The sequence below is a fragment of the Amphiura filiformis genome, chromosome 5, assembly GCF_039555335.1.
Source record: "Amphiura filiformis chromosome 5, Afil_fr2py, whole genome shotgun sequence".
Lineage (NCBI taxonomy): Eukaryota > Metazoa > Echinodermata > Ophiuroidea > Amphilepidida > Amphiuridae > Amphiura > Amphiura filiformis.
The window spans coordinates 71917633-72061811 of record NC_092632.1 but is presented as its reverse complement, the minus strand read 5'-3'; the positions used below and the strand labels follow the sequence as shown (position 1 = coordinate 72061811).

General features: G+C 36.7%; 1 protein-coding gene, 23 non-coding genes and 1 pseudogene across 24 annotated transcripts; 20 read left to right on the top strand and 5 right to left on the bottom strand.

Moving 5' to 3' along the window:
* Positions 1-35297: 35297 nt before the first annotated feature.
* LOC140152373 (uncharacterized) lies at positions 35298-40272 on the bottom strand. The gene is made up of 2 exons (XM_072174678.1): positions 39316-40272; positions 35298-35683 (listed from the first exon to the last, which is right to left on the bottom strand). The coding sequence occupies exons 1-2, from the start codon at positions 39755-39757 to the stop codon at positions 35298-35300; spliced, it is 828 nt and encodes a 275-aa protein (XP_072030779.1). The 5' UTR covers positions 39758-40272.
* Positions 40273-77043: 36771 nt separating this feature from the next.
* On the top strand, positions 77044-77115 carry Trnaq-cug (transfer RNA glutamine (anticodon CUG)). The gene has a single exon. It is a non-coding gene; the product is annotated as a tRNA-Gln (tRNA).
* A 93-nt stretch (positions 77116-77208) lies between these two features.
* Trnaq-cug (transfer RNA glutamine (anticodon CUG)) lies at positions 77209-77280 on the top strand. The gene has a single exon. It is a non-coding gene; the product is annotated as a tRNA-Gln (tRNA).
* Positions 77281-78421: 1141 nt separating this feature from the next.
* On the top strand, positions 78422-78493 carry Trnaq-cug (transfer RNA glutamine (anticodon CUG)). Its single transcript has one exon. It is a non-coding gene; the product is annotated as a tRNA-Gln (tRNA).
* A 90-nt stretch (positions 78494-78583) lies between these two features.
* Positions 78584-78655, top strand: Trnaq-cug (transfer RNA glutamine (anticodon CUG)). Its single transcript has one exon. It is a non-coding gene; the product is annotated as a tRNA-Gln (tRNA).
* A 92-nt stretch (positions 78656-78747) lies between these two features.
* Positions 78748-78819, top strand: Trnaq-cug (transfer RNA glutamine (anticodon CUG)). Its single transcript has one exon. It is a non-coding gene; the product is annotated as a tRNA-Gln (tRNA).
* Positions 78820-79073: 254 nt separating this feature from the next.
* Trnaq-cug (transfer RNA glutamine (anticodon CUG)) lies at positions 79074-79145 on the top strand. Its single transcript has one exon. It is a non-coding gene; the product is annotated as a tRNA-Gln (tRNA).
* A 91-nt stretch (positions 79146-79236) lies between these two features.
* Trnaq-cug (transfer RNA glutamine (anticodon CUG)) lies at positions 79237-79308 on the top strand. The gene has a single exon. It is a non-coding gene; the product is annotated as a tRNA-Gln (tRNA).
* A 5902-nt stretch (positions 79309-85210) lies between these two features.
* Trnaq-cug (transfer RNA glutamine (anticodon CUG)) lies at positions 85211-85282 on the top strand. Its single transcript has one exon. It is a non-coding gene; the product is annotated as a tRNA-Gln (tRNA).
* A 92-nt stretch (positions 85283-85374) lies between these two features.
* Trnaq-cug (transfer RNA glutamine (anticodon CUG)) lies at positions 85375-85446 on the top strand. Its single transcript has one exon. It is a non-coding gene; the product is annotated as a tRNA-Gln (tRNA).
* A 93-nt stretch (positions 85447-85539) lies between these two features.
* Trnaq-cug (transfer RNA glutamine (anticodon CUG)) lies at positions 85540-85611 on the top strand. Its single transcript has one exon. It is a non-coding gene; the product is annotated as a tRNA-Gln (tRNA).
* A 2719-nt stretch (positions 85612-88330) lies between these two features.
* On the top strand, positions 88331-88402 carry Trnaq-cug (transfer RNA glutamine (anticodon CUG)). Its single transcript has one exon. It is a non-coding gene; the product is annotated as a tRNA-Gln (tRNA).
* A 17019-nt stretch (positions 88403-105421) lies between these two features.
* On the bottom strand, positions 105422-105493 carry Trnaq-cug (transfer RNA glutamine (anticodon CUG)). The gene has a single exon. It is a non-coding gene; the product is annotated as a tRNA-Gln (tRNA).
* A 78-nt stretch (positions 105494-105571) lies between these two features.
* Positions 105572-105643, bottom strand: Trnaq-cug (transfer RNA glutamine (anticodon CUG)). Its single transcript has one exon. It is a non-coding gene; the product is annotated as a tRNA-Gln (tRNA).
* A 241-nt stretch (positions 105644-105884) lies between these two features.
* Positions 105885-105956, bottom strand: Trnaq-cug (transfer RNA glutamine (anticodon CUG)). The gene has a single exon. It is a non-coding gene; the product is annotated as a tRNA-Gln (tRNA).
* Positions 105957-107656: 1700 nt separating this feature from the next.
* Trnaq-cug (transfer RNA glutamine (anticodon CUG)) lies at positions 107657-107725 on the top strand. The gene has a single exon. It is a non-coding gene; the product is annotated as a tRNA-Gln (tRNA).
* A 243-nt stretch (positions 107726-107968) lies between these two features.
* Trnaq-cug (transfer RNA glutamine (anticodon CUG)) lies at positions 107969-108040 on the top strand. The gene has a single exon. It is a non-coding gene; the product is annotated as a tRNA-Gln (tRNA).
* A 76-nt stretch (positions 108041-108116) lies between these two features.
* Trnaq-cug (transfer RNA glutamine (anticodon CUG)) lies at positions 108117-108188 on the top strand. The gene has a single exon. It is a non-coding gene; the product is annotated as a tRNA-Gln (tRNA).
* A 75-nt stretch (positions 108189-108263) lies between these two features.
* Trnaq-cug (transfer RNA glutamine (anticodon CUG)) lies at positions 108264-108335 on the top strand. The gene has a single exon. It is a non-coding gene; the product is annotated as a tRNA-Gln (tRNA).
* Positions 108336-108411: 76 nt separating this feature from the next.
* On the top strand, positions 108412-108483 carry Trnaq-cug (transfer RNA glutamine (anticodon CUG)). The gene has a single exon. It is a non-coding gene; the product is annotated as a tRNA-Gln (tRNA).
* Positions 108484-108559: 76 nt separating this feature from the next.
* Trnaq-cug (transfer RNA glutamine (anticodon CUG)) lies at positions 108560-108631 on the top strand. Its single transcript has one exon. It is a non-coding gene; the product is annotated as a tRNA-Gln (tRNA).
* Positions 108632-114653: 6022 nt separating this feature from the next.
* On the bottom strand, positions 114654-114770 carry LOC140153863 (small nucleolar RNA U3; annotated as a pseudogene).
* A 12816-nt stretch (positions 114771-127586) lies between these two features.
* Positions 127587-127658, top strand: Trnaq-cug (transfer RNA glutamine (anticodon CUG)). The gene has a single exon. It is a non-coding gene; the product is annotated as a tRNA-Gln (tRNA).
* Positions 127659-127881: 223 nt separating this feature from the next.
* Positions 127882-127953, top strand: Trnaq-cug (transfer RNA glutamine (anticodon CUG)). Its single transcript has one exon. It is a non-coding gene; the product is annotated as a tRNA-Gln (tRNA).
* Positions 127954-128030: 77 nt separating this feature from the next.
* Trnaq-cug (transfer RNA glutamine (anticodon CUG)) lies at positions 128031-128102 on the top strand. The gene has a single exon. It is a non-coding gene; the product is annotated as a tRNA-Gln (tRNA).
* Positions 128103-144179: the final 16077 nt, after the last annotated feature.

Sequence of the window (144179 nt, the reverse complement as noted above, 5' to 3'; positions counted from 1 at the left end):
ATTGGAAATTATCACCTTTAAAACACTTTAATCAAATCACACAGTGTGATTATGATAGCGTCAACGAAGAAGAGAAAATAATTTACAAAAGAACCAATTCCGGAAGTAAACAGATGCCAGAGCTACATAGTGCCTAAAGTATATATACACGATTGGTTTTCAAGTGCTGATCTGATTTGTATTCTTGCAATGGATCCACGCCATACACACCTATTTATCACTTAACAGAAAATACATTGACACAAATCCAAAATGCCTCAACACCTACTTCACAATTGACGAGCAATGATCGGCTTCTATAAGTTTTATTTTTGTAGTATATTACCAAAATGCATTAGTAAACGGCAATAACAATAGAGGTGGTCCATCATAGCTAGGGGCTCTGAAATCTTAGCCCATTTGCGGACAATAGGCGGTAAATAACATGAAGAGGATTCGTTTCTACAAAACCAAGTAAAATACACAGATGAATTTGACGGGTTTACAATAGATTATAATAGCATGGAAACTGAGTTGGCAACTTAATAATACAGCTCGTAATTAGTGGGAGGCGAATGTATGTACGGCTATTTAGCCAAGGAATGTAAATCTTTTATATTCTGTAGGTTTTGTCTTCATGAATTTTCATAACAAGATATATTACGGACAGTTTATCATTCAAGGATTCTCGATTTGGCGTGAAATGGACGTTTACAATAATAGTAATAATAATACGTGGATTTGTCATAGGAGATTAAATCAAAAAGTTCGCCCGTTGGGTGGCGCGATGGCATGGTGGCAGGATGAATTGCGCCTCCCATCTTTTAAATTGTAGCTCCTCCCCAATGCATGAGCGTGAACATCTTCAGTGTGCTAGCAGAAATTGGACAGAATATGAGTAGTCCTTCCAGAAGGATCAAGCACTAGTTAGCACGACAAATCACGCCGTCAGGTGCGTATATCATAGTCCGTCAGCTGGCTTGGATATAGTCCGCCAGCCAGCGTGGATATTGTTCAACTAGAAGGACTAAACATGAGAGGTACAAGTGAATGGTCCAAAGACGAAGACCTTTCGAAATGCAAAGAAGCGAACAAGAAGGCAATCATTATGGGTTCCCCTTTCTAGTACTACTGTCTTTTCCCTATTATGAAATTTAGTATCTCTCTATGCCATTGATAAAAACTAATATTGCATCCGATCATCACCACACTTTTAATATCATACATCGTATAATCGAAAAATTCATAACTATATATGCAATGCCACTAGTAATAATGACAATTTTATATACAAAATATGTTGCAATCTGGTGTTTTTTTCTTTATCTTTAATAAACTGATATACTGAGATGTCTACTAGATAACGCGTAAGATATGCCTTTGACTCAATCCGCGCATTGAACAATTCGATCGCTGTCGACTATATAGTAATTCAAGTTATATTGAATAAGCATTTGAAGCACAATTCATGTGTGAAACGTGATTTGTTGTATGATTTCAATAAAAGTTGAGATATATGAGATGGTATTCATGGACGAATGAAGCAACAAAGAAATAAATCACTGTACGATACTATACGGAAATCATTTTAATATATGCCAAATTTGTACAAGAATATATTTCCTGACTTTTAAAATAACAGGAGGTTTATGATTCTATAATATTTTGTTATCGCTTCTTGAATGAAATAAAACACCAAAAAATAACCAAAACAATGATGATGACGTCGATAACGACGAAGACGATTATGATGACGGCAGAAATTTGAACTTGTGACAGCATTTGGGCAACGAAATAAAAAACAATACAACATTATACCAGAACCCATCACCGATAAACGCATTAACGACAAAGACAGTAACAAATCATTACTGTTTTGAAAGTTTGCTAGAATTAATGCGAATGTGTTTAAATAACATAAAGTTTAAAAAAATCATCTCCAAAAAATAATTTTTGAAACGACTGAAGGATTAAGTTACTAAAAGATTACGTAACAAAACTAAGAAGGGGAGCTTCGAACTATTATATATAATTGATTCTTATAACTTTATTTTTAATAAGCTCTATCAAAAAAGCTCAAGAAGATTCTGTGATCAATCATTTTCATTATTGGGGTGCGTTTTCTTTTTTTTGTCTAGAAAGTTTTGGTATGGAGTTGCAGATGTGCAGACTGGACAATGATCTAAAATTAGTGCTTGTATAATTATATTGATGCTTACAACAAAGGAGGTTCAAGTACAAAAACCGCAAAATCATAGCTTTGAAAGCTCGGTGATCTATATAAGCTCATGCACAAACATGAAAATGTTTCAGAATTGCTTCGTAAGATTTCCTATATCATGGATAAAAGGTCAACGACTAAAAACATGATGAAAGTGATTGCTTTTGATTAATGTTTTGTCCATTTAATAAAATGTGACAAAGGTGCCAATATTAAAATAGATCATATCGATATAATGTATGTTTTATAATAATCATACATCTAACACAATGCTATCGTATCGCCTACGGCATTTAGCACATACAAATTAAATTTTACCCAATTTTCCTTTTACAGCTATACAGTTAAACTTGAAGAATAATTTCACGGTAATTGAAAAGGCTGAATTGTAAAAAAGCACCGCACAAAAAACATTAAACAAATAGAATGCATTGAGAAAGATGAGAAAAACATAATAACAAAAATATAGGTGTCGGGTGATGTGGCTTTTATAGCCAATTCTGTTAACAATCTCACTCCTTACATGAGCTAGCCGAGTTCCGGGCAATCGGAAATTTCGATAAATATTTTGTTGAGTTGGAGTTTTTGATTTGATGCCGCTAGCGATGTCAGATATATAGGTATATAATATAAAAAGCAAAAACGATATGAAAATCAAACGAGGCGTTAAACCTCCTTAACAAGAATGGTCATATAACTGAAAAATATAAGTATAGAGCGATGTGTATTCAACTGAACAATATACGATTACTGCTTTTGTTCTTTTGATTTGTAGAAGTTGTAAGGGCGCTTCCTAAATTGATGGATTTTTGTTTAGTAGAGGAACACGCATATAACCGGAGGAAAAAAATAACTTAATTGAATTTACATAATACAAGTTCCATCTCCAAATCACGGCTAACTTAAATTATTGTGGGCGTGAAATGGTAGAGAAATAGAGACGAAATGCAGGTATTTTACCAATCAATCATTCATTAGCCTAATGAAGCATTAAATAGAACGACATTTATTAAACAATGCACCAAATAATAAAAGGCATCAAATCCGTGACTTTGACCTGCTGCTACACGTCGTCATGGTCGTTGTAGTGTTATGAATATAATAGTTCAAATCTCCTTTCTTGTCATAGGTGTTGCTTATATTGGGCTATTCCATTTAAAATCAACACTACCCCTGTGAAAGATTGTGTAAATAACTTCCACAGGGGGAGTACGCATTTTAAATGGAATGAACACATTAGCAGCTCCATTTGAAACTCGCCCTCCCTCAGTGGAAGATTCAGTTTGAATCTATCTCAGAGGGTGTATGGAATTTAAATGGAGCTGCCTAATGTGTTCATTCCATTTGAAATTCATACTCCCCCTGTGGAAGATATTTCCAAAATCTTTCACAGGGGTAGTGTGAATTTCAAATGGAATAACCAATTTTTGTAATTTTAAAATCAAACATAAAGAAGAATTATCCTTTTTTCATGTATATGTAAGGCGATGTCTGCGCTCAAATATTGAGACAAATATAGCCGACACACAAGAGGAATGATATGTAGTTCTTTAAAGGTGATACCATCAAGGTTTCCTATAAGGGTGACATTTCTACCCCATGTGCAAGAGTTTTCTGGGGAGGGGATAATGCCTGAAACTTTCGCTTTTATATATTATTGGCCTTAACTCAAGAACCACAAGACCTATGGAAATATAATTGGCTTCCTTGACTCATTTCCTATCAAATCAATGTATCACTGTATGTAGTGGCTAACACTGAAAAAAATATATGACTCCTGTCATCCGACTCGCCTTAAGGTAGTTTATTCTGGATATTTGTACAACGCATTGGCATTTGGGTTTATGCGACGGAACACGCTTTATAAGCATTATCAATCTTCTTCGTGCGGTCCAAATACTGAACTTTACGGTACAATGAATCGCGCTTCGAAGGCAATATGTCACGTGACCATTATCTTGTGTATTCAGACCGATGTTATTTTCTTACTTTGTTTTGATCTTATGATATCCTTATGAATTCTTATTATATTTCTTGTTTGGATTCTGCTCACAAGCATGCTCACAATGTTCAAAATGTTTATAAAAGTATTGTGAACTGTTTTGAAGTAGCCACACTTGGATCTTTCAATCAGGATTATAAGTTTTTGTGCTGTTGAGAAAAGAGTGTTGGTCACTCAAGGATTAACATCATTGAGATTACTTAACATAAAAAACACTAAGTATCATTCCATTTGCTACCCTACTACCTATGTTTACACAAACACTCCGAGAAATGTACAGGAACAAGTCTGAAGTGCCAGACGACTGAATTATAACCAGGGGAAGACTATGAAAGAAGAAAAGACAAGTTTGTCAAAAAACAGAAAGAAGGGGTTTTACTTGTTTGACGCTACAACAACACCAGCGTTGCTTTGTATGTGGTTCTATTGCAAAATCGTGCGAATAGATGCAACGATAGGTTTGCCTTGTATTGAATCTGAAACGAGTGATATTAGAAAAAGCTTGATGCTAATGGCACTTGATCGAGTTGCAAGTCATCACAATACAGGCTAAATCGAAGTAGGAAATCTGTCTGTAAGCCGAGAGTGGGTACACAAAGTGTGGCCCCGCCCAAGCCATTACCACTGCAAAAAGCTTCGCCACTAAGTTACTAGACCCTTTGTTGTGTAACTGATCAGTTGATCTCCCAACGGAGCACACATTTTGTAGGTGTGTTGTGAAGTTTGTTCGTAGTTTAACTGGAGCAGGGTATCGCCATGGGAGTGTCATGTCCTATTGTGCTCGATAACGATTGCCATTAGCCAAGTGATTACCGCCTTTTCACCAAACCTTTTCCTTTTTAACACAAGTCCGTTTCCAATACACATTTTTGTTCACGAATTTTTCACGTCGTGAGTATATCAGTTAGTAATCCTGTGCTTCTTTTTTCAAGCATCCATAGCTGGATAGTAAAGGGAGCTATTCAATTGATTATGGGACCCAAGAGAGCTTTCATATCATACGGACATCATTTGAGAATCTATACAGTCATTGAGTATTTTTAAAATGGCTAAGACTGATGCCTGGAGGAGGCATGTATGATGCTGGTATCACATTACTATACCAAGGCCTCTCTTAAGTGTCATTGTCCAAAGTTTACATAAAACCAAACCACCATGAAGACACTTTTGAAGAAAAAAAATTCCGCTTGACAAACATTTGAAACTTCTGCGCATAATAATTAGACGCCGCGAATGTACTCATGTATAGGGGCCACTTAAAATATACACATACCACGATTATTTCTTTATTTTGATATATATATATAATATAACATAATGTTGTTTGTTATAGGTTTTTATCCTGGGCTAATTATTCATGTTAGGCCTATACAAGAAAATATTTGACAAACAAGTTTTCGTAACACCGTTTGCTTGCTCTTTTGAAACATAAATTACATCCGTTATGTAGATAAATCACCATGCATTATCTACTTTTGTATTATACGCTTGTGGTTTTTTTTAATGAAAAAACTGCGGATTTTAATGTCATTTTACACAGCTTTGACGAAAAGATCAAATTGTCCAATAAAAATAAAGAATTTCTTGTGTCTGATTATAAAAATACATATTTACTAGTCTGAATGTAAGTGCTATCTACTGAAGATAACCAATAATCGTCGTCGTCGTCCTATTAATGGGTCATGACTGACCCGTTGTGACCCTTTTGATGATGTTGTTCCAACTCTGCCTGTCCAATGCAAGACGATAAGCATTCGTAAGGGATAGTCCAGTGGATTATTTGATTCCATCTATCCAACGGGGCTTCTGCCTGCTCCTTCTGCGAAGTCTTTCAACTTGACCCTAAATTATGTTGTAACCATTTCTTCTTGAGATATGACCACAGTACTGCAATTTGTTGCGATCAATCTTCTGGCACACTGAACATTTGACATGCTCATCAGGTTGACTTGATTATGCCTTAAGGGAAGATAAATAATTGTCTTGAATATGCTATTTGATATGATATAGATATCACTTGTATTTACGCCAGTCTATACATAAGAAAATGATTACTGTCTACTAAAGACAACACTGAAGAAAATACACTTTTTAAGTATAATAGTATGTTACATTGTCAAAATGAAGAACAACATTCACTGTCTAATCGAAATAGCAACTTAAATGATGACTTATGTTTATACTGACGAAAGCACTGATGAAATTATTGTCTACTGAAAATAGTATGTAACTGCCTACTTATGATAACATTTTACTGTCTACTCAAGATAGCACTTTCAATATCTAATGAATTATCTGTGATAGCGTATCTATACATTAATTCAAAATATTGTTTATACCAACGGTAGTGTTTACACCTTTACTACAGATTACTATCTACTGAAGATAACATTTCTATCTACCGAACACCGAAGATAACAAGTCCTTTTAAAAAATACACAACTTTATTTTCTACTGAAGAGAGAAAATACATGGCTACAACACTGCAAAAAAAAGTGTTCTGAATTAGAACACTAAAAATTGTAACACTTATTGAACATATAAAAGTGTACTGATTGTGAATTGTTAAATTGACAAGGACAACTCCTTTTGTCAAAAATATTGATTATCCATGGGCCTTCTCCTCAACAATGGTCACTAACCTTAGTCAATGGACTAAATCTACAGAACTTATCCATGGCAAATCATGGCAAACTCTTTGAGCTGTGTGAAGGATCAAGTTATTGTTGGGCCAACTATCGAGTGACCACCGAGTAATGCCATGGCAAGGGATTGAGTTAGCTTGAAATTCCTCTAATTGAAATTCCCCTAAAGCTAAGTGAGCTAGCTTGAAATTCCCCTGGACATGCTGGACAAGAAACTCACTGCTAATTTGTCTCGTTGTAACCCGTACGAAACTCCGGGAGCTGATCCTGGTTGCGAAGGTTATTTGTGGTATGTCTAGGGTGTGCGCTCTTGAAGCAGCAAAGTCCCTGAAATGCTGTTAAATGGTTTGTGGAATGATGTGGGCCGTAGTGGTCAGCGACAACCTGTAAAGTGTGCTGAGTCTTGTGGATCAACGTCTAGGCGTTGTGCGTAGCGCACTATAAATCACTGCGCTTTCTTTCTGCGCTTTCTTTAGATGTGCATCAAGTGTAACACATCCATCATAAAGTAACACATAATTAACTCATTGTCTTGTCATTATGTTTCGGTCTGAAATAGTTCATGTCAGCAATTATATAGCGGGTCATGGGGCATGTGCAAAGGTTATGCCAGTTGAAATCTATACACCCCTCTATGGAAGACATGACCTAAATCTCCCCCAAAGGTGAATTTCAAATGGAGTCACCCATAAACCACATTTGAAGTTCATACTCTGTGTGGGGGATTAAGGTCATGTCTACCAAAGGGTGTGTATGGATTTCAGCTGGAATGACCCAATTTTAAATTCTTATGCCATGATGTTTACTCAAAAAGTATTAAAATTACATTCAAGTTATTTACACCATCATGAAATTATTTGTTACATTGTGTGTCATTTAAATATAAAATATATCAAAGTATATGTTTCTCCTTGTTTAATTTAGTTATAAAATATCTATCCCTTTCGTTTCATCATTCATCCATTGTTTGGTTTGAACTCCAACGTGTCCAAGTCCAGTACCTCTCCGCTGCCTCTCCCTTTATCTAGTTTAAGTAAAAATTGAGCTATAACAATGTAAGACATTTGCTGTCTACCGAAGATAACACTTCACTGTCCTCTGGCGATATCTCTTTGATCGCCTACTAAAGATACCATTTCCTGTCTTCCGAAGATAGCACTCTTCCAGTAAGATAACTTCTACTGAATACAATATTATTACATCTACTGACGAAAGCACTGATCACTGCTGATGAAATTATTGTCCACGGAAAGTATCACGTAAATGATAGAAATTTACTGTCTACACTCAAGATAGCACTTTCAATGTCTAAGATGTCCAATGAATTATCGACGATAGCAGTATAACATCTATAAATTAACTTAAAATATTGTCTATACCGAAGGTAGTGTTTAACAGTCTACTCATCATCATCCTCGGCTGGGGAGCAGGCGACCACAAGATTTGTCCATATACACAGCGATCTTTGCATGGCAAGTGTCTGTTCTGCTTGAATCATGCATTCATCGTGCCCTATAGTTGAAGACCGAATTAAAAAGACTAGTTTGCGTATGACGTACGCGTCCTGTCAATCAGACCAAAAATACCATACTGCGCAGGTCAGCAAACCAATCACGGCGCGCCTTTGTCATGACGTCAGACTAGAACTAGTCTTTTTAATTCGGTCTTTAATTATAGGTGCATGGGCCTTTAAGTGGTATGTAGAAAGCATATACCTTCTAGCAGGTTATCCCTGAGTCAGACGAAGGATGTTCCTAGAGATCTGATCAGGTGGTGGCCGCATTGCATTCTCTAAATTCAGTAAATTTTCATCGTCAACCGTGTAATTGAATGGGATTATTTTGAAATTTTAAAACGTTTGAAATATCACAAACAAATAGGCCTATATTAATAAATAATATAAATACAAGCTAAAACCGTTGGGGTTCGATAATGAACCCCACAAACTAACCAAGTATATTAAAAATGCCATACGGCCGGGCGGTTTCACAAGTTGCCGGCTCGATCATGTCATCCACCACCTGGATCTGATGGCGATTCCTTACACAGGTGATATAAGAAGCTCAGTGTTGGTCATGTCATTATGATTGGTGTTTAATGCTCTTTGTGCTATCCATATTATAAAAAGGCCCAAGTTTTGAGATATTTTCTCAAAATATCAAGAACTATTTTTAGAACCACTGAACCAATACTAGGCTTGTTTGTACTTATTTTAATGCATTTTTCATGATGATTCCAAATATGGTCATGAAAATTAACAATTCTGAAATTGTTTGAATTTTTTATTTTTTTATTTAATTTGTCATCTTAAGACATGATCTGCCCGTTTAATATTTAAATCCTATAGCAAAAGCATTGATTTTGCTTTCCATATCTTGTGAACGCACCCATGATTCATAGGAGAATGGTCACACAGGTAGTGTGGAATAGTTTGACTTTTGCCAAGATGGATAATTGTGAACTTCTCCACAGACGTTCCAGCTTCCAAAAAGCACATCATGCTAATTCCTTGCGTCTTTTAAGGTCGCTTACAGCAGATGCCACTTTAGGAGCTGAGATATTTGAAATCTGTTACATTAATTGTTGATAAATTCATACATCCTATACTATAACAGATTACTATCTACTGAAGATAACATTTCTGTCTACCGAAGATAACAATTCTTTTAAAGATATAATGTTACTTTCTACCAAATAGAGTGCTTACAATGACTGTAATACAATTTACTGTCTACTGAAGAAAGCAGTGACAGTGAGCATTATACAACTCTCTAACTGAGGATAGGACGGTATATGTCGGAGGAATAAGTTGCTTATACTAAATATAACACTTTTGCTGTCTACCGTAGATAGCATTTTATTGTCCTCTAGGATATCACTTCTACCGTCTACTAAAGAAACCATTTCTGTCTACTGAAGATAGCACTCTTCCAGTCTAGGATAGCGCTCATTGAAGTAGCATACTAAAGCGACGGGTACGGGTTTGGGGAAATATATACCTTGCTTTTACGTTGGCATGGAATAGCACTCACGATTGTATTATAGAGCTAGCAATCAAGACAGAATGTAGTCATGGTAGTAATGAACTTCGCGCTGTGTTTACTGTCATAATAATGTTGTACGCCGTCTACTGACAATGACAAAAATGTTAACTCTCTAAATCTAGCCAAGTGCGTTTAATTTATTTGTTATCATGTTATTTCTTTTTTTATCTCTTAATGTTTCTTAACACGTCGACCTATCCGTGCACTTTTCTCCTCAATATGTAAATCAATCCATTAACAAAACAATATTAGTGGGCAAAGAAAAACAATATCTCCCCTGCATTATCTCCTAGAAAATGCTTAAGACGTACTTAGTTGACCGACCTCTACTTTGTCCAATTGCACTTCTACTTGAAAAGCGAGCTTATATGATCGTATTGACCGAACGCCTCGAATACTGTGTTTGTGTTTGTTTTCGTGTTCACATGTAAAGACCATACAATCAGAGTCGCGTGTATTGAAGTATCTGGCTGGTGTTTTGCTAACACACTGTGCAAAGCGAATACATCCTGCCTTGTCACACTTCTCCCCAGCACATTTGCCTTTCTTTTTAACTTTTCGATATTTAGATTGTGTAAGAGGTGACCTAATTGAGCCACTTTTCCCACTGACTTTTTTTTTTTCTTCTGACGTCTTCTGACCAGTCATGCCAGTTCCCCTTGCACGAGGTATGAATTCCAGTGTCGCTTTTCGATGAGGTTTGGTTTGGAATATGCCCCTTTGCATGCCACTTTCTCCCGAGCTGATTCATGCAAGCTTCATTCGTCTATCACTTAAAACAGCTCCTTGAAAAACCTCAAGTAGATGATCTTCCATCTAAGAGCCGGATTTAACAGGAGTCCTTCATTGCAACTTAGAGAAGACGAGGTAGGCGAGGTGTGTGTTAAGTAAGCTAGCGGGTGGGTAGGAGAGTGCTATAATTCACCTCTCTTTACCTGATCACAAGAGACTGGCTGCGATGCGTACGGAATAATTCACTGAATACCTTACTTGATATGCCAATAACACTATCATGACTACTTCTTTACTGAGCAACCTGTCTCTTATATTCTTTATACATTGAGTACCTCTTTCCTGGAACATATAATTATAGCTAGATTCAGGAAAATATAAAAAACAACGTGATTCAATCAGAGAGTTTATGCATTGGATATAGAACGACAAATCCAACATAAGTACATTAAAATAAGTAAATTGTACGACATAAAACCAAAACATCCCCAAAAGTGTGCAGACAGAAGAAAAACAAACTACAAGAAATAAACAAACGGAAACATAAAAACAATTCAACAAATAAAGAAACAATTGTATATTAACAAAGATATACGCACGAGCGACGGGGGCAAACAAACGAACAAAGTAGGGGAGACCGGGGATGGACGTTACAAAATTCACATTTTGCCCCATATAATTCCAATGAAAGAACTCAAACACTCCATCTTGGGTCTGTGGTTAGCCCATTATGTTTACTAAAACTTGGGGCATACAAAACATGAAAACATCAAACAACTAATTAACTACTAATTAATTAATGAAGGTAATTTTTTGTAACAACTTACCCCGCATACCGGGTAAGTTGTTACACCATGCGGGGTAAGTTGTTACAATGTTACAAAATTGTATGGACCTTTTATAGGCTTTTAGAAGCATTTAGATCATTTTTATTCTATAATAAGTTCATTTATATTAAACTATGATGCTCTTATATTATGGTCAGCCGCTGTAACTCGCAAAGAATCACCATATTCCAACACACGTTGGGCAGCAGCTTCCAAGTTACATTAAGAGGTGTTTTCCCTCTCCATCTACCTTTTTCAGGTTCTTGGCATCATTACAGGAGAACAATTACAGCTCTAGGTAAAGCAAAATACATTTTTTTAACTTAACATTTTAGTAGAACAATGGAGAAAGCTCGCGATTGGCAGTATACCCACGTGATGTGTAGGCAACATATGGATGTCAGTTAGCATGCCCTCTCTTATTCCAGCTTGGCACACTGAGAGGTGTAACAACTTCCCCGTGTAACTTCCATCCCCGGTCTCCCCTAATGAACAAGCGCGCAATGAATCGATGACAGCATGTCCAGTAAGTTATATACAAAGGTGTTGCGGGAAGAGGTAAAACTACATTTTGTCGATCTGGTGCATGCTTCATTAGTTAGCATTAGAACCATTTATCTCCCGCAATGCAACGCGACACAACGGATCCTGTGCAAAAATGTACGCATCGCACAAATTAAGGTCCGATTTCTCGAAGCTTGGCTAGTGGTCATGTTTCCTAAGTCAACAGGGCTAGCCCTATACCAATATGGATCCATTTTATTGATTTACCTTTCTATGTGATGTATGATGTGACATTAAAGCGCTGGTATAGGTGCAATGAGCTTAAGCCTGATGGCTTAGGAAGCCTGACCACTAGCCATGCTTCGAGAAACTGGCTCTAAATGCACAGACAGTCTTTGAATTTTAAACTCCAGGCACACCACTCTTCGCCATACAAACATTCTGCCAGCCACATTTCCCTAACATATTAAATATGAAATTTAAAAAAAGAAGGAAATTTAATTAGGCAGAGGCGGGGCTCGAACCCACGCTGCATTGCGCCGCTATCACGTATACCATGCATATGACCAGCGCCTTAGACCGCTCGACCACGAAGGACTTGATAGTGTCATCGTGAAAATTTAAACATATAATATTAATAAATCGCAACTTCATATCTTGGAATTTCATCTGCATAAAACATTAATGTGTATTATAATAAAGCTACCATTATTTATATTGTTGAATTCTCAAGCGCATAGAGACAATTAATACGAAGGAGGGTCCTATGAATAGGCCTATACACAATACATAAAATCGATTTTGATATCGGCCACGTGCTCTGCTGTGCATGTGGTTTCCCGCAGTGGCGGAAGTTGTATTACGAAGTGCTCCGAACTCCATTTTGAGGCAAATGCTTTTGACAAGGCATTGGATTGTTCCAGTTTGCATCCTAAATCCACATTAGACCCCTAATTTTATTTACGAAATCAAAAGATTAGATTATCATAACAACAAAACGGTAATCTTTTGTCGGGTCTAATGTGAAAATTACATAAAAAAATTACAGTTTTTACAGAATTAATTTTCACCTAATTCCAAAAAAAAAAATGGCGTATATAAGATTGAAATAAATTCTCTACCTTCTATACTAGATCAATTGTGTCGCAAGTTGTTATCAAAAATTGTTGTGATAGATGTACAGTTAATATTCATATATTCCATTACCTATCTGATGGTGCAGTTTTTACACAGAAAATATTTATTTGAAAAACCTACCACTCGGCCTTTTCCGGAAAGGTCACAGGGTCGCCGTGACCTGTGCAATAATTACAATTAAAATTTTTCTTATTCTAACAGCCAGCGTTTCTAAAATGCAGTATGGCGAATTGTGGTGTAAACTCCAGGGTATATGTTTCTGGCAAACAATTAAACCCATTACCAATCAAAAGCCTAAAATCGTATCAATATCTGAAGTACCTATAGTTGGCTAAACCTATATAACGCCTAATCTATTATATGCCCCCCCCACACCCATCTACATACTTCAGCTTGATTAGTCCTGAATACTGATCAGCATTTCTGGATGATCCCATTAAGCCTCTACCGATTATGAATATCTAATGCACTCTAATGGCTACTAAATTATTAACGGTGGAAAAAATCATTTCAAAAGTCGGCTCAAAACCAAGAAAAATTCAATAATTCTTTATTTGTAATATTTGGAATCTGCTCTTAATACAGATGTATTGTGTGTGACAATAAACATAACCAGAAAACTTGCCTGAAGTGAAATAGACACGGTATTGTTTGACATTTAGCTGCTATTAAGATATACTTTGACGGACAATTGAAATCAATGAGTGAATTACTAGGGTCGCTTAACTCACCATTAAACCTGCACCTCTTGAAAAGTAAAGTACGTATTTCTATTGCATCATAAATCAATGATTTTAGACAACTATTTGTAAGAGACACCCCGTCCTAGATATTAAAATTTGAGGCTTTTTTTTTCGTTCACATTATTCACGTCACCATGCATTATGCATCGGCCCTATATATTTCCACCTATATAACCTAACATAATTCCGCAAAGGTAATGAAAAATCAATGTAAGACCAAAAACAAAAGATAAAACATTTGTGGAGGATGTTTGTTTATTGTGGTATAATTATTTGACGCATTAATTAAACATATCATGCTGATTGCAATTAGGTTACATTTGGTCTATTGTTATAATCTAAGCTATAATAGGGGAATCCTACAATTATTACAAACACAAATCGTCCTAAATTTACTAGTATTGTTGTATTAATTATTATTACGACGTATCGTCAACATTATATTAATCTTGATCACTGAGGCACTAATGTTCTGTGCCTGCAGCAAACACAAAAATGTTTTTAAAACATTTTAAATGTTTTATAAACATGTTTTGGGTTTGGTCAAAACGTTTTAATATTCAAATGTCAGGTTACGCCTATATAAAGGTCATGAAAACGTTATTAAAACGTTTTATGAAAAAAAACCACTATAACATCATTTTTAATATGTTGTCAAAATGTTATTGTAATTTTTTTACCGTAATACAAAATATTTGTTAACACTTTAAAAATAACAGTATGTTAATGTTTTGCAGCAAGTTTTCAAAATTTGTTGAACATTTTATTCCCTTTATTATACTCTCTTAATGTAAAGGAATGAAAAAGTCACTCTCCAAAAGAGTGAGAAGACTGAAAATCACTCCAAAAGAGTAAAAAATACGCTCTTTAAAGAGTGGAAGCCATTCTTTTAGGTATGATAATCTTTTAGGAGTGCATGATTTTCACTCTTTTTGAGTGACTTCCACTCTTCTCACACTTGTCTTTTTGAAGAGTGAATTTTTCACGCTTTTACATCATAATCAAGAGAGTACCTTTTATCCAATCGACATTTAAATGTTTTTAGCAAAACGTTTTGTATTTCCTGGGTGATCAGTGTTACAGCTGTGCGTTCTTATTCTTTTAATGTATTATCTTTATACCAAAATAGCACTTCTCAGACTTGTGTATATTGTCATCATGTATACAGTGATTGTTTTCTTCACAAAAACCCTTAAAATATATGTGTTAGAAACTATACATTTATTGTCTTTGAAGAAATACAATAAATATTATAGCGATCCTGCTTGACACTTTTAGCCCATACTCAACATATACGTGGAAAGGCTTATAATTACTTTTCAAACACCAACCAACTCTTATGAGTTAACTTAATACTATAGTAATCGATCTCAAAGCCAAAACTTCAACAGGATAGCACACAAGCTTCATTTACCGCATTGTTACCCCCAACCCCTGTCCATTTTCCTGAGTATCAATTTTACTTTTTCATCGATTTCTTTTCTGGTTACAAGCTGTATAAAATAAAGGTACCCTTTGGTTTGTTATACATATATACTTGTTGAAGAGGGTATATCCATTAAAAGTATGATTTTATTAACAAAGCTTACGGCACCTATGTAAACACACCCGTTTAGGCGATAACATTTGAGCACCGTTCGACCCGTTTGGCTATAGGGTTGGGAAGCACTCGCTAGTTCATGTGTATTTTGACAGCTTGTTATAACGAATTACTTCTACCAGTTTTGATTGGCTTGATATATGATAATCAAAGCTCTCGTCTAACCCCCTCTGGTAATTAATTAAGGTTGCTGTCTTGTTAAGCCCCACCCGTGTAATTAGCCAGTCATCATTAGTTTGGAATAGGGAGGGGGGAATATTACAAGCTCAAGTCAAAGATACAAATGTAGCGAGCTTTGTCTTCTTCGTGCATGCATCAGGGATTTGTGGTATGATCGAGTGCAAGGAAACGGGGGTATGTCAGCGGGGTAGGTCATTAGACTATCCATGCTATCTACTGAAGATAGCACCACAGGATTTGACACCATATACATAAAATGCACCATTGTCGACCCGTTGAATAAGTACCAAAAGAGGTATTCTTATTCCCTGAATAGAGGGCATACAAAAAAAGGTGCAATTGAGCTCCGGATTGCATATACAAATTATCAAGCTTCTTTTGTATTTCCCTGTTTTCCGCATAAATGCTTCCATGCAAAGTTGTGTTATTTGATCGCTGTCGAATTAATTACCGGCCCAATGGGCTCTGTCAATCAGAGTCCAGGTAAGGCATGTTTGACAGCAATAGATCTGCTACTCATACCCCCGAGGCCCACACACAGTCTTATTCCTATAACCAACTCACCATACACAATTTGCCATGTATACTGAAGTTTTCTTGTTAAATAATTTGCTATTATTTTCAGAATGGCTCCACATGATTGACACTTTTGTACCATTTTAGCACAGTAGTTTCATAGCTTTTGGCCACAAATCTAGGATATTCGTGCATTCAACTGTAAAAATTGTCAACGAATACAAACTATAGCGATTAGTGTTGCCAATAAAATTGGCACCTCCGTACCAGTGGAAAATAATCTGAGGGAAGGAATATACGTCAGATTTTGTTATTATTATTGTGATGTGATTTTTTTATTAACTATAAAACTACTGGAAAATGTGTAAAAAATTATGGCAATGAACATGGTATAATAGGGGAGGAGGAGATTGGATTATATGCGTTTGAATGGAGACGTGTGTCAGTGATTTGTTGACGGGATCAATCAAAGTTTTGTACACCATGAACAAGAGAGTATGTCAACAATCTCGTCAACATTTGACATGATGAAGCTAATGGGGTGGTTTGTACTTCATTCGTGTCAAAATCACGATTTTGAAATCTCGCTTTCATTTTTTGAAAGTGTCCTAATTAGTTGAATAATTCTTTTCAGCTAAAGTGGCATGAAAAGAGCAACATTTTAGACATGATATAAAAATTAGGTCATCGTCAGTTGAAACACAGGATAGTGTAAAGTTTTCCTCCTTATCCATGCTATAACTTCATTAAGGTTAGCAACCATTTTAAACTGTTGTGATTTGGTAGTTCACAGCATCTTGCGAATGGTGGTGAGTTTGGGCAAAAATTGCATTGATCATTTCATAGCGAGTGTGTAGAAGAATTCAAATATCACAGATATACATTTTGTAGGTCCTGTGGTTCTTGAGTTATGTTGTAAAGAGGGCTGAAACAACAACACTTTTGTAAAACGTACATAATTCATTAAACAACAATAAATCAAGCAAGTTTTCAAAGTATATGATTTGTAAAATGAACTTTTGCAAACCACCAAAGTGTTATTTTTCAATAATATATTGCCGATTCAGATAATGAAAATCCATTTTTGGCTGCTATACGACCAACAATACCTAGTCTACCCTTTTAACGTCAGAGATTTTGTAGAGATGCAAAGGATGGTGTATTAAACAAAACGAGTAACATCGCGTAAATGATTTCGGTCGCTGATGACAAAAGAGTCAATTTGACAAATTTTCGTCATTTTATACAACTATGTTTTTTGTTCGCGGGAACAATCGATCTCATAATAAGATTGCTATAATAGTATAAAGTTGTATGGCGTGAAACTGGGCTAGCTGGGTCGGGACCACGGGACCAAGATAGTGCATAATTTTACCAGCACCAGCCGGCCTGGATCATCATAATTATTTTGTGGAGGTCTTCATGCAATAGCGCCACCAGTCACACACCATTGCGCTAAAACTCGATAAAAATGATTGAAATTTCGCTAAGATCGTGTTATAATAACAACGTATGCCTAAGATCGTTTTATTATGCCTATAATCATGATAACAGTAGACTGAATACATCGAAATGGATGAGATACGGACATTTTTTAAAACTGTTTTAATACGACAGAGTACCATATATTGCCCATGTTCACGTGTTTCGAATCTTCTTGTTGCTTTTGGTTCAGAAATCAGAATTTGAATATCATAAGGCGACGAAAAAATGTTTTACGTGATCGACCCATCCAGATTTTGAGTTTTGGGGATAATTTATTTTCAATTTGGCTAAAATCATGCAAATCAGCCGTTTTTTTGGCCTTAAAACATTTTTTGGTCACCTTATTGGCCCGATTTATACAGAAAACTGGCGATATTGTCATATCATGTCATCCTGTTATGAAATAATTATGGATTTATACTACATCGCTAGCGATAAGCGATAGCGATTAGTTTTTAGCTAATGAGATTTGTTGGGTTGAGAAAAGCACGCTACCCCATTGGTCAAACACCAATCGCCCGTCACTCCTCAGAGTATAAATTCAGCTTTAGACCAAAGGGTTTGCAAACATATCGTCAACATCCTTGATCCCTGACCAAAATGAGGACCGTGCTCCGAAATCGGTCATAGGACTTCGACCTTTTCTGTATATATAATCTAGTTGGTTAGGGTCCTTCAATGATATGAAGCTATAGGCCTATGAAGCGAAGGAGCATTGCGATTTCAATGGTTTGAGTGAATAAACGCGCCCTCATACCTCAGCTGGGACAAAACTAACTATAATATATCACTTCCCGTTGTACCAGATCTAGGAGAAAAGAAAAACACATTTTGGTTAAACCCACAGGCTCTGAATTATAAACAAATCACAGATGTTTTATCTTGTCAATTAGAACATATTTGTGAAGTAAGCACAGAACAAAAATGAGCTAAAGGAAATGGAAGCGAAATTCAAGTTGGTATACGCAATGATATACCATTCAGACTAGCGTACATCAGTATCTGTTGCAGAAGTTCAATTTTCATTTTGAAATGAAAAGGGCTAATTTGACAAAGTTTTATGCTTAACCTTAAACGTACAAATCCAACAAAATCCATCAAGGAAAACCACTGTGCATATGCACTACACGGGATGCCATGACGCAATCACTTTAAGCCATATATACCGTATGCACGGAATCGCTGGCCGAGCCAGCGAAACTCATGTGGCTACCGGTCTGTGATTCTGTGGTTGGTGCACGAGGGGTCTAAGGTTCGAATCCTTGGGGTACCAAGTGATTTCTTTGGTCATCTTCTCTCCTTTTTCGTTTATACAACTGCACATTATGCAGTGTGTCTGTCTCCATGGACAAGTATACTTTCAAGTAAATTGTAAATGGTCAATCATTCAAAAACCAAGAACCAAGTATAGCGTTGAATGAAAATCACGAACAATGCAGGAAGAAATTGGCAATCAGAGATCCGGAAAAGAAGCATATGTACAAGATCAAGAATCTCTGCACAATCATGACTTGTTGGAAGTAATCCCCCCTTATCATGCTTATCACTATGTTGTTTGTTGATTTAGCAAGCCCTTCAGGCAATGTGATTAGGCATTCAGTGATATCACAGTTAAACAAATTATCTTCCATGTGGTGTGTTGAATTGTTATCAGTACTTCCGACACTACAAGATATTAGCAGCTTGGTGCTAATTACAAAGTTAATCAAAAGAGAAACAAAAGGCGGGAATGAAATTTACACGTCTGGTTTAATGTGTCGTTTTGACACAAGATTGACAGGCTTAAAAGTGGCAATTGGATTTAGATTGGGCTGATTATATAATAGCTATGCTGATGTTGGGTAAACTGTTTGGTAACTTATCTCAGGAAATAGCGACCGCATGATTTGTGTTAATGCAGGTATAATGTTGGGGTTTACGTAATAATGAACTTTTGATGAGGGTGTATTTATACTTCAAGCTTATTTCCAAATTGACATTGCAGTGTCAATGTCGCCTGTAGTTTATAAGATTGACCACACATTTGAGAACAAACATTTACAGCGTTCCTGTAAAGTAAAACGATGATGAAAAGACATGCTACATTTTATGAAGGGATCTGGGATGAGCGTTTTGAGCGTATCGACAGTATTTTTTGTGGGACATGAGAGCACATCAAACATATCGAATTGCATTCTGAATACGAAGAATGTCTTTCTGATATCAAATAATTTTCATTTTTTGAAATTCACAGTATAATACAAATTTTATGACAAATTATTAAAATTTGATATTTTTCACATTTTTGATATAACAGTCTTCGAAGTAAATTTTATAAATCTAATGATATATTCTTAAAGTGTGTGTAGCTGGGAGGAAAAGCCGACGATCAATTGAAAATTTTGACCTTTCATATTGAAGATATGGTTTTTTCCCCAAAAAAGACCTAATTTTTTTTTGTGTTTTGGGAAAAAATCCATATCTTCAATACGAAAGGTCAAAATTTTCAATTGATCATCGGCTTTTCTTCCCACCTACATACACTTTAAGTATAAATCATCAGATTTATAAAGTTTACTTCAAGTACTGTTAAATATCAATTTTTAATGATTTGCCATAAAATGTTTATTACAAAAAAAATTAAAAAAAATCAAAATTATTTGATATCAGAAGGACATTCTTCGTATTCAGAATGCAATTCGATATGTCTGATGTGCTCTAATGTCCCACAATAAATACTGTCCAAACGTTCATACCCCATCCCTTAAAGAGACAGAGATTGAGGAAAGAGAGAGCCAGGGGGAGCGGTGATGAATGACCATACGGATATGCTCCCCCGAAAAAGACCCCTGTTTTTGGACAACCCAGCTCCCGAAGACCCCCCCCCCACCTAAACAGGGCGCTGAAAGACTTAAATTGGAGAATTTCAGCTCTAAAAGACCCCTTAATTGTTCATTCCTAACATTTCGTTTTTTAAGGCGATTTTTAATCAGAAACCAAGAAAGATCCTTAATTTTTGCCGTTCGCAGCTCTAAAAGACACTCCTTTTAATTTCTAGTCGATTTTCCACCAGATCAAGAAAGACCCTTGATTTTCAACGTTCGCAGTTAAAAAAAACCTTTTCCCGTACGCCACCAGCTCAAAAAAACAAAACACCAAAGACCCAAATCCGGGGGAACATACCTACTAAAAATGAATGATGCCCCCACCCCGGATGGAAGGTGTTGGAGAGCGAGATAGTCTCGAGGAGAAGACACACAAATTATCCATTTTGATATTTGGTTTGATTGTGAACGATAAACAAAAGAAGAATTTTCAATCCTTAGCGATTTATCACGAATGGTGCAGGTGTATATATATATTCTATTTTGCCCACTAATTAAAAATAAAGGTCAAACCAATCACCTATGCCTATCCTGATAATTAATTAGTACCGGTGTTTAAACTATGCTTAGTTTCATTATCACATTTTAAAAGTGATAGCCAAGCTAATACTAATTAGGATAGAAGGAGAGAAATCAATTAACATCATCGTTTCCGTTTGGCATTCCTCTTGCTTTTCTTAATTCTTAATATGTAAAATTCGTGTTTTCATTAATTAAAAAAAATTTTTTTTTATTTATTTTTAATAGTTCTAAATCCTGTTGATTTTAACGTAACCATGGTAACGATCGATAGTCAGTGGCGAGGGGCGATAGAGAAACTTGTCCTGCTTGTCCCCTTTGGTAAAAATATTTTTAAATGTATTACCACTTGTCGTAAACAATAAAAAAGCAAAGGCACCTTAATAAAAAAAACCCAACAAAACAAAACAACAACAACAACAAAATCAAACAAACAATAACAAAAACAAAAAAACAAAAAAACAACAACAAACAATTGGGGACCCATGTACAGTATTTATTCCATGATTTATTCCGTAAATGTATTGATTTAAGTAGTACAGAAGAAAAACCTATTCTGTTGGCTTAGATTGCATGGCATACTGGCATATAGGGTAATGGTCTTGTAGTCAGTATGTTGCGGGTTCGAGTCCCCCGTCATATTATACAATTTCGTCAATCTATTATTTTATTTGAAAGACAGAGGGAATGAAAGGTAAAGATAGTCTGAAATAAAAAAGATAGTAACAATGAACAGCTGCCCTATATGAGGTAGTAAAATACTTGTGCTCCAGGAGCACATCATGTCGAAGGAATCTCAAATATGTCCCATGCGTCTCAGCTTCGTAACAATGAATAGCTGTCATATGAGGTAGTAAAATACTTGTGCTCTAGGAGCACATCTTATCGAAGTGATCTCAAATATGCATATAGGGTATAATCTTCTTCCACGGTAAACCAAACAGCTTCCGTGGTAAACCTTATAGCGCCATCACTTGATGAAAGTACGTTATTAGTAGGCGTGTGTTAATAGCTATCTGGACTAGGACTATTGCGACTGTAGGGGTGAGCTTGCCTACAGGTAAAAAAAATACTCGTGGCGGTTTAGGGCAACGGGGTGGAAAGGAGGGTAGGCCTACTACGGGGATGTGCGACAGATTTGGGGTGCATTTTGGTTTATTGATGGCCCTCAATTTCATGAAAATTTGGTTTAAGAAAGATTGTTTTTATTTTATTTTTTTAAATCAATTTGTTTCCCAAATTTTTATCGGAAAGTGTGCCTTTTTTTTTTTTATTGTTACCATGGCGTGCGATAATAAATAGGCCTATTAATATAATTTTTAAATGCTATTTTATTATTTTGTTATTAATTGAAAATCTAAAATAGTATAAAATCGTATATGATGCCTTAAATTAAAGTTTAAAACGTTCTTCCAATATTAATAACTATTATTAAATAATTCCTAACATCTCGGACAACACGCCCCCCCAATACACACCCCCCCCCCAATACACCATCCAGTATTGTCCCGCTAAAATACACTACCCTATTACGAGCAATGGAATAACCCGTCAATCATGCACAGTGGTTGCTCCTGGAAGGAAGATTATACCCGATGTGACGCGGTTGCTCATGGAAGACAAGAAGGATTATACCCCTTTTCCAAATATGTCTCATTTTTCTCAGCTTAGTAACAATGAATAGCTGCCCTATAGAGTAATTGTGCTCCAAGAGCACACCATGTTGAAGGAATCTCAAATATGTCTCATGCTTAGCAATAATGAATAGCTGCCCTATGATGTAGTAAAGTACTTGTGCTCCAAGAGCACACGTCTCTCAGCTTGTCTGTTCACTTGACTGTGTGTTCGAGGGACATAATTAGCATGATTATCTGTCAGCGTCACAGATTTCAAAAGTATAACTACGTCAATTTGCAGGTTGATATGACTATGGGTCATCTAAAACCCCAGCAATCGCCCTGTTATCTGTCCCTATAATAGAGTGATCACTGTTATTTCAGGTTTTTAATTTGATAATGTATTCAATGTTTTGCTTGATCAGTGCAAATTATTGTACAATAAGTCCCAATCTACATATTCTGACGGCCCGCATAAGTGGTCAGTCACCCGCTGCCTCAAGCACTCTTTTCTACCGTATTATCTATTTGACCGAGTGGATGTAGCTGATTTGTAAGATTTGTTTTTACAAGTTTAAATTATAACCTAGCATGACATGGGATACAATATCTTTAGAACGAGTTTTCAATCAAAACAAAAACAACAGGGCTAAACTATTTGAATTGGCATTGTTTTACCTGATTAAAATTAACTTTATTATATCATAAGTGCAAATTTAGTAACCATCATGATGGTCTCAACGAAAGCAAAATAGATGTCGCCATTTCACAAGATTATTAAAGACCAAACATAAGGGTGTCGTATATCTCTTAATAAAATTCACTTAGTAATCTAAATCATTTCTTTGAGAATATATTTTTACCCTTTATAAAATAATTTGCTTACAGAATCAGCATTATAAGCGAGCACAGCTTGAATCTAAGTGTTTCGATCTCTTAATTCTACCTTTATTACAGGAAACGTGAAATTAATATAAAAAACCGTCAAAGAGGTACAGCATATAAATGCAAAACTATGTATTACACCTGTCTCGCAAAATGCTATATAGATGACAATCAGTGACAATGAGATATGAAGGAAAGGATGCGGATTGTCAATTATGATCGCATCTTAATAATATTCTCAATGTCAATTTATAACAACATCAATTTGAGTACGGTAATGATAATTTGTACTAATTAAGTCTCATCTTTACTGAAGGAAGTAAAGTTTCGGCTTCATAAAAGCTGTTATCCTAGTAACTCATCAATGACCAATTGAGTGGCACAAGAATTCGTGTTAGTTTACCTATCCCTACAGCTATCTCTATAGATTCCTTGATGGTTAATTACACTGGTCGTTATCTAAAGGTCTCGATATTTTTTCTGTAAGTTCTTCTCTTTCCCTCCTTCTCCGTCATCAGGGTTCGATGTCCTCTGGGGTATCTTTTATAGCAAACATGATAAAGGCGTGCATTACGAGTGGATGGGGGGAGGTAACTCTCGGCCATTGCCGAGTGAGCGAGGAGACCTAACACGTTACACAACCACACTGACACCCACAGAATAAGATATAAGCATTGGATCAATAGATGCATGGAAAGATGAAGATTTGCAATTTATAAACTGAATACTTCCCCGCTGATAAACCTTGGAAAAATGAGTAGCATCATGTGATATTTTCCTTGACACATAGCTATTATAAGATATATAAGAAAAGGCGCAGGTTTTCAACTGATCAGTTTTCATAATCAATGTAAAGATGGGACCGTGCGCGGATAATTATTTCCAAGTAGAGAATGAACACTTCTTAAATGTCCCAGAGCGTATTAAAGGTGCTCTCAACTTTCTTTCTTGCAAGTTCAAACGAGAAACTATAGCTTAAATTATCTGGTAACTTAGATGTTTTCATTTACAATGTACCAACATATGAAACTCGCGACACCTTGGTATCATGTTGGTGTATGGGTGTGGAATCGAATTGCAAAAATCGATCATCACCGGCGTCTTCGGTGCAACAGCCTCGACAGTTTCAGTTCCGAAATGAAGTAACTAATTCCATGTAATTAATTCTGACGGATTTTTATACATCACAGGATATTGTCGGGGTGGGTAACTTGTTTCCGATGTAATTTTAAACTTAGTTTAGGCAGTAATCTTAGTAGTCAGTGTGAAAATTAACGTGCAAACTATCCATGCTATAGCGCAAAGTAATCTGTCGCCGATACGATTCGATGTACGCGGTCGATAACCGGTATCGACGGTTTGTTGACAATGTGAAGAGAGTTTTGCGTAACGCGCTCATTTGCTCCAGTAAGTTGTTACACGGGTTGGCTCACACTACACGGGTTTTGGACGCAGTCATCGTTATGTAGTCTCGAAATTTCTGATGTTATACCCTATTATATAATGATATGTATCAAAAAACCATGTTCAGCACACAAAATCCGTGTGTTTTTAAATAAAACTTTTTTACTAAGCCATATTAACCGATGGCACAGCTCCAGTTTATTAAAATGTTATTATTATAATTTACTATCTTTACCCAGGGTATGCCCGAATCATGCAGCTTAAGGTTAGCAACTATTTTAAACTGTTGCGATTTGGTAATTCATAGCATCTTGCGAATGGTAGTGAGCTTTGGCAAAGATTGCATTGATCATTTCATAGCGAGTTTGTTGAAGAATTCAAATATCACAGATATACTTTTGTAGGATGTGGTTCTTGAGTTATGTTGCAAAGAGGGCTGAAACAACAACACTTTTGTCAAATGTACATAACTCATTAACAACAATAAATCAAGCAAGTTTTCAAAGTATATGATTTGTAGAATGAACTTTTGCAAAACATCAAAGTATTATTTTTCAATAATACATTGATTTAGACAATAAATTTTTTTTTTTGCTGCTTCGACCAACCAGGATCTCAGCTTTCCTGGGCCAACAATACCGCATCTACCCTTAAAGCTGTTCTAACCAGGGCCCTGCAATATACCAGCAAAAATGTTGTTCACCACTTGACATGCTTGATCAGAGATTCACCCAACTTGCATTCAACAACTTTAATACAAAAGTGTTTGTACCATGTTGTACGTCCCTGCAAAAATTAAAATCTTTTCTTGCTTTTTAATTACAACTCGTTATGCTACTTATCATGAATATTATAGTTGTGTCATTTGAACAAGAAATTTTAAGTAGAACAAGGGTACTTTATTTTCCTTCTTTCATATTGTATCGTTAAGTGAGAAAATGCGAATTTTGACATTGGGCTATTCCAGATAAAACATGCACCCCCCCTATAGAGGGCAAAATTGTTTTTTCTAAAATGTCTGGAATTCCAAAGCATACTTGAAGAAAAACCTGGATTTCCGGCCCTGTTTAGTGCATGTAAAATCTGGAAATCCATGGAGGGTATAGAGGGTTTTAAAATTGTCAAAAAAAGTTGGAATTTTCAATTGACTTACCAAAAAAAATCTGGAATTCCATCGCCCTCTATAGAGGGTTTCTAAAAATACTCAAATAAAAAGTTGGAATTTTTCAACTGACTAGCAAAAAAGTCTGGAATTCCATGGAGGGGTATAGAGGGTTTTAAAAATTATCAAAAAAAAAGTTGGAATTTTCAATTGACTTAACAAAAAAATCTGAATTCCATCGCCCTCTATAGAGGGTATCTAAAATTACACAAATAAGTTGGAATTTTTCAATTGACTACCAAAAAGTCTGGAATTCCATGTTAGGGTTTTTAGAGTTGTGTTAGGCTTGTATAGGTGTTTATTGTTCTAAAGGTTTCATTATATTTGCTTTATCTGCATTTATTCCAAGTCATCTATGATGTTTTACATGTATAATACAGGGTGTCCCAGAAAAAATTACCGAGCGACTAAAATTGGACGTAAGTCGAGAAATAGACATCAGAATCAAACAATTTAAAATGTATCGCATAGCTTATTTTGTTGTGCATCACATACGAAAATTTTATTTGATTCGGTTGACTGGTTGCGAAGAAATGAACGATTACATAATGCGTGCATCAAGCCAGTTCATTCCAAGTTTGATCAACAGGCGTTTTTTTTTTCAAACTAGCTCACCGCTTCCTAAAGTTTGTGTATCTCATTAAATTTAGTCCACATTATCTATTTTGTAATTGTCATTCATAGTTTCACTGAAGATAAATAACAGTTTGTCCGAGAAAACTATGATTTCTGCAATTGGAAACTTTCCAACATCAATTCTTTATGTTGTGCAAATATGTTATGTTTTAACTTTCCAAATAATAACAATGATCAAGTGCTTACAGCTTTACGTGTGATTTTTAATTGATACCATGCAACAATAATGTTGAAGTTTTAGAAGATTTAAACTTTGCATTACAATTTCTCGGAAATATTCCAAAAATATTAATGTGTGTGAGAATTTTTTAAGCCATCTGGAATTCTTCCTGCAATAATTCTTCCTGCAACATTTATATCAACATTAATGAACAAATATATTTACAAGTACCGAGCATCGTCTTACATGCAAGCTTTCATTTTCAATATCGCGCAGGTTTCAAATTTGAACAAAACCTAATTAAATGTTTTGCAAGAAACAGATTGTTTACAAAGAACGAAAAGGATTTCAAAAGGCTTCATAACAAAATATGAAGCCCATTGACAGTTACTAGTGTACATTGTGTTGAATGATGTTTCTTTCAAACTTGGAATGAAGTGAATTGACGCATGTAATCGCACATTTCTTCGCGATCAATCAACCGATTCCAGTTAAATTGACGTTTAAGATGCAGAATAAGATGGGCTACACGCTGATGTTTAGATTTTTGGATTCTAATGTCTATTTGTCGACTTACGTCCAAATTCATTCGCCCGGTAATTTTTTCTGGGACACCCTGTATAGGTGTTTGGCAGTAACGTACGCAGGTTTTCAAAGTCTGGTTCTGGGGTCTCGATTCTCTGACTGTTTTAAAATTTAATAACTAATTCCCCAGTTTCCCCGATTGGGTGCATTATTTCCCCGAACTTTTTGACAAAAAAAGGGGGGAAGGGCACATCCCCCTGTCCCCTTTGCGCATGTCACTGGTGTTGGTATCCTAGGTAACCACTAAAATTAAGCATCTCTTTTGTGAAGGGTTGCTGTTCTCCTTACGGGTTTTCAATAACAATATGTGGTATGTAGGCCTACTAGTTTCTATATTAGGCCTAAAAAATGTTTGATTGGCGTAACATAATTTTAACATTCTTGTTAAATCGGGTCTTTAGGTCCATGAACTGAACCACACAAAGGGACGCATACTCTGTCGGCAGCACACATTTCGAACTATAAAAGGATTGTATTGTGAAACTCAGTTTCTTGATTCAGCTCTTTCTAAAAATTCATTAGGGCAAAATTCTTTCTTTATGTCCTTAATTATTCTTTATTTATTCTTGTTCTTTCTTTCTTGAGGCCTAGATCTTTTTTCCCTACTTTACAACTCGAATATTGTTGTATTGTCAATGGATATACCGTAGAACGTTCGCCTAATGGCGCTATGGGCCCCTTTGATATAACTGGTATTTTAGACACAAACTTAAAGTGCCCTCCTACAAAAATCCCACCAGCAAATAAGGGCATGCGCATACCCTTAATTCTTGTTGTGATTTTAGAGGAGGTAGCTCTCTCTTTGTACATGAAATTTACCCCAAGGCATGCAAAGGAGCCCATGTGCGCGAACGCTTACGGTACATAAGAATTCAAACTTTCTTACTTTGGTTTGAGCTGAGACTAAAATACCTAAAGCCTCAAATGTTGTTTTTATATTAAATACATACCTGTATTGAATGAAATAGATATATTTATAATAGGCTACATGATAAATACATGAAGCCACAGCAAGTAGAACGAGTGCGACCTTGTCGCGCCTGTGGTGCCTAATTGCTGCAGTACCTTGTACTACGTAGGTGCTCCTTTGTTAAAAGGGAATTCCCTGATTGGGGAGTGGACATTAAAGAGCTCATATCTAAATTCGTTGGGGACTGTTACTTTTTAAAGTTTCAACGTCCGTATACATACGACATGTATGAATAAAATACGACATGAATAAAGTAATAATAAAGTGCACACACATCTTCCAAATCTAGGTATATCCTTTATTGTTACCAAAAATAAATACATGTTGCATGGGTCGAATGGTGCAATTAATAATACCTTGTCTGTGTCATGTGCTCATTTCTTCGATAAAACAAAACAAATAACCACTCGTATCATACTGATGTCTGAGTGAGGGATTATTATTTGAAAGGAAAATAAGTTCACGACTGCACTTTCAGACCACAAATTGACCCCACTAAACCTAGTAAAATCAAAATGCAAGTTTAAGAACTTGCAAGTTTTGGATTGGGAAACTTGCATGTTTTTACTGCACTTGACTCACAAATGCTAGTGTTTCGAACGCAATGCAACTTCTTTTCTAAAATTGGCAAGTTTCTTGAGTTTTCTGGAGTAAACACGACCAAGCTGAGTTGTCCACACTTGCGTTTTACTTGACTTTGTTTATGTAAATATATTCAAGGTTTTTATAATTGACACCTGTCTATTTCTTTCCTTGCCCTGTTACATGTATAGCTATTATTATAAGATGAGCTCAAAGTGTATATTTCTACATTTTGAGCTCAAAATATTTAATCAATGATAATAGGGATATCATATGTCTATACTATTGTGTGTGGGGATGTGGGCTGTGAGAGTGAGTGTGATGCTGTTTTAAACAAATAGGCCTATAAAAACAAAATCTTCGCACAAGCTAGAATGAAGAGTGAAGACCCAAGTCGGGCTGGGGATCACCATTGCAGGGGATGAACCTATAGACCCACACCACTCTTCGTCATACATAAATTCTTCCAGGCGCATTTCATAATATGAAATTTAAAAAAAAAAAAAGGAAATTTAGTTCGGCAGAGGTGGGGCTCGAACCCACGCTGCACCGCTATCATGTATACAGTATCGTATCGGCATATTACCAGCGCTGAACTGAACTGACTTGTTGCGTTGGAGCCATCTTGAAAATTTGAACATATAATCACAACTTCAATTACTTCATTACTTCAACATACCACGTGACAAGCAAAGACAGAAAACGTACCATATTTTGGAATTTTATCTGCTTAAAAACATTAATGTGTAGAGCTACCTCAGCATATCACATGTGTTATGGTATTATTTTGCGAATTGCCCCGTGGTACTTTATGGAGGGGAGACTTTTATTTAAATATAAAGGACGAGTGGCCAGTATTCGGTAGGGTATATTTACAAATTCAGAGTCTTGCAATTATGATCATAGAGGGGAGTAACAATATATTATAAAATTATAAAAGGTTAGAAAGTCAGTATTAAAAGCAAGTCAGTAAGATACACCTCTACACTACAGGCTGCACTCCATAGTAGGCCCACAGCTAAAAACTACACTGACAAAAAAAAAACTTTAAAAAGAGGAGAAATTTTTTTTTTTTATTTTTTTCTACAATGCAAAATTGATCATTAAGAGGAGGAAGCAAATTATATTGCCAATATGTTAACTTTAATTTTCCACTTTTATGCAAGAAATAAAAGAAGAAGATAAAAATTCCCTTTAAAAGGGAAGCCAGCTTCAATGCAGAAGAGGTCTTGTAATTAGTTTGGGTGGAAGGCATTTTTAGGATCACTCTTTTTATGATCCATCATGTTCCATGACAGCCCACCAATAATGGGATTATTTTGAAAATTTAAAACGCTTGAAATTTCACAAACAAATAGGCCTATATGTTAATAAATAATATAAATACAAGCTAAAACCATGAGGGTTCGATAATGACCGAGTATTTGGAAAATGCCATACGGCCGGGCGGTTTCACAAGCTGCCGGCTCTATCATGCCATTCGCCGCCTGCACCAAACCATAAATGTCCGGCATCAATGATAAGAACATGCGCACAGAAAAACCAAACATTAACTCAGGGGCGTAGCCAGCTTTCTTGGTCAGGGGGGGCAAAATAAAATTTTGGGGGCACAGACGAAAAAAATTGCAGTTGCATCATACATAGAGACTGTATGTCTTTGAGTTTCCCGAAAACGGCCTTATTAGGATGATGTGCGCGTGTAAAAATGGTATTTTACACTATTTTCGCCCATTATCCGGCTAAAAAAGGGCTTTATTGTTACAATGTGCGCGCGTAGCGCAGAAAAATTTTGTATTTTACACTATTTTGGCCCTGAATTTTGCTAGAAAAGGGCTCCTTGCCCTTTTTCTTTTCCATTGCCCTCCTGATTTTCTCTTTCATTTTTGTCAGAGGGGCACTTTTTCTTTCATTTTTTTGTCAGGGGGGCACTCTGCCCCCCCCCCCGCTGGCTACGCTACTGCATTAACTCCTATAACTTCCTGTCAACTCTTTAATTAATTACTCCAAATTGTTCTGTCTTTTTGTCTTTTCTGCCTTTTAGGCTACCCTTAGCTCATTATTAATATAAAGAAATACACTGCAGTTTTTAGTTAATTGGCTAAAACTGCCATCTTACTTGCCTTAGGTTTAGGTTTAGGTTTTATTAAACAGATGCATCGCAGCCAAAGGCTGAATTGAGTACCGTTTTACAAAAATACAATATAAATATAAATATACATAAATACAAGATTATACAAAAACAGACCAAATAGATGAGACATATCAAAATGTGTACATGCACATTAGTTTTATATCAATTTATATATTAATTCGCAATTTATACATAGCACATTATAAAATGTACAAAGACTGATATTGTTCAATAGGCCTACATGTATATGAATTGTACCCATATCAAAAATAGGCCCTGAAATTACATCGAATTTTTCCTGTTGAAAAGACAAAACTGATGTTTAAGATATCAATTATTTCAAAATGACATTTTAAGTCATTTTTATCCATAAAACGATACAGGATATAGGATAGTTTTACTTTGACTTTTACGTCCATAAAGGTTTTAATCATGTTATCAATACACTCACATCTCATGCTGTGCTGATCTCCAGGATGTCTGCAAATGTAAATCTAAGAACGCATGATAACAAGGATACTATAATTTTCTTTCGTTGATATGCTGTGGAAACTATTATAGGCCTGGCATATAACTATTATTTCCTTCAAACCATAACTTTTGAAATTCTCACTCGTTTTCATTCGTTGAAACGGCAAAACATACTTTCTTTTTCTTACAAATCGAATAACAGGTCTTACATTATATTTTCACCATAAAAAGTTTCGCTAAGTAATTCAAACCAATGCTAGTACCCCGTAATCTCATTAGCAAACAAAGACGATCTCTGAATTAGATAGCCAGCTCTTAGCTGGCGAAAATCAGAATCCTCAAAGGGCAGGGACAATCAAGTGTTTGTTTGTTGTTGTTGTTTTGGTCAAATAATTATTTTATTGTTTTGATTACGTTCGATAAATTTGGTTTTACGATAGACCACTTATCTTTCCTATTTTGGAGATTGATGATAAAAGACATAATGTATGATTTTGGTAAAATTTTAATTTTGTTCTTCTTTTTTTTTTTTTTTTTCTATGATTACATAATATTACTACTACTAGTAACACTTTATCTGTCAAGGGGTCTTCTGATCATTTTAACCTGAGACTAGTAAACCAATAGTCTCAGTTTTAACTAAGCGAAAATAATGTGGTAAAAAGTAAAAAACAGACTTAGCCGCTTAAGGGTAGACGAGGTATTGTTGGTCGAAGCAATCTAAAAATCGATTTTCATTATCTAGATCAATATATTATTGAAAAATAACACCTTGGTGTTTTGCAAAAGTTCATTCTGCAAATCATATACTTTGCTAACTTGCTTAATTTATTGTAGTTAATGAGTTATGTACGTTTTACAAAAGTGTTGTTGTTTCAGCCCTCTTTATAACGTAACTCAAGAACCGCAACACCTATAAAAGTATATCTGTGATATTTTAATTCTTCTACACGCTCGCTATGAATTGAGCAATGTAGTTTTTGCCAAAGCTCACTACCATTCGTAAGATGCTGTGAACTACCAAATCACAACAGTTTAAAATAGTTAATAACCTTATTAACTGTGGAGCTTTGGGGGATCCCAGTTTTATTATAAAAACTCTAAATTTTACTTTGGAGGCTTAGTCCTTTACATGGTATTTCAGATAGCATTGGGCAATTACAATCCCGGGTAACAATCATGTAAGAAGTGCAAATTTGAGCAAAATATGCAGCAAATGATAGCTTTACTGTAATACCAGAAGATGGGAGAAATATCTCTTCTGCTGATCAAGCAGACCCCCCCGATCCAAAACAGCCTGGAGTGACTGTGAATACTGCATGTATTATAAACTCAAGTGTGTATAACTTTGTTTGCTAAGTCATGGAACCTTTAATGTGTTTGAAGAGCATAATTATCTTTATCCATGGTTAAACAAACAACCATGAACAAGATCTTGTTCTGTTACACGCTGCTCTGTGGTTAAAGTTGTGCAAATTATCCCCAGACAGAATAAAACAACACGTTGACAACTTTTTTTGCGACTTCTGTCGACATAAGACATTAGAAAAGGTCAGTGAATTTATTTACCAAAAAAAAAAAAAAAAAAGAAAACTGGAATCAGCCATTTACAAGAGCAGCCCAAAAGCGATTGCTGGAACTTTACTTTTCTGGTGGTTACCTAAAAGTAGCAAAAAGGAGCAAAACATTGCTAGCAAGCAAGCAAGAGACAACTTTGTTGGTGTGAATATACCTCATGACGAACTCCGCCGGGACATCCTGGAGTCCATGTAAGTTGACTCATAAAAAGCAAAGATAAATATTAAGGAGACAACTTTACCCGGTATGAAAATACTTGGTGAGCTCAATTCGTGATTACCTATAGAGCCGGTTGCTCACTAAAATGCCGCGGTCTTTGCAAAGCTGAGGCCTTCAAAATATAAAGATATTGATCAAAGCATGATCTCAATAAAAAGCAAATGGCTTTTTAAAAAGCAAATGGCTTTTAAAAATTGAATGGCTGAAACCTTTGTTTTTCAAAATACATGGCGTGCTCCACGAGAATTCTGAAGCCATAATTGCTCTTCAGGAAGATTACCTGACAGAAAAATAATTGTTTTTGAAATAAGCTGGTTAATTTTAATCTGAGAACTACACTATTACATTAAAATAAAAATTTGGACAGAAAAACTGCCTTTCACACACGTCAATTCTGCAACAAGTATTGAGTAGCATTGCCATCAATTTTTGGTGAATATTTCTACTTGGATGGCATTGCTACTAGCCTCGTAATAGTAATAACCACACGCTCGACCTTACCACGAAGCCTCAATAATGACCATGATAATTCTTATACTCGCTAATTGCAAATATTTCTAATTTTGTTTTGAATAAGCATAATATCTTGCAATGAAACTGTTTTCTCCTCCACCATTAATGGGTGTGGTGGGTGGGAGAAAAATAATTTTCACCAATCTCCTCTAATGCTTTACGACAGAATGATGCTCCTGTTCACGAGCATTGTGCCGAGCAAGCGATGCCGTCACACGTGATTGAAACCCAACGCGCACCAACGGATCACGCCATTGGCCAAGGCTAGTTCCCCGGGAAAACATGACCTTTGACCCGGCCTGAAACTTTTTTCTGCAGGTGATAAATTGAGTTTCACCGCGATATACGCGATGAAACTGTATTATCCCCAGACAGAATAAAACAACACGTTGACAACTTTTTTGCGACTTCTGTCGACATAAGACATTAGAAAAGGTCAGTGAATTTATTTACCAAATTGTTTTTTTTTTAAAAGAAAACTGGAATCAGCCATTTACAAGAGCAGCCCAAAAGCGATTGCTGGAACTTTACTTTTCTGGTGGTTACCTAAAAGTAGCAAAAAGGAGCAAAACATTGCTAGCAAGCAAGCAAGAGACAACTTTGTTGGTGTGAATATACCTCATGACGAACTCCGCCGGGACATCCTGGAGTCCATGTAAGTTGACTCATAAAAAGCAAAGATAAATATTAAGGAGACAACTTTACCCGGTATGAAAATACTTGGTGAGCTCAATTCGTGATTACCTATAGAGCCGGTTGCTCACTAAAATGCCGCGGTCTTTGCAAAGCTGAGGCCTTCAAAATATAAAGATATTGATCAAAGCATGATCTCAATAAAAGCAAATGGCTTTTAAAAAGCAAATGGCTTTTAAAATTGAATGGCTGAAACCTTTGTTTTTCAAAATACATGGCGTGCTCCACGAGAATTCTGAAGCCATAATTGCTCTTCAGGAAGATTACCTGACAGAAAAATAATTGTTTTTGAAATAAGCTGGTTAATTTTAATCTGAGAACTACACTATTACATTAAAAATCAAAAATTTGGACAGAAAAACTGCCAAACAAGTTTTTTTGACATTTATGGAAAAAAATTTGCCAAACTCCCCCCCCCCTCCCCCGTTTTGACTGATCCGGATTTTTTATTTTTAAAAATCAGCTGATCTGGGAGGGTATGAAAATGCATGGGGGTTGGCGTTGAAATAGCCTAGCGCATTTGCATACGTTTGCCTTAACAGTAACAGCCCAAATTCTGACGGATGCACGCAATCCCAATCAAATATAGGCCTATTATCTACGTTGCGTGATCGCCGGTTGAAAATGTCAAAGTGTGTGATGACGCGAGGGACTCCCCCAACTACTTCCCTCAATACCTTGTGTGCATACTTATTTATATTTCTTGTGCATTCCTTCCCGCTCCCTCTTTCATTTCATCCGGATATCCCAAACGTATTAGAATATCAGACCATATTAATCTGGCAGATGGTAATAATGCCCTAAGCCCTTCTAAGCACTCAAGCACCTTGTTTCTGATTTCCCATGTGGGCCTCTTTAGGATATCATTCGTCCCAATGTGCAATATTACCGTTGTGGGAAAGGGGTTCTTATACATTAAGCGTGCTACTCTATTTACTACATCACCATGTCTTGAGCCTATTAATTTATCTCCTGGTTGACCTTCCCATTTTACATAGCCTCCGCCGTGGAGTTGTGTTTGCTTCGTTCCTGCACGTTTTATGATACTGTCCCCTACGACCCACGTTCTCCTGTTAGACTCTGTAATAAAGCAAAACAGAACAAAAAAACAGCAAATTGTCTCTACCAAATTTAATAAATATTACAACAATGCCGCCGCACTAATACCCTTAATTTGCTGTATCCGTTCCTCTGCTATACCACGACAAGGATCTATGTGAGATAATACAAATTTTTTCTGTTAAATTCCTCAATACAATCGTATATACTACTACGCCAAATTATTTTTTCTTCCGCACCTATCCGGCGATTACCGACAGCCTACTAGCGAATAGCTGCTAGGGAGCAAAAGAATTAACATATAAATTCATAGATGTATGGTTTTACATTATGCATTGCACAATGGCTGCTTTCAATAGTCTCTTTAGACTTTACAACCCATAATCTGTATGAGTTCTTGCCTGTGATTACTGCAAGGTCCGCCCAGGAAGACTACCTGAAACATACAAAAGTTACAGATTATTCCACATGTTGATTGGCCTAATATATAATCGAAAGGCTGAAGATTTCCACCTTCCCATTTCCTTGATTTTTTCGTCACTGATGCCCCCCATAGCCGCTACCGTCGCTGCGCCAATTCTAAAACTATGAGGACTAAAATACTCTGGATCTAAGCCTATTAATTTATTGATGAGGGCGCCCAACCTTCTGACGATAGGAATGAAATGAATGCCACTATGTGCGATTGATTCGCTGGCCATGATGACCCCAAATTAAATTTCTCCCTAAAATCTATAAAATTTTCTATACCTTTACGGTATGAAGCCCATGTACTTGAAGCTACTGACGCCCGTACCAATCGATGCGACTCATCCCTTAAAGCTTCCATAGAAACTGGGGCACCAACGTGGACACTGGTTCTGCTCGTGGTGCCGCCTCCCGAAAACGTTCCATCTGGAATCGGGAAAGGGCATCGGCTATATTATTAAGTTTGCCTGGAATATGCTTAGCACAAAATGTTAGGTTCAATTTTAAACATTGTAACACAAAGAACCGCACTAGCCTCATGATTTTAGGACACTTTGACGTTTGTCTATTGATGATAGATATTACTGGCAAGTTATCTGACCTAATGATGACCCTCTTTCCTTTCAACTTATCTCCCCATAACACTACTGCCACCACAATGGGGAAAAATTCTAACCATGCAATTGAATATGACGAGTAAGTTTCATTGGGCCATCTACCTTGAAACCACTTTCCTCCAAAAAAACCCCCGAATCCTATTTCCCCACTGGCATCAGTGAATAGCTGTAGATCGCTTTCATCTGACCACGCTATTTCCGGTATAATGGCTGCCCCATTAAAATGGCGCAAGAACACCAGCCACATTTCTAAGTCGCTTTTCGCCCCCGGTGACAATCTGATTTTGTACCAGGATTTTTGCACCCGCACGTTAAGTCTATTAAGCGCCGCAAGAAAGCCCTGCCTGGATTAACGGCTTTACATACAAACGATAACGATCCTATGATCGATTGCAGATCCCTTAGTGTTATTTTTGTCAGCTTAAGCGCATTCTCAATTTTACTTCTAATATTGATCAATTTGCTCTGTGGTATTGCTATTATTTGTTTGACCGAATCAATCTCCAATCCCAAATAAACGATCTTAGTTGTTGGGCCTACTGACTTATCTGGGGATAGTGGTACGCCTAATTTCTCACAAATCTCTTCAAAACATGAAACCAACTTTTCGCATGATGCATTTGCCCGAGTTATCAGAATGAAATCATCCATATAGTGGCTAATTAAATCAGTAGCTGCCGCTCTTTTACCGCCCATTCCAAAAGGTTGAAAATGTTTCGAAAAGTGCCGGAGAACAAGACGCCCCCATGGGTAAAGCTTTGTCCACAAAGTATTGGTCCACAACTTTAATACCCAAAAGTTGAAAGTCACTTGGATGAACCGGCAGCAACCTGAAAGCCGACTCGATATCGGCTTTTGCCATTAAGGCGCCTTTCCCAGCCCTTAATACCAATTGCACAGCTAGGTCAAAACTAGCGTATTTAACCGTGCACATGTCTGGATCTATCCCATCATTAATGGATTCACCATCTGGATGCGAAAGGTGTTGTATAAGCCTAAATTTGCCTGGCTCCGCTTTTGGAACTAAGCCTATTGGCGACACAATTAAATCCGCAATGGGTTTGTAAGCAAATGGACCCGCTATTCGTTTTAACTTAACCTCTTTAGAAACTTTCGCCAATGCCATTTCTGGATCATTTAACACAGATTTGAGGTTAGACGCTTCTCGTGCATTACGTTTCCCAAAATAACCTAATTTAAATCCATTTGTAAAACCCTCCTTCAAAACTTGGGCTGATTTTGAATCGGGGTATGAATCTAACAAAGGAATTAATGCTGCAAGTTTTATAGGCGAGGGATATTTGCAACAAATACAAGTATCAGTGCAAATTCCATTTGAAGCACCCAACCCTGACTTAATTTCCCTTCTTGCAATTTGTTGCTCCATGACCTTGTTCATTGCACCGTGTGCAATTGTGGCTGTATGCACAATTTTTGCGCATGCACCCGTTGATGTTAAAGTCGTAGCAAATCCGTCTGGCCTGTGGTGTGCTACCCCTATATGCTTGGCCCCTGTTCCCAAATTGCTGGCGCACTCCCCCTGAGTATGATCCCCTTGTATTTGTACGAAAGGAACGAAAATTGTAGTTCCTGTTCTCTGCTGTGACCGGTGCCGCACCCGCATGTACATAAAGGGCCCACAATTCCCCATCTAATACCGCCCACGATCTTTGTGGCTGCCCTTGTTGTCTCATACGAAATTGTTGGTCGTACGACCGCCAACCCCAGCCCTCGAACCTTGATGCTGCTGTCCGAATGAGATGCGCATATTTTAGCATTTCTTGGGCCCTATTTGGTTGCGCTTCCAAGTAAATGGAACTGAACATCAGAAACGCATTAGTCCATGAATGAATTGATGTAATAAACCGCTTTGGTTTATTGCTCTTCCAAACAATTTGTCCCCCTTGATTAACAGCAAGCGCCACCCCTGTTCATCAAATTGCTTCCATTGCTGATCAGGGTCGCTTTTTTCTAACAGAGTAGCGAAATCAACATACTCCCCATTGATAATTTTTAATCTAATTTTTTGCGGTACGGTTGACCCCAAGGGACTACATACAGAAACTAGTGGTTCAAAACCCAACTGCTGTTGTGCAATAGCTTCACTACTCATGGCTGCCGCATTTGCATCCACATGAAACGGCACAGTGTTAATACCCCCACCCCAATTCACGAATGCTGCATTTGAATTCATTGGTTGTGTACTAGAAGGCAACATATTAATTGACGATGCATTTGCATTATTATTTGATAATGCATTGATTGACGAAGCGCTCGCATTGGGTAATCTATTGATTGCAAATGCCCCGCTATTATTATTGGGTAGCCCATTAATTGACATGATTGACGAGGCACTTGCATTGTTATTGGATGAGGTATTGATTACCGAAGTACTCGCATTGTTATTGGGTAACATATTGACTGAATGGTTGAATGAAGAAGCACTCGCATTGTTATTGGGCAACATATTGATTGCTGAAGTGCTTGCATTATTATTATTAACAATTGACAACGGGTTCACTCCACAAGCTGAATTAAGATTATCATGGATATTGCTATTAAATATACCTGTTAATAGTCTATCTGCCATGCTTGCTGCTTGTTGTGGTTGCCCTACTACTGGTGGTACTTGTATTGGTAATTGAGGCTGTGCCTGTTGTCCTTGGTTCTGCCCTATTACTGGTATTGGTAGTGCTAACTGAGGCTGTCCTTGGTTCTGCCCTTGGTTTTCCCCGTATCCATCAACTTGCACCTGTTGTTCAGCATGCTGATTCACATTCGGCGGTGCTGGATGTTCGTTGTGTTGCTGTTGTTGTTCAACCATGGCGGGCTCATTCAGACTGTCTATCCCCGCATTTCTGGCCTGGCTTCTCGTCAAACTTCCCCTTCCTCGTCCACGACCTCGACCTCGACCTCGACCTCGACCTCGCCCAGTCCTTTGTTCAGTTTGTAGGTCTACCCCTCTCAGGTTTGAACGTTGGTTTCGATTAGTCGGCTTACGTTTCCCCATGATAATTGTTTATTTTTTCCAAAGTAGCAAAATGATATATTCAAAATTCTCCACTTATCGAAAAATGTATTTACCAAAGTAGCAAAATGATGTCCGTCTCTTGAACGAAATTAAAAACACACTTCACACGTCCAAACTCGATGAACTCGATTAGGTATGCTGTTGGTATTTCTGACGGAAACTGCTGTCAAAACTGAACGAACTTGAGTCCCAATTGAGTATAATGTGACTGAGTTTGACGATGATGAGCTATGAGCTATGATGATTCAATGTAAATGATGAGAGAAAAATAATTTTCACCAATCTCCTCTAATGCTTTACGACAGAATGATGCTCCTGTTCACGAGCATTGTGCCGAGCAAGCGATGCCGTCACACGTGATTGAAACCCAACGCGCACCAACGGATCACGCCATTGGCCAAGGCTAGTTCCCCGGGAAAACATGACCTTTGACCCGGCCTGAAACTTTTTTCTGCAGGTGATAAATTGAGTTTCACCGCGATATACGCGATGAAACTGTATTACCAGTTTAGTTTGATTTTGTTTACTGACGTTTTTTTAATCTCCATGTGTTATTCAACCTTTTTATGTTCACTCAGCATGCGGGAGAATTTTAGATGTGCTATAAAGAACATTGTAGGCTTTACAAAAGCAAAACTTTAATGATAATTTTAATGAGTTAAATTAAATAAAGCCTAGTAGAAACGAGATGCAAGGTATCTTAATATTTTAATGACATTATCAATCAAAGTTTGTTTCCTCCATCCCCTACACAAAACCCAATGGCATATAAATATTTAAATTCCTCATCAAATTTATAATATGCTAATTAATCAGGGTCGGTACAATTTGTGACCCTACTTCTCATACCCGATTTTTCATACCCCACCTGAACCGACTTATTTTTTAAGTTTTGTGAAATATTCGCAACGAATTCAGTAGGTAATTTTAATTAAAAAATATTAAATAGTAGGGTCACAAATTGTAGCAACCCCTACGCCACTGCTAGTACATGTTTTGAAATATCTGAAATAGAAGATGTGAGTGACTTGTAGCATAGGCCTACATTACTACAATGCAACCCACAGGTATTACTATAGGACGACCATCAAAATTGCATATTGTTTTCTGGATAGAACTCATCAACAGAAGTATGAAAATCGGACAAAAACTTTTTGAATTATGAATTTTCAAAGTGTCCCATTCTGACGGTCATTGGAACTGAATAAAATAACAAAGTCCAAAATTACCAATTTAGGAGCAAAATTAACACAAGTACATAGTTACCTTTTATAGAGGCACTGAAATCATGCTTTTAGAATTTGGCAAAAATCATGGCCGACATGGCACAAGATCAACAGTCCAGGTGATTTTTTTTTCACACCCAAGAGTTTAAATGTTATTGGGTTTAATATGCGTCAAATAGTAAAATGAACAAAAAAGTTTTGAGGAATTTTATTTCTGCAGTCATGGGTCAGAATTCTGAAATTTTAAGGACAAAATCACCAAAATCCATACAAGCTGAAACTTGATCAATAATTTATATTTAGTTCTATAAATATTATTTTGTGTATATGTTCCAGTCTCCATAATATTTTTCACAAGTACCAGCATATAAAATATCCCATAATTTATCATAATTCAAATACCAAGGGTGTAGAATTAAGCAACCTTGTCAGCAAAAATAACCAATTTCTCAAACCAGCAAATTATTGTGACTAAATTCAGTGAATTGATTATGTGCATTGTGCATAGTAAGCCTGTGTACATATGCAATCTTAGTGTTAATTAACTTAAATAATTTGGGACCTATATCAATTATCATTTATAGTGACATGACAAATATATAGAATTTAAACCAGTTGAGTAGGCCTAGTCTTATTTGCATCACTTGAAAGTAACAATCACTCATCATTCATCATTTATTATAAAAAAAAAACCGATTAAAAATAAATTAACACAATTGTACACTCTTAAAAATACTCAACCTTGAGTAAAATCTCTTTTGGATGGTAAAAAGCTAGGGCACAACCCTTCTAGCATGATCAATTTTACTCAATTTGATTGAGTAACACGTTTACTCCGGTATTGTGCAAAATTTTACAAAATCATTTCCCCTTTTGCTGTGATTTTTGGTTTACATTGTGCTATTTTGGCTTAAAATGTGATTTTTGATTTTCAAAAAACGTGATTTGGGTCAAAAACTTAGTTTTTGGTCTAAAATGTGATTTTTGGTCAATAATTTGATTTTGGTCAAGAATGTGATGTTTGGTATGGAAAGGGTTTTGGTCAAAAAGGTGATTTTTGGTCAAAATGTGATTTGTTTTTGTTTTTTTTCATATACATTGCCCACCTAAAAAATCCGGACAAGCCTATTTTACATAACATCAGAGAAGATGAGCTCATCTTCACATGTATTTTGATTGCATTTTGTTCCATTCAAAGAATTAGCTAGTATTGCCTGATGTTATCAACTCAGAGTCAGACAATCCATAGAGATGAATTCGTCTGACATTTGGTTTGTAATGGAACATTTTCCAAATGCAAAACATGTAAAAAAAACTCAATGTCCGGATTTTTAGGCGAGGAACATCATTTAAATATAAATTATTTTAATAATAATAATAATATGCACTTCTTGATTTATGCTTTTGGATTTTTAAATGTATATTTAGAGTCCCTCTTTCAAATTTTATATTTATGTGTAATCTCGCTATATCATATTAACTTGCTGATACTTTGGTCAAAATTTACATGATCAGAAAAAAACTATTATTGTCAAAATTTCTGTTTTTGGTGTCATGTTATTTATTAATCTAAAAGTATTTTGGCGACAAAAAGACTAAAAACCCACCCTATTATACGGGCGGACCTTTCAACTTCAAGTAGGGTTGGGTGTTTTTTGTACTTGTTTTTCCAGAGAGAGGCTATCTTGAAATTACACTAAAATATCACTGGTGAATTTTTCACAAACATATTTTCTATGATTTAAGCAAAATAAACGTGTTTTTTTTAATTCTCAAAAACACAAATTCCGGGTCGGTTGGGCCCATAGAGAAGGGTTTTTCGTAGCCTTTGATACTATTAGTTATTTTTTTAATTTATTAATTTTGCAACATTTTATAAAACTTAACTAAATATTAACAAAAACTGATGCTAAACTTAAAATTTGTATCCATCATTGAAAATCAATCAATCCCTGAAAGTAAACCTGTTATTAAAACCCCAAGCAACGATGGGTTGATTTGTCTTTATTACACAGAATAATATTTTCCCTCAGCTACAGTAGCACCCAAATAAGCCCTTTCGCAAATTCAGAATCGTGATGCATTGTGGGTAATATTTGCCGATTTTTTGGAGATAAACACGAGGAGGCTGCAGTGCATTTCCAATGGCGGCGAACTTTGCACTTCCTTCAAAAACATATTTTTGTAAAACATTTTTTATTCATTCCTACATATGTTAATATTTCCTGTGAAATACAAATATAAATTTCCTGCGAAGACCAAACTGTCAGCGAAATTCCAGTACAAAACGTTTTTACGGAAACGTCAAAGTTCACCCCATTGAAAATGTACAGTAGCCTCGTTGTGTTTATCGCTATATTTATTTGGCGACTTTGTTTCTGCACATGCGCAGTTGTAATTGCGAAAGGGCTTATCTGCTATCCTAAAATATTCTAAAAGCACAGAGTAAATTTGTAAACAGATAACACAGGGCTACATTTTGTACTGCATGGATGGAAGCGAGGTTTATGACCAATCCGTGTGTGTGTGCACTATCTGTGTGCAATGTACCATGAACAAACAATTACGTAATAGTATTGACTTTTGTTGAACCTCATCACTCCAACCAGAGAGTTTCTCTGCTCCTGGTAATTACTGTTTATAAGTGGTAATTTTCGCGTACAGTTATTTTCGCGATTTGGAGTTACAGAGACATTTTTGCAATTGTTATTTTTGCGATGCTATGTCTTGCCCTATACTTGCAATACATTATTATATATATTCGCGAGGTGTTAATTTCGTGGATGGAACTCCATTTGCGAAATCAGCGAAAATAAAACCCTCGCGAAGTGGGCTTGCTTTCTGTGAACTTGTTTTCATTGAGGTAGTGCACTTGCTTTAAGCTGTTTAAACTTTCATTGAGTAAAGAAACAGCTTATTTTCAGGGCAACCATTTCGGGGGGTTGACTTCATTTGAAATCTACACCCCCTGTGTGAGAGACTAAAGTAATGTATTTCATACAGGGTGTATGTCTTTCAACTGGAATAGCCTAAAATGTGAATTATCATATCATGACCTGGTATATGGCCGGATTTACCTTTAGATGGTCCTGTGGGCAAGGCAACATGATTGTTACTCGAATGGCTTCACTAGTGGCGTACATGTAGCCAGCACTTTTTCAGTGGGGGGGCAAGACAAATTTTAAGGGGGCACCTTTTGGCGACAAAATCAGTTAATGTTACAAATGCGCGTGAAGCGCGCGAAAACTTTTGGCATATTGAAGCTAAACTGGTGAAATATGGTACAAAAATGGAATAAATTCACGCGAAGCGCGCAAAAATTGGCACTTTTTAGGTTAAAATGGCAAAATATAATGTCAATTTGGTCAGAAACACAAAAAAGTCTTAAATGTCGGGGCGGCCACCCCATCCCACAGGTGGGGGTAAGATTTTTCAAAGGGGGGTCAGCTGTCCCCCCTACCCCTGGCTACGCCACTGAATGGCTTTATCGAGTTGCGCGCAAAGCGCGGCAATTTGGCATTTTAATACTAAATGGGCCAAACTAGGGTTAATTTTGGTCTAAAATAGACCAAAAGGGAGATGCAAGTTGTTTTGTCACAACATATCTGTCAACTGAGCAGGGGAGGAGTCTGATTTGCCACCCTGCGACTTGCTTCCCGTCAAGTTGATGTACCTTGCTCTTTTTCTTTCCTATTAATAATTAGGGCTTACTCAACAAGAAAGTTGGTTGTCATGGTCATCACTTGGGCTGTCAATCATGATGATTATAACTAGTACCCACCACCAACTTGTGGGGGATGGGAGACCCCCCCCCCCCAACATACATATGCGTATACATAATGACAAATTGCATTGAACTGGAAGAGAATGGAATTCCTGATTGCACAAAAGGCTGGAAATCCCGACAAATTATTAATAAAACGATCTGGAATTCCAGCACCTCAATGGACAAAAATGTGGATTATTTTGTTGACCAGAGGCAAAAAAGTCTGGAAATCCAACCAAGGATAAACACAATAAACCTGGAATTCCAAAACCCTCTATGCCTTCAGACTAACAAAACGGTGGAAAAATCTGGAAATTTTGTTGACCAGAGGCAAAAAAGTCTGGAAATCCAACCAAGGATAAACACAATAAACCTGGAATTCCAAAACCCTCTATGCCTTCAGACTAACAAAACGGTGGAAAAATCTGGAAATTTTGCGCCAAGCATAGGCAAAATAGGCTGGAATTTGGAACAGCATAAGTACAATAATCTGGAATTCCGAGCCCCAAAGACCACCAAAAAATCTGGATTTCCGTTGCCCTCTATAGGGGGGGGTGCATGTTTTATCTGGAATAGCCCATTTTAAAACTTCATTAGTTTTCTTAAAATTTCACGGATTTGCATTAGCATCATACTTCAATGTTATGAATTAAACATTATTGGAGCATTAATACCCTGAAATAAAACGGCTGACGTTAGTAAAAAATCTTGCGTCTTGCAATCAGATTTTTTAACGATAGACAACATAAGAAATGGAATCACGTGTCTCGCCTGAAAGCACAATTTATTTCCTATTCCAGAAAAATACAGCACTAATAATATATTTTTGGACAAAAAGATAATAATATTATCCAGTTTTGCAAAATGAAACATAGCTTAATTCTAATCCTTTATTTCTGGCAATGAAAGTCAAATTTAAATTTGTGGTTAATTTGTGAGAATAATGGCCAAAAACACGCGTTTTTCGTAGGCTGTGACAATCAAGCCCAAAGACCAATTTTAAGCTAAGTATTTAAGTTAGGCGTAGGCGGGCAGCCTAACTTATTTCTTTCGTTGCATTTCTTTCTTTAAGTTAGGCGTGCAGCCTAACTTATTTCTTTCTCGCTATTTCTTTCTTCTTCTTTCTCACAATTTGCTACTACTTCCACATCCTTGATCGGATTTCAACCAAACTCAGTCACAAGCAGTATTGGGTAGCTGGCTACAAAAGTTATGGGTTGTTTAAAGTCAGAGGTCATCCAAGGGGTCACAGGGGTCAAAAAAAGGTCATTTTAACCAAAAATACTCCAATTGAGCTGAAATTTATATGCAATGATCTTTATGACATTCTAAACATGTTTAAAATATTTGAAAAATTATTTAAGGTCATTAAGGGGTCATAAAGGGGTCAAAGGTCAAGTTTTTCAAAATGCTCCAATTGAGCTGAAATTTAAATGCAACGATCATTATGACATTCTAAACATTTCAAAAATATTTAAAAATTAATTTAAGGTCATTAAGGGGTCATAAAGGGGTCAAAGGTCAAGTTTTTTTAAATGCTCCAATTGAGCTGAAATTTAAATGCAATGATCCTTATGACATTCTAAACATGTTTAAAATATTTTAAAATTAATTTAAAGTCATTAAGGGGCCATACAGAGGTCACAGATCAAGTTGTCAAAATACCAGCTTTCCACGATCAATGTATATTGAAATGGCAATTAATGAAACAGTCTTATTAAAATTAGTCTTATCCAGCACAGTATTGCTGCTTGATCAGATCGTCACAATCATCCGCCTAACTTACCTCGTGCCCTTGCAAAGGGCACAGTTGCTCTAGTTCTTTCTTTCTTCTTTCTCACAATTTGCTTCTTCTGCCACATCCTTGATCGGATTTCGACCAAACTCAGTCACAAGCAGTATTGGGTGGATGGCTACAAAAGTTATGGGTTTTTTTCAACGTCAAAGGTCATCCAGGGGTCACAGAGGTCAAAAAAGGTCATTTAATCAAAAAATGCTCCAATTGAGCTGAAATTTAAATGCAATGATGCTTATGACTTTCTAAACATGTTTAAAATATTTTGATATTCATTTAAGGTCATTAAGGGGCCATAAAGGGGTCAAAGGTCAAGTTTTTCCAAATGCTCCAAGTGAGCTTAAATTTAAATGCAATGATCCTTATGACATTCTAAACATTTAAAAAATATTTTTAATTTCAATTAAGGTCATTAAGGGGTCATAAAGGGGTCAAAGGTCAAGTTTTTCAAAATGCTCCAATTGAGCTGAAATTTATATGCAATGATCCTTATGATGTTCTGAACATTTTAAAAATATTTTCAGACGCATTTAAAGTCATTAGGGGGCAATAAAGGGGTCAAAGGTCAAGTTTTCAAAATGCTTCAATTGAGCTGAAATTTAAATGCAATGATCCTTATCTTATCCAGCACAGTATTGCTGCTTCATCAGATCGTCACAATCATCCGCCTAACTTACCTCGTGCCCTTGCAAAGGGCACAGTTGCTCTAGTCTAATTTGTGGTCTTTTCTAGTATTTTTTTATTCCCAAATATTAAAATCATGAGCTAGCTCTTAGCCTATAGGCTACTCAAGATGTTGATTACTTGTGCCAAATCTTAGAATTCTGTAACTATTGTAAGAAACATGCAAAATTGTATGTTTTGTCCTTTTTTTCCTCGGCAAACATATTATTAAATTGTTACTTTTATTGTCAGTTATAGAACTAACTAAATGATTTGGCAAAATAAAATGATATGTTATAATTTCAAACAATGAGTGCTGTATTTTTTTCTGGAATCAGAAAGTCAGAAAAGGCATTTTTGAGACGGTTCCTCGTTAAGTCACGTTCAAATTATATACATGGGTCATGTTTCCAGCACAAGCGGCGTATAGCTGTAAGACAATTTCAGCTGGTTTGGACTGAAGATTCGTCTTGATTTCACTGCTGATAGTCTTTACTGAATGCACGTGTCTCAGATTGTGTCCCCATCTAAGACACGTGTCCGGACCCGTGTTTCTTCTATTTTGTAATTTTTTTAAATCAAATTTGATTGAAGATATCGCTATTTGCAAAGCACTTTTGCGTACAGCTTTCAAATTTTACCGATTCAGTTATAGGTTATTTATCAAACCATCATGCAAAATATCTCGCTTTAATTGAAAATATTACCGATCTCTTAAATGAATTAATAAATAAATAAAAAAGCTAAATACTTTTTTTCAGATTATATAAATAGTGTGAATATTTTTCTCTTGCATAATTCTTAATGATAATACCAATGGTATAAGCTATCTTAAGATCAAAATATACAGTAAATCACAGCTCCCGAGTAAATGATAAACCATTTCGCCGTAAGAGGGCAGCATTGCTATACCCGTAACATCAAAGTCTGATCAAAATAACCACGATAATATACAAACTAATATAATCTACCAGAGTATTTCCATGCTCAGTTGAACTTTCTTTATTAGAAACGAAAAATACACTCCTCGACACATTTCTCTGTTTATTTTTCTCATAATTATTTAATATGTATTTCAGTCAATACCTGTGTCCTGATTATTTTTTTATTTGCTGTGTGCTTAAGATTCAATCTGCATAAAACCGGTATCATCAAGTATTTACCTTAATTGAATCTTCAGCTTAAGCAACAATACTTCAATAACTTATTAAAGATAGATTTCCAACTCTTGTATTTTTTTATTCATGATATACATTCAATTTGAATTTCGTGATATTTAAAAAAAACTTAAGATGCTCAGGAAACTTGTAAATTGTGTTTTAAAAAGCGAATAAAAAGCAACAGAATATAGTTAAAGTTAACAATAATTTATATACTTTCTACATTTCGAAGGTTGAGAACCAGAAAGCCTTAACTCACAATGGTTTTCATTGTGAGTTAAGGCTTTCTGGTTCTCAGCCTCGAGTTGAAGCCACATCTATACCTAATCGAAATTATTGAACCCTACTACAGCTATCTACCGTAGATAGTAGCAAGAATATGAGGCTACCACACTGTTGTTCATAGCATCTAAAGAAACTATACGACATGCCTTATCTTTTATTACGATTATGAGAAAAGTAGGAGTTTTTCTGTGATACCCAAACCACAATTTTGACGGGGTAAGGTGAGGGATGCGGGCCCATGCGGCTCATCATTACAATTACTATGATTTAATGACCGTTTAATATCATTATAGGCGTACTGGAGTGTTCTACCATGTTGCGAAACTGTCGCGAAGTGCACACATCTCCGTATAGCGATCAGCTTCATCATCTTGGTCGGTCTGAGGGTACCAAATCGAATTTCCTTTCGGGAAGAAAACAGCTTGGTCAAAAAGGGGGGTATTTTCAGCTTTTTGTCGGATTGTGCTGATTGCAACACTGTGATATGAGTTTAAAAAAATCAGTATAGTGGGTATAGCGAAGGGCAAGAACACAGCGCCTCATTTTACGGGTGCACATCATGCAATTTGATGAGTATAGTATGGCCATGTCGTTCCGTTAAAATATCACTGCTACATCAAATGGTCAACAAAGATATGGCACATCATGGATATTTAAATTTGAACATTTTGAGAATTTTATAATAATGTTTATACAAGTTCTTCATAAATAAATGATGTATTCATTTGACTATAATAGTCTTTACCTTGTTATATTTAGATATTTTTATTTTCCCATAATTCACATGAAATCACACAAGTATAAATTTCTTCAAAGATGTATAGGTAAAGTTAAAGAAACATATATCTGCGAAATATGAGTATATCAGACTTTCAAGCTATCTACTGAAGATACCAATCGAGTACATCAGAATTTCAAACTATCTACTGAAGATAGCAATCGAGTATATCAGAATTTCAAGCTATCTACTGAAGATAACAATCGAGTACATCAGAATTTCAAGCTATCTACTGAAGATAGCAATCGAGTATATCAGAATTTCAAGCTATCTACTGAAGATAGCAATCGAGTATATCAGAATTTCAAGCTATCTACTGAAGATAGCAATCGAGTACATCAGAATTTCAAGCTATCTACTGAAGATAGCAATCGAGTATATCAGAATTTCAAGCTATCTACTGAAGATAGCAATCGAGTATATCAGAATTTCAAGCTATCTCGATAGCAATCGACTATATCATAATTTCAAGCTATCTACTGACGATAGTAATCGAGTACATCAGAAATTCAAGCTATCTACTGAAGATAGCAATCGAGTACATCAGAAATTCAAGCTATCTACTGAAGATAGCAATCGAGCATATCAGAGTTTAAGCTATCTACTGAAGATACCAATCGAGTACATCAGAATTTCAAGCTATCTGCTGAAGATAGCAATCGAGTATATCAGAATTTCGAGCTATCTACTGAAGATAGCAATTTTATTAATCTTTTTAAACATAAATACATGCCTCGAACTAAAGACATTAAAAAAAGCAGCCATTTTCAAAAGTAATTCCTGCTATGATTCTGCACTTTAATTAAAGGTTACAAATCAATTGCAGGAGAAGCAGCTGCCTTTATCAGTTCCCACACTAAATGCGACGACATCCTGGATGACACCATACGACATCATTACAGCTTTATACGTCAGTCCAGCAGCTGCTTTATCAGTTCCCACACTAAATGTAACGACACACTGAATGACACCATTCCATACGACATCATTACATTGCTTTATACGTCTGTCCACTCGCCCTCCGTACACCAAGTGGTCACCGGACGTTAATTGGGTCATGCTTTGTGATAATCCTATACAACAGCTTGTTTTGAAAGACACTAAGTATAAATAAGGGCGGGAATAAAAAGGGTCAAATCATCACCCCTTGGGAGGGTATACCCATCAAAAATAGAAATGTACTCAGGAAAGTCTCGTTAGGAAACACCAAACAATTTCACGATTGACCCGAAATGTTTATACTTTTCAAAACTGAACGGAAAATGCGAATAACACACTATATTACATACAAAATAGATTACAATACAGAGAAATATAAAAAGGCGTGACACTGTGGGAATTAGACAGACAAACAGACAGGTCCCTAGCCACGACTTATCCGTGGAATTCACTGCAAATAACGTTTACCGCTTGGAAAGGACCCTGACGGCTCATATTCCCAACGAGGTTTACCGCTTTAAAGATGACCTTAAGTTTTATCAATGAGTACTTGTGTTGAGCAACTTGCATTGCCATCCCCCAAGATGATGGTAATAAAATGAAATGTAAGAGCGCACGGGCGCCGGATGGGAGAATCTTCAAAAACGTGGACTAGTGCATCCGGGAGATGTTCTCGACAATTTGAAGAGGTAACCCAAGGGAGCGAGCGTTTGTGCCAGAGCAAAGAAAACTAAGAGAAAACGGCACACGCTTGTTGCGGGGTGGGAAAAAAGTACGATTGTGTGAAATAAGCATGCGAGGGCATAGGCCCCGTTGAACATGCCAAGACCACGTCCCGAGTGTCATTTGTACACGCAATCATGGTCCTTTGAGTGACTAGAGCTACAGATTGAACTTCCTAAATCCACAAATCGAGAGTTATGAGACCGAAAACGAAACCCAATCATACACTTTTTCCCCTGCTTTGAGCTAACCTAGCATCGTACGGAGAGACGAATCGGATCTATTGACGATGTTCTTTTATGGTGAGCCGGATTAATCGGTACATGAAGACGTGATTTGTTCAGTGGTTGACAGTGAAACCGTACACTTACCCGTGTCCGCGCCAAAATGAACGCATCGAGTGCAGAGTCACAGTCAAATTCGTGATCGATAGTAACAATCATGTAGGACATGACCGACATGCCCCCACCTCCTTTAACAATATGATCGACAAACTTGATTAGATTCTCGTCGTTTTTCTTGTACAAACTTTTTAATCAAATTTGTTAAACATATATATAAAGTAAACCTATTTCCGTTTGTCAGTTTAGCCCGAGTTTGTATCTTAAATAGGCGTACACTTTAATGCGTCATTAAGTCATTGTATGTTGAACAGTATAAAAATAATATGACATAAAATTGTAATTTGACGTACCGGAATCGTTAATCGTAAAACGGCGCTTTTCAATGACCAGATTTTTCATATAACATGTATATAACTTGACAAGCAAAGTCAAAAAAGTCAAATGCTGCCATATGGTTTTCAAACATACGTGGTATGCATGGGTAACCAAATTTAGTATTTTATCAGCAATATAATAAAACAAGGAGCAGAGAAAGCGAGAAATGAATCCAGACCGAGTTGGTATTGACGAACAAGGCGCCGACCCGAAAACTGTAATTAATCTCCACTCTAGAAAACAGCGTGTCTATTTGCTGATCGTTGTGATTAATATAATCCTCGCCAAGAATTGAAGTGAATTGTCAGCAGCATACGATATAAAATGACTATTATAATTATGGCTAAAGTATCTCACCTCATGGCAGATAGAGAAAAAAAAATCCAATTCATTTTGGCGGGTAGATTAGATTGTGCAAAATCAACAAGGTTATAAGATATAGGATTGAAATGTTTACATGCTTTTGATCGTTCGACGATCACGTTCGCCGATAGACACTCTCAATTACTTTTTGCGATGAAGATAGGTAGAACGTAGCTAGCAAAAAGTTCATCATCATCATCAAGTGAGCTCTTGTATATGAAGACCTGAGCGCAAGAAGACCGTAAGTCCACTTGGCCCCTCAACATGTATACACTAAAGTTACGTATAGTTTCTTAGGGTTTTATAATGTTTAATATATTATGTTCCAGGGTGAAAACATCATGAAAAGTTGTGAAAGATTTGTTTTGGCCCCTGAACATGTATAAAACATTACCAAACTATACGAAACTATACGCAACTTGAGTGTATACATGTTGAGGGGCCAATGGACTTACGGTCTTCTTTGCGCTATTGGGTAACTTTAAGACCGGATAACTCTGTCATATTATTTGGTTAATTTTGTGAGCCGCGAGAGTGGAAGCTGTCAAATTTATGTTTGAGTTTGAGATATATCTGTCCGTAACTTATGTGTACTGTATGTATTGGCAAAAGTCATTTATTACACCAACTGTTGTCTAAAGTATAAAGCGAATTATGAAATATATTATGATTTAAAAAAAGCAAGACATTAATCGGGATAATTTCTAGTGTAGCATGTACGCATACGCATGCATTGCTATCTACTGAAGACTGCAATAAAAATGTCTATGCATTGCTATCTACTGAAGATAGCAAATTATTTTGTATACATGTTGTCTTCTGAGGATAGTGTTGCCAAATGTATTTATATGAACAAAGGCATTTCTTACTTCTAGCACTGGAATCATTGTAGAAACAATAGCTTTTTATATATGCAGAATACTGCAATACAAAATTTCTTGCATTGCTATCTACTGAAGATAGTAAATTATTTTGTATATATGCAGTCTTCTGAAGAAGTGTATTCATATAAACAAAGACATTTCTTACTTCTAGCACTGGCATCACTTTAGAAACAATAGCTTTTTATGTGCATAAGACTGCAATACAAATATTCTTGCATTGCTATCTACTTAAGATAATAAACTATTTTGTGTACATGCTGTCTTCTGAGGATAGTGTTGCCAAATGTATTTATATGAACAAAGGCATTTCTTACTTAGCACTGGCATCATTGTAGAAACAATAGCTTTTATATGCAGAAGACTGCAATACAAAATTTCATGCAGTGCTATCTACTGAAGATAGTAAATTTGTTTGTATACACGCTGGCTTCTGAAGATAATATTGCCAAGTGTATTCATATAAACATGGCAAACATGGAATACAAACTTCCATGCATTGCTATCTACTGAAGTTTGCAAATAATTATTTGCTGCCTTCTCAAGTTAGTATTACTAAGTGTATTTATATAAACAAAGGCAATTATTGCTTCTAGCAATGGCATCACTGTAGAAACAATAGTTTTTATATGCAGAACACTGCAATACAAACTCCCATGCATTGCTATCTACTGAAGATAGTAAATTATTTTGTATATATGCTGTCTTCTGAAGATAGCATTGCAAAGTGCATTCTTATAATACTTCTAGCACTGGTATCACTGTAGAAACGATAGTGTTTTTTATAATATGCAGAACACTGCAATACAAATTTCCATGCATTGCTATCTACTGAAGATAGTAAATTATTTTGTATATATGCTGTCTTCTGAAGATAGCATTGCCAAGTGCATTTCTTATAATACTTCTAGCACTGGTATCACTGTAGAAACGATAGTGTTTTTTATAATATGCAGAACACTGCAATACAAACTCCCATGCATTGCTATCTACTGAAGATAGTAAATTAATTTGTGTATGCTGTCTTCTGAAGATAGTTTTGCCAAGTGTATGCATATAAACAAAGGTATTTTTACTTCTAGCACTGGCATCACTGTAGAAACAATATTTTTTTTATATGCAGAAAACTGCAATACAAACTTCCATGCATTGCTATCTACTGAAGATAGTAAATTATTTTGTATACATGCTGTCTTCTGAAGTTTAAAGTCGAAAATAACGGTCTTTCAAGTGATAATAAACTATTTTGTGTACATGTTGTCTTCTGAGGATAGTGTTGCCAAATGTATTTATATGAACAAAGGCATTTCTTACTTCTAGCACTGGCATCATTGTAGAAACAATAGCTTTTTATATGCAGAAGACTGCAATACAAAATTTCATGCAGTGCTATCTACTGAAGATAGTAAATTTGTTTGTATACACGCTGGCTTCTGAAGATAATATTGCCAAGTGTATTCATATAAACATGGCAAACATGGAATACAAACTTCCATGCATTGCTATCTACTGAAGTTTGCAAATAATTATTTGCTGCCTTCTCAAGTTAGTATTACTAAGTGTATTTATATAAACAAAGGCAATTATTGCTTCTAGCAATGGCATCACTGTAGAAACAATAGTTTTTTATATGCAGAACACTGCAATACAAACTCCCATGCATTGCTATCTACTGAAGATAGTAAATTATTTTGTATATATGCTGTCTTCTGAAGATAGCATTGCAAAGTGCATTTCTTATAATACTTCTAGCACTGGTATCACTGTAGAAACGATAGTGTTTTTTATAATATGCAGAACACTGCAATACAAATTTCCATGCATTGCTATCTACTGAAGATAGTAAATTATTTTGTATATATGCTGTCTTCTGAAGATAGCATTGCCAAGTGCATTTCTTATAATACTTCTAGCACTGGTATCACTGGTATCACTGTAGAAACGATAGCTTTTTTCTGAAGTTTAAAGTCGAAAATAACGGTCTTTCAAGTGAACAGTCAGCATCAACTAAATTATAATTTCAAAAGCGTGCACCATAAGAATAAGCTTGCCATTATTAAACTGAGCCGTTACCTTTCTTTATACAAAAATAAAATCCGTCATTATTTAAATTATCCGACTGGCAATATCTTCCGACATATACTCTATAAAATGAACATTTTACGCGTATCAAATTATTGTTTCATCCAATTGGATCCAATTCTTTGTATATTCTTGAAGTTGCCACCTCCTTTTTAAATCATTTTGTTGAAGTTTGATCTTAAACTACTCCAACACCAGACGTTCGCTATGTAATTAATATCCGTCAGTATCAACTCAAACGCATATCTTATTTCTTTCATCTGATAAAGAAATCGTACAATTTTGAGTAGTTTTATTCACGACATATTAGAGCTTCATATATTATCAGATTAATATACCTCCTGATAATAACACTACCTGAATTCAAACCGTTTTGTCCAGACATGTAATTACAAAAAGCTCATAAAATGAATCAAACCAGTTGTTTGGTTTTCTTGTCTTTTATTGTCATTTACCATGTGTCAAAAGTAGAAGGATATCCAATCTTATCAAGCATTGGGCCCCGAACTAATAAAACCCTCTCGTTTTTTGTTTTTCCTGTTCACCAGTGTAAGCACACTGTATCATCGTGTTGAATACATCACAAGTGATATCGTTTCACTAGCCCATATTTTGACATCGCTTGACATTATGTCTCTTTTATTACAGTCGTGATGTTATTTTAGAAACACAGTACTTTTTTGTGTCAAGTCCTATACGCATCCCCTTCTTCTCAATAGACTTAACCAACGAATTCGCAACAAGAAAAGTCGTTAAATTACGCGCGTAATCATGTTTTCATAACTCGAACAAATACATTCATCCTGCAGATCTCTCACATGTATATAGACTTTAAGAAACCGGAAATTAAAATTTTAAAACATCAATGTATCGGTGTTTTCCTAAGTCAAAACACTTGTCAAGGAGTTGAGTTTCTATATGCTTATTATTGTTGAAAGGCGGTGAATATTGCAGAGGTAATATCACTATAGATTTCGGACCCCTTCCTGATCACTCATCGTAAGATTGTTGCCGTGACTTTCGGCTAGGGTCGGCCATCTATATGTTTCTTATACTCCTTGCCAGTTTGCGTATACGACTGCATCGATAGTGCAATTTTGCAGTGTGTCCATCAATATTCTTGAATCACATCATTTCGGCGTCAAACATGATCCTCACTATATATTGTGTCCATATATCAGACCAGGTACAATTGACAACATGTCAATTTTAGGTTGTAATATAAGCGAGTTATACCCTCACCTATCCGCGTAGTTTTCTTGGCCTGTCAAGATTATACGAGCTACAAAGGCGTCTACATGAAAAAAGTGCCAAGTATTAACGCCGTGCATGCATATACTCTCTCCTAATGTAGGTTGGTCGTTTTCCTAAACTAAATATTTTAGATTAATATACTTTACTCGGAAATATTTTATAATGTTCTATGTCTAAATTTGTCTATTTCTTTTACATTATTCACCGCGCTAATTTTTAAAGTAAATTCACCATCCGATGCCGCTATTATGACAACTGAAAATATTATACTAAATTTGTACTCTGAATGAGAACAACTATAGCCTTAACTAATCGAACAGAAAACAACATAGTAAACAATAACAGCTCGATATTGTAACCGAGTTGCATGTTGATTTAGCATTGCAATAATCAATCAAGCAATCAATTTAAATTTAAAACGGTGAAATCTTAAATAAAGAAATAAGTTAATGAAGAAAAATGAGGTTGAAAGTGTTTTGCGACCTTCTTCGCATACAATGTGATAAAAGAGCTATCATTGGTTATAGCATAGCGAAAGTGAGCCTGACCAAAAGTTGATTGAGTTGGGGGTAGCGGTGTCTAATATCTCACACTCGTAATCGGAACACCGATGAAGTACCTTCAACCTCTGTAATAACGCCGATGTTGCCGCCAAGATGTACTAACCGAAAAGCATTGCTAGTTTCATCAACTTGCTGGTCTATTAGCATTCAGCTACGATCGATTTTCTTTATTAAGGATGCTTCTTCTTTTACTTCTCCGACTTTGAAATCACTTCTCTTTTTTGTGCATCACCATCTTGACAAAATATATTGTTTGAAGATTGGTTATCTTGATATTATTGAAGATTTTATAGATATTCTCGCGTCTCAATGAATATATATGAGTATACTATGCCTTATATAGGAAAGACCTCATAAAGATTGAAATATTAATAACAATAAAAAAATCTAATATAGTTTATACATTGATTTTCTTGTGTAAATTTGGAGTTATATTAATTTTTGAAATGAATCAGAAATTATATAGCCCTTGTATAAACAATAAAAGAAACTTCTATATCGACCATAAGTTATTAAGTTATTAAAAATAATATTAGCCAAGTGCAGGTAGTTACTTAGAGTTTAATTTAAAATGGATTAGGCACCGTATCGGAATATCTAGCATATCGATTGTTCTTTATTTCCTACCTGGAGATCAGAGTAAGATCTATAAAAGTCTTATCAAATGAAATAAATAAAACAATGTAAAGAAGATGTTCTAAGCGTAAATCTGAACAAATAACGAATGTGATTTTGACATTCCCTAACGACATCAGAAAGCTACAGTTTGCTTGCTGTAAAGCTAAGTTGCTTCTTTTTTTCTCTTTTCCATAGCTAACTTGCTTCTTAGCGAGTATTCGTTTATTACCGTATCTCCTTGAATAATGCAGTAAAGCGAATCTCCTGTCAAATTTAATTGAAAGAAATAGCAATTTGAATGTAACAATATAGCGTAGCAAGCACAACATTAATACTAAATTTTATTTTGTAGCGAGAAGGAGGCGTGAAATCTGTACGTACTATCTTCTGGAGATAGCCAAGAACGTAAAGACGGCTGCTTTTTATTACTTTTTTCATGAATGCGTAAAGAAAACGTCATGAAATCCCGGCATGAAATGCATACTGAATGGGTAGACACAAGAGGACGTAAAATACAGCTAAACAAAATGCTTCTATTCTTAAGAAAGAAACAAATCCGTGTTATGTGAAGTTATGAAGATAGCAGGAGATTTGAAATTGACACCAGCTAGACATGTCAGACAAAATGCTGTTGCTACCATCTGATGATGGCAAACCCCGCCTACAAAAGACACAGAAAAATTGCTATCTTCAGAAGATAGCAAGAAAATCCGCATATAAACAAAATTGCTATCTTCTGAAGATAGCAATAAAACCCGCATACAAACAACACACAGGAGTTGATATCTTCTGAAGATAGCAATAAAACCCGCATACAAATAATACAGAGGAATTGCTATCTTCTAAAGATAGCAAGAAACCCGCATACAAACAACACAGAGGAATTGCTAGCTTCTAAAGATAGCAAGAAAACCCGCGTACAAACAACACAGAATAATTGCTATCTTCAGAATAAAGCAAGAAAACCCTCCTACAAACAAAACGGAGGAATTGATATCTTCTGAAGATAGCAGGAAAAACCGTATACAAACAACTCACAGGAATCTTCTGAAGATGTCAAACCCGTATACAAACAACACACACTTGCTATATTCTAAAGATGTCAAATCCGAATACAAACAACACACAGGAATAATTGCTATCTTCTGAAGATATCAAAAAACCCACATACAACCAACTCACATGAATTGCTATCTTCTAAAGATGTCAAACTCGAATAAAAACAACATACAGAAATTGCTATCTACTGAAGATAGCAAGACCATCACGACACGTATCCCGGCGTATCACACATATACATCACAAGATTCGTTGTTTTAAGACACCACAAACAAAGGTATCAAACAAGTTTACCCCCGCCCTTTACACATCCTCCTTTGCCTTCCGATCAGTTAAGTGATTTCTAATTAGATTTTACAGTCTGTCTTAAGGACATGATGGCTAATTAAATAAACATGACTTACATATGTCATAAAAGCTAAGAGCTAAATTGCTTGAAATTCATTCCGTTGAAAAGGCTATTACCCATCCTGAAGATATGACGCTCACATATTCCAGTAATTTATCATACACAAGAGGTAATTCAATTTCTTAAGTTGCTAAGGCAAGTACCGTTGATATAATAACGCATATTTATGACAAAATCTGGCACTCGTGAATTCATTATTAATTTGTTTTTGCCATCGATGTATGCATATAGACTAGGTGGAATATAATATATATAGGAAACAAGCATTAGTATACAAAACCCCAGTGGGAACTTTTTTCTTTTAACATATATAGCTCTGTTTAACTGCTTGGAATGAAAATTCTCTGTTGGCCCTCTTGTACTGTCCGTTTTAATGGCCCATTTTAGCATCAATTGTTTGACTAGCCCGTGTTAATTCAATTCAAGTGTTTTTCTTATGTCGCGTGGTCACTACGAATAAGTGTCCATTACGCAAAAACGCTTGGGAACCACCGCGACACCTGCACATCTTAAGGCCTTCTTACTCGCCATGATGCAAGTGCCGATTGACTTACATCTATATAGGAATGACTTGAAAACCAAAAAGGGTCAATATTTTTCGCAAAAAAATATTTACATTTAAACTTTTGTAGACTTTGAGCAGAAACGAAGTGGATGGTTTTATATTTTCTTTTTAAAGATAAAACTAAGCAAATAAAACGAAGGAAACATCTTGAGAAAGGAAACGAGTTAGACAGGGAAGTTTTATAAGTAAATCATTATTTGTCTAATCCAAAATATAGGTCAAGAAATGATGAAGGACGAGGCGTTAGTTACGAACGATTAATTTCCCATGATGATGCAGTTTTTGATAATATTGTACCCTGAATGAAACAAGAAAATATTGATCGTGTTTCCATTATTGATTAAGGGGGTACTACACCCTTCAATAAATTTTTGTCTATTTTTGCATTTTTCTCAAAAACTAATAACGCAGTGGTAACAAAAGTTATGTATATTATAGGGGCAAGGAATCCAATTACTACAATGGAATTTCAGTGATCCAAGACAAGCAGTTCGTTATTTATGATAAGAAATAAGGTACCGCTAGGATGTACCTTATTTCCTATCATACTGAACCGCTTGTCTTGAGTCACTGAGATTCCTTGCCCCAATAATATGTATAACTTTTGTTACCAGTGTGTTATTATTTTTTGAGAAAATGCAAAAATAGTCACACATTTACCACAGGAGTGTAGTACCCCCTTAAGACCATGAAGACTAGTCCCACAAATATATCTCAGCTCAGCAGGACAAGATGAGACGCAAAATGTATGCGAGATATAATATTGAGAAATATGACATTTACCAGGAGGATATCACCTTTTAAAGGGGAAATCGGTGCCTCGAACCAACGCTCTTATGGGTATACCACAGCGACACACATGCAGGAGAACCGCATATAGGGACTAAAATATCCGGCACCGTCCATGTGTCTTATTAAGGTGGTATTTGAGGCATTTTGGAAGTGCTCTATGCATGTTTTAATTAAATATATTAATTAGATAGAGCAAATCACACTCATCAATATGCATTTTGTTTGAAACAAATCGGACATACATTTTCAAAATACATCAATTTATATATTTTTGTATCTTGTTGTATTTTATCAATAATTAATAAAGTTAATGAGCTAAAATGGTTGGAAAAGCTCATTATTATGTAATTTTTGCCAATATGTTGCTACAAATCCATGCATAAATGTTCAGGATACTTTTATTTTGCATACTTTTGCCTTTAAACCTGGTAAAAGTGTTTCTAATTATGTTCTAATGTATTAAGCCGCCCTCTAATTTGCATATTTGCATACATGTAGTTAATTAGTATTTATGCAAATTAGCTCATTAATATTAATAAAGAACTGTAATATTTCGTTTAATTCTCAGGTCTGCTTAAATCTATTAAATATGCTTCTTTTAATCCCAGGGCTTGTCTAGTAAATAATTATGAATGATTTATACGTTCCTCCGTAATCATGGTGGTATAAAATTGCCTGTTTATTTCTCCTTACATAACTGATGATAATGAATTATTATAATTATTCATATTTTACAAGAACAAAAATTACTATTTTATCAATATAGCACGTCAGGATTTTCCCATAGATCGCGTGGATCGTGTTTAAGTGAGGGGTTGTTTAAATTGACCGTCATTATTCAACAGCATCTAACCACTCTCATCCTACGGCTGAAGAAGCCTATACTGGCCACGTGCCGCCTGCTCAAGCATCATTGGCAAAGTTGAACTAGTCACAGTGTTGGTCATATTCAATAATATTTTGGGCCTGATGGACATCAAAAAACGCACTTCCATTGAAAAACAAATACCGGTAGGTGTCACTTAACTTATTTATACAAGCCCTGTGGAAAACAATTGGGATCGCGTTACGAGGAATAGAGAAGTAAAAATGGTGAAATATAAGGAGAAAAGTTAACGAAATGTGGCGAGTTCATTGACTGTTCAAAGTTATTAGATTAATAGCTAGGGTTGTTTGCACTTAAGGGATGGGGTATGAACGTTTGGACAGTATTTATTGTGGGACATTAGAGCACATCAGACATATCGAATTGCATTCTGAATACGAAGAATATCCTTCTGATATCAAATAATTTTGATTTTTTGAAATTCGTAATGTAATACACATTTTATGGCAAATGGTTAAAAATTGATATTTTTAATATTTGACAGTACTCGAAGTAAACTTTATAAATCTGATGATTTATACTTAAAGTCTATGTAGGTGGGATGAAAAGCCGACGATCAATTGAAAATTTTGACCTTTCGTATTGAAGATATGGATTTTTCCCAAAACACCAAAAAAATTAGGTCTTTTGGGAAAAAAATCCATATCTTCAATATGAAAGGTCAAAATTTCCAATTGATCGTCGGCTTTTCCTCCCAGCTACATACATTTTAAGAATATATCATTAGATTTATACAAATTTACTTCGATGACTGTTATTATATCAAAAATGTGAAAAATACCATATTTTAATAATTTGTCATAAAATTTGTATTATACCTATCGTGAATTTCAAAAATGAAAATTATTTGATATCAGAAGGACATTCTTCGTATTCAGAATGCAATTCGATATGTCTGATGTGCTCTAATGTCCCACAATAAATACTGCAGGGCTACGAAATCACCGGTATCGTGGTACCGGCGTTCCCAGAAAAAAATTCAGAGTCGCAGAAAAAAATCAAGACGGGAAAAATAATCTTTAATATCATTTTTCTGAAGCTCTGAAAATATTCTGTGAACACGATCACTCGTGAAATATTTTCTGCGAACTTTCTGCGACGATAACTGATAAATAAAACTAAACGCCAGTGACAGGAATGAATATAGCATAAGTAGGATTCGTTCCCCAGAAAAGCAGGTTTTTCATTGATTTGCCAAGGGAAATAATTTCTTTTGTTGCATATTGTTTTGGAAAAACTTCAACTGTTCACATCTTTGGAACTAAATTAATGTTCAATAACTAGGATTTTGGGTCCTAAAAAGGGGGGATCAAAACAAATTCAGTCCTTAATAGAGGGGGATCCAAAAAATTCGAGGGTAAAATTCCGGAGTAAAATGTACAAGAAGGCATGTACATTCCAAAATTTTGCACGCTCCGCGCGCACGAATGTTAAGTATTCAATTTTGTAATCTCAAGCTACAAATCAACAAAATGTGCGCACTTTACAATTTGGGTGTAACACTATGACTCCAATGAGTAATAACTCCAAACAGTCATGGTTAGCTAATGACATAGGGGTAGATCCGGGGTGGGAGGGGGCATAAATCCCCCCAATACGGTATATTGTTAGGGGATGGTCCATACAATCATCCCCACAAAATTGATGCATGTATATGGGTTTCTAACCAAAATTAACCCCATATTTGGTCATTTTAAAATAAAAAGTGCCAATTTTTGTGCGCTTCGCGCAAATTAATTCTAAGACTGCGCTGGGGCTTTGCCCCTGGACCCCACCTGTTTAATAATTGTGTTCATACTCGCGCTCCGGCTCCACGCTCGCAGAAAATATTTCAAACAACAGTTCACGTTCCCAAAAAGGAAATTATTTTTCGCTGCCCTGAAATACTGTCCAAACGTTCATACCCCATCCCTTAACTAAACGGAAATATAAGATATAAGGCCATTATACCTATTTAATTGAGAACCTATGAGCCCGACTAAAAATGTTGATTCTTATATGAATAGTGTTGGAAAGGAACGGACAATTAAAAACTAATTAAATGTGAAATTTAATACAATTCTATAAGTTGGAGTAAAAGGTATATTATGTGATAACGTATACCTGTAGGGCAATAACTGCGTTAGCTATTCCATTTAATGTCCACACTATCCCAGTGGAATATTAAGCTAAAGTCTTCCACAGAGGGAGTATGAGTTTCGAATAGAATAGACAGTCGGGTAACTTCTATTTGAAATACTCACTCAAGTTATTGATGATACAGGTAAAGCCAAAATAAAGAGGGAGTATGATTTTCAAAATGATTAACCCTGACTAATTACATTTGAAAAACATACTCCCCATGTGGAAGATTTTTCCAAAATCTTCCACATGGGGAGTGTGAATTTTAAATGGAATTGTACAATGGTTAACTTGACTATAAGTTACACTAATGGATAAAGTGAATAAAAATTATGTACAAAGATGTATTTAATAGATTGATCAATTAATACATTTATTGATTAAGAAATTTGTCATTGATTGGTTAATATCGATTGAATAGTTGATTGATTTTGATTGATTGTATATATATTATTTTATTGATATGTCAATTAGTTAACTGATTGCTTGCTCTATTTATTATTGATATATTATCAATATGCAGATTGATATATCAAATGACTAAGTAATATATTGATTGCTTGATTAATATTTTTATTATTATATATTGATTTATTGATCTATGTAATAATTCATATATTGATACATATCGTGAGAAATACGTTTTCTGATCTGTGATAAGTATTGCGACATATATAAAAGTTTTTGTATCAAGCCATACTAAGCCGAAATAATGAGGTAAAATGAAAGAAAACTATCTTGGACTAAATGGGGGTGTTCTTTGGGGGTACTTAAATATTGGTATAACTTAATTTAAAATAGCTCTGTTGTCCTACGAGTATACATCGAATTTGGCCGATTACAATTCGGGACATGTGTAAACATTACAAATATGCCAAAAAAACCAGGTTTGAAAAAAATTAACCAAATTCATTTGAAAATATCGTACATTATGGCTTAGATGTAGAATAATTGGAGCGATTGCCGAATAGGAATAATTGTAGATACAAAGTGGGAATCAACTATTTCATCAATATATAAACTCAGGTATAGCCTCTCACAATACAAGGTCATTACAAACCTGTCAGTTTCTATTCATTATAAAATAATAGATAAAATCAGCATCAAAATCAAATAAATTAGGTCGCATTGTTACAATCCAATAGATTCTGTATAGAAAAAGGGTCAATATTGATATGTGGGAAGATAATGAAATGGCAATAATTTAGCAGTCAAACAGTTGTCATATATTACAAATTTCGGAAGCTTTTTCTTCCCACAATTTTCTGCTCGAGCGCATACGGTTAGCAATCAAGACATTAATATACGAAGATTCACATTATTGAAAATTCAATTTTTTTTGCAGCCAACGTATGATATTGGATTTTACAGAAAATGGGCGGTCAGTATCTGAAATGGGCTATTCGGTTGAAGTCCATACACCCCTGTGTGGAAGACCTGACCTTAATCTCCCACACAGGGGGTGTAAATTTCAAACGGAGTGATCTATTCAATAACCCCATTTGAAATTCACACTCCCTGTGTGGGAGTCATGTCTTCCATAGGGGGTGTATGGATTTTAACTGGAATAGCCCTACCCCTGTGTAAGATTTTGGAAATATCTTCCACAGGGGGAGTATGTTTCTCAAATGTAATTGGCCAGGGTTAATCATTTTGAAACTCATACTCCCTCTGTATTATGGCTTTACCTATATCTTCCACAACTGAAGTGAGTATTTCAAATAGAAGTAACCCAATTGTCTATTCTATTCGAAACTCATACCCCCTTTATGGCATCTACTTCGTTAAAGATTAGGCCTACCCTATGCAAGGTTCCTTAAGAACGAGGCTTCTACTTGGTTAGATATATGCGAAGCTTCACAAGAAGGAGGTTCTACCACGGCTTCTACTTGTCAAAGATTGTCCCATGTATGGGTCATAAAAGAACAGTAAAAGAGTCCAAGGTCATAAAAGAACGATGCTTCTACTTTATTAAATACGGTATTACCCCATGCATGGGTCCTTAAGAAGGATTGAGGCTTCTACTTCGTTTTGATTGTCCCATGGATGACTTCATAAGAAGGGCTTTTCTATAATTTTGTTAAAGAGTGATTCATGCGTGGGATGCTTCTACTTTGCTAAATATTGTCAAATGCATGGCTCTTAAGAAGGAGACTTCTTCTTTCTTTGTCCCATGCATGAGCTTGTAAGGATGTTTCTACTTCGTCATAGATTGTCCTGTGCATGGCTCTTATAAGAAGGATGCTTCTACTTCGTTAAAGATTGTCCTATGTATGGCTCTTAAGAAGGATGTTTCTACTTCGTCATAGATTGTCCTGTGCATGGCTCTTATGCTTCTACTTCGTCAAAGATTGTCCTATTTATGGCTCTTATAAGGAGGCTTCTACTTCGTTAAATATTGTCCTATGCATGGCTCTTATAAGAAGGATGCTTCTTCTTCGTTAAAGATTGTCCTATGTATGGCTCTTAAGAAGGATGCTTCTACTTCGTTAAAATTGTCCTATGCATGCTCTTAAAGAAGTATGCTTCTGCTTCGTCAAAGATTGTCCTGTGCATGGCTCTTAAGAAGGATGCTTCTACTTCGTTAAAGATTGTCCTATACATGGCTCTTAAGAAGGATGCTTCTACTTCGTTAAAGATTGTCCTATGCATGTCTCTTAAGAAGGATGCTTCTACTTCGCTAAAGATTGTCCTATGCATGGCTCTTATAAGAAGGATGCTTCTACTTCGTTAAAGATTGTCCTATGTATGGCTCTTAAGAAGGATGCTTCTACTTCGTTAAAATTGTCCTATGCATGCTCTTAAAGAAGTATGCTTCTACTTCGTCAAAGATTGTCCTGTGCATGGCTCTTAAGAAGGATGCTTCTACTTCGTTAAAGATTGTCCTATGCATGTCTCTTAAGAAGGATGCTTCTACTTCGCTAAAGATTGTCCTATGCATGGCTTTTATAAGAAGGATGCTTCTACTTCGGTAAAGATTGTCCTATGTATGGCTCTTAAGAAGGATGCTTCTACTTCGTTAAAAATTGTCCTATGCATGGCTCTTATAAGAAGGATGCTTCTACTTCGTTAAAGATTGTCCTATGCATGGCTCTTAAGAAGGATGCTTCTACTTCGTTAAAGATTGTCCTATGCATGGCTCTTAAGAAGTATGCTTCTACTTCGTCAAAGATTGTCCTATGCATGGCTCTTATAAGAAGGATGCTTCTACTTCGTTAAATATTGTCCTATGCATGGCTCTTATAAGAAGGATGCTTCTACTTCGTTAAAGATTGTCCTATGCATGGCTCTTATAAGAAGGATGCTTCTACTTCGTTAATGAGTGTCTAATACATGGCTCTTATAAGAAGGACGCTTCTACTTCGTTAAAGATTGTCCTATGCATGGCTCTTATAAGAAGGATGCTTCTACTTCGTTAAAGATTGTCCTATGCATGGCTCTTATAAGAAGGATGCTTCTACTTCGTTAATGATTGTCTAATACATGGCTCTTATAAGAAGGACGCTTCTACTTCGTTAAAGATTGTCCTATATGCATGGCTCTTAAGAATGATGCTTCTACTTCGTTAAAGATTGTACTATGCATGGCTCTTATAAGAAGGATGCTTCTACTTCGTTAAAGATTGTCATATGCATGGCTCTTAAGAAGGATGCTTCTACTTCGTTAAAGATTGTCCTATGCAGTACTCTTATAAGAAGGATGCCTCTACTTCGTTAAAGATTGTCCTATGCATGGCTCTTAAGAAGGATGCTTCTACTTCGTTAAAGATTGTCCTGTGCATTTCTTCTACTATAATAAAGATTACTGTGTGCTAATGTGGGTTTAGGCATGGCCGTGTGTCCTGAACTCGCCACCCTTAGCGTTACATGACAAATATTATGAATTTTTACACCGACCGGGTTTCTAATTAGATTATCTCGACAATCATCAACCCTAAACTAGCAAAAGTATACATTTTTGGAAAGCTGAAGGCATAAGCAATTCAAATATATACATTTCAACTCATTATACAGGGTGACCTGCAAGTTATACAGGGTGGAATAAAAAAGATTTTGATAAAAAATGGGTCACACAATGCATTGCTTATTACCAACTTACAGTAATAAAGTGGAAGTAAACAACATTCATTTGGTTAGAGGATATGGAGAGCCAACTGACTTTGGAAGAAACCAAAATCACAGATGTTTGGTAATCTAGGAATATAGGGTGTCCCAAAGTATGTTAGTTTTTTTTTACAATTCAACATATTTTGAACCTAAACATTTTCCCCCTAACCCATACAGAAAAAATATGTCCATATTTAGATTCCTCGTCAAATTTCCCTTCAGAAAATCTATACTTTGACTGTGATAGGATAAGTAATTAAAATTTTACAGTAACTTATAGATTTTGAAGACATCTGCATTACTTACTACAGTGTTTAATATGACAACGGGTTTGTATTTTCTAGACTAAACCAATCATAAATTATTAAAAACAATTAGTAGAATTGTTTAGCTGTAAGGCCATGAGTGTTTTAGATGCTAAATAGAGTCCAAATCCAATTTACAGCCTTTACAGAAGCAAATTACGTACTAAAAATACCAATCCCATAGAGTTTGTGTGTACCACATTCCCCACCACCACATCCCCCACCACCGCCACCCTGCCCATTCTGAATTCTACGAAGCACATTGTCAGTATTAAAAGGTTCAAGTATTTCTTTTTACAGGGTTGAAAGTGCATTTTATTTAGCTATAAAATGAGACCACAGGCATGACAATACCTTCTTGCTTGACAGAGATATCATCATCTGTTTTGAGTCGACTTTGGCAAAATGTAACGTCGCCACCTTTTTTTGGTGGCGAGCTCAAGACACACGACCGCATGTGTTCTCGAAACATCTATGTTTTTATGACAGTTGCACATAAAATATTTGAAAAAAATAAAAAACTCTATAATCAGCAACAAGCAGAGCAAATCATTTCACCTGATAAAAAAATATATGGAAAAGGTTGAATCTTAATCTATTTGGAGCACTCGTCGTCCCTGTTTCATCTCTCGTCTTATTATGTACGTCATAGCAGATTTATAACATAGCCATATTTTGAACAATTCTTAAAATATGACCATTTTATTTATCAACTGATAATACCAGGCCTGTCATCCTGTGTAATATCACCATCGATATAGGCTTTACAAAACGGGGTTCTCTTATACGTAAGTGACATAATATTTTTGCAATATCAAAAGATATATATGACTAGTGTAAGAATGTCATATGAACAAAAGGTTATTGTTGTCCCAATTTGGTGACACAGATTCGGTAGATCGTCGAATCAATACGACTTTCCTGTCGGACACATCACGCCTGTCGTTGATATCAGTTGAGTCAATTTCATCAGTTTCATGAGAATAATAAGAGTAAAAAGAATCAATACCACTGGATATAATAGTGAGTTCTTTTTTGCGGAAAACATGCGAGCGAGAAAATAAGAATATAGTTGGCGACGACTATTTCCGTTATGTATCGGTTTTGATGAAATAATGAAAATGATTTTCCGACAGATTGGAGATAACAAGTAACGCACGCTAGACAGATATGTCTATTATTTTGTACAAAGATATGTAATAGGTATAGTTATCACTTAAAGCATTTGATATTATATATTTGCCAATAATGAATGGAAATTGCCACCATCTATTAGACAAGTGTTTCAGACAAACGTCTCTACAGTTGATTATTTGTGGTGGTATGGTTTGAATCCCGCTAATTAATATCAGACACAAACAAAAGTAAATTTTCTGTTTTTAAACAGGTGAGAATTTGAACTTACCATTTCTGTTTATCTTAGTAAGGCTTTTTTTTGGCGTAAAAATTGATTCCTTTTTGTATAGACAGTTTCCTCTTTCCTTTGAATTCTCCCTTTCTTCTCCCTCTCTACTTTCTTTCCTTCCTCCTTCCCTCTTCTATCTGTCGTTACTTTTTCCCGCCCTTTATTATTCTCTTAGTTTCCCTATTACTGTGTAAAATATGCTCTCCCTCAATGTCTTTCGCTCTATACTTCTTATATATTATATATTTTTCTCTTTCACATTCCGTTTTTTTCTCTCTACATCCCTCCCCTCCTTTCCATCTCCCCCTTTCTCCCCCTCTTCCCCCCTTTCATTCCCCTTTCGATTTCCCTCTTTTCCTGGCACCCATGTTTTTGCTCTTCAGCTCTTCTCTTTTTATCTCATAATTTCACTTTCATGCTTTCATCATAGACTACCGTATTCGCCGTAGAAGTAATAATGTAATAGGACTAACTACCATAGCAATAGGTTTAAACACTATATCGCACGGCACTACAAGCAGGTTGCACTCATGTTTGCAATCATAGATTGAATACAATACTGGTCTTTTCAAAGATACTAATCTTACCGGTGCGAATGATCAGCATAATATGGTTCAATGCATAGGTACCGTGTGAACGTTGTAGTGCAGGGCAATATAGTCAAAATTGCTATGGTAGCCCCCGGGTGGTAGCCTTACGTCACGTCTTAGCGAATAGTGCTTTCATGCACCGTTCTTCAGGGACCATTATATGCCTACTATTCATGACTCGTTCCCTTTTTTTCAGTAGAAATTACTGCCCTTATTCCGCCGTCCTCAATTTGTTATCCTCCTTATTTGTACTCCTTATCCATGTTATCATTATTACTTCCCTATTTTTCTTCTTCCATGTTCACTGTCCTTTTTGACTTTCAATTGACTGTTCAGCTTTGCCGTGTTACCATGCGATTCCATGTAACAACGTACTAATATCCGCCGTTCTCAACCCCCTCTCGGTACATCAAATCCTCCATAACACGTATTTAAAGAAAAGAAAACACTAAAATGATATCTTAAAGTACACTGGGAAATCAGTTTCAAATCAGCAGTTATTTTAGTCGGTAACGAAAGGACATCAAAGTAATATCGCCAGAACGTCGCGCTACATTAGTCCAAACACGCGGTGTATTTATATTACTGTATCAATTGCGTGTATGTCTACGTAACTTTACCTACGAAGTTGTCAACAGTTTTCACCTGTGACTGTATTTCAATACTATCTAATTCTCCCTATAGCAAGATCAAGATTCAATGTACAACCAAATCTAGTGACATAGATCACCTCCATCAATTTAGTTTATAATCTACTGGCGCTCATACTTGGTTAGTGGCCGGGTTCACCAATTTCCTGAAGCATCTGCTAATTTCCTGAACACTTCGTCTCGCAGTTCGCGCCTTTTTTTTACAAATCGTCTGCGAACTGCTTGTTCGGTCGGACGACCACAAGTGGCTTGATATATTTGATTCTTATTTTGAAATTAGGTAATAAATAGGACACCTATCCGGAGGGGCTCTTATATGATTTCTCACAAAGAAAAGTGTAGAAAAGTGTAGAAGTAATAAAATGTATTATAGCTTAATAACAGTTGAAATACATTTGGTTTCTGAGATATAGATATTGGCGTAGCAACCGCAATTGACAACGGAAAAGAAAAACAACCTCTGCGATTGCATAATGAAACCGAACTTAAGTCAAGTTTCCCGCTGCTTTTCCGGATTCATAAAATGTTGAAATTGGTTTGGCCGATTAATGGACTCGTATCCTGAACTTCATTTATACTACATTTATGAGAATGAATTCACAGAAATAATAAATCATTATCAGGGCTGCATTTGCATTGTGATTACACAGAGTTCTGTTAAGGAAAACAATTGAAGGACTAATATTTTGGCAGTGTAAAGAGAGACTTGTAAAGAATTGGGTTTCTTATCCCTGTTATTGGAATTTAAGAAATATAAGACTGCCTGATTAAGGTTAAAAACTATCAAGTTTACTAGGTCGACGAAATGTCGTAAGTGTATAGTTTTTGTGTTCTTGTATATAGGGGAACGTTTTGTGATTGGGGAAAAAGCTTTGAGTACTTTACTTGAAGAAGATAGTTATTACATATAGTGTCATCATTTTTGATCAAAACTTAGTACTAAGTGGTTTATTTATCTTAATTGGTACTTAAGTAGAATTGAACAGATATATACACGGATTTTATTTACTTTACAGATAGTAATGAGTCATTTTGATGAAATGTGTCAATTAAGAGTTCACAAATGTATAAATTAATCATTACCAAATTGAAAGATTACCAAGAACAGTTTTCTTCAGTTTGAGAAATATTATTCATACAATACCATATCTCTATATTTTCAAGGCAAATGGATCGACTGCTGAAACGTATATGAATTTGCCAAATTATGCATGCCATTTAGCTATTAAACATATCGTTGAAGTGAATTAGCGCAAAGACAAACAAGTTTAAGACATTCCGAAACATGGGCTCCAAAGCGGCGCCCACTTTAGAAGAGTGATCCATAAAGCAAGCGATAGAGAAGTGTTATTACTCGTTCTAAAACAAGAAGAGCATCGCGCGGAGAAAGCGGTAGCGATTTCCTTTGTGTAGTGTTATCTCATAGAGCCCGTCTTAGCTAAGTTGTTTTTACACCGAGTCGTAGTCTGGGCACTTGAAATTTTCACCAGTCCCCTAAGGAAGACCGTTATGGCGCTATGTGACGCCATCAAGAAACAGCCATCCGTTTTCTTTTTTCTCATCAATCCATCCATTTCACCGTATAAGATGTTCATCTAAAATAACATGGGAAATATGAACTGTTATTTGGGTTAATAAAGAGGATTTTCCTTTTTTTTGAATTTTGGGACTTTACAGTAACAACACTATTGTCAGACATGATGCAACTTGAAACGGTTCACGTAAGGGTTGGGTGTTGGTACATTAGGTCTCTACAAATATCTGGATATACCAGCTCGGGTAAAAGTTGAGCGAAAATGACGAATTTGACACGAGTCGGAAGGTTGGTGAAAGCGGGAGCTGTTTAAAATGTTTGCTCTGCTCTGGAGTTGGTTATAACAAACATTGGCACACAAGTTGTGTGCAGTAAGAAGAACGAAACAATTGTTATTGGCATTTAGTGTGTAAAGAGATGGTAACACCAGTAAACCATGCTATCCTTACTTGAGTGTCATAAACGGTTGAAATACTGTCAAAGTATCATATTTTGTTTAAAGTGTCTGTATTTTCAAATTGTATTTTGTTTCTATCAATTGAAAAAATACCCACTAAAATCGGGACGGAGCTATACTTAGGCCTACTTCTTAGAAATAAAGGTTCAGCATTTTTTTTCGTACACTTTTCCAAAATATGGTTCCAGATCCTTCCCTTCAAATGGTTTTAAAAAGGACTAGTGCAAACATTTTCTAAATTTTCTTTTGGCAGTTTTAGTTTTTTTAAGTGGCCTCAAGAAGCATTTCCGCTTCTACGAAGAACCATGCATGCAAAGAGATATTCTGACAATCAACCACATTGCTGGAATCTTTCAAGTACCATACTGTAGAAGGATTCTGCATAATGGCGACAAAACACACAATTAATTTGATACGTGCTATCTACAATCAATCTTACATCACTTTTATTCATTAAAAAGGAAAACAAAAATATACAAGTCTAGATCAGTGCCCCATGTTGATGGTGGCACGCAAGACATAAGTATAAACACACACACAAATATAAAACATGTTATAAAACATTGTATAAAAAGGCATAATATAAAATGACGATCAGAAGAGTAAAGAGAGCAGCCTAAAAACAGACCAGACACCCAGATAGCATGTTCACAATTCATTTATAAGCGTTATCTACAGTAGATAGCATGTTCTCAATTCATGTGATAAGTGCTATCTACAGTAGATAGCATGTTCATTATTCATTTGATAAGTGCTGTCTACAGTAGATAGCATGTTCACAGTTCATTTGATAAGTGCTGTCTATACTCAGTAGATAGCATGTTCAATGAACATTGTTCATAATTCATTTGATCAGTGTTGTGACACTGCGATGCAAATGGCAAATTTGTATTTTATTTAATCAAAAACATAAAATCCACGATAGAATAAAAAGTAATTCTTTATTTTCATTATACTAAACTAACCATCGTAAATTTAAAGTGTTTCACATCAAGAAATGTAAAAGATTGATATGGCATGTTGCAATTTAGTAGATAAACATGATAAAGGGTTCAAAAGTTCTAAATCCCTCTTTAGACTTTTTAAAATGAATCTAAAAGTTATTGACAAGATAAAAATATTTACGAAGTTATTGGTAGCTCATTTTGTTTTACACTACTAGTTCAATTTACAATGTTACCATTGTTGTGTTCAGTCACAATGGCTAATTATATAAGACATGATGCAGTTTTCGTGTGTCCTTGTTTCTTGTCTGTTGAGTCAATTTAAATTGGTTTTGAAAGTTGCACTTACGTCCATTCAACTCTCACAAAGTGTGCAGAATATTCTAAGCTTTAGATTGTGAGAGTTTAATGGACAAAAGTGCAACTTTCAAAACTGCATCTTAACTTACACATAACGAGCCATTGAGCTATTCCATTTGAAATCTACACTACCCCTGTTGAAGATTTTGGAAATATCTTCCACGTACATGGGGAGTATGATTTTCAAATAGAATGAACATATTAAACAGCTCCATTTGAAACTCACCCTCCCTCAATGGAAGATTCGGGTTGATTCTTTCTTAGAGAGTGTATATGAAATTCAAATGGAGCTGCCTAATATGTTCATTCCATTTGAAATTCATACTCCCACTATGGAAGATATTTCCAAAATCTTCCACAGGGGGAGTATGGATTTTAAATGGAATAGCACATTGTAACCAAACGCACCCCTCTGACTAATTTGGACCAGGCAAAATAGGCGTTACCAATATCTTTTAGCATTTTGGAGAGGGGTGGGGGAGGGAGCTTGGAGGGATGTCTTGGGGGGACTTGGAACTTGTAAACCCTGTATAATCAAATAATGACCGGTACGCAATAATGCTTTTTAAAAAAGATTATTCCTAGTGCAAAAGATGTAAGATGAAGGCATATTAGAGTACTATATTCATGTTCAAATGAGCCTCTTGGAACAGAAAGGTTACTGAAAATCTTATTGTTACACACTGAGTACATCAATGAAATGCGCATTCTAGTAGTGCCACGCGCTTTCCATGTAATTACTACAATCAAATTACAAGCAAGAACAAATATTAGCCTTGTTGTACCGACAGTGATTATTTTTACTCCCAAGTAGATTGATATTTAGTTGTAATACATCAAATCATTCGCTCATTAATCACGAGGCGTTCAAGACTTACACAACCAAATTATTTGTAATCTTGAATCTACGTTTTTACCGTCACTCACTTAGCAGTGCAAAATGTGAATAGCTTGTCTTGTATATCGTGCAAATAGGGTTAAAGCGGGATTTGACTTGACTTGACGCAGATTACTGGGCAAACTAAGGAGTGTTGGTGGAATAGTGACGAGAGGCACGTTTTAGTGATAAATTAATTTGATAAAGGTTTCTTTTTGACTTGCATGTGCAGTAGGTCCTTTGTACATTAAATTGGCCAAGTGAATTATAGAGTCAGTGATGTACAATTTTGTATTGTCAATAATCATATGTTTTATCACGTGTATACCGATACTAACTATCTTTTTTTGTATTTTTTTGATCCAGATGATGCCTCTTTCAAATATGTTTGACTTACAATTACTGCGTCATGTTGGCGACAAAATCTGTTAATCAGACAAATTTGTCATATTGAAGCTAAACTGGTGAAATATGGTACAAAAAGGGACTAAATTGGCGCGAAGCGCGCAAAAATTGGCACTTTTTAGGTTAAAAGGCAAAATATAATGTCAATTTGGTCAGAAACACAAAAAAGTCTTAAATGTCGGGGCGGCCACCATCCCACAGGGGGGCCAAAGGGGGGGGGGGCAAGACTTTTCACAGGGGAGCAGCTGCCCCCTTGCCCACTGGCTACGCCACTGCTTTCTGCATTAATCAATGTACAACTATTATCTAGCAAGAATGAAAGCAATGTTGTCTTTCCACTTCCTGCAATACCACTGGGTAACCCAAGAAACACCAAAGCGACAGAGTATTGCATCTTTGTGCAATCCGAAAAAAAAGTTGACACAAAACAACACCCTTAAGGGGGTACTACACCCCTCAATAAATTTGTGTCTATTTTTGCATTTTTCTCAACAACTAATAACACACTGGTAACAAAAGTTATGTATATTATTGGGGCAAGGAATCCAATTACTACACTGGAATTTCAGTGACCCAAGACAAGCGGTTCGTGATATATGATAAGAAATAAGGTACCGCTAGGATGTACCTCATTTTCTATCATATATACCGAACTGCTTGTCTTGAGTCACTGAAATTTCAGTGTAGTAATTGGATTCCTTGCCCCAATAATATACATAACTTTTGTTACCAGTGTGTTATTATTTTTGAGAAAATGCAAAAAATAGTCACAAATTTACCACAGGGGTGTATTAGTACCCCCTTAAAATCAACTTACCATTTTGTCCTATGACAATGTACGCATGCATATGTGACAAAAATCTAAGTACTAATGTTTTTCCACTTTCTGTAACATCACTATAATTGCGCACCACTCTCTAGATCTCGAAGATTATCTATCATGAAATTCTTATGAGGGAAAATTATCCCGCAAAAACTAATCTGTTGGTTCTCGTTCCCTCCCACACCTTAATTTCTGGAAGTTGACAGATTTTTATTTTTAAATGTAAGAATTTAAATGCTTTAAGAAAATTTTATACATATATAAATAAGTTTATTAGAGAACAAGGATCACTTTCAAGTATAGTTGAGGTACTTCAGACGGTTTATCCCCTCAGAATCTCACATTTGAAAAAAATAGTGTCTCCTCCCTTCCTCGAGCACTGTTGGAAAAGACCGAAAACTACTAACAATGATAATTTTACATTGAAGGAAAAACCTCTCCCGCCCTCATTAATTCATGAAAATCCTCTGGCGAGAACCAAGACATTAATTTATACGGCCTTAGATTCAATTTGAATATTTTAAGTAATCCTTCTGCAATACCAATGTGCAAATGTTACCCCCCCCCAAAAAAAACCCCAACCGATACGAGTTTACAACTTCCTGCAATTTATGACGAAAACAACACCCAGAACGGTTACATAATTTTGTCATTGTATACATACAATCTGATGACAACAATCCAAGTAATGAAGTTTTACCACTTTTTGCAATACCATTGAATACATAGTATGTAACAGGACCCTGTGCAGTGTAGAATTACTACGTTCTGCAATGCCATTAAGCTTATATAATCTTACAAAAATCTGAACTTGAAGTTTTAACTCTTTCTGCGATAAAGGATGAGCGTGACATAATGATAAACACACCTCAAGCGATATACATTTACCACTTTTGCCAATGTTTGTGGGTGACATATCAAGTTCCAGAATAATGTAGAAATGTCACTCGTATTTGAAGAAAAACTTGAAACTGTAGGCCAATTTGGCAAATCCCTGGAAAAATTGGCCCAGTATGTAATTAACAATTTATTTCAAATTCCGTTGAGCAATTTTCTCAACACGTTTGGTAAATTTCCATATACAATTAGACGGTTTAAGCACAAGAAGTTATTTTTGAGCAATGTATTTTCAATGCACAATTGATAGTTTTTGCAATAAACTGGTCCCATGGTGTAATGGTTAGCACTCGAGACTCTGAATCTCGCGATCCGAGTTCGAATCTCGGTGGGACCTACTATCTTTTTTTTTTTTTTTTTTTTTTTTTCTAAATATTTTACTCAAAATAATTATGTATAACAACCCAATTGATCTCAGTTTAATTCAAGTGGTCCGATGGTGTAATGGTTAGCACTCGAGACTCTGAATCTCGCGATCCGAGTTCAAATCTCGGTGGGACCTGATGTCTTTTTTTTCTTTTTTTCTTTTCTAAATATTTTACTCAAAATAATTATGTACAACAACCCAATTGATTTCATTTAAATACGCATCCCCTCGTCCCCGCCCACCTCAATTTCTGGAATTTGTCAGGTATTTTTAAAATAGATTTTACAAAAATGTAAGACTTTGGAATGCTTTAAGAAACTTTATGCATATAAATAAGTTTATTAGAGAACAAGAATCACTTTCAAGTATTTATTAGAGAACAAGAAACACTTTCAAGTATATTTGAGGTACTTCAGACGGGTTATCCCCTCAGAATCTCACATTTGAAAAAAAAAAATGTATCCTCCCTTCCTCGAGCACTGTTGGAAAAGACCGAAAACTACTAACAATGATAATTTTACATTGAAGGAAAAAACCTCTCCCGCCCTCATTTAACATGAAAATCCTCTAGCGAGAACCAAGACATTAATTTATACGGCCTTAGATTCAATTTTAATCTTTTAAGTAATCCTTCTGCAATACCAATGTGCAAATGTTACCCCCCCCCCAAAAAAAAAAAACCGATACGAGTTTACAACTTCCTGCAATTTAATGACGAAAAACAACACCCAGAACGGTTACATAACATTTTGTCATTGTATACAATCTGATGACAACAATCCAAGTAATGAAGTTTTACCACTTTTTGCAATACCATTGAATACATAGTATGTAACAGGACCCTGTACATAGTAGAATTGCTACTTTCTGCAATGCCATTAAGCTTATATAATCTTACAAAATCTGAACTTGAAGTTTGAACTCTTTCTGCGATAAAGGAAGAGCGTGACATAATGATAATCACACCTCAAACGATATATATTTACCACTTTTACCAATGTTTGTGGGTGACATATCAAGTTCCAGAATAATGTAAAAATGTCACTCGTATTTGAAGAAGAACTTGAAACTTTAGGCCAATTTGGCAAATCCCTGGAAAAATTGCCCCAGTATGTAATTATTAGCTAAATTGCACTGCTTAATAATTTATTTCAAATTCCGTTGAGCAATTTTCTCAACACGTTTGGTAAATTTCCACATTAGATGGTTTAAGCACAAGAAGTTATTTTTGAGCAATGTATTATCAATGCATAATTGGTCGTAGTTGTAAATAACTGGTCCCATGGTGTAATGGTTAGCACTCGAGACTCTGAATCTCGCGATCCGAGTTCGAATCTCGGTGGGACCTACTATCTTTTTCTTTCATTTTTTTCTTTTCTAAATATTTTACTCAAAATAATTATGTACAACAACCCAATTGATTTCAGTTAACTCAGGTGGTCCCATGGTGTAATGGTTAGCACTCGAGACTCTGAATCTCTCGATCCGAGTTCGAATCTCAGTGGGACCTGTTATGTTTTCTTTTTTCATTTTTTCATTTCAAATTTTTTTACGCAAAATAATTATGTACAACAACCTAATTGATGTCAGTTTAACGCAGGTGGTCCCATGGTGTAATGGTTAGCACTCGAGACTCTGAATCTCGCGATCCGAGTTCAAATCTCGGTGGGACCTACTATCTTTTTCTTTCATTTTTTTCTTTTCTAAATATTTTACTCAAAATAATTATGCAGAAAAACCCAATTAATCTCAGTTTAACTCAGGTAGTCCCATGGTGTATGGTTAGCACTCGAGACTCTGAATCTCGCGATCCGAGCTCAAATCTCGGTGGGACCTGATGTTGTTTTTTTCAATTTTTTGTCTTTTCTAAATATTTTACTCAAAATAATTATGTAGAACAACCCAATTGATCTCAGTTTAATTCAAGTGGTCCCATGGTGTAATGGTTAGCACTCGAGACTCTGAATCTCGCGATCCGAGTTCGAATCTCGGTGGAACCTACTATCTTTTTTTAATTTTTTTTTATTTTCTAAATATTTTACTCAAAATAATTATGCAGAAAAACCCAATTGATCTCAGTTTAACTCAGCTGGTCCCATGGTGTAATGGTTAGCACTCGAGACTCTGAATCTCGCGATCCGAGTTCGAATCTCGGTGGGACCTACTATCATTTTTAATTTTTTTTTATTTTCTAAATATTTTACTCAAAATAATGATGCAGAAAAACCCAATTGATCTCAGTTTAACTCAGCTGGTCCCATGGTGTAATGGTTAGCACTCGATAAAGGTGCGATGATGGTTATTTAGCGCGTTAGCGCTGCTCACTAGCAAAATTGCAAATTGCGCGGTATTTGCAATTTTCTGTTATTTCCACGTTAATAGCGCTAATATCGCCGATAGCGTGATAATAGCAAACCTCTGCTATTTCGTGCTAATTGTGGTGAACCAATTGCGTGCTATTACCAAAAGTGCTAAAACTGTTCTCGGCCAGGTAAGTGATATTAGCGCTAATATCGTTAATAGCGGCCATTAGCGTAATGCGTGCTATTAGCGCTATTAGCGTGAGTCGTGCTATTTTCATCACTAACGCTATTAGCACTCATTAGCATGTCACTTGCAAAAAAAAAAAAATGCTCTCAATAGCGTAAGGTTTGCTACTACGCTATTAGCACTAATAGTGCTAATAGCACTCATTAGCGTGAGATGCGCTATTAGCGCTAATAGCGTAATGCGTGTTATTAGCGCTATTAGTGCTAATAGCGCTAATAGCACTCATTAGCATCAGATGCGCTATTAGCGCTAATTGCGTAAGGCATGGTATTAGCGCTATTAGCGCTAATAGCGACAGGTATGCTAATAACGATATTATATTTTCTACGGATGGTAGGTGCTATTAGCGCTATTAGCGCTAATAGCGCTAATAGCACTCATTAGCATGAGATGCGCTATTAGCGCTAATAGCGTAAGTCATGCTATTAGCGCTAATACCAACATGTATGCTAATAACGATATTATAACTCATTGTATTATGTGCCGAATTGTTTATTTTCTGCGAATGGTAGACGCTATTAGCGCTAATAGCACTAATAGCACTCATTAGCACGAGGTGCGCTATTAGCGCTAATAACGTAAGGTGTGCTACTAGCGCTATTAGTGCTAATAGCGTAGTGTGTGCTAATAACGATATTAGCGCTCATTAGTGTATCGTTTGCAAATTTTAAAATTGACCATTTTCTACGGATGGTAGGTGCTATTAGCGCTATTAGCGCTAATAGCGCTAATAGCACTCATTAGCGTGAGATGTGCTATTAGCGCTAATAGCCTAAGGCGTGCTATTAGCGCTAATACCGACAGGTATGCTAATAACGATATTATATTTTCTACGGATGGTAGGTGCTATTAGCGCTATTAGCGCTAATAGCGCTAATAGCACTCATTAGCATGAGATGCGCCATTAGCGCTAATAGCGTAAGGTATGCTATTAGCGCTATTAGCGCTAATACCGACAGATATGCTAATAACGATATTATGACTCATTGTATTATGTGCCAAATTGTTCATTTTCTGCGAATGGTAGACGCTATTAGCGCTAATAGCACTCATTAGCGCGAGGTGCGCTATTACCGCTAATAGCGTAAGGTGTGCTACTAGCGCTATTAGCGCTAATAGCGTAGTGTGTGCTAATAGCGATATTAGCGCTCATTAGTGTATCGTTTGCAAATTTTAAAATTGACCATTTTCTACGGATGGTAGGTGCTAGCGCTAATAGCACTCATTAGTGTGAGATGTGCTATTAGCGCTAATAGCGTAAGGCATGCTATTAGCGCTATTAGAGCTAATAGAGACAGGTATGCTAATAACCATTTTACAACTCATTGTATTATGTGCCAAATTGTTCACTTTCTGCAAATGGTAGACGCTATTATCTCTATTAGCGCTAATAGCGTAGTGTGTGCTAATAGCGATATTAGCGCTCATTAGTGTATCGTTTGCAAGGCCGCAGGGCCGGCAGGCCAGAGGCCGGAGACTCCCATACGACAACTAAACACTCTAAGTGAGTTCCAATATAAAAGGGCCCCGCAGGGAAACAAAACTAGTGTGACCACTGTCCCCACCATCAACAAAAAACATCAAGGCCGCAGGGCCAGTAGGCCCGAGGCCGCAGACTCCCATACGACAACTCCAACACTCCAAGTGAGTTCCAATATAAATAGGCCCCACCGGGCAAGAAACTTAGTGTGACTGCTGTCCCCAACATCAACAAAAAACATCAAGGCCGCAGGGCCGATAGGCCCGAGGCCGGTGACTCCCATACGACAACTAAACACTCCAAGTGAGTTCCAATATAAAAGGGCCCGCAGAGTAAGAAAGCTTGTGTCACCGCTGTCCCTACCGTCAACAAAAAACATCAAGGCCGCAGGACCGGCAGGCCTGAGGCCGGTGACTCCCATACGACAACTAAACACTCCAAGTAAGTTCCAATATAAAAGGGCCCCGCAGGGCAAGAAATTTAGTGTGACCGCTGTCCCCACCATCAGCAAAAAACATCAAGGCCGCAGGGCCGGCAGGCCCTGAGGCCGGTGACTCCCATACGACAACTAAACACTCCAAGTGAGTTCTAATATAAAAGGGCCCCGCAGGGCAACAAAGCTAGTGTGACCGCTGTCCCCACCATCAACAAGAAACATCAAGGCCGCAGGGCCAGGAGGCCCGAGGCCGCAGACTCCCATACGACAACTTCACATTCCAAGTGAGTTCCAATATAAGTAGGCCCCACAGGGCAAGAAACTTAGTGTGACTGCTGTCCCCAACATCAACAAATAACATCAAGGCCGCAGGGCCGACAGGCTCGCGGCCGGTGACTCCCATACGACAACTAAACACTCCAAGTGAGTTCCAATATCAAAGGGCCCCGCAGGTCAAGAAATTTAGTGTGACAGCTGTCCCCAACATCAACAAAAACATCAAGGCCGCAGGGCCGGCAGGCCTGAGGCCGGTGACCCATACGACAACTAAACACTCCAAGTGAGTTCCAATATAAAAGGGCCCCGCAGGGCAACAAAGCTAGTGTGACCCCTGTCCCCACCATCAACAAAAACATGAAGGCCGCAGGGCCGACAGGCTCGAGGCCGGTGACTCCCATACGACAACTAAATACTCCAAGTGACTTCAAATATAAAAGGGCCCCGCAGGGCAGGAAACTTAGTATGACCGCTGTCCCCGCCATGAGCAACAAACATCAAGGCCGCAGGGCCGGCAGGCCTGAGGCCGGTGACTCCATACGACAACTAAACACTCCAAGTGAGTTCCAATATAAAAAAAGGGCCCTGCAGGGCAAGAAAGCTAGTGTGACCGCTGTCCCCACCATCAACAATAATATTAGAGCCACCATCAACAGGGCAACAAAGCTAGTGTGACCCCTGTCCCCACCATCAACAAAAAACATCAAGGCCGCAGGACCGGCAGGCCCGAGGCCGGAGACTCCCATACGACAACTAAATACTCCAAGTGACTTCAAATATAAAAGGGACCCGCAGGGCAGGAAACTTAGTATAACCGCTGTCCCCGCCATCAGCAACAAACATCAAGGCCGCAGGGCCGGCAGGCCTGAGGCCGGTGACTCCATACGACAACTAAACACTCCAAGTGAGTTCCAATATAAAAGGGCCCCTGCATGGCAACAAAGCTAGTGTGACCGCTGTCCCCACCATCAACAACAAATATCAAGGCCGCAGAGCCGGCAGGCCCGAGGCCGGTGACTCCCATACGACAACTAAACACTCCAAGTGAGTTCCAATATAAAAAGGGCCCCTGCAGGGCAAGAAAGCTAGTGTGACCGCTGACCCCACCATCAACAAAAATATTAAGGCCGCAGGTCCGGCAGGGCCGAGGCTGGAGACTCCCATACGACAACTAAACACTCCAAGTGACTTCAAATATAAAAGGGCCCCGCAGGGTAAGAAACTTAGTATGACCGCTGTCCCCGCCATCAGCAACAAACATCAAGGCCGCAGGGCCGCCAGGCCCGAGGCCGGTGTCCCCCATACGACAACTAAACACTCCAAGTGAGTTCCAATATAAAAGGGCCCCGCAGGGCAACAAAGCTAGTGTGACCGCTGTCCCCACCATCAACAACAAACATCAAGGCCGCAGAGCCGGCATTCCCGAGGCCGGTGACTCCCATACGACAACTAAACACTCCAAGTGAGTTCCAATATTAAAGGGCCCGCAGGGCAAGAAAGCTAGTGTGACCACTGACCACTAATAGCACGCTTTCCCTAGACTTATGATCTTTTTAGATTTAGCACAATTGCATTTGACGTGCTATTATTTGCTATTAGCGCTAATAGCGCTATTAGCGCTAATAGCACGCTTTCCCTAGACTTACAATCTTTTTAGATTGAGCACAATTGCATATGACGTGCTGTTATTTGCTATTAGCGCTAATAGCGCTATTAGCGCTAATAGCACGCTGTCTCTAGACTTAGAATATTTTTAGATTTAGCACAATTGCATATGACGTGCTATTAATTGCTATTAGCGCTAATAGCGCTATTAGCGCTAATAGCACGCTTTCCCTAGACTTAGAATCTTTTTAAATTTAGCACAATTGCATATGACGTGCTATTATTTGCTATTAGCGCTAATAGCGCTAATAGCACGCTTTCCCTAGACTTAGAATCTTTTTAGATTTAGCACAATTGCATATGACGTGCTATTATTTGCTATTAGCCCTAATAGCGCTATTAGCGCTAATAGCACGCTGTCTCTAGACTTAGAATATTTTTAGATTTAGCACAATTGCATATGACGTGCTATTATTTGCTATTAGCGCTAATAGCGCTAATAGCACGCTGTCTCTAGACTTAGGATATTTTTAGATTAAGCACAATTGCATATGACGTGCTATTAATTGCTATTAGCGCTAATAGCGCTATTAGTGCTAATGGCACGCTTTCCCTAGACTTAGAATCTTTTTAGATTTAGCACATTGCATATGACGTGCTATTATTTGCTATTAGCGCTAATAGCGCTATTAGCGCTAATAGCACGCTTTCCCTAGACTTACAATCTTTTTAGATTTAGCACAATTGCATATGACGTGCTATTATTTGCTATTAGCGCTAATAGCGCTATTAGCGCTAATAGCACACTGTCCCTAGACTAAGAATCTTTTTGGATTTAGCAAAATTGCATATGACGTGCTATTAATTGCTATTCGCGCTAATAGCGCTATTAGCGCTAATAGCACGCTTTCCCTAGACTTAGAATCTTTTTAGATTTAGCACAATTGCATATGACGTGCTATTATTTGCTATTAGCGCTAATAGCGCTATTAGCGCTAATAGCACGCTGTCTCTAGACTTAGAATAATTTTAGATTTAGCACAATTGCATATGACGTGCTATTAATTGCTATTAGCGCTAATAGCGCTATTAGCGCTAATAGCACGCTTTCCCTAGACTTAGAATCTTTTAGATTTAGCACAATTGCATATGACGTGCTATTATTTGCTATTAGCGCTAATAGCGCTATTAGCGCTAATAGCACGCTGTCTCCAGACTTAAAATCTTTTTAGATTTAGCACAATTGCATATGACGTGCTATTATTTGCTATTAGCGCTAATAGCGCTATTAGCGCTAATAGCACGCTTTCCCTAGACTTACAAACTTTTAAGATTTAGCACAATTGCATATGACGTGCTATTAATTGCTATTAGCGCTATTGACATATTTGCAAATGAGGCACTAATAACTGCTAAAACGCTAAAAGTGGTTTGGTAATAGCAGTTTTAACGGATTTTTCATTAGCGTTGCTATTAGCACTATAATGCATAGAGATAGCATACTAATTAAATGCTAATAGCATTTTTAGCATAATAGCGCTAATTCTGCTATAAGCCATCATCGCACCTTCCTCTAGCACTCGAGACTCTGAATCTCGCGATCCGAGTTCGAATCTCGGTGGGACCTACTATCTTTTTTTTTATTTTTTTTATTTTCTAAATATTTTACTCAAACTAATTATGTAGAACAACCCAATTGATCTCAGTTTAATTCAAGTGGTCCCATGGTGTAATGGTTAGCACTCGAGACTCTGAATCTCGCGATCCGAGTTCGAATCTCGGTGGGACCTACTATCTTTTTTTATATATTTTTTTATTTTCTAAATATTTTACTCAAACTAATTATGTAGAACAACCCAATTGATCTCAGTTTAATTCAAGTGGTCCCATGGTGTAATGGTTAGCACTCGAGACTCTGAATCTCGCGATCCGAGTTCAAATCTCGGTGGGACCTGATGTCTTTTCTTTTTCTTTTTTTTTCTTTTCTAAATATTTTACTCAAAATAATTATGTAGAACAACCCAATTGATCTCAGTTAAAATCAAGAGGTGCCATGGTGTAACGGTTAGCACTCGAGACTCTGAATCTCGCGATCCGAGTTCGAATCTCGGTGGGACCTGTTATTTCTCTGTTTTTGTTCTCTTCTTTAGTAAGATTTTTTTTACCCAAAATTTACTCGAGAACTCTAGCTTGCAACATCGGATCCTCTTGAAATGCCCCAGATATAGAGCTTCAAAACCTTGCATAACATTCATCTATAAATATGGTAGCTCCTATGTTGCATTTCGATGTGGCAGTCTTGTCCATAATCAGTGGAAACTTATGGGTACCAATCATTTTGATACACCCTGTAGTAGTGATTTGTGACTTCTTTCTTGAATTGCTTAGTTGACTCGATGGTTATGATTTCGTTGGGGAGTTGATTCCAGTCCTTTATTGTTTTTGGAAAATAGGAATGTACCCAGCAGTCTTTGGTTCCGGTTGGTCGTTGGTTAGCTTTGCTGTGATGATGTTTGGTACGGCGGTTAACCGGCTGCAGAAACGTTCTTTCAGGGATGGCAGCCTGTCCATTGGCGATCTTATGTGAAGTTATCGGTGAGCAAATTCTTGGTTAGACTTCTCGAGCAACCCCAAAAATTACCTTTTGCTATCAAAATGTTGTGCTTGTTTTAAAAAGAGTACAATTTACAATTACCGCTGTGCAAATAGTTCTGTACAAAAATCAGAGTAATTACATTAAAAATTTTATGTATAATAAAACACAAAATAATATGGACGGAAAAGTAATGGATGAAAAAAGTAATAGAACAATATAGGATAACTGATGACATATAAACATCTCAAAAAAAAAAAACTGACCCCCTTAAAGAATGACCATTATTCAAAAACGGGTGATTGTATTACAAATCTGTAAAATGCGTTGGAAGCAGAATTTATTGCATTATTTTATTGTAGCAATTGACTAAATATTGACGTCACAGCGTACATTTAAATCAATGTAGCCCAAGATTTGAAAGTTGCAGTAAATTCTATTGATTTTGCATTCAGTGTAATGGAAGGAAATCTGTGTGATGATATCTGAGTGTTTTTGTATTGTAAAAATTTGTATTTAAGTGCAACTTTCAAATCTGGACCTCACTACATTAAATTGACCGGTGTTTTATTGTTTTCTGTGCTATCGTATCAAATGAGGTGTCAAAATGCGCAATTTTTTGAATAATGGCTATTGTTTAAGGGGGGTTAGTTACTTTTTTTGACATGTTTATGAGAGCAGCACACAAATTTCACATGAGAGCCAAATAAGGTAAACCCTGTCCCACCAACATGCAGGGACAGTTGATTATCAATGAGCTAATGATTATACAAGATTGAAGATCTTTGCTGAGTTAATGGAAAACAACACTGGGATCTTTGTCAGATAAACACTGTCGATAAACACTAAGATAAACACTGTCGTAGGCATATAACAACAGCTTACTGTGAACGGAGCACATCATTTCATAGGTACAGTAGGGGACCCAATAAGCTACCTTGTGGAACCCCACATTTAATTGTCTGGAAATCCGATGAAATAGTTTTGCCTATCTACTGTGTTTACTTACTGAGATAGAGTGCAAACAAAGTCAAAGGCCATCAGGTGGCCATAGGCCACTGTTGATTTCTGATTTCAATTACACATAACAAGTAAAGTAAACAGTTTAGAAGGTAAGTTCTATACCGTTTCTTGATTCTTATATCAAGATGAGCAATTTGCCACCGTTTTTGCCTAAATCGGAGTAAGTTGAAATGTTGACTCCCGTACAACCAAAATCATGTCATTTTACCTAAAAATTAGGATTTTTTTAGCAGTGATCTAGAGGGTCTATCCTAACAACTCATGGTATTATCAAGCATTGGTTGAAATGGGAGTTGAACTCAATCCTTAAGGTTATACGAGGTATTGTTGGTCGAAGCAGCCCAAAAAAAAAATTTTCATTATCTGAATCAATATATTATTGAAAAATAACACTATGGTGTTTTGCAAAAGTTCATTCTACAAATCATATACCTTGAAAACTTGCTTAATTTATTGTTGTTAATGAGTTATGTACGTTTTACAATTAATTGCTGTTGTTTCAGCCCTCTTTATAACATAACTCAATAACCACAGGACCTACAAAAGTATATCTGTGATATTTGAATTCTTCTACACGCTCGCTATGAATTGAGCAATGCAATTTTTGCTAAAGTTCACCACTATTCGCAAGATGCTGTGAACTACTTTTTTTCTGCTGCTTCGACCAACAATACATCGTATAACCTTAAGGAGGTACTACACCCCTGGCCAATTTTGTGCATATTTTTGCATTTTTCTCAAAAATTATAGCGCATTGGTGACAAGTAAGATATGTATATTATAGGAGCAAGGACTACAACTACTGCACTGAAAATGCAGCAACTCAAGGCAAGTAGTTATTGATTTATTGATCAAATATTGGTTTTCCATCATTTTTTACCGTAACTCCACAACTGTCTGTGCTGAAATAAAATTTCCAGTGCAGTAGTTGTAGTCCTTGCCCGGTACATATCTTACTTGTCACCAATGAGCTATAATTTTTGAGAAAAATGCAAAAATAGGCACAACATTGGGCAGGGGTGTATAGTAACCCCCTTAAAAGCGAGACACAAATGAACGTACAATTTACTATGTACAATTACAACTTTCTGCAATACTTTGTGCAAATATTGAGAAAATGAGAACATCCCATCCTTGCTCACACACAACACCGCGAGCAACGGGTTAATGTATTATCAATGTAGGCCTATGAATAACTAACTGATTAGCGTACAAAATAACTGGTCCCATGGTGTAATGGTTAGCACTCGAGACTCTGAATCTCGCGATCCGAGTTCGAATCTCGGTGGGACCTGCTTTTTTCTTGTTTCTTTTTTCCCCAAAATATTAGTTAGATATAAAATAACTACTATCGCACCAAATAAAAAAATACGAAATAATTTTCGCACTAAAAAGAAGGGATTGTGTAAGAATGATCCACTTGACCACTTGAATTTTTCGGGGAGCCAGTTTAAGGGATGGGGTATGAACGTTTGTACAGTATTTATTGTGGGACATTAGAGCACATCAATCATATCGAATTGCATTCTGAATACGAAGAATGTCCTTCTGATATCAAATAATTTTGATTTTTGAAATTCGCAATGTAATACACATTTTATGGCAAATGATTAAAATTGATATTTTTGATATTTAACAATACTGAAGTAAATTTTATAAATCGAATGATATATTCTTAAAGTGTATGTAAGTTTGATGAAAAGCCGACGATCAATTGACAATTTTGACCTTTCGTATTGAAGATATGGATTTTTTCCCCAAAACACCAAAAAATAGGTCTTTTTGGGAAAAAAATTCATATCTTCAATATGAAAGGTCAAAATTTTAAATTGATCGTCGGCTTTTCCTCCCAGCTACATACACTTTAAGAATATGTCATTAGATTTATAAAATTTACTTCGAGGACTGTTATATAACAAAAATGTGAAAAATATCAAATTTTAATAATTTGTCATAACATTTGTATTATATCAAAAAAAAAAAAAAATGACAATTATTTGATATCAGAAAGACATTCTTCGTATTCAGAATGCAATTCGATATATCTGATGTGCTCTCATGTCCCACAAAAAATACTGTCGAAACGCTCAAAACCCTCATTCCAGATCCCTTAAGGGTTATAATATACTTTAAATAATTCGATGTAGCATATTCGTTCAACAAGTATTCGTTATTCAATCTATTTCAATTAATTTTCACCTTCTAACGAATGTTTGCTGCATGACGAAAAGTTCTGGTATTTTTTACGTCCATTATTTTGTTTGATAAACTGATCAAGGTAAACGTTCATACTTTGACTAATCTTGATTGGCAATATTTGCACCAAGTAGGGGAGAGTGGGGTAAGTTGATCCACTTTTTACATTTACTTTCACTACGCTCAAATAAATAAAGCAGGACCCAAACCCGTTGGGGTAAGTTGAGCCAGTCCCGGGGGCAAGTTGAGCCACCATAGAAATGCACAGTATATGCCATAGCTGTGAAATTCAATTTTTCAGGTCTTTATTTCGAAAAATAGTTTGATATAGAAGTAGTTTGATCCAAATATTGCATACAAGTAATTTCTGACAAAATTTTACTTTGAATAAAAAAATCGGGGAAATTTCTGCAGGTTTTTCCTATGCTCAACTTGCCCCATGGCCTGTGGCTCAACTTACCCCATGTGACCCTTTTTGTCAACAACCAAGCCTCCCACCTGACTAAAACTTGTTACAGTTGTAAATAGTTTTCTAAAATAGTGTTCATATATCACATCCTCAATACCCAGAATGCTATCATTTTAGCCTTTTTCTTTCTGGGTGAAACATGAAAAAAATTGGTTTTTGCCAAAAGTTCAACAAAAGTGCGAAAAATTAACTTTCTAATGCAGCTTTCTTACCCTATGAGCAAGTGACTCCATATTACACTTGATAAGCCTCTGTTATGTCATATACAAATAAGTGGAACTGCAAAGTAAGATAAGTTTTAATTTTCTTTCTAGAGGGGTGGCTCAACTTACCCCTGGCTCAACTTACCCCACTCTCCCCTATTGCAGAAAGTGTAATTGTACATTATAAATAATGAACATCCATTTTTGTCTCGTCTGAACTTGTTCAGAAAAAGTCACTATCTAACGAATGTTTGTTGACAGGAAGTCAATTATACTTGATGTCAAATGTCTAGTGGAAATAAATTATCAATTTTACGTCATCAAACATTCGTTAGAAGTTAATTAAACATGACTGGAAATAGAATAGGAATGGATTAAATAACAAAGACATGTTGCATCAAACATTCTATCGGCTTACAGGAAGCAAGATTATGAAACTATGGGTCATGAACACTGAAGTTTTAGCATTTTCAGGAATGCCATAAATACATTTCACCTATGGATCTTAAATAATGTACAACTACCACTTTTTGCAATAACTCTGTACAATTATCGTACATACAAGAATCAGAGTATATGTAATTAACATTTATCATTTTCTGTAATAAAAACAAATGATCCCCGTAATATCAAAAACAATATTGGATTTAACCAAGTCTTGGCAGTAGTTAGTAATGAAGGCCCGCTCTTTCTCCACCCCCAGATCTTCTAGTTCACACAACCCACATACACACCCCACACCCACACACCCCTGTTTGTAAATACGTTCAAACGAGGACCTCGACTTTAGAAGGATCTAACCGAGGACTTACACACCCGTTTTTAATCGACACACCGTGGACCTCACGCAAACACACCAGGCAACTTACTATCCAACTGAGACCCGTCCTATACCCGCTATGGGGGACCTATCTTATATGCATATTTGCATCATTTACGTCATCCTGGGCATAGTTTCAAAACGAGGACGTCCTCGTTTAGAGGTCTGTCCTCGTTTTACGGTGTGTATCCATATGTAGGTCCTCGCATGATGCAGTCATGTCTACAGTAGAATTCATCTCGACCTTTGCAGGACTTAACCCCATTAAAAGCTATTAAACCAAGACAGTGTTATCATTGAAACAGCTCAACTGATTAAATCGGATCTTCTCTGGCTGTGCACATGTGACTGTTTTCATGTGCGATATCGCAATAAAGTTTGTATTATAGCTTCAGTTGGGTAACCGATTATAAAGGAAACGAAAGGAAACAATGGTATGTGTAGCCTACTTTTGTTCACGAAATGAGACAATGGCGTGCTTTTTTGTAAACCAGCATTCTTGAAAATGAGCAACATAATGATTGTTGACTTAACACGGTTTGGAAATAATTTCTTCATATTTTTGGTGTTATCTGTCGTTTACATATCCTTCCTAAAACACAAAAGTACGACCCTCTCCAAACACCTAAATTAGCTAAAAATGTATAGACATGTTACAAAACTATATTGTCTAGAATTTTAGAAGAGTACTTTTAATATTGGCCGGTTATTTTTCACACAGCGACGTTAACTAGGCAATGTACTATTACCTATAACATTAACTAAAACACCAAAGTACGAATATTTCCAAACATCTAAATTAGCTAAAAATTTAGGACATGTTAAAAACTATATTTTCTAGAACTTTAGAAGAGTACTTTTAATATTGGCCGGTTATTTTTCACACAGTTAACGTTAACATATGACGTTAACTAGTCATATCCCCATACTTTTAACGTAGGGCTATTTGTAGAGGTCACGCGTCAATGGGAAAGAGCACTGTGTATTGTGTATAGGAAAACGGACAGTAACTGCAGTATGGTTAGACGGCATTTACAAACGCACCCCAACACCGCGAACTGCGTAAATATGATACCGGTAGCCTATAAGTATAATAACCTAATTGATCTCATTTTCAATCAGACGGTCCCATGGTGTACACTAAAAACAAAAGCTTGTTTTTCGTTGTGTTCTACTAATTTAAATTAGTAAAATAAACTGCTTGAGCGCATTCTACCAATTTTTACGATGTCTTACGATATATGTAACTAAGCGGACGTATGCAAGACTCGTAAATGAAGGAATAATAGTTGTTGAGTGGGTCCTACCAATTGGATTTGGAAGTTCTACGACAATGCAACATTTAGTACAGCATCGATAATTCGTAAACCCTGTCATCGCAGCATTTACGAACTCGTTGTACCATTTGGTTTTACAAAGCTCTGGTGGTTTTACGATGTTTTAAACATTCCCGCTGTTTCGATCATGTGTTCTGCACTCGACCACGCTTGCAGACGACTGACCGAGTAGCGGTTGTGCAGCGACAAACTTGAAGGTGAAAACTATGCTAACAGGTAATATTTCAAGGTATTTCTTTCAAAATGAGCACTAGATATTGTATTGATGGTGTAAGCTTCTTTTCTGTATGATCAGAAATGCTGTGCCACATGTACATTGTGGTCGTAAAGACTAAAAGTCACGATGCTGTGTCACATCGCATGTAAGCTTAAAGCTACATGTATAAGCTTACATGCGATGTGACGCAGTTATGACTTTTAGTCTCTACGACCACAATATACATGTGCACAGCATTTCTGATCATACAGAAAAGAAGCTTACACCATCAATACAATATCTAGTGCTCATTTTGAGAGAAATAACTTGAAATATTACCTGTATGCATACTTTTCCACCTTCACAACCATCGTACATCACATTTGTACAACTGATTCGTTCCGCCAGTCAAACGAGTTCTAATCTTTGTTGAGCCTGTCCAACTAACCAATATTAGTTAGTTGAGCCTGTCCAACTAACCAATATTAGTAGGATGAGACATCGTTTTTACGATCCTATAGGTTAGTACGGCAGGTTTGAAATTCGTAAAACCCATGCCGTACTAATCATTTCGTTGGTAAGGCACGTTAGTTAAGCATGCCTAACCAATATATAGCATCGCTTGTCATGCCGTACAAATCATTGATTAGTAGAACGAGACATCGTTTTTACTAACTTTTACTTAGTAGAACTTACGACATTATGTTTTCAGTGTAATGCTGTTTTTCGTTTTTCGTTTTTCGCTTTGATTTTTTCTTTTCTAAATAATATACTCAAAATAATTATGTATAATAACCTAAATTGTGACACAATCTGGTCCATGGGGACCAAAGGAGGCTTTTTTGACAATTGAGTTACTGTAATTATTACATTATATATAGGGGGCCTACATATAATAGGATAATAGGCTATTATTTACTGAAAACACCAAAGGTCTAGCATACTTGGTTCAAAAATTATGAAGTTTTTTATGTCTATTTTCTTATGCATTTTATTGTTTTTTTACTCCATATTTTTACCTTTATCTCAGTTTCAAATTTGCCGCCTTTGGCCCACATGGACCAGATCGTGTCACAATTGATCTAATTTTAAATCAGTATGTGCAATGGTTAGCACTCGAGACTCTGAATCTCGCGATCCGAGTTCGAATCTCGGTGGGATGAGGCTATTTTTCTTTTTCATTTTTCTTTTCTAAATATTTTACTTAAAATAATTATGTATAAAAACCCAATTGATCTCAGTTGAAATCAAGAGGTGGCATGGTGCAATGGTTACACTGCAAAAAAAGTTCTGAATTAGAACACTAAAAATTGAAACACTTATTGAACATATGTAAGTGTACTGATTGCGAACACAAGTGTTCCAGACTTTAACACAACAGTATAATTTGTGAACATTATGCGTTCACCTTTTGAACACTTGATGTTTGATATTATTGTTCTTTTTGTGAACATGGTGTGTTCATCTTTAGAACACCTAATGTTAAAACTTTGAACACAAAGTGTTCAAAATCCTAACACATGAACATGTTCAATGCCATGTAACACTTTAAGAACACATGGACATGTTCAAAATCAAATGTGTTCATGTTTAGAACACTTGATATGCATACTTAAAATGTACAAGTGTTCTAATCTTTGAACACCGAGATGTGTTCACAAAATGTCATACACTTAGTGTTCTAGTCTGGAACATATGACACTTAGGCCTACATTATGTTCAATAAGTGTTACAAAAAGGGATGCAATACGGCTACGCAAAGCAAGGGCTTATTATATTCAGCGAAACGAAACGAAACGAAACGAAACGAAACGAAACGAAACGAAACGAAACGAAACGAAACGAAACGAAATGAAGTTCTCACGGCTATTGGACATTATGCAGATTGTCACAGCTCATCTTGTGATACCAGTTGTTCCTCACGGGTGCAATGAGTCCGCATTGTTGATTAAGAAACACATTTAGGTACAAATATGGGTTAATGTATAAATGTACACCTTTGTCCGAAATTTAATTGTAACAACAGACTCAGTAGTAAATTACAGCAAACCTAGGCCTATGCATGTTTGACGAGTGCAACATCGCAATTATTGGCTTTTGTCTAACACACGCGTCGCGTCACGTCACGTCACGTCACGTCGCGTCACGTCACGTCGCGTCACGTTGAAATGTTATCAAAAGTTCATAATAAATTATTAACTCCACAATTACCCTTATCTCCCTACGTGATAAATAGTCCGTGAAATAGTCCATGGAATTCCAGCTTTTCATCAATGCCGCAAAGCACAGCAAAGCTTCAATGAATAAAATAATCGGGATTGCTGGAACTACTTTTAAACCACAGCCCGTATCCTAGTTTAGTGTAGCAACAAATGTTGCCAAATGCTTTCTTTCACCCGCATTTCTTTCTTCTGGCAACATTTCAAATCGCTATAACATCCACATACTAAGTTGGATTTTAACCAAACTTGGTCAGAATGACCACTGACCACTCCCATTTATGGTTTGTACCCCAATTTGACCTTTGACCTTGATTATATAGTTGAAAATGTGATTTTTTTCACACAAAAATACTAAGGCTTCTAGACGATTAAGCCGATTTCCACCAAAATATTTTAGAAGAATCCCCTACCCATGCTTCATATAGGATGTACACAAATAAGGGGTCAAAGGTCATTTTTCTTCTTTCTGGCAACATTTCAAAATGAGTCTAGCACCCGTATACTACATCGGATTTTGACCAGGCTTGGTCACAATAATCACTGACCACCCCATTAATGTTGTGTGACCATGACCCTAATTTGACCTTTGACCTACTTGATATGGCCAAAATGTGATTTCACGACATTTGTTTGTCGTGGCTATTGTGGTGCGAATCGTCATCGTGGTTTAAAGCTGGTAGGACCTACATTTGTATAGGCCAAGTAAAATTAATAAGGAATATTTTTTCATACAAATACAAGTAAATATTTTGCCATAGAAAAAAGTCATTTTTTAAATAAATGATCGTGTCTGGAAATTCATGGAAGGTAAAATCGCGAATCTGTTTGCCCTTTTACGTGCATTTCGATGGGGTTTATTTGGTGGTGTGCGGCCGTCAGCAATCGCCACGCCGATAACCATTTCACTGTGGGCCTGGGATAATGACGGGTTCGATGCGGAAACACCCCGGGAAAAACTAAACGAAATCGTGAACTGAATCCGTAGGACTTGTTTGTAACTTTTAAGAAGATATCAACGTGACGTGACGTGACGCGACGCGACGCGACGTGACGTGACGTGACGTGACGTGACGTGACGCGACGCGTGTGTTAGACAAAAGCCCAATTATTCCATCAGGCATGCCATGGCATGAAATCGACCCTTATACTGACCAGTTGTAAGACACACTCGTCAGAGGTTTAGGCCTACAGTATAATTCACATTATCAAATTGCAGATGTGCACACTGTCTGACCATGTGACTATTGCATGGTCATGATTGATAAGCTTACTGCGCATTCATTAAAATGCACTAAAACCACGCAATACATGAATTTACATTTTTAGTCTCATTGTTCTATGATATGTGGAGAACACGTTCGATATATTTGTTTTTAAATAAAATGGTATTTTGTGGGTAAAATCTCACCTCCAAATCCCCGTTCAAATCACGGTTTCTCACTCCGATGACATCGTCTGTTCTATCGGTGCAACGACGCATGCCCAGCACGTGGTAAATATAGCCTACATACATACAGTGTATAAAACGAACACATTACATGTTCATTCAGTGTAAAAGTTGTGAACACCTGAGCTGTAGGCCCACAACACAATTTTATGGGCGTGCACCCAGAGTTATTTGGAGTGTACGGTATAGGCCTAAATTCCAATATTCGACGTAAGCCTACCCCTATAATAGGCCTAGGCCTATTGTCAGGTACTTTTCTATAAACCGCAAAATGTTCAATATGTTAATGTTCTTTCATTCCGTGCAAGCTGCAGGCCTGTGTAAAATAAAATGAGAACAACTGATGATCTCCATCAGAGGCTCCGGAAGATTTTGAATATTGGGGGGGCCCAAAATTTGTGGCCTTCTCCGAGGCGCGAAACGCTGAAGGGGGTGCGGGAGGGGGGTTCGCGCGGGAGCTTTTGACATGCATACATTTTTACATGAATTGTACCTTACATTTTGTATTATACCCTAAAATAATTAATTTTACCTTAAAATTATGAATCTGACCCTAAAATTATGAATTTTACCTGAAAATTTATGAATTTGACCCTAAAATTATGAATTTTACCCGAAAATTTATGAATTTTACCCTAAAATTATGAATTTTACCCTAAAATTATGAATTTTACCTCAGATTATTGGGGGGGGGGGGGCTCTAGGGTACTTGGGCCCCCCACCAAAATTATTGAGGGGGCCGGCCCCCAGGCCCCGGCGGTTCCGGAGCCACTGTCCATAAATAATAGTAACCAATTATAAAAATGGTTTTACAATCAGGTGAGCATTTTATGCTAGGCCTATATGCCTATAATAGTGTTGTGAAAATTGTAGATTAAACACACAGTGTTCATTTTAGGAACATTTAGTGAATGATCAAACACTATGTGTTTAAAAGTTTCCTCTGACGTTATGTTACGAACACTAAGCATTACAAAAGTGAACGCAGTATGTCGAATAGGCCTATATGTCGAATTTGAACAGGTGGTGTTCTAATGCTGAACACTACAAACACTATGTGTTAAAAGTTTCCTCTGACATTATTTTACGAACACTAAGCATTCTGAAATTGAATACAGTATGTCAAAATTTGAACAGGTGGTGTTCTAATGCTGAACACTTCAAACACTATGTGTTTAAAAGTTTCCTCTGACGTTATGTTACGAACACCAAGCATTATGAAATTGAATACAGTGTGTCAAATTTTGCACAGGTGGTGTTCTAATGTTGAACACTTTTTTTGCAGTGTAGCACTCGAGACTCTGAATCTCGCGATCCGAGTTCGAATCTCGGTGGGACCTACTATTTTTCTTTTCGAAATATTTTACGAAAAATAATTACGTATAACAACCCAATTGATCTCAGTTTAAATCAAGAGGTGCCATGGTGTAACGGATAGCACTCGAGACTCTGAATCTCGCGATCTGAGTTTGAATCTCGGTGGGACCTGCAATTTTTGATGGTTAGCATGATGGTTATTTAGCGCGTTAGCGCTGCTCACTAGCAAAATTGCAAATTGCGCGGTATTTGCAATTTTCTGTTTTTCCACACTAATAGCGCTAATATCGCCGATAGGGTGATAATAGCAAACCTTTGCTATTCCGTGCTATTTGTGGTGAACCAATTGCGCGCTATTACCAAAACTGCTAAAAATGTTCTCGGCATGGTAAGCGATATTAGCGCTGATATCGTTAATAGCGGTCATTACCGTAATGCGCGCTATTAGCGTGAGTTGTGCTATTTTCATCACTAACGCTATAAGCACTCATTAGCATATCACTTGCATAAGTTCTAAAAATGCTCTCAATAGCGTAAGGTGTGCTATTAGCGATATTAGCACTAATAGCGCTAATAGCACTCATTAGCGTGAGATGCGCTATTAGCGCTAATAGCACTCATGAGAATTATAGTCTGACCGCTGTCTCCACCATGAACAACAACTAAACACTCCAAGTGAGTTCCAATATAAAAGGGCCCCGCAGGGCATGAAAGCTAGTGTGACCGCTATTAGCGCTAATAGCGCTAAAAGCACTCATGAGAATAAAGGTCAAGGCCGCAGGGCCTGCGACCAGAGACTCCCATACAACAACTAAACACGCCAAGTGAGTTTTAATGTATAAGGGTACCGCAGGGCAATAAAGCTAGTGTGACCGCTGTCTCCATCATCAACAAAAACATCAAGGCCGCAGGGCTTTCAGGCCCGAAGCCGGAGACTCCCATACGACAACTAAACACTCCAAGTGACATTTGAAATTGGGGTTGGAAGATACCGTCCCCTAAATAACAGCTAATAACAGTATTGCGAACCATCAGCATCCATGGTTCGATGTAGAGAGTCTTTCCTATTCAGAGGAGATATTGCAATTACACACCTTATTGCTTTTTAACAATAACCAATGACACTAGCACGTAATTCCAGTCAAGCAAAAATCTGTTATTTCTTCTTTATTATCAATCGGATCGGACTCAAACGTCCAGGTATGATTTAAAATTACATTTTCTACTAGAATATGCGTTAATGATTTCTTCCTGGACATTTCCTTTAATCCTATTGTTGAAGAGGATAATATGCTTATACTTATGTAGGCCTATAGCATTAGTAAAAACCTTAAGTTTTTGTTTGCTTTGGCTAAATCCTGTTCAAGTGGTGAGTTAACCAACAATTAACAATGAGAGGACATTCCTGAACCTCGTTCAGTTGGGGATGATTTGAAGTGACCGCCAATAATGACCATTTGATATTTAATATATACCAGCAATGTGGGAAAAAAAGAAATAATGTAGTGCCAAAATAATGTACCCTTTTACGGAAGGAGCAAAGTTTAACAAGTTATAACTCCGCTTCTGCAGTACAAATGTCAGCGGCGAATGTCAGGTTATTATTTCCCAGTCTTTAAAAAAAATTGCAGGCAGCGGTGGGAATCGATCTCGGTACCTCCCGGTTAAAAAGCACTGTGCAAGACCACTGATGGAATATGATACTTTCTTGTCATTAAGGTTCCAGATGTAGTTGCTCAGAGCGGTGGCGTATCTTCAAATGGCGTATCATCAAATGGCGTATCATCAAATGGAGAATTATTGCTCGAAGTAAATCGTACTCTACCAGCAGCAAAAAATGCAATCTATGCATTACTGAGAAATACTTTATTATAACTAAACCACACATGTCAACCTTGAACCGCAGAAACGAACTAGCAAGTGGCTGCAGACATAGAAAAAAACATTTACTGTGTAACTATAAATAAGTCACTCTTTTAGCATGTTTAGCAATAAGTAGGCCCAGACATGGATACGCACTTAAGACGCGTATTGTGTTGCGCAACTTTAAGATACGCGGTTGCGTTAATTCCTCTTGCGCGCGCATCAAAACTCAAGACATATTCTTTGTCATTTTACACATTGCAACTGACGAGTGTGGATGGGTCAAACCATCCATTAGACCCTCCCTCGGGTCCGTGGAGAACGACTGGTAATGTAGATTACATAGCATTAAAAATCAACCCAATGGACTTTCGCGTTCACTTATAATACGAGTATATTTCTATATTGCTGCATGGTTGACTGTGGTGGGTGTAATTAGTGGCGTCGATTTGTGGATGAAGAGGAATGGGTTTTTGGCATTGAAGAAAATAAGGGGGGAGTTGGCTTTTTTTTTTTTCATAGGGCATTATACGTAATCATTTATTGTTACATTATCCAGAGATGGAACCGAACCGAGACTGGGGGCCAGTCTAACCATCCATACGAAACAAATTTGTATTGCGATGTGGTAATTTCACTAATAATAATATATTTCGCTCCTATATTTTATAGTTGAGCACTGTATCTAGTGATGGTTTCACTATAATTTCTTACTATTTATTTATTTATTTATTTATTTATTTATTTATTTATTTATTTATTTATTTATTTATTTATTTATTTATTTATTTATTTATTTATTTATTTATTTATTTATTTATTTATTTATGTAAATAATTTAATATATTTGAAAGAGGTATTTGAGCAATTGAAATTTTGATTTTATAATCCTATGGGGTCATTTTGAACCCCCACCCTCCCAAATTGTCAAACGCACAATACCTATGAGTTTGCATCATACATGTCATCATCATAAAAAAAAAAAATTCTATGTATACCTGACGCCGGCAACTAGACTACTTTACCAAAAAATAGTATCACATCTTTCCTGCTCAATCAATATAATACTTGCAAAAAGATCATAGTTTACTAATCTAATCCTGTAATATAGACATGTTATATCACCTGTAATATAGGCGATCATTGTTTACATGATTTGTTATAGTAGGGATTAGTACGGTAAATGAAGCATATTGATATGCAGGAAGAATCGATCAGGGCGCTATCTATTAGGGAAAGATAAACACTATTCAAAATATCAATAGACAAGAAGAAAGGGATGTAGAGATTTGTAATTGAGTCATGCATGATTTAACAGAAGGTTCTTTCCAAAATCCAAACGTAATGGAGTTCCAATATAAAAGGGCCCCGCAAGGCAAGAAACTTAGTGTGACCGCTGTCCCCACCATCAACAAAAACATCAAGGCCGCAGGGCCGGCAGGCCTGAGGCCGGTGACTCCATACGACAACTATACACTCCAAGTGAGTTCTATTATAAAAGGGCCCGCAGGGCAAGAAAGCTTGTGTGACCGCTGTCCCCACCATTAACAAAAAACATCAAGGCCCAGTTCCGACAGGCACTAATAGCTAATACGCTAATAGCACGCTTCCCTAGACTTAATATCTTTTTAGATTTAGCACAATTGGATATGACGTGCTATTAATTGCTATTAGCGCTAATAGCGTTATTATCGCTAATAGCACGCTTTCTCTAGACTTAGAATTCTGTTATATTTAGCAAAATTGCATATATGACATGCTATTAATTGCTATTAGCGCTAATAGCACGCTTTCCTTAGACTTAGAATATTTTTATATTTAGCACAATTGCATATGACGTGCTATTAATTGCTAATAGCGCGCTTTCCTTAGACATAGAATCCTTTTAGATTTAGCTAAATTGCATATGACGTGCTATTAATTGCTATTACGCTTTCCCTAGACTTAGAATTCTGTTAGATTTAGCACAATTGCCTATAACGTGCTATTAATTGATAGCGCTATTAGCGCGAATAGCAGGCTTTCCCTAAACTGTTAGATTTAGCACAATTGCATATGACGTGCTATTAATCGCTATTAGTGCTATTAGCGCTAATAGCACGCTTTCCCTAGACTTAGAATCTTTTTAGATTTAGCACAATTGCATATGACGTGTTATTAATTGCTATTAGCGCTAATAGCGCTATTAGCGCTAATAGCACGCTTTCCCTAGACTTAGAACCTTTTAGATTTAGCACATTTGTATATGCCGTGCTATTAATTGCTATTAGCGATAATAGCGCTATTAGCGCTAATAGCACGCTTTCTCTAGACTTAGAATTCTGTTAGATTTAGCACAATTGCATATGACGTGCTATTAATTGCTATTAGCTCTAATAGCACGTTTTCCCTAGATCTTTTTATATCTAGCACAATTGCATATGACGTGCTATTAATCGCTATTAGCGCTAATAGCACGCTTTCCCTAGACTTAGAATCTTTTAGATTGAGCACAATTGCATATGACGTGCTATTATTTGCTATTAGCGCTAATAGCGCTATTGGTGCTAATAGCGCGCTTTCCTTGAGACTAAGAATCTTTTTAGATTTAGCACAATTGCATATGACGTGCTATTAATTGCTATTAGCGCTAATAGCGCTATTAGCGCTAATAGCACGCTTTCCCCTAGACTTAGAATCCTTTTAGATTTAGCACAATTACATATGACGTGCTATTATTTGCTATTAGCGCTAATAGCGCTATTAGCGCTAATAGTACGCTTTCCCTAGACTTAGAATCTTTTTAGATTGAGCACAATTGCATATGACGTGCTATTATTTGATATTAGCGCTAATAGCGCTATAAGCGCTAATAGCGCGCTTTCTTTAGACTTAGAATCTTTTTAGATTTAGCACAATTGCATATGACGTGCTATTAATTGCTATTAGCGATAATAGCGCTATTAGCGTTAATAGCACGCTTTCTTTAGAGTTAGAATTCTGTTAGATTTAGCACAATTGCATATGACGTGCTATTAATTGCTATTAGCTCTAATAGCACGTTTTCCCTAGATCTTTTTATATCTAGCACAATTGCATATGACGTGCTATTAATCGCTATTAGCGCTAATAGCACGCTTTCCCTAGACTTAGAATCTTTTTAGATTGAGCACAATTGCATATGACGTGCTATTATTTGCTATTAGCGCTAATAGCGCTATTGGTGCTAATAGCGCGCTTTCCTTGAGACTAAGAATCTTTTAGATTTAGCACAATTGCATATGACGTGCTATTAATTGCTATTAGCGCTAATAGCGCTATTAGCGCTAATAGCACGCTTTCCCTAGACTTAGAATCCTTTTAGATTTAGCACAATTACATATGACGTGCTATTAATTGCTATTAGCGCTAATAGCGCTATTAGCGCTAATAGTACGCTTTCCCTAGACTTAGAATCTTTTTAGATTGAGCACAATTGCATATGACGTGCTATTATTTGATATTAGCGCTAATAGCGCTATAAGCGCTAATAGCGCGCTTTCTTTAGACTTAGAATCTTTTTAGATTTAGCACAATTGCATATGACGTGCTATTAATTGCTATTAGCGCTAATAGCGCTAATAGCACGCTTTCCCTAGACTTAGAATTCTGTTAGATTTAGCACAATTGCATATGACGTGCTATTAATTGCTATTAGCGCTAATAGCGCTATTAGCGCTAATAGCACGCTTTCTCTAGATCTTTTTATATCTAGCACAATTGCATATGACGTGCTATTAATCGCTATTAGCGCTAATAGCACACTTTCCCTAGACTTATAATCTTTTTAGGTTTAGCACAATTGCATATGACGTGCTATTAATTGCTATTAGCGCTATTAGCGCTAATAGCAATTAATAGCACGTCATATGCAATTGTGTTAGATTTAGCACAATTGCATATGACGTGCTATTAATTGCTATTAGCGCTAATAGCACTATTAGCGCTAATAGCACGCTTTCCCTAGATCTTTTTATATCTAGCACGATTGCGTATGACGTGCTATTAATCGCTATTAGCGCTAATAGCACGCTTTCCCTAGACTTATAATCTTTTTAGGTTTAGCACAATTGCATATGACGTGCTATTAATTGCTATTAGCGCTAATAGCAGGCTGTCCCTAGACTTAGAATATTTTTAGATTTATCACAATTGCATATGACGTGCTATTATTTGCTATTAGCTCTAATATCGCTATTAGCGCTAATAGCACGCTTTCCCTAGACTTAGAATCCTTTTAGATTTAGCACAATTACATATGACGTGCTATTATTTGCTATTAGCGCTAATAGCGCTATTAGCGCTAATAGTACGCTTTCCCTAGACTTAGAATCGTTTTAGATTGAGCACAATTGCATATGACGTGCTATTATTTGCTATTAGCGCTAATAGCGCTATTGGTGCTAATAGCGCGCTTTCCTTAGACTAAGAATCTTTTAGATTTAGCACAATTGCATATGACGTGCTATTAATTGCTATTAGCGCTAATAGCGCTATTAGCGCTAATAGCACGCTTTCCCTAGACTTAGAATCCTTTTAGATTTAGCACAATTACATATGACGTGCTATTATTTGCTATTAGCGCTAATAGCGCTATTAGCGCTAATAGTACGCTTTCCCTAGACTTAGAATCTTTTTAGATTGAGCACAATTGCATATGACGTGCTATTATTTGATATTAGCGCTAATAGCGCTATAAGCGCTAATAGCGCGCTTTCTTTAGAACTTAGAATCTTTTAGATTTAGCACAATTGCATATGACGTGCTATTAATTGCTATTAGCGCTAATAGCGCTAATAGCACGCTTCCCTAGACTTAGAATTCTGTTAGATTTTGCACAATTGCATATGACGTGCTATTAATTGCTATTAGCGCTAATAGCACTATTAGCGCTAATAGCACTATTAGCGCTAATAGCACGCTTTCCCTAGATCTTTTTTATATCTAGCACAATTGCATATGTTATGCTATTAATCGCTATTAGCGCTAATAGCACGCTTTCCCTAGACTTATAATCTTTTTAGGTTTAGCACAATTGCATATGACGTGCTATTAATTGCTATTAGCGCTAATAGCACGCTTTCCCTAGACTTAGAATATTTTTAGATTGATCACAATTGCATATGACGTGCTATTATTTGTTATTAGCTCTAATATCGCTATTAGCGCTAATAGCGCGCTTTCCTTAGACTCAGAATCTTTTTAGATTTAGCACAATTGCATATGACGTGCTATTATTTGTTATTAGCGTTAATAGCGCTATTAGCGCTAATAGCACGCTTTCCCTAGACTTAGAATATTTTTAGATTGATCACAATTGCATATGACGTGCTATTATTTGTTATTAGCTCTAATATCGCTATTAGCGCTAATAGCGCGCTTTCCCTAGACTTAGAATCTTTTTAGATTTAGCACAATTGCATATGACGTGCTATTATTTGATATTAGCGCTAATAGCGCGCTTTTTTAGACTTAGAATCCTTTTAGATTGAGCACAATTGCATATGACGTGCTATTAATTGCTATTAGCGCTAATAGCGCTATTAGCGCTAATAGCACGCTTTCCCTAGACTTAGAATTCTGTTAGATTTAGCACAATTGCATATGACGTGCTATTAATTGATATTAGCGCTAATAGCACTATTAGCGCTAATAGCACGCTTCCCTAGATCTAATAGCACGCTCTCCTTAGACTTAGAATATTTTATATTTAGCACAGTTGCATAGGACGTGCTATTAATCGCTATTAGCGCTAATAGCACGCTTTCCCTAGACTTATAATCTTTTTAGATTTAGCACAATTGCATATGACGTGATATTAACTGCTATTAGCGCTAATAGCGCTATTAGCGCTAATGGCATGCTCTCCCTAGACTTAGAATATTTTATTTAGCACAGTTGCATATGACGTGCTATTAATCGCTATTAGCGCTAATAGCGCGCCTTCCCTAGAGCAAATGAGGCACTAATAACTGCTAAAACGCTAAAAGTGGTTTGGAAATAACAGTTTTAACGGATTTTTCATTAGCGTTGCTATTAGCGCTATAATGCATAGAGATAGCATAGTAATTAAATGCTAATAGCATTTTTAGCATAATAGCGCTAATTCTGCTATAAGCCATCATCGCACCTTCCTCATAATAATTGTATATATGATTACATGTCCGTTCATTTTTTGAATCAATTTACCATTTTGAAGTAAAATATATAGGAAAGAAAAATAGTAGGTCCCACCGAGATTCGAACTCGGATCGCGAGATTCAGAGTCTCGAGTGCTAACCATTACACCATGGCACCACTTGATTTTAACTGAGATCAATTGGGTTGTTATACACATAATTATTTTTCGTAAAATATTTAGAAAAGAAAAAAAGCAGGTCCCACCGAGATTCGAACTCGGATCGCGAGATTCAGAGTCTCGAGTGCTAACCGTTACACCATGGCCCCTCTTGATTTAATCTGAGATCAATTAGGTTGTTATACATAATTATTTTTCGTACATAATTATTTTCGTAAAATATTTAGAAAAGAAAAAAAGCAGGTCCACCGAGATTCGAACTCGGATCGCGAGATTCAGAGTCTCGAGTGCCAACCATTACTCCATGGCAACTCTTGATTTAAACTGAGATCAATTAGGTTGTTATACATAATTATGTTTCGTAAAATATTTATAAAAGAGAAAAAAAGCAGGTCCCACCGAGATTCGAACTCGGATCGCGAGATTCAGAGTCTCGAGTGCTAACCGTTACACCATGGCACCAGTAGATTTTAACTGAGATCAATTAGGTTGTTATACATAATTATTCATATGACGTGCTATTAATTGCTATTAGCACTAATAGCACGCTTTCCCTAGACTTATAATCTTTTTAGATTTAGCACAATTGCATATGACATGAATTTTTTCTAGTCTAAATATTTTACTCAAAATATATATGTATAACAACCTAATTGATCTCACGTTGAATCATGTGGTGCCATGGTGTAATGGTTAGCACTCGAGACTCTGAATCTCACGATCAGAGTTCGATTCTCGGTGGATCTTTTGTATTTAGCACAATTGCATATGACGTGCTATTAATCGCTATTAGCGCTAATAGCACGCTTTCCCTAGACTTATAATCTTTTTAGATTTAGCACAATTGCATATGACATGAATTTTTCTAGTCTAAATATTTTACTCAAAATATATATGTATAACAACCTAATTGATCTCACGTTGAATCATGTGGTGCCATGGTGTAATGGTTAGCACTCGAGACTCTGAATCTCGCGAGTTCGAATCTCGGTGGGACCTGCTTTTTTTCTTTTATAAATATTTTACGAAACATAATTATGTAACCAGAGAGTTGATATTCTTGAGAGGGCACTCTATTCACGTGGTTTCTTTTCCAACGCTAAAAGATCACGAATTTTGGTGGTTTGCAAATGAAAAGTGTCCGCACTATCGATTGATTACGTAACTGTTATGAATAATTTATTAGGTTTTCAATGCAATCGCCTCGACCCATTAATACATATTATCTGTATCATCAAAGTACTTGGAATAGCAATCCGGTGAGTTCACTGAACTACGCCCTAATACTGATGGAGTTTTAATGGCGTTTAATGGCGCTAATCCTCTCCATACACAGATGAACAAATACAATAGATGAAGGTCAACACGTATGACCTCCTATGTGACATGTTATATGTGATGTACAAAAACCTGAATATCATAAAGATCAGTATTCGTTTGTGCATATGAACTGCACATTTACGTTGCTAGATATTACTCATTATAATGACAAATATTGGTATTATGACAATACGGTATATACATTGTATATAAAATGACTAATAGATCCTACTATCATGGCGTCAGGTCAATGTTCATCATACCCCGTATGTTTCTTAAAATTCATTCATATTTGAGACAAATTGCTGTGCCAATTTTATTGGTGCACAAGTAGATCCGTGTTTTTTTAAATTTTAATTTCCTTTTAATGAAAGAATTAAGGTTTTCCACTGCACGTGGGCCACAAGGGTGATACTAATTTTAATGCTATATTTTCAAAACGAATACGTGCTCCCGGTTGGCTCTATAGCGATTTCACAGAAAAGGTATTTCTAGTGCAATGCAGCGTCGGACTCTAGCTGAGAGCGTAGCCTAAGTCATTCCGGACTCCAAAAAGGGCTCTCCATACACAAATGAACAAACACAAAGGAGGTAGTCTCCTCCGTGACCAGCTTGATTTCGATGGAGCGGAACCAAATTGGCTGCGGAGGAGACGGGTCATTTTCCATGCAAATTTTTCAGTGTCAGCCGCCTGGTGTAACGGTTAGCACTCGAGACTCTGAATCTCGCGATCCGAGTTCGATTTTCGGTGGGACCTGCTTTTTTTCTTTTCTAAATATTTTACGAAAAATATAGGCCTATATGTATAACAACCTAATTGATCTCAGGTTGAATCATGTGATGCCATGGTGTAATGGTTAGCACTCGAGACTCTGAATCTCGCGATCCGAGTTCGAATCTCGGTGGGACCTGCTTTTTTTCTTTTCTAAATATTTTACGAAAAATAATTATGTACGAAAAATAATTATGTATAACAACCTAATTGATCTCAGTTTAAATCAAGAGGGGCCATGGTGTAACGGTTAGCATTCGAGACTCTGAATCTCGCGATCCGAGTTCGAATCTCGGTGGGACCTGCTTTTTTTCTTTTCTAAATATTTTACGAAAAATAATTATGTGTATAACAACCCAATTGATCTCAGTTAAAATCAAGTGGTGCCATGGTGTAATGGTTAGCACTCGAGACTCTGAATCTCGCGATCCGAGTTCGAATCTCGGTGGGACCTGCTTTTTCTTTTCTAAATATTTTACGAAAAATAATTATGTGTATAACAACCCAATTGATCTCAGTTAAAATCAAGTGGTGCCATGGTGTAATGGTTAGCACTCGAGACTCTGAATCTCGCGATCCGAGTTCGAATCTCGGTGGGACCTGCTTTTTTCTTTTCTAAATATTTTACGAAATATAATTATGTATAACAACCTAATTGATCTCAGTTTAAATCAAGAGGTGCCATGGTGTAACGGTTAGCACTCGAGACTCTGAATCTCGCGATCCGAGTTCGAATCTCGGTGGGACCTACTATTTTTCTTTTCTAAATATTTTACGAAAAATAATTATGTATAACAACCCAATTGATCTCAGTTTAAATCAAGAGGTGCCATGGTGTAATGGTTAGCACTCGAGACTCTGAATCTCGCGATCCGAGTTCGAATCTCGGTGGGACCTACTATTTTTCTTTTCTAAATATTTTACTCAAAATAATTATGTATAACAACCCAATTGATCTCAGTTTAAATCAAGAGGTGCCATGGTGTAATGGTTAGCACTCGAGACTCTGAATCTCGCGATCCGAGTTCGAATCTCGGTGGAACCTACTATTTTTCTTTTCTAAATATTTTACGAAAAATAATTATGTATAACAACCCAATTGATCTCAGTTTAAATCAAGAGGTCCCATGGTGTAATGGTTAGCACTCAAGACTCTGAATCTCGCGATATGAGTTCGAATCTCGGTGGGACCTGCTATTTTTGATAAAGGTGCGATGATGGTTAGCGCTGCTCACTAGCAAAGTTGCAAATTGCGCGGTATTTGCAATTTTCTGGTTTTTTTCACACTAATAGCGCTAATATCGACGATAGCGTGATAATAGCAAACCTTTGCTATTCCGTGCTAATTGTGGTGAACCAATTGCGCGCTATTACCAAAACTGCTAAAAATGTTCTCGGCATGGTAAGCGACATTAGCGCTAATATCTTTAATATCGGCCATTACCGTAATGCGCGCTATTAGCGCTATTAGCGTGAGTTGTGCTATTTTCATCACTAACGCTATTAGCACTCATTAGCATATCACTTGCAAAAGTTCTAAAAATGCTCTAAATAGCGTAAGGTGTGCTATTAGCGATATTAGCACTAATAGCGCTAATAGCACTCATTAGTGTGAGATGCGCTATTAGCGCTAATAGCGTAAGGCGTACTATTAGCGCTAATACCGACAGGTATGCTAATAACGATATTACAACTCATTGTATTATGTGCCAAATTGTTCATTTTCTGCGAATGGTATACGCTGTTAGCGCTAATAGCACTCATAAGCGCGAGGTACGCTAATAGCGTAGTGTGTGCTACTAGCGCTATTAGCGCTAATAGCGTAGTGTGTGCTAATAGCGATATTAGCGCTCATTAGTGTATCGTTTGCAAATTTTAAAATTGATCATTTTCTACGGATGGTAGGTGCTATTAGCGCTATCAGCGCTAATAGCACTCATCAGCGTGAGATGCGCTATTAGCGCTAATACCGACAGGCATGCTAATAACGATATTACAACTCATTGTATTATGTGCCAAATTGTTCATTTTCTGCGAATGGTAGACATTCATTAGCGCGAGATGCGCTATTAGCGCTAATAGCGTAAGGTGTGCTAATAACGATTTTAGCGCTCGTTAGTGTATTGTTTGCAAAATTTAAAATGTATCATTTTCTACGGATGGTAGGTGCTATTAGCGCTAATAGCACTCATTAGCACGAGGTGCCGGCAGGCCCGAGGCCGGAGACTCCCATACGACAACTGAACACTCTAAGTGAGTTCCAACATAAATGGGCCCCGCAGGGCAACAAAGCTAGTGTGACCGCTATTAGCGGTAATAGTAATTTAGAATCTTTTTATATTTACCACAATTGCATATGACGAGCTATTAATTGCTATTAGAGCTAACAGCGCTATTAGCGCTAATAGCACGCTTTCCTTAGACTTAGAATCTTTTTATGTTTAGCACAATTGCATATGACGTGCTATTAATTGCTAATAGCGCGCTTTCCTTTGACTTAGAATCTTTTTAGATTTAGCTAAATTGCATATGACGTGCAATTAATTGCTATTAGCGCTAATAGCGCTATTAGAGCTAATAGCACGCTTTCCCTAGACTTAGAATTATGTTAGATTAAGCACAATTGCATGTAACGTGCTATTAATTGATAGCGCTATTAGCGCGAATAGCAGGCTTTCCCTAGACTTAGAATTCTGTTAGATTTAGCACAATTGCATATAACGTGCTATTAATTGGTAGCGCTATTAGCGCGAATAGCAGGCTTTCCCTAGTCTTAGAATCTTTTTAGATTTAGCACAATTGCATATGACGTGCTATTAATCGCTATTAGTGCTATTAGCGCTAATAGCACGCTTTCCCTTGACTTAGAATCTTTTTAGATTTAGCACAATTGCATATGACGTGCTATTAATTGCTATTAGCGCTAATAGCGCGCTTTCCCTAGACTTAGAATCTTTTTAGATTTAGCACAATTGCATATGACGTGCTATTATTTGCTATTAGCTTTTTTAGCGCTATTAGCGCTAATAGTAGGCCTACGCTTTCCCTAGACTTAGAATCTTTTTAGATTGAGCACAATTGCATATGACGTGCTATTATTTGCTATTAGCGCTAATAGCGCGCTTTCCTTAGACTCAGAATCTTTTTAGATTTAGCACAATTGCATATGACGTGCTATTAATTGCTATTAGCGCTAATAACACGCTTTCCCTAGACTTATAATCTTTTTAGATTTAGCACAATTGCATATGACGTGCTATTACTTGCTATTAGCGCTAATAATAATTTACAATTGATCATTTTCTACGGATGGTAGCACTCATTAGCGTGAGTTACAACTCACCTTAGCAGGCGCTAATAGCGTGATGTGCACTATTAGCGCACATCACGATAATATTGCTGTAAATGCTATCAATATAAAAGGGCTCCGCAGGGCAAGAAAGCTAGTGTGACCGCTGGCCCCACCATCAACAAAAAACATCAAGGCCGCAAGGCCGGCAGGCCCGATGCCGGAGACTCCCACACGACAACTAAACACTCCAAGTGAGTTCCAATATAAAAGGGCCCCTCAGGGCAAGAAATTTAGTGTGACCGTTGTCCCCACCATCAGCAAAAAACATCAAGGCCGCAGGGCCGGCAGGCCTGAGGCCGGTGACTCCCATACGACAACTAAACACTCCAAGTGAGTTCCAATATAAAAAGGGCCCCGCAATCAAGAAAGCTAGTGTGACCCTGTCCCCATCATCAACAAAAATATCAAGACCGCAGGGCCGGCAGGCCTGAGGCCGGAGACTCCCATACGACAAGTAAACACTCCAAGTGAGTTCCAATATAAAAGGGCCCCGCAGGGCAAGAAAGCTAGTGTGACCGCTGTCCCCACCATCAACAAAAATATTAAGGCCGCAGGGCCGGTAGGGCTGAGGCCGGAGACTCCCATACGACAACTAAACACTCCAAGTGAGTTCCAATATAAAAGGGCCCGCAGGGTAACAAAGCTAGTGTGACCGCTATTAGCGGTAATAGTAATTTAGAATCTTTTTATATTTAGCACAATTGCATATGACGAGCTATTAATTGCTATTAGAGCTAACAGCGCTATTAGCGCTAATAGCACGCTTTCCTTAGACTTAGAATCTTTTTATGTTTAGCACAATTGCATATGACGTGCTATTAATTGCTAATAGCGCGCTTTCCTTTGACTTAGAATCTTTTTAGATTTAGCTAAATTGCATATGACGTGCAATTATTTGCGCTACTAGCACGCTTTCCCTAGACTTAGAATTCTGTTAGATTAAGCACAATTGCATGTAACGTGTTATTAATTGGTAGCGCTATTAGCGCGAATAGCAGGCTTTCCCTAGTCTTAGAATCTTTTAGATTTAGCACAATTGCATATGACGTGCTATTAATCGCTATTAGTGCTATTAGTGCTAGTAGCACGCTTTCCCTTGACTTAGAATCTTTTAGATTTAGCACGCTTTCTCTGGACTTAGAATTCTGTTAGATTTAGCAAAATTGCATATGACGTGCTATTAATTGCTATTAGCGCTAATAGCGCTATTAGCGCTAATAGCACGCTTTCCCTAGACTTAGAATTCTGTTAGATTTAGCACAATTGCATATGACGTGCTATTAATTGCTATTAGCGCTAATAGCGCTATTAGCGCTAATAGTACGCTTTCCCTAGACTTAGAATCATTTTAGATTGAGCACAATTGCATATGACGTGCTATTATTTGCTATTAGCGCTAATAACGCTATTAGCGCTAATAGCGCGCTTTCCCTAGACTTAAAATCTTTTTGGATTGCATATGACGTGCTATTAATTGCTATTAGCGCTAATAGCACGTTTTCCCTAGACTTAGAATCTTTTTATATTTAGCACAATTGCATATGACGTGCTATTAATCGCTATTAGCGCTAATAGCACGCTTTCCCTAGACTTATAATCTTTTTAGATTTAGCACAATTGCATATGACGTGCTATTATTTGCTATTAGCGCTAATAGCGCGCTTTCCTTAGACTTAGAATCTTTTTAGATTTAGCACAATTGCATATGACGTGCTATTAATTGCTATTAGCGCTAATAACACGCTTTCCCTATACTTAGAATCTTTTAGATTTAGCACAATTGTATATGACGTGCTATTAATTGCTATTAGCGCTAATAGCGCGCTTTCCCTAGACTTAGAATCTTTTTAGATTTAGTACAATTGCATATGACGTGCTATTAATTGCTATTAGCGCTAATAACACGCTTTCCCTAGCCTTAGAATCTTTTTGGATTTAGCACAATTGTATATGACGTGCTATTAATTGCTATTAGCGCTAATAGCGCGCTTTCCCTAGACTTAGAATCTTTTTAGATTTAGTACAATTGCATATGACGTGCTATTAATTGCTATTAGCGCTAATAACACGCTTTCCCTAGACTTAGAATCTTTTTGGATTTAGCACAATTGTATATGACGTGCTATTAATTGCTATTAGCGCTAATAGCGCGCTTTCCCTAGACTTAGAATCTTTTTAGATTGAGCACAATTGCATATGACGTGCTATTAATTGCTATTAGCGCTAATAACACGCTTTCCCTAGACTTATAATCCTTTTAGATTTAGCACAATTGCATATGACGTGCTATTATTTGCTATTAGCGCTAATAGCGCTATTAGCGCTAATAGTACGCTTTCCCAAGACTTAGAATCTTTTTAGATTCACCACAATTGCATATGACGTGCTATTATTTGCTATTAGCGCTAATAGCGCTATTAGCGCTAATAGCTCGCTTTCCTTAGACTTAGAATCTTTTTAGATTTAGCACAATTGCATATGACGTGCTATTAATTGCTATTAGCACGCTTTCCCTAGACTTAGAATTCTGTTAGATTTAGCACAATTGCATATGACGTGCTATTAATTGCTATTAGCCGCTATTAGCGCTAATATAGTACGCTTTCCTTAGACTTAGAATCTTTTTAGATTGAGCGCAATTGCATATGACGTGCTATTATTTGCTATTAGCGCTAATAACGCTATTAGCGCTAATAGCGCGCTTTCCTTAGACTTAGAATCTTTTTTAGATTTAGCACAATTGCATATGACGTGCTATTAATTGCTATTAGCGCTAATAGCACTATTAGCGCTAATAGCACGTTTTCCCTAGACTTAAAATCTTTTTGGATTGCATATGACGTGCTATTAATTGCTATTAGCGCTAATAGCACGTTTTCTCTAGACTTAGAACAATTGCATATGACGTGCTATTAATTGCTATTAGCCGCTATTAGCGCTAATATAGTACGCTTTCCTTAGACTTAGAATCTTTTTAGATTTAGCACAATTGCATATGACGTGCTATTATTTGCTATTAGCGCTAATAACGCTATTAGCGCTAATAGCGCGCTTTCCCTAGACTTAAAATCTTTTTGGATTGCATATGACGTGCTATTAATCGCTATTAGCGCTAATAGCACGCTTTCCCTAGACTTATAATCTTTTTAGATTGAGCACAATTGCATATGACGTGCTATTATTTGCTATTAGTGCTAATAGCGCTATTAGCGCTAATAGCTCGCTTTCCTTAGACTTAGAATCTTTTTAGATTTAGCACAATTGCATATGACGTGCTATTAATTGCTATTAGCACGCTTTCCCTAGACTTAGAATTCTGTTAGATTTAGCACAATTGCATATGACGTGCTATTAATTGCTATTAGCCGCTATTAGCGCTAATCCCAGATAACATGACAATGGTGGCCCAATGAAGGGCTAATATTTGAGTTCAATTGGCCCAACATTGGCTGACAGTATTGGGCCAATCATGTTTTGCTCATGGGCCCAAGGTTGGCTCAATATTGGGCTTGGGCCAATGTTGGCCCCAACAGCCCAAACCTTGTCACAGTTATTGAACCAACATTGGGCCTGTGCCTCTTTCTCATTGGCAAACAATTGGCTGCCAATGTTTTAACAATATGTAATTTTAGTATTGGGCCAATATTGATGCAATGGATTACTTTAATTATTGGACGTTATTGGTTCGGGAAAAGACGATATGTATCATCTCTTGCCCGCTTCGCGGTAAGAGAGGAACACTACGACTCATCACCGTGGTGTTGATACCATCAAGAGTATTTGATAGCATGGTAACACGTACTTTAGAAATTATCTTTAAAAGTATGGTCTTAGAATTGAAATTGCCGAACATTCTTGTGTATTTTCTTTAAAATAAATAATCCGTGGTGTTAAATAGCGTTTGCCCTGCGTTTTATCATCCGTGGTTTTGTTTCCTATTATTTCAACTTAGTATAATATTTAGGATTTAAATAAGGTCTTCCAAACACTAGTACTCATCACAGTAATTATTTGTTACCATATTGTTACCCAATTTGTTACCAAAATTGGTGTGATAACCTATATTGGCTGCCAACATGATGCCAATGTAAAAATTGCCAATTGAAAGCCAAGATTGGCCCAATATTATATACTGATGTAATGCCAATCAAACGATATATAAAAGACCAACATTAAACCAATGATTGGTTTATTATTGGCCGAGATCAGCTGCCAATGAATGGTGAGCCAAATATTGGCCCAATATTATATACTGATGTAATGCCAATGCAACTTTTGCCAATATTGGCCCAATAAGTATATGTTATCTGGGATAGTACGCTTTCCTTAGACTTAGAATCTTTTTAGATTGAGCGCAATTGCATATGACGTGCTATTATTTGCTATTAGCGCTAATAACGCTATTAGCGCTAATAGCGCGCTTTCCTTAGACTTAGAATCTTTTTAGATTTAGCACAATTGCATATGACGTGCTATTAATTGCTATTAGCGCTAATAGCACTATTAGCGCTAATAGCACGTTTTCCCTAGACTTAGAATCTTTTTAGATTTAGCACAATTGCATATGACGTGCTATTATTTGCTATTAGCGCTAATAACGCTATTAGCGCGCTTTCCCTAGACTTAAAATCTTTTGGATTGCATATGACGTGCTATTAATTGCTATTAGCGCTAATAGCACGTTTTCCCTAGACTTAGAATATTTTTATATTTAGCACAATTGCATATGACGTGCTATTAATTGCTATTAGCGCTAATAGCACTATTAGCGCTAATAGCACGTTTTCCCTAGACTTAGAATCTTTTTAGATTTAGCACAATTGCATATGACGTGCTATTAATTGCTATTAACGCTAATAGCACGCTTTCCCTAGACTTAGAATCTTTTTAGATTTAGCACAATTGCATATGACGTGCTATTATTTGCTATTAGCGCTAATAGAACGCTTTCCCTAGACTTAGAATCTTTTTAGATTTAGCACAATTGCATATGACGTGCTATTATTTGCTATTAGCGCTAATAGCGCCATTAGCGCTAATAGTATGCTTTCCCTAGACTTAGAATCTTTTTAGATTGAGCACAATTGCATATGACGTGCTATTATTTGCTATTAGCGCTAATAGCGCGCTTTCCTTAGACTCAGAATCTTTTTAGATTTAGCACAATTGCATATGAAGTGCTATTAATTGCTATTAGTGCTAATAACACGCTTTCCCTAGACTTAGAATCTTTTTAGATTTAGCACAATTGCATATGACGTGCTATTATTTGCTATTAGCGCTAATAACGCTATTAGCGCTAATAGCGCGCTTTCCCTAGACTTAAAATCTTTTTGGATTGCATATGACGTGCTATTAATTGCTATTAGCGCTAATAGCACGTTTTCCCTAGACTTAGAATCTTTTTATATTTAGCACAATTGCATATGACGTGCTATTAATTGCTATTAGCGCTAATAGCACTATTAGCGCTAATAGCACGTTTCCCTAGACTTAGAATCTTTTAGATTTAGCACAATTGCATATGACGTGCTATTAATTGCTATTAACGCTAATAGCACGCTTTCCCTAGACTTAGAATCTTTTTAGATTTAGCACAATTGCATATGACGTGCTATTATTTGCTATTAGCGCTAATAGAACGCTTTCCCTAGACTTAGAATCTTTTTAGATTTAGCACAATTGCATATGACGTGCTATTATTTGCTATTAGCGCTAATAGCGCCATTAGCGCTAATAGTATGCTTTCCCTAGACTTAGAATCTTTTAGATTGAGCACAATTGCATATGACGTGCTATTATTTGCTATTAGCGCTAATAGCGCGCTTTCCTTAGACTCAGAATCTTTTTAGATTTAGCACAATTGCATATGAAGTGCTATTAATTGCTATTAGTGCTAATAACACGCTTTCCCTAGACTTAGAATCTTGTTAGATTGAGCACAATTGCATATGACGTGCTATTATTTGCTATTAGCGCTAATAGCGCGCTTTCCTTAGACTCAGAATCTTTTTAGATTTAGCACAATTGCATATGACGTGCTATTAATTGCTATTAGTGCTAATAACACGCTTTCTCTAGACTTAGAATCTTTTTAGATTTAGCACAATTGTATATGACGTGCTATTATTTGCTATTAATAATAGTACGCTTTCCCTAGACTTAGAATCTTTTTAGATTGAGCACAATTGCATATGACGTGCTATTAATTGCTATTAGCGCTAATAACACGCTTTTCCTAGACTTATAATCTTTTTAGATTTAGCACAATTGCATATGACGTGCTATAATTTGCTATTAGCGCTAATAGCTCGCTTTCCTAGACTTTGTGCTAAATCTAAAAGATTCTAAGTCTAGGGAAAGCGTGCTATTAGCGCTAATAGCGCTAATAGCGCTAATAGCAATTAATAGCACGTCATATGCAATTGTGCTAAATCTAAAAAGATTCTAAAGTCTAAGGAAAAGCGATGCTATTAGCGCTAATAGCGCTAATAGCAAATAATAGCACGTCATATGCAATTGTGCTAAATCTAAAAAAGATTCTAAGTCTAGGGAAAGCGTGCTATTAGCGCTAATAGCGCTATTAGCGCTAATAGCAGTTAATAGCACGTCATATGCAATTGTGCTAAATCTAAAAAGATTCTAAGTCTAAGGAATGCGTGCTATTAGCGCTAATAGCAAATAATAGCACGTCCTATGTAATTTGTGCTAAATCTAAAAAGATTCTAAGGTACTTTAGAAATTATCTTTAAAAGTATGGTCTTAGAATTGAAATTGCCGAACATTCTTGTGTATTTTCTTTAAAATAAATAATCCGTGGTGTTAAATAGCGTTTGCCCTGCGTTTTATCATCCGTGGTTTTGTTTCCTATTATTTCAACTTAGTATAATATTTAGGATTTAAATAAGGTCTTCCAAACACTAGTACTCATCACAGTAATTATTTGTTACCATATTGTTACCCAATTTGTTACCAAAATTGGTGTGATAACCTATATTGGCTGCCAACATGATGCCAATGTAAAATTGCCAATTGAAAGCCAAGATTGGCCCAATATTATATACTGATGTAATGCCAATCAAACGATATATAAAAGACCAACATTAAACCAATGATTGGTTTATTATTGGCCCGAGATCAGCTGCCAATGAATGGTGAGCCAATATTGGCCCAATATTATATACTGATGTAATGCCAATGCAACTTTTTGCCAATATTGGCCCAATAAGTATATGTTATCTGGGATAGTACGCTTTCCTTAGACTTAGAATCTTTTTAGATTGAGCGCAATTGCATATGACGTGCTATTATTTGCTATTAGCGCTAATAACGCTATTAGCGCTAATAGCGCGCTTTCCTTAGACTTAGAATCTTTTTTAGATTTAGCACAATTGCATATGACGTGCTATTAATTGCTATTAGCGCTAATAGCACTATTAGCGCTAATAGCACGTTTTCCCTAGACTTAGAATCTTTTTAGATTTAGCACAATTGCATATGACGTGCTATTATTTGCTATTAGCGCTAATAACGCTATTAGCGCGCTTTCCCTAGACTTAAAATCTTTTTGGATTGCATATGACGTGCTATTAATTGCTATTAGCGCTAATAGCACGTTTTCCCTAGACTTAGAATATTTTTATATTTAGCACAATTGCATATGACGTGCTATTAATTGCTATTAGCGCTAATAGCACTATTAGCGCTAATAGCACGTTTTCCCTAGACTTAGAATCTTTTTAGATTTAGCACAATTGCATATGACGTGCTATTAATTGCTATTAACGCTAATAGCACGCTTTCCCTAGACTTAGAATCTTTTTAGATTTAGCACAATTGCATATGACGTGCTATTATTTGCTATTAGCGCTAATAGAACGCTTTCCCTAGACTTAGAATCTTTTTAGATTTAGCACAATTGCATATGACGTGCTATTATTTGCTATTAGCGCTAATAGCGCCATTAGCGCTAATAGTATGCTTTCCCTAGACTTAGAATCTTTTTAGATTGAGCACAATTGCATATGACGTGCTATTATTTGCTATTAGCGCTAATAGCGCGCTTTCCTTAGACTCAGAATCTTTTAGATTTAGCACAATTGCATATGAAGTGCTATTAATTGCTATTAGTGCTAATAACACGCTTTCCCTAGACTTAGAATCTTTTTAGATTTAGCACAATTGCATATGACGTGCTATTATTTGCTATTAGCGCTAATAACGCTATTAGCGCTAATAGCGCGCTTTCCCTAGACTTAAAATCTTTTTGGATTGCATATGACGTGCTATTAATTGCTATTAGCGCTAATAGCACGTTTTCCCTAGACTTAGAATCTTTTTATATTTAGCACAATTGCATATGACGTGCTATTAATTGCTATTAGCGCTAATAGCACTATTAGCGCTAATAGCACGTTTTCCTAGACTTAGAATCTTTTTAGATTTAGCACAATTGCATATGACGTGCTATTAATTGCTATTAACGCTAATAGCACGCTTTCCCTAGACTTAGAATCTTTTTAGATTTAGCACAATTGCATATGACGTGCTATTATTTGCTATTAGCGCTAATAGAACGCTTTCCCTAGACTTAGAATCTTTTTAGATTTAGCACAATTGCATATGACGTGCTATTATTTGCTATTAGCGCTAATAGCGCCATTAGCGCTAATAGTATGCTTTCCCTAGACTTAGAATCTTTTAGATTGAGCACAATTGCATATGACGTGCTATTAATTGCTATTAACGCTAATAGCACGCTTTCCCTAGACTTAGAATCTTTTTAGATTTAGCACAATTGCATATGACGTGCTATTATTTGCTATTAGCGCTAATAGCGCGCTTTCCTTAGACTCAGAATCTTTTTAGATTTAGCACAATTGCATATGAAGTGCTATTAATTGCTATTAGTGCTAATAACACGCTTTCCCTAGACTTAGAATCTTTTTAGATTGAGCACAATTGCATATGACGTGCTATTATTTGCTATTAGCGCTAATAGCGCGCTTTCCTTAGACTCAGAATCTTTTTAGATTTAGCACAATTGCATATGACGTGCTATTAATTGCTATTAGTGCTAATAACACGCTTTCTCTAGACTTATAATCTTTTTAGATTTAGCACAATTGCATATGACGTGCTATTATTTGCTATTAATAATAGTACGCTTTCCCTAGACTTAGAATCTTTTTAGATTGAGCACAATTGCATATGACGTGCTATTAATTGCTATTAGCGCTAATAACACGCTTTTCCTAGACTTATAATCTTTTTAGATTTAGCACAATTGCATATGACGTGCTATAATTTGCTATTAGCGCTAATAGCTCGCTTTCCTTAGACTTTGTGCTAAATCTAAAAAGATTCTAAGTCTAGGAAAGCGTGCTATAACGCTTAATATGCGCTTATATAATGCTAATAGCAATTAATAGCACGTCATATGCAATTGTGCTAAATCTAAAAGATTCTAGAAAGTCTAAGGAAAACGTGCTATTAGCGCATAATAGCGCTAATAGCAAATAATAGCACGTCCTATGCAATTTGTGCTAAATCTAAAAAAATTCTAAGTCTAGGGAAAGCGTGCTATTAGCGCTAATAGCGCTATTAGCGCTAATAGCAGTTAATAGCACGTCATATGCAATTTAGCATATGACGTGCTATTATTTGCTATTAGCGCTAATAGAACGCTTTCCCTAGACTTAGAATCTTTTTAGATTTAGCACAATTGCATATGACGTGCTATTATTTGCTATTAGCGCTAATAGCGCCATTAGCGCTAATAGTATGCTTTCCCTAGACTTAGAATCTTTTTAGATTGAGCACAATTGCATATGACGTGCTATTATTTGCTATTAGCGCTAATAGCGCGCTTTCCTTAGGCTCAGAGTCTTTTTAGATTTAGCACAATTGCATATGAAGTGCTATTAATTGCTATTAGTGCTAATAACACGCTTTCCCTAGACTTAGAATCTTTTAGATTTAGCACAATTGCATATGACGTGCTATTATTTGCTATTAGCGCTAATAACGCTATTAGCGCTAATAGCGCCTTTCCCTAGACTTAAAATCTTTTTGGATTGCATATGACGTGCTATTAATTGCTATTAGCGCTAATAGCACGTTTTCCCTAGACTTAGAATCTTTTTATATTTAGCACAATTGCATATGACGTGCTATTAATTGCTATTAGCGCTAATAGCACTATTAGCGCTAATAGCACGTTTTCCCTAGACTTAGAATCTTTTTAGATTTAGCACAATTGCATATGACGTGCTATTAATTGCTATTAACGCTAATAGCACGCTTTCCCTAGACTTAGAATCTTTTTAGATTTAGCACAATTGCATATGACGTGCTATTATTTGCTATTAGCGCTAATAGAACGCTTTCCCTAGACTTAGAATCTTTTTAGATTTAGCACAATTGCATATGACGTGCTATTATTTGCTATTAGCGCTAATAGCGCCATTAGCGCTAATAGTATGCTTTCCCTAGACTTAGAATCTTTTTAGATTGAGCACAATTGCATATGACGTGCTATTAATTGCTATTAACGCTAATAGCACGCTTTCCCTAGACTTAGAATCTTTTTAGATTTAGCACAATTGCATATGACGTGCTATTATTTGCTATTAGCGCTAATAGCGCGCTTTCCTTGACTCAGAATCTTTTTAGATTTAGCACACTTGCATATGACGTGCTATTAATTGCTATTAGCGCTAATAACACGCTTTCCCTAGACTTAGAATCTTTTAGATTGAGCACAATTGCATATGACGTGCTATTATTTGCTATTAGCGCTAATAGCGCGCTTTCATGAACTCAGAATCTTTTTAGATTTAGCACAATTGCATATGACGTGCTATTAATTGCTATTAGTGCTAATAACACGCTTTCTCTAGACTTATAATCTTTTTAGATTTAGCACAATTGCATATGACGTGCTATTATTTGCTATTAATAATAGTACGCTTTCCCTAGACTTAGAATCTTTTTAGATTGAGCACAATTGCATATGACGTGCTATTAATTGCTATTAGCGCTAATAACACGCTTTTCCTAGACTTACCATCTTTGCACATTAGCACAATTGCATATGACGTGCTATAATTTGCTATTAGCGCTAATAGCTCGCTTTCCTTAGACTTTGTGCTAAATTAAGATCTATTCTGCACTTATGCTAAATTTGCTAATAGCGTTATACAATAGCGCTAATAGCAATTAATAGCACGTCATATGCAATTGTGCTAAATCTAAAAAGATTCTAAGTCTAGAAAGGTGCTATTAGCGCTAATAGCGCTAATAGCAAATAATAGCACGTCCTATGCAATTTGTGCTAAATCTAAAAAGATTCTAAGTCTAGGAAAGCGTGCTATTAGCGCTAATAGCGCTATTAGCGCTAATAGCAGTTAATAGCACGTCATATGCAATTGTGCTAAATCTAAAAAGATTCTAAGTCTAGGAATGCGTGCTATTAGCGCTAATAGCAAATAATAGCACGTCCTATGTAATTTGTGCTAAATCTAAAAAGATTCTAAGTCTAGGGAAAGCGTGCTATTAGCGCTAATAGCGATTAATAGCACGTCATATGCAATTGTGCTAAATCTAAAAAGATTCTAAGTCTAAAGAATGCGTGCTATTAGCGCTAATAGCGCTATTAGCGCTAATAGCAAATAATAGCACGTCCTATGTAATTTGTGCTAAATCTAAAAGATTCTAAGTCTAGGGAAAGCGTGCTATTAGCGCTAATAGCGCTAATAGCAAATAATAGCACGTCCTATGCAATTTGTGCTAAATCTAACAGAATTCTAAGTCTAGGGAAAGCGTGCTATTAGCGCTAATAGCGCTATTAGCGCTAATAGCAATTAATAGCACGTCATATGCAATTTGTGCTAAATCTAAAAGATTCTAAGTCTAGGAAAGTGTTATTAGCGCTAATAGCGCTATTAGCGCTAATAGCAATCAATAGCACGTCATATGCAATTGTGCTAAATCTAACAGAATTCTAAGTCTAGAGAAAGTGTGCTATTAGCGCTATTAGCGCTAATAGCAATTAATAGCACGTCATATGCAATTTTGCTAAATCTAAAAAGATTCCAAGTCTAAGGAAAGCGTGCTATTAGCGCTAATAGCGCTATTAGCGCTAATAGCAATTAATAGCACGTCCTATGTTTTTGTTGATGTTGGGGACAGCGGTCACACTAAGTTTCTTGCCCTGCGGGGCCCATTTATATTGGAACTCACTTGGAGTGTTTAGTTGTCGTATGTGAGTCTCCGGCCTCAGGCCTGCCGGCCCTGCGGTCTTGATATTTTTGTTGATGGTGGGGACAGCGGTCACACTAGCTTTCTTGCCCTGCGGGACCCTTTTATATTGGAACTCACTTGGAGTGTTTAGTTGTCGTATGGGAGTCACCGGCCCTGCGGCCTTAATATTTTTGTTGAAGGTGGGGACAGCGGTGACACTAGCTTTCTTGCCCTGCGGGGCCCTTTTATATTAGAACTCACTTGGAGTGTTTAGTTGTCGTATGGGAGTCGCCGGCCCTGCGGCCTTGATGTTTTTGTTGATGTTGGGGACAGCAGTCACACTAAGTTTCTTGCCTTGCTGAGCCTATTTATATTGGAACTCACTTGGAGTGTTAAGTTGTCGTATGGGAGTCTGCGGCCTCGGGCCTGCTGGCCCTGCGGCCTTGATGTTTTTGTTGATGGTGGGGACAGCGATCACACTAGCTTTCTTGCCCTGCGGGGCCCTTTTTATATTGGAACTCACTTGGAGTGTTTAGTTGTCGTATGGAGTCACCGGCCTCAGGCCTGCCGGCCCTGCGGCCTTGATGTCTTTGCTGATGGTGGGGACAGTGGTCACACTAAATTTCTTGCCCTGCAGGGCCCTTTTATATTGGAACTCACTTGGAGTGTTTAGTTGTCGTATGGGAGTCTCTGGCCTCAGCCCTCCCGGCCGTGCGGCCTTAATATTTTTGTTGATGGTGGGGACAGCGGTGACACTAGCTTTCTTGCCCTGCAGGGCCCTTTTATATTGGAACTCACTTGGGTGTTTAGTTGTCGTATGGAGTCACCGGCCTCAGGCCTGCCGGCCCTGCGGCCTTGATGTTTTTGTTGATGCTGGAGACAGCGGTCACATTACGTTTCGTGCCCTGCGGGGCCCCTTTTATATTGGAACCCACTTGGAGTGTTTAGTTGCCGTATGGGAGTCACCGGCCTCGGGCCTGCCGGCCCTGCGGCCTTGATGTTTTTTGATGATGTTGGGGACAACGGTCACACTAAATTTCTTGCATTGCGGGGCCTATTTATATTGGAACTCACTTGGAGTGTTAAGGTGTCGTATGGAGTCTGCGGCCTCGGGCCTGCTGGCCCTGCGGCCTTGATGTTTTTTGTTGTTGGTGGGGACAGTGATCACACTAGCTTTGTTTCCCTGCGGGGCCCTTTTATATTGGAACTCACTTGGAGTGTTTAGTTGTCGTATGGGAGTCACCGGCCTCGGGCCTGCCGGCCCTGCGGCCTTGATGTTTTTTGTTGATGGTAGGGACAGCAGTGACACTAGCTTTCTTGCCCATGCTGGGCCCTTTTATATTGGAACTCACTTGGAGTGTTTAGTTGTCGTATGGGAGTCACCGGCCTCGGGCCTGCCGGCCCTGCGGCCTTGATGTTTGTTGTTGATGGTGGGGACAGCGGTCACACTAGCTTTCTTGCCCTGCGGGGCCCTTTTATATTGGAACTCACTTTGAGTGTTTAGTTGTCGTATGGGATTGTCACCGGCCTCGGGCCTGCCGACCCTGCGGCCTTGATGTTTTTGTTGATGATGGGGACAGCGGTCACACTAAGTTTCTTGCCCTGCGGGGCTCATTTTTGGAACTAACCTGGAGTGTTTAGTTGTCATATTAGAGTCTCCGGCCTCGAGCCTGTCGTCTCCGCGGGCTTGATGTTTTTTGTTGATGATGGGGGCAGCGGTCACACTAAGTTTCTTGCCCTGCGGGGCCCTTGTTATATTGGAACTCACTTGGAGTGTTTAGTTGTCGTATGGGAGTCTCCGGCCTCAGGCCTGCCGGCCCTGCTGCCTTGATCTTTATTCTTGATGGTGGGTACAGCGGTCAGACTAGCTTTCTTGCCCTGCAGGGCCCTTTATGTTGAACTCACTTGGAGTGTTTACTTGTCGTATGGGAGTCTCCGGCCTTGGGCCTGCCGGTTCTGCGTCCTTGATGTTTTTGTTAATGATGGGGACAGCGGTCACACTAACTTTCTTGCCCTGCGGGGCCCATTTATATTGGAACTAACTTGGAGTGTTTAGATGTCATATTGGAGTCTCCGGCCTCTCCGGACTCTGGTGGGGACAGCAATCACACTAAGTTTCTTGCCCTGCGGGGCCCTTTTATATTGTAACTCACTTGGAGTGTTTAGTTGTCGTATGGGCGTCTCCGGCCTCAGGCCTGCCGGCCCTGTGGCATTGATCTTACACTAATTATCGCTAATATCGTTATTAGCACATCTTATGCTATTAGCGCTAATAGCGCTATTAGCACACCTTACGCTATTAGCGCTAATAGGGCACATTAAGCTAATGATTGCTATTAGCACTATTAATAGCGCTAATAGCGCCTACCATCCTGACAAAATTAAAAAGACCGTTATTAGCACACCTTACGCTATTAGCGCTAATAGCGCCTACCAACTCACGCTAATGAGTGCTATTAGCGCTATTAACGCTAATAGCGCCTACCATCTTGAGAAAGTAATCGATTTTGCAAATGATATGTTAATAGCGCTAATACCGTTATTAGCAAACCTTACGCTATTAGTGCTAATAGCGCTATTAGCATACATTACGCTATTAGCGCTAATAGCGCACCTCACGCTAATGCGTGCTATTAGCGCTATTAGCGCTAATAGCGCCTACCATCCTGAGAAAGTAAGCGATTTTGCAAATGATACGTTAATAGCGCTAATACCGTTATTAGCACACCTTACGCTATTAGTGCTAATAGCGCATACCATCCTGAGAGAGTAAACAATTTGCAAATGAAACGTTAATAGCGCTAGTACCGTTATTAGCACACCTTACGCTATTAGTGCTAATAGCGCTATTAGCATACGTTACGCTATAAGCGCTAATAGCGCTAATAGCGCCTACCATCCTGAGAAAGTAAGCGATTTTGCAAATGATATGTTAATAGCGCTAATACCGTTATTAGCAAACATTACGCTATTAGTGCTAATAGCGCTTTTAGCATATCTAACGCTATTAGCACTAATAGCGCACCTCACGCTAATGAGTGCTATTGGCGCTAATAGCGCTAATAGCGCCTACCCTCCTGAGAAAAACAATTTTGCAAATGATACGTTAATAGCACTAATACCGTTTTTAGCACACCTTACGCTATTAGTGCTAATAGCGCTATTAGCATACCTTACGCCATTAGCGCTAATAGCGCACATCACGCTAATGAGTGCTATTAGCGCTATTAGCGCTAATAGCGCTAATAGCGCATATCATCCTGAGAAAGTAAACAATTTTGCAAATGATACGTTAATAGCGCTAATACCGTTATTAGCACACCTTACGCTATTAGTGCTAATAGCGCTATTAGCATACATTACGCTATTAGCGCTAATAGCGCACCTCGCGCTAATGAGTGCTATTAGCGCTAATAGCGCTAATAGCGCATACCATCCTGAGAAAGTAAACAATTTTGCAAATGATACGTTAATAGCGCTAATACCGATATTAGCACACCTTACGCTATTAGTGCTAATAGCGCTATTAGCATACCTTACGCTATTAGCGCTAATAGCGCACCTCGCGCTAATGAGTGCTATTAGCGCCTACCATCCTGAGAAAGTAAGCGATTTTGCAAATGATACGTTAATAGCGCTAATACCATTATTAGCCCATCTTACGCTATTAGTGCTAATAGCGCTATTAGCACACCTTACGCTATTAGCGCTAATAGCGCACCTCACGCTAATGAGTGCTATTAGAGCTAGTATCGCTAATAGCGCATACCATCCCGAGAAAGTAAAAATTTTGAAAATGATTCATTAATAGCGCTAATACCGTTATTAGCACACCCTACGCTATTATCGCTAATAGCACCTACCATCCTGAGAAAATTAACACTTTTGCAAATAATACGCTAATAATACGCTAATATGCGCTAATAGCGCTAATAGCAATAATAGCGGGGAAATAGCGCTTACGCGCTAATTCTGCTAAGAGCCAATCCCGCACCATGTACGAATCTCGGTGGGACCTACTAATTTTCTTTTCTAAATATTTTACGAAAAATAATTATGTATAACAACCTAATTGATATCAGTTTAAATCAAGAGGTGCAATGGTGTAACGGTTAGCACTCGAGACTCTGAATCTCGCGATCCGAGTTCGAATCTCGGTGGGACCTGCTATCTTTTCTTTTTTTTTTTTTCTTTTTTAAATTTTTACGAAAAAAAATTATGTATAACAACCTAATTGATCTCAGTTTAAATCAAGAGGTGCCATGGTGTAACGATTAGCACTCGAGACTCTGAATCTCGCGATCCGAGTTCGAATCTCGTTGGGTCCTGCTTTTTTCTTTTCTGAATATTTTACGAAAAATAATTATGTGTATAACAACCCAATTGATCTCAGTTAAAATCATGTGGTGCCATGGTGTAATGGTTAGCACTCGAGACTCTGAATCTCGCGATCCGAGTTCGAATCTCGGTGGGACCTGCTTTTTTTCTTTTCTAAATATTTTACGAAAAATAATTATGTATAACAACCCAATTGATCTCACTTTAAATCAAGAGGTGACATGGTGTAACGGTTAGCACTCGAGACTCTGAATCTTGCGATCCGAGTTCGAATCTCGGTGGGACCTGTTTTTTTCTTTTCTAAATAGTTTACGATAAATAATTATGTATAACAACCTAATTGATCTCAGTTAAAATCAACTGGTGCCATGGTGTAACGGTTAGCACTCGAGACTCTGAATCTCGCGATCCGAGTTCGAATCTCGGTGGGACCTGCTTTTTTTTCTTTTCTAAATATTTTACGAAAAATAATTATGTATAACAACCTAATTGATCTCACTTTAAATCAAGAGGTGCCATGGTGTAATGGTTAGCACTCGAGACTCTGAATCTCGCGATCCGAGTTCGAATCTCGGTGGGACCTACTATTTTTCTTTCCTATATATTTTACTTCAAAATGGTAAATTGATTCAAAAAATGAACGGACATGTAATCATATGTACAATTATTATCACTAAATATGTATTGTGGTACAAGAATCAGAGTAAAAATCATCAGAGAAGATGAATATTGTAAAACAATACCATAGAACAGTACATGGTGCGGGATTGGCGCTTTAGCACGTAAGCGCTATTTCCCCGATATCATTGCTATCAGCGCCGCGCCATTACCGTAATGCGCGTTATTAGCGCTAATAGCATAAAGTGTGCTTATAATGCTATTAGCGCTCATTAGCGTATTATTTGCAAAAGTGTTAATTTTCTTAGGATGGTAGGTGCTGTTAGCGATAATAGCGCAAATAGCACATATTAACGTGAGGTGCGCTATTAGCGGTATTAGTGTAAGTTGACGCATCATTTGTGAAATTGTTTACTTTCTTAGGGTGGTAGGTGCTATTAGCGTTAATTGCACTCATTAGCGTGAGGTACACTATTAGCGCTAATAGCGTAAGGTGTGCTAATAGCGCTAATAGCGTAAGGTGTGCTAATAACGATATTAACACTGTTAGCGTTCATTAGCGTATCATTTGCAAAAGTGTTAATTTTCTCAGGATGGTAGGCAGCGCTCATTAGCAATTAGCGTTAATAGCGTAAGGTGTGCTAATAGTGCTATTACCCAGATAACATGGCGATATAGGTCCGATGGTGGCCCGATATATGTTCAATAATGGCCCAATATCATTTGCTCATGGGCCCAAGATTGGTCCAAGATTTGGCTTGTGCCAAATACTGGGCTTATATTGGACCAATTTAGGCTGCCACTGTGATGCCAATATGTGATGCGATCAAGTAAAATCAGTCGGAACTCGTAAATATTGATTTTGAGATATAGCCAAACAAAGGTAATTATTGTCTTTTGTTTCCTCTTGTTTTGGAAACTCTTTAATTGCTCATATCTTTGGAACTGGTTGTTCAATTTTAATGGGGTTTTCTGCCGAATGCAGTTTTGTAAATGTTTTTACTATCCTATAAGAAACTGAAAATTTGATATTTCCGAGTTCCGACTGATTTTGCTTGATCGCATCACATATGAAGATTACCGATGGTAAGCCAAGATTGGCCCAATATGGGCAGCAAAATAATGCCGATGCCAAGATTTGCGCGTTTTGCCAACATTGGGCCAATAGGCTATATGCATGTTATCTGGGTAGCGCTAATAGCCCTAAATGCATATAATTTGCAAAAGTGTTAATTTTCTCAGGATGGTAGGCGCTAATAGCACTCATTAGGATGAGGTGTGCTATTAGCGGTAAGGTGTTCTAATAACGATATTAGCGGTATTAACACCTATTAGCGTATCAAAATGGTTGTTACCCATCAGTTTTTGATGTTTATTTGTTTATTGACACGCCTGCTTTTTCAATATGCAACATAGGATCCTCTTGAAATGCCCAGTATGTTTAAGTTTATGACCGTATACAACATTCATCTATAAATAAGATAGCTCTTATGCTTCATTTTGAAGTGATATAGTCTTGTCCATAATCATTGGAAGCTGGTGGGTACCAATCATTTTGATACACCCTGTAGCTCATAATGAAGGCGCATTCTCCTTCCAACCCCCACATACTCACCCCGAGACACCCCACGAGTTCACCCCAACCCCCTATTCACTTCCCCAACCTCGCTCACATAGAGGAAGGTGCGACCTTGGCTCATTGCACGATAAGCGCGATTAAATGCTAATGACGCTATTAGCGTTTAATTGATGTGATACCTCTATGAATATTAGCGTTAATAGCAACGCTAATGAAAAATCCGCTAAAATGCCATTACCAAACCGTTTTAGCAGTCATTACCGCTTCATTTGCAAATGTGTTAAAATTTTAAATATTCTAAGTCACATATACTCCTAATGAGTCCTTTACTTACTATTGTTTTTGTTTGTTTTATTTTTTTAAGGTAGAACAATATGGTGTACAATAGAATTCCGGAAAGTGGTAAAACGACATTGTTTAACTTTCACCATGATTGAAGATACGCATGACGCATACCACCACAGAAGTCAGTTCACATTGTTGGCATGACAAAGTCGCGCCCCTTCACGTATACTCCTAATAAGCCCTGCTCAATAAAGTGTGATGAAACCCCTTCATTATACGCGTGATGAAGCGGCAACCTTGGAGAGGGTAGGGTGAGGTCAACATCAAGTACTATTCAAGCCCATCATGATGATGCAGGGTGGTATTGACTAAGGAATATCTTCTCTCCTTTGACAAGACAAATCATGCAAATCCTAATTCACCGCATGTTGTCATTGTTTTGTCGTAGGTAAATTACCTCACCCTGTCTATCCTTTGTTGTGAGTTCATTGTTTTAACGTGTTGTCTTTTATTGTTAATATTAAAACATAAATTCATTGTTAATTCAACAACAAAGAATTAACACGCTTGTCATTTGTCTTACATGTTGTCATGAGCAAATAAATACCATGTAAAAGCACATCAGAGTTAATTGCTTTTGTCTCTACTTATTGTTTTAAAAGAATGGACAAATGTGACGTGGTATATCAAAAAGAGACACTTTTGGGCAGGTTATCAATTTTGAGTATTTTACATATCTTAAATAAAGAGATATTTTGCTCCACAAAGCCGTTTTCCCCAATGAAATCGGACAATCCTAAGCGAAGATATTGAGTTCGTAAGTTATGGTATTATAAAATTGGAAATTGAGATACCGGCCTTTAAAAATATTATCAACAATGTTGAGAGTAGGAATTACCTTGAAAAATGTCTGAAAAAATACAAGATGACAGTTATATTCCGGTCTGAAAATATCAGGCAATATTTTAAACATTATTAACATCACAAATTCGCAACAAACCCAAATTGTGAAAAAATCACCCCCGGCAGATTTTTTGCTATTTCTCCATTTACAATCCTGCCAAATGTCTCCTTTCGATATACCACGTCACAAAAATTTAATTGTAACTTACATGTAGATTTTAACGATAATATCGACTTGACAGTATTGCGATTTTAGTGTTATTCAAACTTCAGTTGGAGTTTTAAGAAATAGCGAAAATACAAAATAAATATCATTATTGTTAACCGATAATGCAACAAAGTGAGAAATCATTATCCGAAATACAGAATATAGTTCACACCTGCTTATGTAGTAGAATTATTACGTTTTTTTTATCATTTCGATATTTGTAAGTATCATTAGAGAATGAATTTGGAGAAAACCTTCTGATAATTACAAATACTCGCTGAACAGCAAGACCTTCACTCTAAGCTTTTAATCCGATAAGCTGATTATCTATTTGTTTTCATGAATTGGAAGACATTCTTTGATGTATTACTGAGCTCAATCATCTGAAATTACTGGAGCGTGAGCCATCCAGGCTGGTGGCTCAGCATAGTATTTTATTAACAGAAGGTTTTCTCCAAATTCATTTCCTAATGTATAGAAAAACATTAAGTTGACGCATTACTTAGCCTACTTATTCTTCTGCTCTTGGCGGTTAAAAGTTAAAATACCTAAGAGTATTCTCGAGTTAAGCTCATTTTCCGCTCAATTACGACTCGTGGTTGTCACACAGTATCTTATCACAGCTCGCCTTTGGTTAATCACGGTTAATATAGCACAACTTTGCTTTAGATGTAATGTTTGAAAAGGTGTGAAAATTACATACGACAATTACGAAAATATCAACAAAAGTGTCACAGTTGGTTTTGTCAGAAACACCTCAAAAGCACAAATAGCACCACTTCATCATCTTGCTACTTGTAATTTGTTTCCATCTTTTTATTGGTGGGAAGTTTCGAGTACAGTTTTTCCTAAATTATCACAATTTTGTTTTAATCTGATATAGTTTGCTATTTATTACAGAATCCTTATTTTATAGAATGTATTCTTACACTGAATTAATAATTCAGTCGCTGGTGATGATGACAGTTACCATGTATCGTTTATAATGGGTATTAATCCTTTTGGGGGAATGACGTCACTACTCACTGCACAAGGGCAACGCCATATTGGCTACACAGCTCTATCTCTCCGTGTATTTGAATGGGAAAACTACATGAGCTTGTGCACAAGCGAATACCAGAACAACGTGAAACTTGGCTATATGTAAAAGGGGTAAACTTAACAATTCTCATCGAGCAAGTTTTGAAATCCAATCAGCGATTTTGTGAAATAAATTGTCAAAATAATATATCCAGGTATGACGTTTATATCCTGTGTTTTAATTTGTGACGTCAGCCTAAACAGTTTTGATCTTCAACTGACTTGTCCGATTACGACATTGGTATTGATACAGGCTGTATCAAAAACGGGTGCTATGATAATCTTCAGTTCTGTCTCTTTATGGACAACACTGCCACATCAAAGTGCAATACACACGATCCACATAATCTATAGATTATAGGTTAGTATAGATTCGTTTAAGGGGGTACTACACCCCTTGATAAATTTATGACTACTTTTGCAGTTTTCTCAAAAACTAATAAAACACTGGTAACAAAAATTATACATATTATAGGGGCAAGGAATCCAGTTACTACACTGGAATTTCAGTTACTCAAGACAAGTAGTTATTGATTTATTGATCAAATATTGGTTTTCCCTCATTTTTTGACTGTAACTCCACAACTGTTGTCTGTGCTGAAATAAAATTTTCAGTGCAGTAGTTGTAGTCCTTGCCACTATAATATACATATCTAACTTGTCACCAATCCGCTATAATTTTTGAGAAAAATGCAAAAATAGGCTCAAAATTGGCCAGGGGTGTAGTACCCCCTTAATAAAACGTTATAAAACTATACATTCCGGTTGTTTCAAGGGGATCAAATGATAGTGCATTTCGGAAGAAAAGGTAGTTTTTAACTCCTGTTATAAAAATCAAAACTCATGGGTACGGATCATTTTGATACAGCCTGTACTTTTGACATATTATTATGCTTAGCCCCACTGTAGCTTAAACCCTAATATCTAAGCGCGGGGGTTGTATCCATAACTTCACTAATAATGTTAACTGTCACAAGGTGACGTCAAAACTGGTCCAAAAACGGAACCACGATCAAAATGATCACGACACAAAGTCAATGGGTTGCTAGGCCCCGTATCCATAGGCTGTTCCCTTGTGGCGTGTGCCCTTGTCCCGTGTTCACTTTTTCCCATGTGACCTGCCACACAGACAACCTATGGATACGGCCACTAAACAAAACAAAAGTTCGTTGTCTGTGTGGCAGGTCACATGGGAACAAGTGAACACGGAACAAGGGCACACGCCACAAGGGAACAGCCTATGGATACGGGGCCTAACAGGTGTACAAACCAAGCATGAACCAGTAACTAAGGTACAACGTATTCACTACGACGGCGAATACGCTACAACCACCAAATTGCGCTAATCGTGGGGCAATCCTTATCCACGTGAACCTTCGCGCTCATTTTTCTTTCAAAATTATGTTAACGATGTTTTCAAGGTCATCATTGCAGTTATTACGTCAAATAAAATGTGTTGAACATGAAAAATATGCGTGTCGTCATCATTAACAATAAAATTAAAGCTTTGAAAAAATGCCAAAAAAATCGATTTTCATTATCTAAATCAATATATTATTGAAAAATAACACTTTGAAGTTTTGCAAAAGTTCATTCTACAAATCATATACTTTGAAAAACTTGCTTGATTTATTGTTTTAATGAGTTATGTACGTTTTACAAAAGTGTTGTTGTTTCAGCCCTCTTTACAATATAACTCAAGAACCACAGGACCTACAAAAGTATATCTGTGATATTTGAATTCTTCTATACACTCGCCATGAAATGATCAATGCAATTTTTGCCAAAGCTCACTACAATTAGCATATGATGCTGTGAACTACTAAATCGCAACAGTTTAAAATAGTTGCTAACCTTAACGGAATTGAACGTTTGTGGCTCAGTAGTTTCGGTAACCGTATTTGACAGATAACTATCAGGAAAGTATGCAGGTTTCATTGCTTTACGTTTTCTTATGACACCGTGCCATTACGTAGATTATATTGTCATTTTCTTTTCCATTCAAAGTTAGAAATTCAGTGAATACTTGAATTAACGGCATGAAACGATACTTGTCATTGACATGTCGAGTTAAAAACCATATGTAGATTGATAATTGCTACGGTAAGGAGCAGAGTACCGCAGGTTGACAGCAAGGTTTGCCGAGAAACACCTCCAATTCACTATTCATTATATGCGGATCATCACCCAGCTCATTGTTTCAAGTACTCAACCATCACCTTTCAACGTCTCCAATCAAAAGAATCATTGTGCATTCGTTGAATAGTTGCTAATTTGTTTGAAATTCAGCTGCGAGAAAACCGCCATGAATATGGCATGAATCCTGACAAATCACTGTTGTCTGTCTGTCTGTCTTTCTTTCTTTCTTTCTTTCTTTCTTTCTTTCTTTCTTTCTTTCTTTCTTTCTTTCTTTCTTTCTTTCTTTCTTTCTTTCTTTCTTTCTTTCTTTCTTTCTTTCTTTCTTTCTTTCTTTCTTTCTTTCTTTCTTTCTTTCTTTCTTTCTTTCTTTCTTTCTTTCTTTCTTTCTTTCTTTCTTTTTTTCTTTCTTTCTTTCTTTCTTTCTTTCTTTCTTTCTTTCTTTCTTTCTTTCTTTCTTTCTTTCTTTCTTTTTTCTTTCTTTTTTCTTTTCTTTCTTTCTTTCTTTCTTTCTTTCCTTCCTTTCCTTTCCTTTCCTTTCCTTTCCTTTCCTTTCCTTTCCTTTCTTTCTTGCTTTCTTTCTTTCTTTCTTTCTTTCTTTCTTTCTTTCTTTCTTTCTTTCTTTCTTTCTTTCTTCTTTCTTTCTTTCTTTCTTTCTTTTTTCCTTTCTTTCTTTCTTTCCTTTCCTTTCCTTTCCTTTCCTTTCCTTTCCTTTCCTTTCCTTTCTTTCTTTCTTTCTTTCTTTCTTTCTTTCTTTCTTTCTTTCTTTCTTTCTTTCTTTCTTTCTTTCTTTCTTTCTTTCTTTCTTTCTTTCCTTCCTTCCTTGTTTCTTTCTTTCTTTCCTTCTTTCTTTCTTTCTTTCTTTCCTTCCTCTTTCTTTCTTTCTTTCTTTCTTTCTTTCTTTCTTTCTTCCTTTCCTTTCCTTTCCTTTCCTTTCCTTTCTTTCTTTCTTTCTTTCTTTTTCTTTCTTTCTTTCTTTCCTTCCTTCCTTGTTTCTTTCTTTCCTTCTTTCTTTCTTTCTTTCTTTTATGAGTGAAACCCAAAGTTTCCTTCCTTCCTTTTTTTTTTCTTTCTTTCTTTCTTTCCTTCCTTCCTTGTTTCTTTCTTTCTTTCTTTCTTTCTTTCTTTCTTTCTTTCTTTCTTTCTTTCTTTCTTTCTTTCTTTCCTTCCTTCCTTGTTTCTTTCTTTCTTTCTTTCCTTCCTTCCTTCCTTCCTTCCTTCCTTCCTTCCTTCCTTCCTTCCTTCCTTCCTTCCTTCTTTCTTTCTTTCTTTCAAAATCGAAGCAAAATAGTGCCGAAATTCATTCAAGCAAGTACTTAAGGGATGGGGTATGAACGTTTGAACAGTATTTATTGTGGGACAGTAGAGCACATCAGACATATCGAATTGCATTCTGAATACGAAGATATCAAATAATTTTGATTTTTTGAAATTCGCAATGTAATGTACATTTTATGGCAATTGATTAAAAATTGATATTTTTGATATTTAACAGTACTCGAAGTAAACTTTATAAATCTGATGACTTATAGGCCTACTTAAAGTGTATGTATAGTGGATGAAAAGCCGTCGATCAATTGAACATTTTGACCTTTCGTATTGAAGATATGGATTTTTTTTCTCCAAAAATACCAACAAAAATTAGATCTTTTGGGGAAAAAGTCCATATCTTCAATATGAAAGGTCAAAATTTTCAATTGATCGTCGGATTTTCCTCCCAGCTACATAGGGCCTACACTTTAAGAATATATCATTAGATTTATAAAATATACTTCGAGGACTGTTATATATCAAAAATGTGAAAAATATCAAATTTTAATAGTTTGTCATAAAATTTGTATTATATCGTGATTTCAAAAAATGAAATTTATTTTATATCAGAAAGACATTCTTCGTATTCAGAATGCAATTCGATATGTCCGATGTGCTCTCATGTCCCACAAAAAATACTGTCGAAACGCTCAAAACGCTCATTCCAGATCCATTAAGAATGGCAATGTATCATTACAGTTTACTCTAGAGTACACTTATTTACTACATAAACATATAAGCTAATCATTTGTTATTGGTCATAATTTGCTCTATTGTTTTGAAATTGTTAATGTGAAATTGCAAGTAACGGATGAGAATAATAATTTATCAAATCGCAAAATGATTAAAAAATTGGGTAAAAAGCTATGTTGAAAACGACTCAAATGAGTTAGATTTGCTAAAATTGAGAACTACATTTGCTAATTTGGATATTTATAAATTCTATTTCATCATCAAAGGAATAGTATGTGTCGTTAATTAACATTCAATACATATGAAATGGGTATTTCGAGTTCAATAAAACCTACGAATTTCGCAGACGATGCAATATTTTTAGTTGAGAGAGTTGGGTACACATGCTCACTAGATACATCTAATAGACCAATAGATGGCGGTATATTAGATAAGGAAATCTTCCCAGACAGTATCTGATGCTATTTGCATTCTTGTTGGCAGAAAAAAATCAAGACAATTCCATTAGTAATAACTGTGAAATAATTGTCAAAGATAGTTATAAGAACGATTGTAGCATACAACCCAGTTTTTATTCCATTTCTGTGTAATCGCAGCCTTACAGCAATTTGAAAGGTTGACCTGGGGTAAGTAAGTAGTAAGGCAACGAAAATAAAAGCCATATTCTAAGAGCAGACGGACCTTTTTTGTGCCGGCTAAAAAATTATCCTAAAATATCACCAAAATCTGACAAATCTGAAAAAACCTGAAGATTTTTTCCAAATTTGCTAAAAATGTTGAGCCAAAATTAATAAATTAACAAAATTAATAAATTTTGGCCCAAAATGACTGATTTTACATAATTTTAGCCAAATTAAAAAACAACTAAAAGAAAAAGAAAGAAAAGATGACAGTGTGTGTGCTTTAGTAGTGTACGCTCTCCACGCCCTGGCTCTCCTATGACGACAATGTGTAATAGTAGTGTAAGCTTTCCGCACCCTGGATCTCTTAAGAGGACAATATGTAATAGTAGTGTATAAGCTTTCCACACCTTGGATCTCCTAAGACGACATTGTAATAGTATTAGTAGTGTACCCTTTCCACACCCTGGCTCAAGAGGACAATGTGTAATAGTAGTGTACCTGTTTCATACCTTGGCTCTCCTAAGAGTACAATGTGTAATAGTAATGTACGCTTTCCACACCCTGGCTCTCCTAAGAGGACAATGTGTAATAGTAGTGTACGCTCTCCACGCCCTGGTTCTCCTAAGAGGACAATGTGTAATAGTAGGCCTAGTGTAAGCTTTCCACACACTGGTTCTCCTAAGAGAACACTGCCAACTATGCATACTCTGGCTATTGCATTTAAGCTTAGAACTCTGATTCAATTAATGTGTGCACAATTGATAGATTTGCACATCTGATCTTTTCAGTCACCATACTCCCTCTGTTTGTAAGCTTCCCAAGTGGACTCCTGACTTTGGATTGCGGTTTACATGCTTAACACGGCTGTCTATGGATGAGATTGTCGGATTTCTGGCCAACTAAAATTGGCCATGATGTAATGCATCTTTAAATGGATCTGGATTGTGATTGGTCGCCCAGATCTCGTTATGGTTTAAATCCTCCGGGCACCCTCCATTACCATTAATAACTACATGGTACACAACTATACCGCCCTTTGTGCTGGCGGGAACATTAAACTCTCAGTAGGCGCATGAGCGCATCTTGTACTTGCTTGCGGTTTAATTGGATTGATAAACAAGTATGATTGACAGTGTGTCTGTTAGGGACTTTGCCCGTTCAAAGTCCCGTTTAAAATCAAAGTACGATTTTTAACTCGGGCTTTCGCGATTAATAAACTGGCAGATTCTAAAATTAGAATTGTTCAGTATTGAAGTAACATTATAGTTATGCCATTATGATATGTTGCATTCAGTAATATAAGCCTACGTATACTTTACTTTTACCAGTGTTTACTGTCACAAATATAATTATATACACTTTTTCAAAACCATTTTATACTAGTACTTTGATGTAATAAATATCAGTATAATTTCGAGTTCAATTGAATGCGTTCATCATGAATAAAAACATATTTTTATTTATCAAAAATTGACTATGGCATAGCCATAGTCTATATAGTAGTGTACGCCTTCCATACCTTGTTTCTCCCAAGAGGACAATGTGTAATAGTAATGAAAGCTTCACATCCTGGCTCTCTATAAGAGGACAATGTGTAATAGTAGTGTAAGCGTTCCACACCCTGCTCCTAAGACGACAATGTGTAATAGTAGTGTAAATTTTCCACACCCTGGCTCTCCTAGTGTAAGCTTTCCACAACCTGGCTCTCCTAAGAGGACAATGTGTAATAGTAGTGTACGCTTTCCACACCCTGGCTCTCCTAAGAGGACAATGTGTAATAGTATAATGAGTAACATGGTAACTCGGTAAAAGGAATTACTGCCCCTTGAGTCCAATTTATGTCGTATATAGTGAAAACTATTCTTTTTCTGAATTATTATCACAAGACAAACATTTTGAGACCATTTAAAAAAATTCAAATTCGGACAAATGTTTAGCCCAAATATCATATTTTGACCTTTTCACTAATAACTCCAGACTGATTTGCCGTAGATAGGTCAAACTATATATATTTGCTGAATCCTTGTGACCTGAGGATATATTTTATTTTTTGACCCCTGTATAACCTATGGCCACATAATCCTTTTATTGCACAAAGGTGCCCAGCATTTTGACCTCTCAACATGTTAGGCATCAACAAGAAAAATATTCAGCTTTACAATAAAGGGGAAAGAACAAAAGGCATGTACTAGACTAAATTAAGAATATATAATGTGGAATGAGTTACAACTTTAACATGCATATAGGCTAATGAATACCAACAACTTGTAATTGTGTAATTACTTATACCGGGGTATAGTATCTGAATCCGAATACAAATCTAGCAATTTAATAAAACCATGTTCCGTACTGCCTGGGTGATCGGTAGAGCTATAAGTTGATTAAGAGCGCCATCACTGAGTAGTGGCTTTGTGAAATTCCAATCCAAGACCGGTGGGTAGTGGGGAGTTGATATTCTTGAGAGGGCACTCTATTCACGTGGTTTCTTTTCCAACGCTAAAAGATCACGAATTTTGGTGGTTTGCAAATGAAAAGTGTCCTCACTATCGATTGATTACGTAACTGTTATGAATAATTTATTAGGTTTTTCAATGCAATCGCCTAGACCCATTAATACATATTATCTGTATTCGCTACTTGCACGGTTCCGCCATTATGCACTATGTGCGGGGAGAGCCTCGAACTGGCAGCATACATGAAAGGAAGAATTATGTAACCTTACACAGAACGTTATGACTAGTTCAATTCCCATTCATGTATGCTGCCAGTTCGAGGCTCTCCCCGCACATAGTGCATAATGGCGGAACCGTGCAAGTAGCGAATACAAAGTACTTGGAATAGCAATCCGGTGAGTTCACTGAACTACGCCCTAATACTGATGGAGTTTTAATGGCGTTTAATGGCGCTAATCCTCTCCATACACATATGAACAAATACAATAGATGAAGGTCAACACGTATGACCTCCTATGTGACATGTTATATGTGATGTACAAAAACCTGAATATCATAAAGATCAGTGTTCGTTTGTGCATATGAACTGCACATTTACGTTGCTAAATATTACTCATTATATATAATGACAAATATTGATATTATGACAATACGGTATATACATTTGTATATAAAACGACTAATAGATCCTACTATCATGGCGTCAGGTCAATGTTCATCATACCCCGTATGTTTCTTAAAATTCATTCATATTTGAGACAAATTGCTGTGCCAATTTTATTGGTGCACAAGTAGATCCGTGTTTTTTTTATTTTCATTTCCTTTTAATGAAAGAATTAAGGTTTTCCACTGCACGGGGGCCACAAGGGTGATACTAATTTTAATGCTATATTTTCAAAACGAATACGTGCTCCTGGTTGGCTCTATAGCGATTTCACAGAAAAGGTATTTCTAGTGCAATGCAGCGTCGGACTCTAGCTGAGAGCGTAGCCTAAGTCATTCCGGACTCCAAAAAGGGCTCTCCATACACAAATGAACAAACACAAAGGAGGGTAGTCTCCTCCGTGACCAGCTTGATTTCGATGGAGAGGGGTCATTTGGATATGCAAATTAGGTAGTGTCGCTGCCCTGGTAGTACGGTGCGATGATGATTCAATGTACATACTGCAGTTACTGTCCGTTTTCCTATACACAATACACAGTGCTCTCACCATTGACGCGTGACCTCTACAAATGATGTATGTTGGAAGAATGGGCACTTGCCTAGTTAACATCACTGTGTGAAAAATAACCAGCCAATATTTAACTTATTCTCCAAACTTCTAGCAAATATATTTCTCTAACATGACCTAAAATTACAGCTAGGTTAGATGTTCAGAAATAGTCGCACTTTTGTAAAATATGAGTGAGGGCAAGGCATAGCTAGCCAACTCCCCGTGTCAATTGAATGGAGATTTGACCGAAAATATTGGTATCGGACCGCTCACTTCTGAAGGATGCCAGAAAAAAACGGTACAAGCTACATTTAAACTATTCTCTGGCAATCATCATGATGAGTTTCTTATATAGTAGGCCTATGCCGAAATTGGGTACTGTAGGTGATTGACAAAGGGTCGCACTTTAGGAAGGATATGTAAACGACAGATAACACCAAAAATATGAAGAAATTATTTCCAAACCGTGTTAAGTCAACAATCATTATGTTGCTCATTTTCAAGAATGCTGGTTAGGCCGTATAAAATTAATGTTTTGGTTCTCGTCCAGAGGATTGTTTTTTTTTTTTCCAATGTAAAATTAGCATTGTCAGTAGTTTTCGGTCTTCTCCAACAGTGCTCGAAGAAACGATGAGGCCCTTTTTTTTTTTTTTTTCAAATGTGAGATTCTGAGGGATAAACCCCTAGGGTACCACAAAAAGACTTGGAAGTGATGCTTGTTCTCTAATAAACTTATTTATATGTATGAAGATTTCATAAATCATTCCAAAGTCTAAAAAATTGAAAAATCTAAAAAATCAAAAAAATCTGACAAATCCCAGAAATTGAGGAGGGAGGGACGAGAACCAAAATATTAATTTTACACGGCCTTAACAAAAAGCAGGCCATTGTCTCATTTCGTGAACAAAGGTCCACAACCATTGTTTCCTTGCGTTTCCTTTATAATCGGTTACCCAACTGAAGCTGTATTATAGCAGCTCATTGCTATATCGCACATATAAAACAGACACATGTGCACAGCCAGAGAAGATCCGATTTAATCAGTTGAGCTGTTTCAATGAGTGTTATCTTGGTTTAATAGCTTTTAATGGGGTTTAAGTCCTGCAAAGGTCGAGGTGAATTCTACTGTAGACATGACTGCATCATGATAGGTCTCCCACCTTTGCAATTTTTGTGGGACCTGAGAGCACATCAGACACACCACATTGCATTCTGAATACGAGAGATATCCTTCTGATATCAAGTTATCAAATGATTGTGATTTTGAAATTTTATTGCAAATTATTAAAAATAGACATTTTTGACACTGCTCCAAACTTTATAAATCTAATGCTGTGTATGTACTTAAAGTGTACCGTAGCTAAAAGGAAAATGTGACCGTTCTTATTAAAGATACACATGTATGTGAAGTTTCTCAAAAGACCTACAAATATTAGGTCATGTATTTTAAAAGCCTATTTATTCACCAACCTTTGCTCAAGAACAAATGATAATGATACAAACTGATGCATGATTGAACCACCTTTTGTACCTTGTTCTCAAAATCGCAAAAAATGACGTAGGCAATTACCGCAGTAGCCCAGCAAACACAAAATGTTTTACACAAAAGGTTTCAATGTCGGGTTATATAAAGGGTATTTTAATAAAAAACGTTTTAATAACATTCATAAAACATTTTTAACGTGATGCAAAACATTTTAACAAAATATTATTTAACTGTTGACAAAATATTTTGCAATGATTGTTGCCCAACATATTTTACAATAACGTTTTAAAAACGTATTTATGATCTTTATATAACCCGACATTTAAATATTATTACATGTAAAACGTTTTGAATAATGGTTTTAGGAACATGTTTGTGTTTACTGGGAGGGTAACGATATACAAAATCTACCATTGTGCACTTTATACGATGGAAGATTTTGTTTATCGTCACCCTACTACGATAAAAATATTTTGCCTATGTCATTTTTTTTGTACAATGGTGGGTTTTGTATCTAGGGTCTTTGATATTGCCCAATAAAATTGAACATGTACGGGCCGCTTTACCGACGACTCCAGGTTATTCAACGTTCTTTGTAATTTGCAGGGGCGTAACTAGACCTGACCTTCGGGGGGTGGGGGCAAGATTAAAAACATTTCCCAACTTCTGATCAAAAGTTATAGCATTTATGTTCAAGTGACCACTCGCACCGCGAGCGGCGAGCGGTCCATGGGGCGAAGCTTCTGGTTTTTGCATATTATAGGCCTAAGCTAAAAAATCAGCGTTTTAGAGTACAAATGTCACAATGAAAGAAGTCTTCTTTCCCCTTTCTCTTCTCCCTTTCCCTTTTTACTTCCCTTTTTCTTTTCTTCTTCCCTCTTTTTCTTTCCTTTTCTCTCCTTCCATCCCCTTTCCTCTTCTTATATTTTTTCTCTCTTCCCCTTTTTCTCTCCTTCCCCCTTCCCTACTTTTTGCTCTTCTTCCCAGTTTTTTTTGTGTCGGGGGGCAGCCTGCCCCACCCTCCCCATTGGTTACGCCCCTGGAAATTTGGCATACCTCAAATATATTAAATACAGAAATGCTTCTCTGGTCTAAACTGGGGTAGGGGTACTATTTATGTCCCGCTGACCGGCTCCAAGAATGAGTTTACTGGGACATATACGCGCGTGATAAATGTGCAATTTTAATGTTAAAACGGTGTTAATTTTTGGTCTAAAACAGACAGGAGGAAGACCACATGTCGGTCAATTTTATCCAGGAGTTTCGAGCGAGGGGAAACGTTTTATGTTTTATTTACATTGCATGATTGTGATAAGTCATTGTTTGAATTGAACCGACCTCTGTAATTCTGTAAACATGGTAAAATCAACAGCATAATTTGCACAACTTAAAGTCAAAAGAGGGCAGCATGCAGCATTTCACTACGGTGAGTCACATCAGCAAGCAATAATATTTCAAACGGTGCTCTTTGCTGCTGCGTACAGACGAAACTTGCCAAAAAGGTAGGAGGAATTCCGGAAATTTGACGCACCATCTGCCAAAATATTTATCGGAGACTGCAGCGAAAGAAGTGTATTAGTGAAAAAATGTAAGTTTAGTTCAAGCCATATTTGTAACTAAAAGTCGTTGACCAGAGCAGAATCATGATCATTGTTAATCATCCCTAAAACGTTTACTGTTATTTCTCCACGCTTGGGTACCTTAAGAATAAATATAAATAGCCCTAAATAAAATGGTAAAAGGCGAAACAGTGAGAGGCTTTACTAACTTATGGCCCGTCAGTCAGAAAATAGGTAGAAAGCCCGCTACCCAGAATTCTGACTAGTCGGCTGTTTTTTTGATCTCCTAACTATAACATTTTTTTCTGAATGAATATTGAGTAGGCCTATTCTGATAAAGGAGCCTTTTGAGTTCGGGAAAATTAAGATATTTCATGGGAAAATTTCAAAATTATGTCAATGACAATTAGATGCCTTTATTTTTTAATAATCATTCCCCATACCTTTTTTTCATTTTCCTGGATGGATGTTTCGACAAGATGTAGAATAGTTTGTGGCCGTACTGGTTTAGG

Coding starts and splice junctions, on each gene's coding strand:
- LOC140152373 (XM_072174678.1), bottom strand. CDS start 39,757: ATGGGGAAACGTAAGCCGACTAATCGAAACCAACGTTCAAACCTGAGA. Junction 35,684..39,315: donor GGCAGATAGACTATTAACAG/GTATATTTAATA, acceptor GCTTTATTACAG/AGTCTAACAGGAGAACGTGG.